The following is a 144,179-nucleotide window of genomic DNA, read 5'->3' on the forward strand; positions in this document are numbered from 1 at the left end:
TTGATCGGACTAAAACATCAGACAGTTGCTTCTACCTTTTAAGGTGCCAGTGACATCGTCCAGTAAGCACTTCAGGTCTTAGTTAAAGATTCACCACTGCAAGAAAATTACAAGAAAATTCATATACAAAGTAATGACCACTTAGGACTGAAGTTTTAATACCTGGTACTTCTGTAAAAAGCTTCCTAAGTAGTTTTTATATGCCAATTTTCTCTACCTTTTAAACAGAATCAAACTGGCTTGCAATCACATTCCCTTCCCCTCCCCACAAGAGGCCCCTTGTGAGGTAGGTGGGGCTAAGAGAGTTCAGAGAGAACTGTGACTAGCCCAAGGCCACCCAGCAGGCTTCACCCAGCAGGAGTGGGGAAATCAAACCCGTTTCTCCAGATTAGAGTCCACCGCTCTTAACCACTACACCACGCTGGCTAGCTTAATAGGTCAGGGTAAGAATGCTTTGAACGCTTAGGTTTCCATAAAGGCATCAGAAGAGCTGAGCTGAATCGGACCAGCGGTCCATCTAGGCCAGCATCCTGTTTCGTACAGTGGCCGACCAATTTCCCTAGATGGCTCCTGGACAGGGCATGGTAGCCAAGGGAATGTTGCTTCCTGGCGCTGGTGTTCATAGGTTTGCTGTCTCTGAACATGGAAGTCCCCTTTAGTTACCATGGCTAATAGCCATGACTATCCTCCATGAACCTGGCTAAACCCCTAATCTGCATTTTCTACCCTAACGGATGCATCCACTACTCTATGCTCCCTCAGAGCAGGGAAACCACCTGTGACACTGATTCTCCCAACTATGCAGGGGTATCAATATCATTTATTTATTAGGTGAGAGCCAGCGTGGTTAAGAACAGTGGTTTGGAGCGGTGGACTCTGATCTCGAGAACCGGGTTTGATTCCCCACTCCTCCACATGAGCGGCGGAGGATAATCTGGTGAACTGGATTTGCTTCCCCGCTCCTCCACATGAAGCCAGCTGGGTGACCTTGGGCTAGTCACACTCTCTCAGCCTCACCTACTTCACAGGGTGTCTGTTGTGGGGATGGGAAGGGAAGGTGATTGTAAGCTGGTTTGATTCTTCCTTAAGTGGTAGAGAAAATCGGCATATAAAAACCAACTCTTTTTTTAACCCACCCTTCCTTCAAGGAGCTCGAAACTGTTAACATGGTCCCTCTCCCATTTTATCCTCGCAATAACCCTGTGATGGAGATTAGACTCCTCTCTAGCTGGCCTCTCTTTCCCTTTTCCCGTTTTCCCTTCTGTGTCCCTTTTTTGCCTCCCCACTCCTAGTTTTCCTCCCCCCTTTTTTCCTCTCTCCCTTTTCCCACCCCCTCCCTGCTTGCTCCCCCTATTCATGCCATCAGTTTTATAGAGGCACTGTCTGGTGTTTTACTTCCTGAGGATTTTGGTGGCTGATCTATGTTTGTAGCACATTTCCATTTTAATTATAATAATTGTGTTATGGAGCCCCGTAAGCTGCAGTACTGCAGCCAAAGGACTACTCACGACCTGAGTTTGATCCAGAGGGAAGTCGGTTTCAGGTAGCCGTCCCAGGTCAGTAAAATGAGTACATAAGAACATAAGGAAGGCCATGCTGGATTAGTCCAAGGCCCATCAAGTCCAGTGGCCAACCAGCTGCCTATAGGAAGCCCACAAACAATACAACTGGAGCAGCATTAGCCTGCCTATGTTCCAAAGCACCTAATATAATACACATGCTCCTCTGATATTGGAGAATAGGTATGCATCATGAGTAGCATCCATTTTTACTAATAGACATGAATAGCCCACTCCCCTCTTAAAGCCTTCCAAGTTGGCAGCCATCACCACATCCTGGGGCAGGGAGTTGCACAATTTAACTAAGCGTTGTATGAAGAAATACTTCCGTTTGTCTGTTTTGAATCTCTCACCCGCCAGCTTCAGCAAATGACCCCGTGTTCTAGTATTACGAGAGAGGGAGGAAAGCTTCTCCCTGTCCGCTCTCTCCATACCATGCATAATTTTATAGGCCTCTATCATGTCTCCCCTTAACCGCCTTCTTTCCAAGCTGAACGGCCCTAAGCGTTTTAACTGAGCTTGCTGAGGGTAAAGTGTAGACGACTGGGGAAGGCAATGGCAAACCAAGCTCAGTCTTGTCTACTCTGACCGGAAGCAGCTCTCCAGGGTCTGAGGTCTTTCGTATCACCTACTTCCTGATCCTTTAAGCTGGAAATGCTGGGGGTCGAACCTGGGACCTTCTGCTTGGCAAGCAGTTCCTCCATCACTGAGCTACGGCGCTCCTCTTTGGTCTTCCGTTGTCACAACTCAAATTCTCGCTCCGGTACTCTGCTGCCAAAACCATTCATCTCTCTCATCATCATATTTGAGGCCCTCTCCTTAATTCCTTACACCAGTGAGACTCAGGTCTTTTATGCAGGGACGTTTCCCCACGGTCACCCTGCAAACTGCTCCAGGACTTCTCTTTGACTATTCATGCCTTTTCCGCACTTACAGATGTCGCCTCGCTCTCCCCACGCGTTTGGCCCGCGTTTTCCAGATGCTGTTTTAGCCCGAAGCTGGAAAATGCGGGCCAAACGCGTGGGGAGAGCGAGGCGACCTCTGACAGATGGAAAAGGCGTGAATAATCAAAAGGAAGCCCCGAAGCAGTTGGTGGGGGTGACCGTGGGGGATACATCCCTGCATAAAAGACCTCACTCAGTGGCTCCTTGGCGCGCCATCTGTGACTCTTCTGAGTGCTGTTCCCCAACGCGGCACCTGCCCATGTTCCAGGAAACTGGGGCTGGCTACTGCCTGGTGGGGCTTGAGGTTGGCAAATGGTTCGCACCTCGAAACAGCCACCACCAGAGGGTCAGAAGGATGGGTAGGTTGCTAGCTTTCCTGATGTGTGGCCTCCTGGCAGGGATGGAAGTAAAGGGCCGATCCACTCCAACAACCCCCGCCCTTCTCTGCAGCCTCTGGTTATAGTTATAAATCTAATATTCCTAGCTGTGTTGTTGGGTGTGGGTGTTGGGTGGGGTTGTGCACTGGCCACTGCTGTAGTCACATGGCTCTTTTGGCTGGTGGTAATTGCAAGTGTGGCTCTTCAAAGGGTGTGGCGTGAAGAAAGCTGCCCTACGCTGTGCGTGCCCAGCTCCCTTCTTACTTTGAAAGCCCTTCGTGGCCTCTTTTCTCTCCACTTTCATCCCTTCATGGGACCTTTTCTACACCAGCTGTTCAAAAAATCGTGCTCCTTCAAACGTCCCTTCGCCCTTGCCGTAACTTATGCCTGCAACTGGCTCCCAGAACACCTACATGATGCCACTTCTTTTGCTTCAAATTGCTCCCCCAAAATTACCTTTCCCATGAGGTCCCATGAGGTTTTTGGCACCTCAGTCCCCGGGTTTGATTCCCCACTCCTCCACATGAAGCTTGCTGGGTGACCTTGGGCTAGTCACAGCTCTCTTAGAGCTCTCTCAACCCCACCTACCTCAACCCCACCGACCCACCTGTTGTGGGGAGGGGAAAGGAAGGTGATTGTAAGCCGCTTTGAGTCTTCCTTAAGTGGTAGAGAAAGTTGGCATATAAAAACCAACTCTTCTTCTATATTCTATAAAGAAGAAGAGTTGGTTTTTATATGCTGACTTTCTCTACCACTTAAGGCAGAATCAAATCGGCTTACAATCACCTTCCTTTCCCCACAACAGGCACCCTGTGGGGTAGGTGGGGCTGAGAGAGTTCTAAGAGAGCTGTGACTAGCCCAAGGTCATCCGGCTAGCTTCATGTGTGGGAGTAGGGCAACAAATCCAGTTCACCAGATTAGCCTCCGCCACTCATGTGGAGGAGGGGGGGAATCAAACCCAGTTCTCCAGATCAGAGTCCACCGCTCCAAACCACCGTTCTTAACCTCTACACCACGTTCACACACTCTCAGCCTAAGCAACCTCGCAGGATCGTTGCGAGGACACAATGGAAGAGAGGAGGATGATATAAACCCCTTTGGATCCGCATTGGGGAGAAAGGCAGGGTATAAAGGACGTAAATCAGTAAATTAGTGTGTAAATGAAAACAATAAATAGTTGTGGAGGAAACTTACAAAGATACAAAATGATAGACTAAGGACAAGATAATGGATTTATATACCTCACATGATTTTACTGACAATCATATGCAGCCATATACGGAACTATGTTTATCCCAGGGGATCGCAGAAAAGGTGCAGAACGAGGCACTGTGCACCAAATCCAGCTTCTAGAGAATTTCAACATTTTTTGCCTAGCCTTTATGGATGCAAGGATATGCTTGAGCTTGCCTGAGCAACATCTGCAAAAAATGCCAGGAACCAGGTGGTTGGGAATCGGGAATCAAATGGCTCCCTGCCCCTTCCCATGACTCACAAAACCAGAAAATTGCAAAAAAAAATGGCAAAAAGCGAAAAACCATGCGAAGTTATTCAGCTTGTAGAATCATAGAGTTGAAAGGGACCGTCTAGTCCAACCCCCTGCACCATGCAGGAAATTCCAAACTACCTCCCCTCCACACCCCCAGTGACCCCTACTCCATGCCCAGAAGATGGCCAAGATGCCTTCCCTTTCATGATCTGCTTAAGGTCACAGAATCAGCATTGCTGACAGATGGCCATCTAGCCTCTTATTAAAAACCTCCAGGGAAGGAGAGCTCACCACCTCCCGAAGAAGCCTGCTCCACTGAGGAACAGCTCTATTACAAAATTCTTCCTAATGTCTAGATGGAAACTCTTTTGATTTAATTTCAACCCGTTGGTTCTGGTCCGACCTTCTGGAGCACAACAGTCTGCTTTTCTTGGTACATAACCTATATTGCCTGGATGCACAATTATAATTTCTTTATAAATGCAAGCAGTCCTGAATGTTATATGTGCTTGCGTTCACATTTACTTCTTCACTCCTCTTTCAAAGATAACAAAGCATGGGAAGAGAAAAGCCACAAACCACAATAAGATTGCCCTAATGATATATTGTAGGGCTCTTATTCTGCCATGAACACACCAAGTGGATTTAAGCATTCTCTCTCCTGACCTTCTTCTGTCCCCTAAACTATGAGGATAACACTGTCCTACCTTAAAACGGCTATTACAAAGATTACTGAGATTACACACGAAGCGCTTTGTAATTGCAATATACTTGCTAACCCATATGTAGGTGAGGCTCTCTTAACTTTTGCTGCGGTGTAAAGAACTCTACACTTCCTCACTCTCAACTCTGGAGTGGGTGTAACGTAGAGGCTAAGGAAATTAGCTTTATTCTGGAAGGTCCCTGATTTGAATGTTACCTCTAGCATGAACTTACACTAGAGGAGGAGGAGAAGAGTTGGTTTGTATATGCTGATTTTCTCTCCCACTTAAGGAAGAATCAAACCAGTTTACATCACCTTCCCTTCCCGTCCCCACAACAGACATCTGTGAGGTAGGTGGGGCTGAGAGAGCTGTGACTAACCCAAGGTCACTCAGCTGGCTTCATGTGTAGGTCTGATTCAGTATAAGGACGCTTCATGTGTTCATGTGTTCAAAGACTGCAGTAATAATATTTGCACAGTGAAAACAGTACACAAATTCTGCCCCAGAAAAAGCTAGTACTATGGTGAGTTGTCTCTATTATTGTAGTAATTATATGTACACTTGTATCCATGGATATAAATTAGGGTATTCAAATTTTGTTCTCTTTCATAGATGGCCACCCTAGTAATGCGTAGGGAGTCCCAGATTTTAAGTCTGTCACAGTTCTTCAGATAAGAATCCTAAAATCACCCCTTATAGTGGGAGGAGGTATCATATGCTAGACAAGATACACAGATTGTAACATAGTACAGGACTGAGGAAGTGAGCTCTCTGACTCATGAAATCTCATGCTGGAATTAATTTGGTAATCTTTAAGATGCTACTGGACTTCTGTTTTACTTTGCTACCACAGGCTAATGCTACGATCCTACACAGAGTTATGCTTTTCTAAATCCATCATCTTCAACAGACTTGGAATCAAGAGCATCAGACTATGACCTGGGAGCTAGGGTTGCCAGCCTCCTGGTATGGCCTGGAGTTCTCCTGGAATTACAACTAATCTCCACTATAGTTGCTCTGGAGGAAACGGCAGCTTTAGAGGGCTGGCACAGTGCTGCTACATCCATCCCTGCTGAACCGTGTTCTCTTCCAGGCACCACCCCCAAATTGCTGGGAGCTTCCCAACCCAGAGTAGGCAACCCTATGAGTGACCAGGATTCGAGTTACTCTGAACATAAGCTTGCTGTGTGACCTTGCTGTGTGACCTTGATGTGTGACGTTGTGCAGCCAGTCTCACACTCTTCGCCTAACCTACCTCACCTGGTTGTTGTGAGGATTAAAATGTTAAAGAGGAGAACCGTGTAAACCACTTCGGGTTAGGGTTGCCAGGTCCCCCCGGCCATTGGCTGGGGATGGGGGGGGGGGGTGGGGGTAGAGTTGCCAGATGGAGGTTGGGAAACTCCTGGAGATTTGGGGATGGAGCCTGGGGAGGAGAGAGAACTCAGTGGGTAAGGTTGCCAGCTCCGGGTTGATCACCAGCCAATAGAGATCAGTTCACCTGGAGAAAATGGCCACTTTGGCCATTGTAGTCCCTCCACTTGCCAAACCCTGTCCTCCTCCGGCTTCGCCCCAAAAATCTCCAGGTATTTCCCAACCCAGAACTTGCAACCCTATAACAGCAGATCTCCAGCCATAGGGTTGCCAGGTCCCTCTTCGCCACTGGCGGGATGTTTTTGGGGCAGAGCCTGAGGATGGCAGGGTTTGGGGAGGGACTTCAATGCCATAGAGTCCAGTTGCCAGAGTGGCCATTTTCTCCAGGTGAACTGATCTCTGTCACCTGGAAATCAGTTGTAATTAGGGTTTCCAGGTCCCTCTTCACCACCAGCGGGAAGTTTTTAGGGCGGAGCCTGAGGAGGGCGGGGTTTGGGGAAGGGAGGGACTTCAATGCCAGAGAGTCCAACTGCCAAAGCGGCCATTTTCTCCAAGGGAACCGATGTCTATCGGCTGGAGATCAGTTGTAATAGCAGGAGATCTCCAGCTAGGACCTGGAGGTTGGCAACCCTCATTGTAATAGCAGGAGCTCTCCAGCCACCATCTGGAGGTTGGTAAACCTAGGGGAAAGGCAGGGTATAGCTTAGTAAACATGGCACCTCTATCTTTCTGGAGTTATTGGGGGGGGGGTAAATAATGCAACCTGTCTACTACGGAGGGGGAGGTGGGGTGGATGGGGGGTAGTTCACGGGGTTGGGCTAGATGACCCTGATGGTCCCTTCCAACTCGATGCTTCTATGATTCAATCATCCTCCCCCCTCCCCAATTCTGAGGCCATTTCAGGAAGGAGGTTTTGCCTTGGATTTGTTGCTCTGTAGATGCACATATTTTCCATACGAATTCTCTAAACTCAGAAATAAGCACCCCCATGCAGAAATGTGGTGTTGGAGGAGAGTGTTACAGATACCGTGGACCGCCCAAAAACCAAATCTATGGGTTCTAAATCAAATCAAGCCTGAACTGACACTAGAAGCTAAAATGACTCAACTGAGGCTGTCGTATTTTGGTCTCTGGAAAAGAAAACCAGTCTCTGGAAAAGACAATCATGCTAGGAAAAGTGGAAAGCAGCAGGAAAGGAGGAAGACCCAACGAGAGATGGATCGACTCAATAAAGGGAGCCACGGCCCTCAGTTTGCAAGATCTGAGCAAGGCTGTCAAAGAATAGGACTATTCACAGTAGGTAACCGTGTTAGTCTGTCTGCAGTAGTAGAAAAGAGCAAGAGTCCAGTAGCACCTTAAAGACTAACAAAAATATTTGTTAGCTCACTTGAGCTATGGCTCACGAAAGCTCATACCCTGCCAGAAAATATTTTTGTTAGTCTTTAAGGTGCTACTGGACTCTTGCTCTTTTCTACTAAAGAACAGGACATTTGGGAGGACTTTGATTCATAGGGTCGCCATGGGTCGGAAGCGACTTGACGGCACTTCACACACACACACATGCAGAGCTTTGAGAATCCAGGTGGGGGAAAAAACGTGCACGTAGAAAGCGGCAGATCCAAGGCCAAGCCTCCCCATTCATCAACGGCCTCAATGTCCTCCCCCGGTAGAGTTATATGTCAATATAGCTTTGCGGCAGCAAGAATTATAATAGCAAAAAACTGGAAGCAAATAAATAAACCTTCAATCAAGGACTGGAGAGAGAAAATGTGAATGTATATGCGGATGCCCAAACTTACAGATTCTTTACATGGTAAAGATATGGAAGAGTTTAGAAAAACATGGCTAAAGGCCATCTTTGAAGTGTAAGGATGTGTCACTGGCCACCAAGACTAGATTAATTCATGCCATTGTATTCCCTACTATGTATGAGTGTGAAAGCTGGACAGTGAAGAAAGCTGATAGGAAGAAAATAGATTCCTTTGAAATGTGGTGTTGGAGGAGAGTGGACTGCCAAAAAAACAAATAAGTGGGTTTTAGATCAAATCAAGCCTGAGCTGATCCTAGAAGCTAAAATGACTAAACTGAGGCTATCGTGTTTTGGTCACGTCATGAGACGACAAGAGTCACTGGAAAAGACAGTCATGCTAGGAAAAGTTGAGGGCAGCAGGAAAAGAGGAAGACCCAACAAGAGATGGATTGACTCAATAAAGGAAGCCACAGCCTCCAATTTGCAAGATCTGAGCAAGGCTGTCAAAGACAGGACATTTTGGAGGACTTTCATTCATAGGGTCGCCATGAGTCGGAAGCGACTTGACGGCACACAAAGGCCATTGCATTTTGGGATAAACTGGCGAAAACGAATTTTACAAGAATAATGAATTATAGACAAAATGTAATGTTTTTTTTATAGTAATAATAGTATAAGATAATTTTAATACTGTCAAAACACTTCTCCGGAAGGCTATTGGTGTCGGGACACACTGTTAAGGTGGGTGGTGGGTATTAGAGCTCTGTGTATTTTATAATTCATATGGTATGGGGTAATTTTTTTATATTTTTATTTTATTTTATAACATTAAACAAAACGAACAAGTACAAATACAATAATAATAATAATAATAATAATAATAATAATAATAATAATAGACACTGTTAAGGTGGGTGGTGGGTATTAGAGCTCTGTGTATTTTATAATTCATATATGGTATGGGGTAATTTATATATATATATTTTTTATAACATTAAACAAAAAGAACAAGTACAAACACAATAATAATAATAATAATAATAATAATAAACACTGTTAAGGTGGGTGGTGGGTATTAGAGCTCTGTATATTTTGTAATTGATATGGCATGGGGTAATTTTATATATATATATATATATAAATTTTTATAACATTAAACAAAACGAACAAGTACAAACACAATAATAATAATAATAAAAAACACTGTTAAGGTGGGTGGTGGGTATTAGAGCTCTGTGTATTTTATAATTCATATGGCATGGGCTAATTTTTTATATATATATAATTTTTATAACGTTAAACAAAACAAACAAGTACAAACCCAATAATAATAATAAATAAAAAATAAAAATAAGGGGTAATTTTGAAGGATGTATAAGTGCTCTCTTTGTATTTTTTATGTTATTGTTTTCTTTGTTTTTTTATATATTTTTTTCTTATTATAAAAACAATAAAAATTTATTTTTTAAAAAAATGTCCTCCCCCCGGGAGCCTCCGTGCAGGGCCGGGGGGTGGGCGTGGGGAGGGCGAGAGGGAGCCCCCAGCCCCCCCCCCGTCCTCCGGAGCTCCCCCCCCCGTCCCTCCACTTCCTCCTGGCGGGCGGGGCGGGGACCGGAGCGGCATCAGGAGCACCGCAGCAGGAGGGGCGGCGGCGGGGGCGCAGCGGGCGATGGAGGCGTTGGAGGGCCTGGCGCTGGGCCCGTGCGCCGCCTCGCTCTACCTGCAGCCCCTGCGGCTCCGCTACCGCCAGGTAAGCCGGGCGCGCCGCACGAGGCCCCGCCGAGCCGCCCTGCAGGCCCGCCGCCCGGGCCCGCCTCTTCCGCCCACCTCCGGCCCGGCGAAGCCTTCCCGAGCCCAGGACTCCGCGGCTGGTTTCCTTTGCTTTCTCGCCTTCATTTCTGCCTCTGCCTTCCGGGGTGGGGGTGGGTGTGTGTGTGTGTGGGGGGGAACGCCTTGCCGCCCCCTTCCGCTCTCCGCCCGTTTGGTGTTCACAACAACCCCGCGAGGGATTGAGAGGGGGGCCGGCCCGGAGTTGGGTCGCGTGGCCAACCCCCAGGTGGTGGGGAGAAACAGGCACCTCTGTGCTAATACCAAAGGTTAGGAAAATAGTATAGGAGCGAAGAACATTGACAAACAAGGGGCAATTTATATAAGCTACTGAGATACCTATAGACATATAATGTACAAACACAAGTAACCACACTATAACATAGTGTGTGTTGGTTGTAGTGTGGTTACTTGTGTTTGTACATTATATGTATATAGGTATCTATATACAATGTACAAACACAAGTAACCTCACTATAACGTAGTGTGTGTTGGTTGTAGTGTGGTTACTTGTGTTTGTACATTATATGTATATAGGTATCTATATACAATGTACAAACACAAGTAACCTCACTATAACATAGTGTGTGTTGGTTGTAGTGTGGTTACTTGTGTTTGTACATTATATGTATATAGGTATCTATATACAATGTACAAACACAAGTAACCACACTATAACATAGTGTGTGTTGGTTATAGTGTGGTTACTTGTGTTTGTACATTGTATGTCTATAGGTATCTCAGTAGCTTATATAAATTGCACCTTGTTTGTCACTGTTCTTCGCTCCTATACTATTTTCCTAACCTCCAGGTGGTGGCTGGAGATCTCCTGCTGTTGCAACTGATCTCCAGCCGATCGAGGTCGGCTCGCCTGGAGAAAAATGGCCGCTTGGGCAATTGGACTCTATGGCATTGAAGTCCCTCCCCCAAACCCCGCCCTCTTCAGGCTCCGCCCCCAAAATCTCCCACCAGTTGCAAAGAGGGACCAGGCAACCCTGCAACCGATAGAGATCAGTTCGCCTGGAGAAAAATTGCCGTTTTGGCAATTGGACTCTATGGCATTGAAGTCCCTCCCCAAACCCCATCCCTCCTGAGGCTCCACCCCCAAAATCTCCCGCCGGTGGCAAGGAAGGACCTGGCAACCCTAAGGTTGGGAAATACCTGGAGATTTTCGGGGGCGGAGCCTGAGGAGGGCAGGGTTTGGGGAGGGGAGGGGACTTCAACACCATAGAGTCCAATGGCCAAATCGGCCATTTTTCTCCAGGGGTACTGATCTCTATTGGCTGGAGATCAGTTGTAATAGCAGGAGATCTCCAGTCACCACCTGGAGGTTGGCAACCGTAGCCTTGATCCTAGTTTCTGACCACTGCACGGTACTGCTATCAAGTATATATTGGCTTTTTTACAATGGGGGGGGCATCTGCACATGCCCAGAGGTGGCCTTTGCTGAGTCATCTTCCCAAGGGTGGCCAACTTTTTTTTCTTTTTGGATTCTGCAAATCCTGACATTTCACATTCTGAGCCTATGCAGAAGTGGGCACCTTTAGTTAAAGTCCTCTCTCAATAGTATTTAAATTGGGGTCCTCTACCATCTTCCTAGTAATATTTATTAGTTTGTTAAGTAAAAATTTTATCCAGTCATTCCTCCAAGCGATTCAGGGCGCCGTACATCGTTCTCCACTCGTCCATTTCATCACACCATTAGGCTGAGAGAAAGTGTCCCAAAGTCACCCCAATGAGTTCATGGCAGGATTTGAACTTGGGTCTTCCAAATTCTGTTCCCACATGCCAACCTCTGTACTATACTAGATATGTTATTACCAGCGAGGCACAACCTTTTTAAGAGCTAGGGCTGGTGGCGGAGTGGCACAGCAACTCCTTTATGGGCAGAAGGTCCCAGGTTGGATTGCTTGCCCTTAAAGGCTGCCAGCAGGTGTTGAGTGAGATCTTTATCTGCCGGAGAGCCTGGAAAACTGTTGCCGGTCAGGGTAGACTGTGCTGACCTTGATAGACCAATGCTCTGCCCCAGTAGAAGGCCGCTTCATGTGTGAGTCAAAAAGCACCCTCCCACACACACATCTGCAATTAGTAGCAGTGTGGAATTGAAATTATCTTCTATTATTATTGTTTTTACCCTGCCTTTGCTCCAAGAAGTTCAAGGTGGAGTTTACACTCTTCTCCTCCATTTTATCCTCAAACCAACCCTGCGAGGTAGATGGGGTTGGGAGCAAGCAGCCCAAGGTCACCCAGAAAGCTTCATGGCTGTGGGGGGATTTGAACCCGGGCTTGCCCAGCCCCTGCCTGACGTTCTAACACCACACTGGCTCTCCACTGTCCCAAAACGCAATAAAAAACAGGACATAAAAACAGCACTCCAGACATGGAATTGTATTTATAGGGGTTTTTATGATAGATGCATGCAGTAAGCAGATCTCAGGCATATATTTAATAAGACCCTCCTGCCTCATGGCTTTCAGCCAACTCCTTAATGTTAGGTTTGATTCCTGTTTGCAGGTTTTTTGTTAAGAGCCTGGGGGAGAAATCTGGGATTTTATTCTCAAAGTGGAGTCAGTGGTATATAAAAAAAATGCCCCTCTGATGATTGTTAGAAGCCATTGCAGGTGGAGAGAAGGGGCTACATAAAATATCAAATGCTCTCTCCCCTCCCCCTCCCGTTTCTTAATCTTTATATTTATGATAGGTGCGTCTGATATATAGGTCTCAAGCACACAGTGAGATCCTTGAATCTCATGGCAATCAGCCAGCTCTTTAATGTTAGGTTTGATTCCTATTTACTGTGTGTTAAGGGTCTGGAGGAAAAATACGAAATTTTATCCTCTGGGCAGATTGAGCAGCGTAAAATTATGTTGCTGGTGTCCAGAGGCTATTGCAAGTGGGGGGGGGAAGGGATTGCTTAAAATCCTGAATGATGTCCCCATAAATTCCTTCCAATGTTTGTAGATTGCCTCCCTGAGGTCTTGTATGCCTGCAACTAAAAATCTAATTTCTAGCTAGGGTTGCCACACCCGCTGCGGGCAGGAGATCTCCACCCCCAACTCCCACTGCTTATCACTGTTTCAGTGGCTGGCAGGAGAGAGAAAAAATTAAAAATCGGCAGCAATACATCACTTCTGGGGAAAACTGGAAGTGACATCACGCCACTCTAGGAATAGCTGGGGGTGTTGACGCCCCCATATCCTTGCCATCTCCTAGCCTCCTGCCATTTGTCCTCTGCTGCCAACCCTATTTATATCCCATCCTTCCTCTAAGACAGAGGTGTCAAACTCAATTGTTACAAGGGCCAGATATGAGATAAATGTCACTTCGTCGGGCCGGGCCATGCCTCGCCAGCCCAGATCGAGAGTAGGGGTGGGATGGCTGGCTCGCGGGCCGGATAAGAGCTCTCAAGGGGCCGCATCTGACCTCCGGGCGTTATGTTTGACACCTCTGCTCTAAGTGGCTCAGGGGGGCATTCATGGTGTCCCTTCCCCTGTTTTATCCCCCCCCCCATGTTATGCTGTGAGATGGGTTGGGCTATAGGAGGGTGGCTGGTTGGCTTGAACCTAGGCCTTCAAAATCCTAATCTGGCACTCTAACTAATTCACCACATTGGCTGTTGTCATGAACATGTCTAGAGAGTATCTGCCTTTGTAACCGCAATACTTCCTTGCCCGTCTAAGGGCTGCCCAGGTGTGCAAGGGAATGGCCGTACTCCAAGCTTGTTCTGCTCTCTTATGGTGACTGTGACCCCACAGATAAGAACATAAAAAAGTCATGCTGGATCAGACCAAGGTCCATCAAGACCAGCAGTCTGTTCACACAGTGACTGCAGCAGCATTTTCCTGCCTGTGTTCCACAACACCTAATATAATAGGCATGCTCCTCTGATCCTGGAGAGAATAGGTATGCATCATGACTAGCATCCATTTTGACTAGTAGCCATGGATAGCCCTCTCCTCCATGAACATGTCCACTCCCCTCTCACCCTCCAGCTTCAGCAGATGACCCCGCATTCTAGTATTACGAGAGAGGAAAAAAAGCTTCTCCCTATCCACTCTGTCCTTATCATGCATAATTTTATAGACCTCTATCATGTCTCCCCTTAACCGCCTTCTAATGAACAGGATGATCAAGGCTGGCCATTGTAATGGCTAAGGAATGAGAGGTGATTCAGGTTTGGTTCAAATGTCAGCCACACATTATTCAGCCTCCATGCCTGGGCTGAATAATCATTGTTTGCCATCAAGTTGCAACTGACTCATGGTGACCCTAAAACCGGAGGGCTTCAAAAGCAAGAGATGAGCAGAGGTAGTTTGTCATTGCCTTCCTCTTCATAGCGGCCCGGAGCTGCCTTGGTGGTCTCCCATCCAAGTACTAGCCAGGGTTAATCTTGCTTTGCTTCCAAGATCTGACAAGACTGGGCCAGCTGCATTATGGGCCGGATAATGCTGGCTGTTGACGAATTATGACAAAAGGCATCTGTTGAAGGCCAAAAGTATAACTATACTAATGTATATAAATGCTGATAGTTATTAGCTTTGTTACTTCTTAGTGAGTATCCAATGGTGAATAATGGACATTTTAACAGCAGTATTTTTAAGGCTGCAATCATATTCAACTATATTTAGGATTAAGCCCTGTAGAATTTAATTCCAAATGTATGGGGCTGCATGTGTGGCGCGGCCTCGATGTTTAGATATCTTGTTCCCACAGTTGTGGTATCTGCGAAAAATAAGTGGTGGATATGTCACTCCTCTTAGAGTCATGTGGTTTGGAATTGCATCTGAATGGTGGTGGATTGACCATGTACAGTGCAATCCTAAGGATGCTTTCCTGGGAGTAGGACCTGTTGAGTAACAGAGGTCTTGCTGCTGAGAAGACCTGCCTAGGATGGGATCTGTAGTGTTGCAGGTGTTTTGCTGAAGGGTTACCAGGCCGCTGATCTTTGACCAATAGGATTACGGTCTACTGCAATGATTATTCCAGGTATTTTCCTGTTTTACTGCCTTGTCTTCAACACTAACTACATGTTGACAGTATACCTTGCCTTAGGCAGTTTGGTGTTTGCATTATCTTTTAATTCTGTACTATTCCCTTGTCCTCTGCTGTAGGAGTCCATTGCCTTTATTCTGTAACCTGGCTTATGTCTCAGTGAAAAGGGCAGAAGGGATATTTATTTATTTGTTGGATTTCTGTGCTCCCTTTTCCAAGCAGGTTGGACTCAGAGCGGCTCACAACAAGTTTACACAATTCACAGTATACGCTTTAAAACTATACAATGTTAAAAATCCCAAGGTGCCCTCAAAACGTATGCATTAACACTCAAGCTGCAGCAGGAGCCAACAGAGGGAAGTATGAAGGATATATTCCAACAAAATAATCTAATAAATCAAACGTCAGAACATAAGAAAGGCCATGCTGGATCATACCAAGGTCCATCAAGTCCAGCAGCCTGTTTATCCAGTGGCCAACCAGGTGCCTCTAGGAAGCCCACAAGCAAGACGACTGCAGCAGCATTGTACTGCCTGTATTCCAAAGCACCTAATATAATAGGCATGCTCCTCTGATACTGGAGAGAATAGGGATGCATCATGACTAGTATCCATTTTTACTAGTAGCCATGAATACCCCTTTCCTCCATGAACATGTCCACTTTCCTCTTAAAGCCTTCCAAGTTGGCAGCCATCACCACATCCTGGGGCAGGGAGTTCCACAATTGAGCTCTGCGTTGTGTGAAAAAATATTTCCTTTTATCAGTTTTGAATCTCTCGCCCTCCAGCTTTAGCAGATGACCCAGTGCTCTAGTATTATGAGAGAGGGAGAAAAGCTTCTCCCTGTCCACTCTCTCCATACCATGCATAATTTTATAGACCTCTGTCGTGCCTCCCCTTAACCGCCTTCATTCCAAGCTCAACCGCTCCTCATAGGGCAGTTGCTCTAGCCCCCTGATCATTTTGGTTGCTCTTTTGTGTACCTTCTCAAGCTCTGCAATATCCTTTTTTTTAGGTGTGGTGACCAGAGCTGTACACAGTACATTATTCCAATCAAGCAATAAAGAGGAAAGGGAAAGAAGGAGGAAAGGGAGGCCAGCAAGATGGAAATCGTCACTGCCTCAACCGTATGAATAAAGTAAATAAATAAATGTGAAATGCTTACATGCAAATTATTTTAGCGCCTTATTCTATAAGGCCATTTCCCTCCGACCCACCCCAAAAAGTGATAAATGCAGTTGCTGTTCATGGCCTTTTGATGGGAAGTCATTGCTTTCAGTGGCCCCAAAGTTTCCACCCAGCTGCCCCACCAGTTTCCTTCATGCACCCTTTAGTTTCCCATGGCCTTTTCCCTTCCATAGCCTGCCTTCCAGTCAGCTTCCTCACCCCATTTCCTGCTTTCTCAATGCATCTAATCTTTTCGTCCATTCTCAGTTTCCCCAGCATCTCTGTCCCATTTCCTTTTCTATCGGTTCGTGCAATCTTTTTAATCCCCTTTCTAGATGGGGAGATCCTACTACTAGCGAGTGCTCTAATGCCCCAGCTATCTTAATTTCTCCCCAGCAAGACTCCCTTCTAATTAGCTCACAATCCATGTTTTCTTTCCCCTTTTCTCTAAGGTCACCACTGAAAATCTTTATCCCTCTAAGAGTTTTAGAACAGGCAACCCAACGTTGGCTGAGTCTGAGTTTGCCATGTGCAGAGTTACATGAAAGTAGCATTGTGTCTTTGGAAATTTGTGTGTGTGTGTGTAAAGTGCTGTCAATTCGCAGCCGACTTATGGCGACCCCTTTTTGGGGTTTTCATGGCAAGAGACTAACAGAGGTGGTTTGCCAGTGCCTTCCTCTGCACAGCAACCCTGGTATGCCTTGGTGGTCTCCCATCCAAATACTAACCAGGGCTGACCCTGTTTAGCTTCTGAGATCTGACGAGATCAGGCTAGCCTGGGCCATCCAGGTCAGGGCCTTTGGAAATTTGGTCACCAGTAAAAAATAAAGATGAGACCTGCAACGTATGAGATGGTATACCAGATAACCCAAAGGAGTGCTACAGGAAATCCTTCTTTCTCACCTTGCCACCTGACCACAATTCATTCTCGACAGGGCGTCCCTAAAGATGTATAATCAGGAACTCACCGTGGTAGGTTCTGCAGTAAGTGCTGGTATAATTCTCCGGTACGTTAAAAGTTGTGGCACTGCCATGAAAGTCCTCTACTGCATCCTCCCCTGAATGTAGGGAACAAGGGGTGCAGTGATGTGTAGGGCTGCCAGCTCTGGGTTGGGAAATACCTGGAGATTTTGGGGGTGGAGCCTAAGGAGGGAAGGGTTTGGGGCAGGAAGGTATAATGCTATAGGGTTCACCTTCCAAAGTGGCCATTTTATCCAGGAGAACTGATCACTGTCACCCGGAGATCAGTTGTAATCCCAGGAGATCTCCAGCCACCACCTGGAGGTTGGCAAACCTAGTGATGTGTGAACATTTTAAAGCGCTTAGCTTTGGCTAGTGTCATAGGTAAGTTTCCACATTTGGCAGGAAGTTCCACTTTTTGATACAGCTCAGCAGAACCACCGGGTAGGGTTACCAACCTCCAGGCACTAACTGGAGATCTCCTGCGATTACAACTGATCTCCAGCCGATAGTGATCAGTTCACCTGGAGAAAATGGCCGCTTTGGCAATTGGACTCCATGGCATCACAGTCCTTCCCCTCCCCAAACCCCACCCTCCTCAGGCTCCACCCCAAAAATCTCCAGCTATTTTTAACCTGAAGCTGGAAACCCTACACAGGGGTCTACTCTGCTGCATATATTGCTCACCTTCTGCCTCTTTGCTCCAGTCACAACTCTCTTTTTTTTTGCCATCAAGTCGCAGCCGACTTATGGCGACCCATCATGGGGTTTTCAAGGCAAGGGGTTTACGGAGGTGGTTTGCCCTCGCCTGCCTCTGCATAGCAATCCTAGACATCCTTGGTGGTCTCCCAACCGAAGACTAACCAGGGCTGACCCTGCTTAGCTTTCGAGATGTGACGAGCTCGGGCTGGCCTGGGCTATCCAGGTGAGGTCCCAGACATGCTATACCCACCTTCTAATTAGCCGGGTGAACTCTTACCTGGGATAAGTAGCAATGATTCCCCCAGGGAAACAGCTGAGAGACATACTACATGGCACAATCTTGCTTCTAGCCCTAAGTACATGTATAAGTAGAGGGGTCATAGGTCAGTGGTAGAGCCCATACTTTGCATGCCATTCCCAGGTGCATTCCCCAGAATTTCCTGTTGAAAAGATGTCGAGTAGCTGTGGTGGGAATGACCTCTGCCAGAGGCCTCGGAGAACTATGAACTGCCGTAGACAACTCTGGGCTTAGTTGGATCAACAATCTGTTTTAGCATAGAGAAGGAGAGGAAGAAGGAGAGTTGGTTTTTATATGCCGATTTTCTGTACCTTTTTAAGGAGAATCAAACCAGTTTACAATGTCCTTCCCTTCCTCTCCCCACAGCAGATGCCTTGTAAGGTAGGTGAGGCTGAGAGAGTTCGAAGGGAACTGTGACTGGCCCAAGGTCACCCAGCTGGCTTCATGTATAGCAGTACCTCTTTTTTTTTTTTAATAATTTTTTTATTGAAAAGTTTCCAAAACACACACACACACACCATATACCATCATTCTCATGCGTACAGTATTATCAATCTTCCAAGGAGTTCATTTTGAATTAATCTTCATATCATGCGGGATATTTGTTTGAATAATAATATGTTTGACTCCTTTATCATTATTTCCACTGCTCTCAAACTATCTATCAAAACAATACTTAATACAGATCATATTACCCATTCTATGCATTATTTCTGATCTTGATCTGCTGCGCTAAACTAGACTATTTCGTATACAGACTCAATCTACTGCCTTTATATCACCATTCTTTTACATACTAATAAGTCTCCACCTTCTATGAGCCCCGTGGCGCAGAGTGGTAAAGCTGCAGTACTGCAGTCAAAAGCTCTGCTCATGACCTGAGTTCGATCCCGATGGAAGTCGGTTTCAGGTAGCCGGCTCAAGGTTGACTCAGCCTTCCGTCCTTCTGAGGTCGGTGAAATGAGTACCCAGCTTGCTGGGGGTAAAGGGAAGGTGACTGGGGAAGGCACTGGCAAGCCACCCCGTAAACAAAGTCTGCCTAGGAAACGTCGAGATGTGACATCATGGGTCAGTAATGACCCGGTGCTTGCGCAGGGGACCTTTACCTTTTTTACCTTCTTTACTGAGTTATAATTTCTACTTTATATAATCAAAATATAACTCCCATTTCTTCTGAAATTCTTCCATCGTTCTGCCTAATTGGATAATTTCACCATCACTGTGTATTCTGTCATTTTATCTTGCCCTTTTTCCACTTCTGGGATTTCTTCTTTTTTCAAAGTTGTTGCCAGTATGTGTAGGAGTACCTCTATATGTTCTCTTTCCCGAAAAATAAACAGAAAATGCAGGCTTGCAAGTGCATTTTAGACTTGTGTGGGGGTAAATGTCAATTGAACATTACTTTCCTGACCTGGATAGCCCAGGCTAGTCTGATCTCCTCAGCTAAGAAGGGTCGGCCCTGGTAGGTATTTCAACAGGAGACCACTAAGGAATACCAGGGTCGCTAGGCAGAGGAAAGCAATTGCAGACCACCTCTGAACGTCTCTTCCCTTGAAAACCCTATGGGGTCTCCATAAGTCTGGTGTGACTTGACAGCAAAACAACAAGAACAACAACAAAACCTTGTTGTTTTGAAAATGAATCAGTGGAATTTTATTATTATTAGCAGTAAGAACCACTTAGGAACCCCGTGGCGAAGAGTGGTAAGCTGCCGTACTGCAGTCCAAGCTCTGCTCACGACCTGAGTTCAATCCCAACGGATGTTGGTCTCAGGTAGCTGGCTCAAGGTTGACTCAGCCTTCCACCTTTCCAAGGTCAGTAAAATGAGTAGCCAGCTTGCTGGGGGTAAAGGGAAGATGACTGGGGAAGGCACTGGCAAACCACCCCATAAACAAAGTCTGCCTAGAAAACGTTGGGATATGATGTCACCCCAGTGGGAGGTTTTTGGGGCAGAGCCTGAGGAGGGCGGGGTTTAGGAAAGGGAGGGACTTCAATGCCATAAAGTCCAATGGCCAAAGCGGCCATTTTCTCCAGGTGAACGGACCTCTATCGGCTGAAGATCAGTTGTAATAGCAGGAGATCTCCAGCTAGTACCTGGAGGTTGGCAACCCCAGACCTAAAGCAGCCAATGTCATTCTCCTCTCCACCATTTTATCCTCACAACAACCCAGTGAGATAGGTTACAAAATTTCTGGCAGGGTATGAGCTTTCGTGAGTCACAGCTCACTTCTTCGGATGCCACAGTTTAGTTTTGTTTTAGAATCTTAGTGTGTCGATAGGCGAACCCATTTACTGTTTGCCTATCTTAGATGTCCTGACAAACTGGATTTGGTCCCAAACCAGGAAGTCCTCAATCTCCATGCGCAAGGGCAGGCATGAAGAACCCTGGGAGCTAGTGGGCATGGGAGCCCAAAGACTTCCTTGCTCTCTTGTTCTTAATGTCTGAATGCCGCCAAACGAATGCGTTGGGGCATTGTACTGCCCTTGTACAAATCTGTGGTGAGACCACACTTGGAATACTGTGTACAGTTCTGGTCACCACTCCTAAAAAAGGATATTGCGGAGCTTGAGAAGGTACAGAAATTATCTGAAATTATCAGGGGGCTAGAGCAACTGCCCTATGAGGAGCGGTTGAAATGCTTAGGGCTATTTAGCTTGGAAAGAAGGCGGTTCAGGGGAGACATGATAGAGGTCTATAAAATTATGCACGGTATGGAGAGAGTAGACAGGGAGAAGCTTTTCTCCCTCTCTCATAATACCAGAATGTGGGGTCATCTGCTGAAGCTGGAGGGTCAGAGATTCAAAACTGATAAAAGGAAGCATTTCTTCACACAACACAGAGTTCAATTGTGGAACTCCCTGCCCCAGGATATGGTGATGGCTGCCAACTTGGAAGGTTTTAAGAGTGGAGTTCGTGGAGGAGAGGGGAATTCATGACTTCTAGTAAAAATGGATACTAGTCATAATGCATCCCTATTCTCTCCAGGATCAGAGGAGCATGCCTATTACATTAGGTGCTGTGGAACACAGGCAGGATAATGCTGCTGCAGTCGTCCTGTTTGTGGGCTTCCTAGAGGCACCTGGTTGGCTGCTGTGTGAACAGACTGCTGGACTTGATGGACCTTGGTCTGATCCAGCATGGCTTTTCTTATGTTCTTATAAGCTATCATGGATTCATGGTCCATGTCATTGGATGCATGAAGCGTGTCCTCAGTCGGTAGAGCTTTAGAAATGGGCAAAGAGAAAGAAATTGTGAATGCTGTGATCAAAGGCCATGAAATGCAAAAGGCCCGGCCTGTCACATTTCTATGCAAAGCTCAAATGTATACAAAATAAACACTGGGCATTCTCAACAACAGTAAATTGGTGATAGTACCCATTTACTAGTCTTTCTGGTGAAACCTAACTGCTACCATAAAGGCTAGGAATCCCAGTGGAACTTAACTGGCATTGAATTTGTCTCTTTTCCCTTCTCCTCTTTCAAAAGAGTCATCTCTCATAAATGTGAAACAGGACAGCGTTTTATTGTATTTAGGTCCAGATCTTGAGCGGGCCCCTCTGCCTTCAGGGTTGCCTTTTCACATGAACACATGAGCTACATGAAGCTGCCTTATACTGAATCAGACCCTTAGTCCATCAAAGTCAGTATTGTCTACTCAGACCGGCAGCAGCTCTCCAGGGTCTTAGGCAGGGGTCTTTCACATCACCTACTTGCCAAGTCCCTTTAACTGGAGATGCCATGGATTGAACCTGGGACCTTCTGCAGGTCTTCTTTTCCATCAGGTGTGCGAGCTGAGCATTGCACATCAGTGTAGAGCTGCAATGGGAAGAGTCACGGGGTGAAATTCCGCCTTCTAGATCACTTTCCAACGTCAAAGCTCTGAGCCTGGCCATCCAATTTTCATGTGCACCCTTGTGCAAAGAGCCTAGAACTAAGAAACTGAACAGGTGAAACTTTTTCCATTTATCTTTATCTGTGTCCCTCATTTAGGGTACTGATAAAGACACAGTAACAATTCTGATATTGTCTGAGCGGTGGGGGAGTGGAGGGATTTTTGTACTAGGTGCTGAAGCAGTTGCGCTAACAACGGAAACACTCGTTCATGTTGAACACTCATGTCTTTCAGGTTGCGGTTTTGCTCCCTTTTTGGATGGGGGGTGGAGGCCCCATCTACCTTAAAACTCCTTGCAAAGAAGATGTGTTTGTGTCGTTTTGTGGAGCTTGTTATGTGAGCTCGATTACAGCTTTTTAATCAAAAAGCATCTTCTCACCCGCTTTCCCCTTAAACATTGACTAAGGTCCGATTAATGCATTAACGCTCCAGTTTAAACAAACGTTTAAAGATTACTTTCCCTCTAGACAGAAGGCCGCTTAATGGCACACCAAAGTCATGAGTCCGGGTCGAAATGGCATTAATTATTTGCTTCGAGTTTTCCTTTCCCCTTTCTTTTTCGCGCCGGGTCGGAATCCTCCGAGCATCCCATATGGAGGCTGGGAGGGAAGTCTTGGAGCCTGGGACGGAGCAGCTGGCTGGGACATGGGCCGATGCCCCGATCGACAGGTTGTTGGATTAGAAAGAATATCAAAGGCAGCGAGCGAGATTAGGGATAAGTGAACATCTGACAGCAGTTTGCAGCGGGGGAGGACAGATGAGAAACAATGGGAGTCGGGGGGGGCTCGGGGGGGTGGGAGACGAGAGGTGAGAAGGGCATGGGAAAAAGCATGGTGGGGATCTCTGAAACACCAGGTTGCCGCACCTCATGAATAGGACAGGAAATGGGATTTGCGGGGACAGATGTGATGAGCAGCGATGAATACACTATAGGCGAGGGAAGGGCAAGGTGAGTGATGTTCTTTTCCACGAATCGGTTAAATGTAATTATGGGGGGGGGGAGTTTCTGCCTTTTCCTAAAGCTGAGTTTCAATGGACTCTATGGAAAGAGATTATGCGCACTCTGATTTTGGCTGACTAGGCCTTTCAGCTGCTCAGGGCAGGACAGAGCAGGTGTTTTTATCTGGATGCGAGAACAAAAGGCATGAAGGAGAGTATCAAACATAAGGCCCACGGGCCAGATCCGGCCCCTTGAGATCTTTTAAGCGGCCCGCAAGCCAGCTGAGGCAGCCCCCCCACACACACACACCACATTCTCAATCTGGGCTGGCAAGACGTGGTCTAGCCCGACCAAGTGACATTTATGACATATCCAGCCCTCCTAACGATTGAGTTCGACACCCCTGGACTAGATCTTAGGGGGAGTGTTTACACGAGGGGTTAGGTGTAACTTGTGACATTTTTTATTTCCTTTAGCCTTTGTCCCCAATGCTGTGAACTTCCATAATTGGGGGGGCGGGGGTATGTCTTGGTGGATTGCTTTTGCTGTGCAAAGCAGAAGAGGGCAGGGGATAGAAGAAGAAGAGTTAGTTTTTATATGCCGATTTTCTCTATCTTTTTAAGGAGAATCAAACCGGCTTACAATCACCTTCCCTTCCTCTCCCCTCAACAGACACCTTTTAAGATAGGTGGGGCTGAGAGAGCTCTAAGAGAGCTGTGACTAGCCCAAGGTCACCCAGCAGGCTTCATGGGGAGGAATGAGGAATCAAACCTGGTTCTCTAGATTAGTCCACTGCTCTTAACCACTATACCATGCTGGTAGTGTTACTATTGGGTGCCAAGGCAAAGGGGGACAGAGAATTCAAGAGTAAATTTGGCAGCTTGTACATCTTTTCTTTCCCTGTATGACAAACTGCTCCTGACAAAATCTCCATTGCTACACCATTATGGAAGGCACAGGAGTAAGGTTGCCAATCTCCCTCTTCGCCACCTGTGGGAGGTTTTGGGGGCAGAGCCTGAGGAGGGCGGGGTTTGGGGAGGGGAAGGACCTCAATGCCATAGAGTCCAATTGCCCAAGCTGCCATTTTCTCCAGGTGAACTGATCTCTGTCGGCTGGAGATAAGTTGTAATAGCAGGAGATCTCCAGCTAGTACCTGGAGGTTGGCAACCTTAACAGGAGCCCGACTCTCTTTTCGTCTGGCTACTCTATTTGCCATCCGGACTGCACCCGTTCATCTTAGAGCGAACTGAATTTAAGCCTCTTTATCCCCATTGAAGTCCATGGGGCTAAACTGGCTTATCCTTTCGGTTGCCAAAACCTGGAAACTGAGAAGACATCTGCGGCTTTAAAACAGGACTGCCAGTCATAAGGCCTGGAAGTAGCGTTGCTAGCAGGCCTGCAGGGCAAATGTCCAGAGGGAAAATGTCCGGGGTTTGCATTGTGTGGGAATGGGCAGCTGAGGTTTTTCCATGGCACAGAGGTCAAGGAGATTGCCTGGTAAATGACGTCCCATTAAGCCTCTGTTAAAGGGACGTTTTTCTTCTGGCCTGTTGGCAACCCTACTTAAAAGCCTGGTCAGGCCAAAGGGGCCTCTGGCATCCCTATGATATTTGATTCAAATTGATCCACCTTTGCAGCAAAGAAGTGCACCCTTATAACCTATCGGGACTTGCCACCCTCTTGTTTTAAGAGGTGTTCGTCAGGCAGAATTGCCAGTCCTCTCCCTGGGATTGTAGGGTGGCGTTCCAGAAGACGTTCAGTGGAGCATGTCCTTTCTGGCATCCAGAAGAGATGGTAGCAACCCATCTTCTGAGGAAGGCTTTTGGATTGGGTTGTTGAATATATATTAATGCCATTTACTTTCAATCTTGTTGTCGATGTTGTTCTCTTCCATTATTGGATTTTATGGATAGTTTGTTTGTTTGTTTGTTTGTTTGTTCATTTGTTTGTTTGTTTTAATGCTCATCTCAAGCCACAGGAGAGGCAGAGCGGAAAGAGGCCTTGTATAAGTACATAAGAAAGGCCCTGCTGGATCAGACCAAGGCCCATCAAGTCCAGCAGTCTGTTCACACAGTGGCCAACCAGGTGCCTTTAGGAAGCCCCCAAACAAGACGACTGCAGCAACACCATCCTGCCTGTGTTCCACCGCACCCAAAATAATAGGCATGCTCCTCTGATACCAGAGAGAATAGGTATGCAGCATGACCAGTATCCATTCTAACTAATAGCCATGAATACCCCTCTCCTCCATGAATATGTCCACTCCCCTCTTAAAGCCCTCCAAGCTGGCAGCCATCACCACATCCTGGGGCAGGGAGTTCCACAATTTAACTATGCGTTGTGTGAAAAAATACTTCCTTTTATCTGTTTTGAATCTCTCTCTCTCCAGCTTCAGCTGATGACCCCGTGTTCTAGTATTATGGGAGAGGGAGAAAAACTTCTCCCTGTCCACTCTCTCCAAACCATGCACAGTTTTATAGATCTCTATCATGTCTCCCCTGAACCGCCTTCTTTCCAAGCTAAACAGCCCTAAGCGTCCTAACCGCTCCCCATAGGACAGTTGCTCTAGTCCCTTAATCATTTTGGTTGCTCTTTTCTGCACCTTCTCAAGCTCTGTAATATCCTTTTTTAGGTGAGGTGACCAGAACTGTAAACAGTATTCCAAGTGTGGTCTCACCATAGATTTGTACAAGGGCAGTATGATATCAGCAGTTTTATTCTCTATTCCTCGTCTAATTATGGCCAGCATGGAATTTGCCTTTTTTACAGCAGCCGCACACTGGGTTGACATCTTCATTGAGCTATCCACTACCACCCCAAGATCCCTTTCTTGGTCTGTCGCTGCCAGCACAGATCCCATCAGTGTATATGTGAAGTTGGGATTGTTTGTCCCAATATGCATCACGTTACACTTACTCACATTGAATCTCATTTGCCATTTTAATGCCCATTCTTCCAGTATGCAGAGATCCTTCTGGAGCTCTTCACAGTCTGATTTTGTTTTAACCACCCTAAATAATTTGGTGTCATCTGCAAACTTGGCTACTTCACTGTTTAACCCCAACTCCAGGTCATTGATGAACAGGTTGAAAAGCACCAGTCCCAACACAGATCCCTGAGGGACCCCACTGCTCACATCCCGCCATTGGGAGAACTGACCATTGATTACTACTCTCTGCTTCCTATTTTTCAGCCAGCTCTCAATCCATAGGAGGACTTGTCCTCTTATCCCATGACTATGAAGTTTGCTTAGCAGTCTTTGGTGGGGGACTTTGTCAAAAGCTTTTTGGAAATCCAAATACACAATATCCACAGGCTCATTCCTGTCCACATGCTTGTTGACGCTTTCAAAAAACTCTAATAGGTTAGTGAGACAGGACCTACCCTTACAGAAGCCATGTTGGGTTTTGCCCAGCAGACCTTGCCCTTCTATTTGCTTGACAATGCTATCTTTAATAATGCTTTCCACTAATTTACCCAGAACAGACGTTAAGCTAACTGGCCTGTAATTTCCTGGGTTCCCCCTGGAACCCTTTTTATAAATGGGTGTTACATTGGCCATTCTCCAGTCCTCTGCTACAGAGGCTGATCGAAGGGACATATTACATATATTTGTTAGAAGTTCAGCAATTTCCCATCTGAGTTCTTGAAGAACTCTGGTCCCTGTGACTTGTTAGTTTGCAGTTTGTCTAGATGTTCTAGGACTTCCTGCCTTGTTACCACTGTTTGCCTCAGTTCCTCATTTTCCCCTCTCCAAAATCTCTGTTCAGGAGAAGGAATCTGCCCTGTATCTTCAACAGTGAAGACAGATGAGAAGAATTCACTTAGTTTTTCAGCAATCGCTTTATCCTCCCTTAGAGTTCCTTTACTCCCATTGTCATCCAATAGTCCAACCGCTTCCCTAGCTGGTTTCCTACTCCTAATATACTTAAAGAATTTCTTATTGTTTGTTTTGATGTGTTTAGCAATATGCCCCTCAAAATCTTTTTTTGCATCTCTAATGATCTGCTTGCATTTTCTTTGTGGAAGTTTGTGTTTGCTTCTGTTCGCCTCGTTTGGACAAACCTTCCAGTCTCTGAAGGAAGACTTTTTTTCTCTAATTGCTTCCTTCACCTTACCCGTTAGCCATGGACTCTTGGACTTATTACTACCTTTCCTGACCTGGGGTATACAAGCTAGCTGAGCCTCTAGTAATGTGGACTTGAGTAACCCCCAAGCCTTTTCAAGAGATTTAACCCTCTTAACTGATCCTTTCAACTTCCTCTTTACCAGTTTTCTCATTTTAGAGAAGTTCCCTCTTTTAAAGTCAAAGGTAATTGTATGAGATTTCCCAGGCACTTTCTCACTTACATCTAAATTAAATTTGATGCCATTGTGATCACTATTGTCAACTGGCTCAACTACATCCACATCTCGTACTAAGTCACTGGCAGCACCACAGAGTATTAAATCCAGGATTGCTTCCCCTCTGGTTGGATCTATGACCAACTGTTCGAGGGCACAGTCATTTAGGATGTCTAAAAATTTTATCTCTTTGGCTCGTCTGGAGCATACATTTATCCAATCAATATGAGGAAAGTTGAAGTCACCCATTATTACTACTTCGTTACCTTGACATGCTTCCCTGATTTCATTCTCCATCTCAAGATCACCCTGAGCCATTTGGTCAGGGGGCCGGTAGAATGTCCCCAGCACTAAATCTCCTTTGGGGCCCGGAATCGTCACCCATAAGGATTCTGTGGACGAGTCTGCCCTTTTTATGGTCTCTAGCTTATTAGACACTATGCCTTCCTTGATATACATAGCAACACCCCCTCAAATACACCCTTCCCTGTCATTTCTATACAGTTTGTAACCAGGGATGACTGTTTCCCACTGGTTCTCTCCCCTCCACCAGGTTTCTGTAATGTTTCTGGACGTTATCCCGCGGTCACCCCACCGACTGCTTCAGGGCTTCCCTTTGATTATGCAGGCATTCTGTGACCATCAGAGGTCACCTTGCTCCCCCCCCCCCATGTTTTCCCTGCATTTTCAAGATTCAGGCTAAAGCAGCATCTGGAAAATACAGGCAAAATGTGGCGGGAGAGCAAGACAACCTCCGACAGTCGCAGAACGCCTGCATAATCAAAGGGAAGCCCTGAAGCAGTTGGTGGGTTGACCTCAGGGTAATGTCCCTGCATGAAAGGCAGTCTCTTAAATACATTAAATTTGTAAACCTAGGTGGGAGATGAGCCCTTTACTGGATCGCAACGTGAGTCTGTCAGATTCAGGTTCATGCTTGCCCTTATAGGACTTGTCTGTGGCAACTTTCATAAGAAACAGTCACAGTCCTTCCCTACGCACATATATATGTAAGCCTAGCGATAGTCCTGTCTATGCCTTGCACCAAAGTTTCATTTCAAAAGGGGTGTGTGTGAATTGGCTTGAGTTTGGCCCTAGGTTGTGAATGTAAAACGAGCCCAGATAGACTCTCCTCCTTCACTCTCCTGTGTCTGGCCTGCCACGCTGTCTGCAAGGACTCCCTCTTGCCTGAAACTGGATTTAATTTTCCTCCGAAGGCTGGAAAGGATTAGAGAAACGATCCAGGTTTTCAGTGCTCTGGTCACTGGCTGGCTGCAGCGTTAAAAATGCTCTACGGATACAGATGTCAGGTCAAGTCCTCGAGGGAACATCTGTACCTTTCGAATCTTGCATAGAAAGCAGAATTGTACCAGGTGTGGCTTTTGTCTTTGACAGGATAGAAATGATGAGAGAGACTGTATTTGTGGAATTTCCCTTTCTGTGCAGCTCTTAGGGCCGGTTCACGCTTGCACATGCACCGTTTGATTTCTTATGGCTCCAGTTTCCCACAGTTAAATTGTGACTCTTTGAAAAAGAAGAGAGGATTTTTATATGCCGACTTTCTCTACCACTTAAGGGAGACTCAAACCGGCATACAATCACCTTCCCTTCCCTCCCCACAACAGATACCCTATGAGGTAGGTGGGGCAGAGAGAGCTCTAAGAGAGCTGTGACTAGCCAAGGTCACCCAGCTGGCTTTGTGTGTAGAAGTGGGGAAACCAATCCAGTTCACCAGATTAGCCTAGCTGCTCATGTGGAGGAGAGGGGAATCAAACCTGGTTTTCCAGATTGGAGTCCACCGCTCCAAACCACTGCTCTTAACCACTATACCATGCTGGCTTTCATTGAGGTAGTACAAAGTGATACAGTTTTTTTTCTGTATTGACTTATTCACATATATATGTGAGCCATCTACCGAAATAAAGGCTAAGTATGTGAAACAGGAACGAGCACATATTTCCTCTGTTTATCCCCTTCTCTTCTCTTCTCTTCTCTTCTCTTCTCTTCTCTTCTCTTCTCTTCTCTTCTCTTCTCTTCTCTTCTCTTGTCAAATTCTTACATTATAAACTCCTTGGGGCGGGAACATGTCTTTTCATACTCTGTAAAATGTGATGCTGCATCGGTGGTGGCCAATAAATAGTTAATATAAGCATCCTGAGATGCTTCAGCCATCAAGGGATGAACATGCATGTGTGAACGTGACAAGTGAAGGAGTCTCCCTTGGTATTTATTACTTATTACTTTCAATTTATATCCCACCCTCCCCATCCGAAGCTAGGTTCAGGGCAGGTAATGTCCAAGGTCAGAGGTTATACAATATAAAAGTTATGCCAATACAAAATATGTATATATTTATTACTAGCTAAAATCAATAACATATATAAGGCCCTGCAATAGCCTACCAAACCAACATGCTCATGTACACATACAACACATATAAACATAAGAACGCAAAATTAGACTCTGACCAAACGTGTTGGCCTTGGATGTTGACTTTTTCTTATCCTTTGGGTACTTAATTCTGTTGTTTTTAGAGTTAAGTTTCTTTCCCCCTTTGTTGTTGGTGTGTCTGGCCAGGTCACAACATTTAAAACCAGCCTACAGGCACAATAAGCATTCATTAAAACTCTAAAACAGTCAAAAATAAAAATCTAAAACAACAGATGACAAGCCCCCTGTTAACTGATAGACAGAAGGTCCCAGATTCTTTTAATGTCGCCTATTGATTGAATAACCGTTCACCTCAATTATTGGAGACGGTGACACAGTTTTTAAAGTTTGTTTTAAAAGCCCGCCAAACAGTGAATTAGATGGTATTATCAACAAACTTATTCGAGGTAACTGTCTACTAACTATTTTTAAAGGGCATCTCTCAATATTTCCATTCCTTTCGTATCCTTTTGTATTGTGCCTGTTTATGCCAATGAAGGATTGATTGATTGATTGATTGAACAACAGATGACGCCAAAAGACGGTGGCCGCTAAAACTATTGCAACCAGATAATCCCCCTAGTTCATACAGCTAACTTGTGAAGGGAGCTTTAACTCTCATAAGCTTATGACCCCCAAATCCTGTTGGTCTCTGAGATGCTATTCGACTCAAATCTGGCTGTTCTTTGGTTCAGGCGACTATGGGCGAAAACGCACGGTCGCTTTAGCCTCCTTTATTCCCTGTTTCAGCCAGGATTTAGCCGGGATTGAACGCACGTTCGGCAAAACGCATGCGTTCGATCCTGGCTGAATCCTGGCTGAAACAGGGAATAAAGAAGGCTAAAGCGACTGTGTGTTTTCGCCCTTTATTTCCCATCAGTGGGATGGCCCAGATAAAAGGTAAAGGTCCCCTGTGCAAGCACCAGGTCATTCCTGACCTATGGGATGACGTCACATCCCAACGTTTACTAGGCAGACTTTGTGGGTGGTTTTGCCAGTGCCTTCCCCAGTCATCTTCCCTTTACCCCCAGCAAGCTGGGCACTCATTTTACCGACCTTGGAAGGATGGAAGGCTGAGTCAACCTTGAGCCGGCTACCTGAAACCGACTTCCCTCGGGATCGAACTCAGGTCATGAGCAGAGCTTGGACCTCAGTACTGCAGCTTACCACTCTGCGCCACGGGGCTCCTATGGTCCAGATACCATAACCTTATTCATCGCCAATGAATGTACAGAATCAAACTTGTCACAGTCATCTTTTTTACTCAGCATCCTGCACATGCTCAGCTCAGTTGAAAAACAAATGCCTTTTCCAAGTTTGGGGCTGAAGGCGGCCAGCTGTAGCGTTCCAGCGGGTAATTTGAAATCTGGAGTGGGTAGCATCTGTCAGCTTTGAATTGATTTTTTTGTGAAGGAGTGGGGGGAGGTGAAAGGTCCTCGCAATGTTTGTAAGAAGGTCCTGTGAGAAAAGTCTTAGGGGGAAATCTAAAGGTTGCTTCTAAGCCTTGCCTTCCATTAACCCCCTGCTGCTGGTCTTCATCAAGATATTTTAATGGCTTTCGAAGCAAGTGAGCGGAAAATGGCCTCTGTGCAATTTGGATGAGACCAAGCCGCAAACTGCTTTTGCTTTTCCGCATAGTGTATACCAAAGTCCAACGGAAGAAGTGCTTCCTAAACACATTTGCCACCCTATTTTTTTAATGAAGATGGAATTTTTAAAAGATACAATCATAGCAACCCAAAGGTGAATATTTAACATATTCGCCTTTGCATTAAAAGCCCCCTTTTTAGTGGCTTTTAAACTATTCATAGAATCATAGAGTTGGAAGGGACCACCAGGGACATCTAGTCTAACCCCCTGCACAATGCAGGAATTCACAACCACCTCCCCCACACACCCCCAGTGACCCCTACTCCATGCCCAGAAGATGGCCAAGATGCCCTCCCTCTCATCATCTGCTTAAGGTCATAGGATCAGCATTGCTGACAAATGGCCATCTACTCTCTGCTTAAAAACCTCCAGGGAAGGAGAGCACACCACCTCCCGAGGAAACCTGTTCCACTGAGGAACCGCTCTAACTGTTAGAAAATGCTTCCTAATGTCTAGACCGAAACACTTTTGATTTAATTTCAACCCGTTGGTTCTGGTCTGACCTGGGGCAACAGAAAGCAACTTGGCACCCTGTGTGGGGGAGATAGTTGTGAGTTTCCTGCATTGTTCAGGGGGTTGGACTAGATGACCCTGGTGGTCCCTTCCAACTCTGTGATTCTACGATTCCAAAGCATGTGCTCCATCACTATGCCAGGGTTCTCTTCCTTGCTCAAAGAACTAGCTGTTAACAGCTACATTGTCAGAAAAGAAAACCAAGAGCTTCTAAATCTTAGGAGCAAAGCTGTCCTGATAACAAGGAGAAGTGTTGCCTCGCCCATCGATGATTCTAACGTACTTGTCCCGGCAGCTGATGAAAGGAACATGCTGGCCCGGCCCAGGTATCGCATTAACAGTTGAATAAGCAACCGTGTTCTCAAATGTTTGTTTTACCTCCTAAAGGGTGTGTGGGGGGGTGTGTGTGGAAATGGCACCTTTGAACAGTAGACTCTGCAACCATAACCATCTGGATGCAGTTTCATTACAATCTCTTGCCAAAATATAATTCTCACTTTGAAGACTAGGAAAAGGGCGCAGATTGTAAAAATTCCAAAGTGTGACCTGAGGTTGTGTTCTTTTCTAGGCAATTATGGGGTGGATCGACTCTATAAAGGATTGACTCAATAAAAGAAGCCATGGCCCTCAGTTTGCAAGACCTGAGCAAGGCTGTTAACGGTTTTGGAGGGCATTGATTCATAGGAGTAGAAAAGAGCAAGAGTCCAGTAGCGCCTTAAAGACGAACAAAATTTCTGGCGGGGTATGCGCTTTCATGAGCCACAGCTCCCTTCAGTATCTGAAGAACTGAGCTGTGGCTCACAAAAGCTCCTACCCTGCCAGAAATTTTGTCAGTCTTGAAGGTGCCACTGGACTCTTGCTCTTTTCTACGGCTATTGACAGACTAACACGGCTACCCATCATGATCTATGGATTCATGGGCCTCCATGAGTCGGAAGCGACTTGACGGCACTTAACACACACACATGGGGTGGTGTAGTGTGTAGGGGGAGAGATGTTTACTCTTGCCCTGATTTAAAAAAAAAAAAAAAAAATAATGCCTATCTGTTTAGTCAAGGACAGCCAGCTGCCTGATCTTTTTAACCAGAGGTTGAACTCGGAACCATCTGTGTGAAGAGCAGATGCTCAGCCGCTGAGCCCTGGCTCCAAACATCTTTGTGCCCAGGGCATGGAATGCCAGTCAGATCCTCTGTGGGGGGAGGGGGTATAGATTCATTTATTTGATCATTTATAACTTTTTTCTCCGACATGTTAAGACTCAAAGGGAACAATCCTAAGCCAATCTGTTCAAAAGTAACTCTCGTGTAAGTATCATGTTATCCAATGGGGCTGGTTTCTGGGAAAGTGCCCTTAAAATTGCACCCAAAAGTGACTTACATAAAAAGTGCAACCCCCCCCAAACCCCCACTGTATTTTTACATTTATTTTTTAAGCCATATATGCTATGCCCTGACCTGGATAGCCCAGGCTACCCTTACCTCGTCAGACCTTGGAAGCTAAGCAGGGTCAGCTCTGGTTAGTATTTGGATGAGAGACCACCAAGGATATGCTTTGATGCTTTCACATACTGGGCTGCTGCTGATTTCACTCATCCAGCTCACTCTGGGGCACAGATGCCTCTAGCCTGAATACCTGCAACTGAGGGGTAGCAGAAGCTCAGCTCATGCACCTGGCAGGAGAGGGCCTCCCTCTCATAGAATCATAGAGTTGGAAGGGACCACCAGGGGCATCAAGTCCAACCCCCTGCACAATGTAGGAAATTCACAAGTACCTCCCCCCCATACCTAGTGACCAGAAGATGGCCAAGATGCCCTCCCTCTCATCATCTGCCTAAGGTCATAGAATCAGCATTGCTGACAGATGGCCATCTAACCTCTTCTTAAAAACCTCCAGGAAAGGAGAGCTTACCACCTCCCGAGGAAGCCTGTTCCACTGAGGAACCGCTCTAACTGTTAGAAAATTCTTCCTAATGTCTAGACGGAAACTCTTTTGATTTAATTTCAACCCGTTGGTTCTGGTCCGACCTTCTTGGGCAACAGAAAACAACTCGGCACCATCCTCAATATGACAGCCCCTCAAGTACTTGAACATGGTTATCATATCCCCTCTCAGTCTTCTCCTCTTCAGGCTGAACATACCCAGCTCCTTCAACCTTTCCTCATAGGACTTCTCCTGGTGATGAATCAGTTATTAAACTCAACCATTGACCCTTCAGTGGTAGCTTGAAATCTGCCGCCTGGTATGAACCTTGTCACTGTTCCTAGTGGCCATGTCAGCTGAGAGCCAGTGTGGTGTAGTGGTTAAGAGCAGTGGACTCTAATCTGGAGAACTGGGTTTGATTCCCTGCTCCTCCACATGAGCGGCAGAGTCTAATCTGGTTAACCGGGTTGGTTTCCCCACTCCTACGCATGAAGCCTGCTGGATGACCTTGGGCCAGTCACAGTTCTCTCTGAACTCTCTCAGCCTCACCTACCTCACAGGGTGTCTGTTATGGGAAGGGGGAGGGAAGGGGATTGTAAGCCGGTTTGATTCTCCTTAAAAGGTAGAGAAAGTCGGCATATAAAAACCAACTCATCTTCTTCTACCGTTTAATCCTCTTGTGTAATATAGCCCTTCAGCAGCTCAGTGAGAGATGGGGTGGTTCAGTGACATCTCACAAACAAAAGAAAAAAGGGAACAAAGTCAACCAACAATCAACTGAAAAGCCTAGGAGGTTGAGCTTAAGACAACAAAGACAGAAGAAGGAGAAGAAGAGTTGGTTTTTATATGCCGACTTTCTCTACCACTTAAGGAAGAATCAAACTGGCTTACAGTCACCTTCCCTTCCCCTCCTCACAACAGTCACCTTGTGAGGTAGGTGGGGCTGAGAGAGTTCAGAGAACTGACTAGCCCAAGGTTACCTAGCTGGCTTCAGGTGTAGGAATGGGGAAACCAACCCGGTTCCCCAGATTAGAGTCTGCTGCTCATGTGGAGGAGTGGGGAATCAAACCCTGTTCTCCAGATTAGAGTCCACCATTCCAAACCACCGCTCTTAACCACTACACCACGCTGGCTCTCTAGAAAATAAAAGGAATATATTTACTCAGTGTGCAACGATTGATGATTAAAAAACAAAGGGCCTGAGAAATAGGCTTCATTATAATAACCGCAGACCTAAGTCTTGCTGAGATGAAAAACCATATCATACAAAGTTGATGAAACATGAACTATGCAATAAACCACAGAAGGCCAGACCCATTTTGGCCACCTGGGCCTTCTTCACTGGTCACCAATATACAAGCTTATAATCCTCATCCCAATAGTATACATTATAACATATTTTAGGAAACCTGACCAGGTGGTTGTTCATTTCCTATTGTGTATGGCTTAATATGGATTTCTAAAAGAAACCATGGGTCTTGTATTCCAATATCAACACACAAATAGTGCAGTGTTTTATATAGCCTGGTACAGGTTTTACAATTCTTGTAGGATGTGATGTCATCAACCAGAAACCATCAACTGGTGCACACGGAGAGCCAGCGTGGTGTAGTGGTTAAGAGCGGTGGTTTGGAGTGGTGGACTCTGATCTGGAGAACAGGGCTTGATTCCCCACTCCTCCACATGAGCAGCGGAGGCTAATCTGGTCAACTGGATTGGTTTCCTCACTCCTACACATGAGGCCAGCTGGGTGACCTTGGGGTAGTCACGGCTCTCTTAGCCCCACCTACCTCACAGGGTGTCTGTTATGGGGAGAAGAAGGGAAGGGGATTCTAAGCCGGATTGATTCTCCTTAAAAGGTAGAGAAAGTTGGCATATAAAAACCAACTACTACTACTATGAGCCCCGTGGCGCAGAGTGGTAAGCTGCAGTATTTCAGTCCAAAGCTCTGCTCACGACCTGAGTTCGATACCGACGGAAGATGGTTTCAGGTAGCTGGCTCAAGGTTGACTCAGCCTTCCATCCTTCCAAGGTTGGTAAAATGAGTACCCAGCTTGCTGGGGGTAAAGGGAAGATGACTGGGGAAGGCACTGGCAAAACCACCCCGTAAACAAAATCTGCCTAGTAAACATCAGGATGTGACGTCACCCCATGGGTCAGGTGCTTGCACAGGGGACCTTTACCTTTTCCTGACTACTTCTTCTGCTTCTTATTCCTTCTACTTCTTCTCCTTCTCCTCCTCCTCCTCCTCCCTGACTTTTCTTCGTTTCAGTGGCAGTCAAGACAGAGTTGTGCAATGAAAATGACAGTTCAGTCGTATTGACAGAAATCATTGTTTGCTCTGTGGAAGCTAACAGGGACTTATGGTTTCAGGCTATTCATTTGTGCATGTGTCACTTGACGTGGGGATTACTGCAGTGAGTGAAACATTATAGCTCCTACAGTCGAGGAGTTTCCATTCTATGGATAGAGCTCATTAATGGTAGCTGAAACTGTGTGGGTGAAGCAGGGAAGGCAAGAACAATATCAGGCCGGAAAGAACGAGTGCACGAATTTTCTGTGCGTATTAGATGGAAAAGCTTATTGGCATTAGATAGGCCAGAGAGGAATGGGAGACGATTAACAATTTTGGCAAATTGTTGAAAAGGGGTATTGCTTTCGGGAATAACCATCATCAAAGCACAGCTATATATTTTATGTGTTGCGAAGATGTGTTTCAGATATTGGCTTTCGGTTTCCTTTTTAAACTTAAAAAAGAACATCAGCACTGTCCTTCAGTGTTACTCCTCTGAAGATGCCGGCCACAGCTGCTGGCGAAACATCAGGAAAGACAATACCAAGACCACGGTCACACAGCCCGGATAACCTACAAGAACCAGTGAACTCTGACCGTGAAAGCCTTCGACAATAACATCAACAATGCTACCATAATTTTGAAGGACACCGGTTATACATAGAAATTTGTTTTTTATTATTATTATATTCCGCTATGATTATATTCCCAAATCTTGCATTTAAACATGAGGCATTTTCCATTGTTGTTTTATGTCAGGCGTCTGAGGCAATATTTTGGTGTGCTTCCCATGATTATCATATAATTAATTATGCATTTCCCTCTTGCAAACAGATATACTTCTTGAAATGTATTTCAATAAAGGAGGCTTTGTTTCTGTGAGGCAAATTCAAAACAAAGCAAGATTCAACCACAGATGGGAACCTTGGTTTGCAGAGAAGAAAACAAACTATAATTCAAGCCTTGACCATTTTTCTTTGGCTCTAGGAACCAGCCTAGAGAGATCTAGGGTTGTCAACCTCCGGTGATGGCTGGAGATCTCCTGCTATTGCAACAGATCTCCGGGTGGCAGAGATCAGTTCATCTGGAGAAAATAGCTGCTTTGGAAGGTGGACTGTATGGCATTGTGCCCCATTGAAGTCCTTCCCCTTGCCAAACCCCGCCCGCCTCAGGTTCCACCCCCAAAATCTCCAGGTATTTCCAAACCCGGAGCTGGCAACCCTAGGGAGATGTCCAGCCATCACCTGGAGGTTGGCCACCCTGGTGGCAGCCATCCCGTTCTATCCTCACAACCACTCTGTAAAATAGATTGTGCTGAGAGCGCCGTCCTGAGAGCGCTTGCCTGAGAGTAAGCCCCGTGGAATAGATCTCAGCAGACCTGCTTCAGATCCGGCTTGTGCCGTCACCCAGAGTGTTTCACGGTTGAGATTGGTCTCCGACCTAGATCCCCTTTGGCCCCCGTCCAATTATCCCGTAAAGTCTCTCTGTCCCAAGGGGATGGGAAGTGTTTCTGAAGAAGGCGGAAATCTTTTCTCTTTCGTGTTTGGGGGCAGGGAATTTGCATGCCTTGGCCTCTCCCTGTGTGTGTGTTAGGTGTCGTCAAGTCACTTCCGACTCATGGCGACCCTATGAATTAATGTCCTCCAAAATGTCCTATCTTTGACAGCCTTGTTCAGGTCTTGCAAATTGAGAGCTGTGGCTTCCTTTATTGAGTCAATCCATCTCTTGTTGGGTCTTCCTCTTTTCCTGCTGCCCTCAACTTTTCCTAGCATGACTGTCTTTTCTCGTGACTCTTGCCTTCTCATAATGTGACCAAAATACGATAGCCTCAGTTTAGTCATTTTAGCTTCTAGGGTCAGTTCAGGCTTGATTTGATCTAGAGCCCACTGATTTGCTTTTTGGGCAGTCCATGGTATCCGTAACACTCTCCTCCAACACCACATTTCAAAGGAGTCTGTAGAATCATAGAATCATGATTCATAGAGTTGGAAGGGGCCATATAGGCCATCTAGTCCAACCCCCTGCTTAATGCAGGATCAGCCTAGAGGATCCCTGGCAAATGCTTGTCCAGCCTCTGCTTAAAGACTGCCAGTGAGGGGGAGCTCACCACCTCCCTAGGTAGCTGATCCCACTGTTGAACAACTCTTAAAATAGTTTTTTCCTAATATCCGGTACCTTTCCCCCCGAAATTTAAACCCATTATTGCAAGTCCTGTCTTCTGCTGCCAACAGGAACAGCTTCCTGCTCTCCTCTATGTGACAGCCCTTCAGATACTTAGAGCAATCATGTCCCCCCTCAACCTCCTCTTCTCCAAACTAAACATTCCCAGCTCCCTTAGCCTTTCTTGTAACAGAGTGTGGAAAGGAATTCGTTGAAGTCTGTTACATAGAAATCTGTGCAAGCCCAGACGTGCTGCCTCCGTCTTGCGATGTACAGCTCGTGTTGATAATTCAGATTTCACAATATCACTCGGAGAATTGGCTCTGCGTTACCTTTCAGAAATCCCCGACGGTTTTCAGTGGAGATTGGCACCCAAGGTGAAGCCTTCCCCTCCCCTCCTTCCTCGCTATTTTATTTACGCGAAAGCCACACGTAAAGCGATGCTGAAAACAATTCCTCCCGAGCCGGGCTAATTAAAACGACGTCAAGGTTAAGGCACGCAAATGGAAATGCACGCGAATGAGCCGTGCCAAGTTCAGATTGACCTGGAGGTACGGAGCGTACAGGGCCATTGCCATAGTCACTGGGGATGGTAGCTATTGACTTTAAATGACAGTAACTGGCATTAATAATGCAGTTGCAAAAAAGAAAAGAAAAATCTCACTCAAATTATGAAATCCCAATGCGTTCTCTCTTGCCAGCAACTGTAGATGTGAAAATCAATTTCCATTAAGCTAAAATGGAAAACGGATAAACTAAATGACATTGTTTCCTGATGGGGGGGAGGCAGAGAGCCCAGAAAGGTAAGCAGGGAAAGGACAAGAAGTTTGTACAGAGGGTACAGATCACGATGGGTAGCCATGTCAGTCTGTCACTAGCAGTAGAAAAGAGCAAGAGTCCAGTAGCACCTTAAAGACTAACAAAATTTCTGGCAGGGTAGGAGCTTTCGTGAGGCACAGCTCACTTCTCACTTTTCATGAAAGCTTATACCCTGCCAGCAATTTTGTTTGTCTTTTTTAAAAAATATAAAAGGGGTACAGAAAGGAAAAGAAGGGAAGGGGGGAAAGATGATAAAATATATGTCGTCCTCCAAGCTTCCGCATAAATTTAAAAAATTTAAAAATAAAAGATATTACAAAATATTGTATCATTCTAAACATTACTCCATCTCAAGATTCTCTAAAGTGAACAAAATTATATTTCAGCCTCTGAGCTTCCACATCAACTAAACTTAAGAAAGTCTAATACCATATCTTTATTAAACATCTTAAACATATGTATACTTTATGTACCTCTATTAATTCTTTTTGAAGTTTCATTCAACCTTATTGAATAATTTATTTACCACTTAAATGATAATCATAATAATTGTTTGTCTTTAAGGTGCTACTGGACTCTTGCTCTTTTCTTCTGTACAAAGGATAATGATGGCTAGATGCCACCCCCCACGTACACACACACTGTATCTTCATGTAGATAGATCATGATGGGTGGCCGTGTTAGTCTGTCTGTAGCAGTTGAAAAGAGCAAGAATCCAGTAGCTCTGACCTGAAGAACCGGTGGACTCTAATCTGGAGAACCAGGTTTGATTCCCCACTCCTCCACATGAGCGGCGGAGGTTAATCTGGTGAACTTGGTTGGTTTCCTCATTGCTACTCAGGAAGCCAGCTGGGTGCCCTTGGGCTAGTCACAGCTCTCTTAGAGGTCTCTCAGCCCCACCTACCTCACAGGGTGTCTATTGGAAGGGAAGGTGATCGAAAGCCAGTTTGATTCTTCCTTAAGTGGTAGAGAAAGTCGGCATATAAAAACCAACTCCTCCTCCTTCTTGCTGTGACTCACGGAAGCTCATATCCTGCCAGAAATTACGTTCGACTTTAAGGTGCTACTGGACTCTTGTTCTTTTCTACTGTATGTTGATGTACTATATGTTGATGATTACTTCTGTATGTTGATGATTACTTCCCTTTTGTTTTTTCTGCACAAAACTTTGACTCTTAACTTGCTTTAATGAAACTACTCATTCAGCCTAATTAGTTGGACTCTCCATGGCCAGCACAGAATAAAGTAGGGAAGAAGGAGTGTATTCACAGTAGCAGATTACGAATGTATGAAGCTATCTTACACTGTGAGACTGTTGGGCCGTCTAACCCATTGTCTGGCAGCAGCTTTCTAGAATGTGGAGTCTTTCCCAGACCCTGCTGCCTGAGTTTCTTCCAACTGGAGATGCAAATGTTCAACCACTGGAGAGCCAGCGTGGTGTAGTGGTTAAAAGCGGTGGTTTGGAGCAGTGGACTCTGATCTGGAGAACCGGGTTTGATTCCCCACATAAACTAATGCTAATTTGGTGAACTGGATTTGTTTCCCCACTCCTCCACACGAAGCCAGCTGGGTGACCTTGGGCCAGTCACGCTCTCTCAGCCTCACCTACCTCACAGGGTGTCTGTTGTGGGGAGGGGAAGAGAAGGTGATTGTAAGCCAGTTTGATTCTTTCTTTTTAAAATATTTTTTTTTAATTTTCTTATTTAACACATCAACATACAAAACAATATCCAATATTAAAGAATAGCAATAATACTAAAAAACAGCTAGTACTACCAAATTAACAATAAATTGACTTCCCCCTCTCCCTCTTCCATCCAAAAATAAATTGTATAAACTTTTGCTAATGGAACTACGGTAATCCCAATGCTGTTTTAATAAACATATTCTTATCCTATCTAACATCATTAAATCGGTACTAATTTAAAATTAAAAGGTGTAGATAAGGGATGAGATCAAAAAGTATTCTTTAAATGGTCCCATTGAAAATTAAAATTTTCCAAAATTATTAAACACGTGGCTTAACAATTAAAATAATCAATAAAAAATAAAAACAGATAGGAAACATTAAGAGATAGTTGTACTGGTTTGATTCTTTCTTAAGTGGTAGAGAAAGTCGGTATATAAAAACCAACTCTTTTTCACGCAAAGCATGTGTTCGTCAGTGAAACTTCAGGCTGTAATTTAAATAACGTTTTTAGAGGCAGCAGAGGGTACAAGATGGGTTTTTTTATTTACCTGTGACACCCTGAATGATGTAGTCAGAATGCTGTTCCACCTATGGGTTACTTCCCATGCAGATAGTGAAATCCACATACTGGAGCCAGGCATGAAGGAGGGGGAGAGGGTTTTGGTTATCGGGGGGGGGGGGAAGTACCAGATATGCACACGCACAAAAACGTTCGTCGAACTCACAGGTACCACATTTTGTGCTGAGCTGGGGCTATAGAGCCAAGGCACAAATGCATAAGTCTTAGCACCCCCCTCCCCATGTGAAAAGCAATAGAATGTTTAGTAAAGGCCCCCCACCCATTATGCACTTTATTCATACCTTCCAAGGTACAAGCAAAGAGTCTTAGAACATGGACAAAGTGCATAATAAGGAATAGGACTGTAAACCTCCAGGTGGTAGCTGGAGATCTCCTGCTATTACAACTGATCTCCAGGTGACAGAGATCAGGTACCCTGGAGAAGACGGCCGCTTTGGCAATTGGACTCTATGGCATTGACATCCCTCCCCAAACCCCATCCTTCTCAGGCTCCGCCCCCAAAATCTCCAGTTATTTCCCAACCTGGAGCTGGCAACCCTAATAATGAATCAAGGTCAACTCTGGAGCTGTGCTAACATTAGGGTTGCCAGGTCCCTCTTTGCCACTAGCGGGAGGTTTTGGGGGTGGAGCCTGAGGAGGGTGGGGTTTGGGGAGGGACTTCAATGCCATAGAGTCCAATTGCCTAAGCGGCCATTTTCTCCAGGTGAACTGATCTCTGTCGGCTGGAGATCAGTTGTAATAGCAGGAGATCTCCAGCTACTACCTGGAGGTTGGCAACCCTAGCTAACAGACCTCCCCATTGCTAGGGAAACACGTTGAGAACTTGCCAACAGTCAACCTGCATTACCAATGCCTATCTCTACTTTATGCAATAAATATCCAGGTTTGTTGAGCTCAAGACGGCTACATCAGTACTGCGATCTTGCCTGTTTCTCGATAAAAATCGCCAGAAGCCCGTTGGGTTTACTGCGCTGCAAAGTACACAGAGCTGTATAGCTATTGGTAACTATTTACCCGCTATTAATAATTAGCAGGTTTCGAGCTGGACTCTTAGCAAGGAGCCTGGGATTCGGCACAATGGGAACTCAGCTGCGCACGGCCGGGGTCAAATTACAGTAGGCCGGGACAATAAAAGCCAATGGCCCCTCCACTTGAGTTTCTGCCACAGCAAACAATGGGATGTTGGCCCGTTTCATTTTTTCATCGCCTTTATTTATTTGAACAGGTGCAAGCTGGCCAAGTAAAATTGGATATTATTGGTGATAACCGCCAGATACCTTTGCAGCGTTATCTGATGGTCGCATAGGGATAAGCAGAGCCATGCATAGGCCTCTGTAGCATTAATCTATTTATAACTTGCATTGCTGTAAATCAAAAGAACCCCCCCCCCCGTACCTGGAGGTTGGCAACCCTAGTTGAGGGGTGTCCATGCAAGGGCGTTCTTTGCTGCCTCCTTCCTTTAATCCACAAGAGCCAGCCAAGGACGCATCATTATCATGTGCCCCCCCCCAAGCCACAAATAAAACACCAGCTGTGACTTGACAGCAACCCCCCCCCCAAAAAAAAACCTCTGCTTAGGACTGCACTATAAAAATAGTTAACATAGGCCTGCCAACCCTGTGCTGGCAACCCCCCCGCAGATGAGGGATGTCATCACGGTGAACAGCATTGCACTGACGCAATATAACTTTCAGCGCAAACCTGGAAGTGAGGTCATCGTGTTGCTCCTTAGAATTTCCCTGTTTTTCCAATGGGAAAAAACAGAAAAAGTCCTCAAACATTTTGAGTACGGAAATCCCCGCCTTAACCATTTTATTCATTCTAAAAAAGAAACCGCTCATAGGCCTTTCTTCTCAGAATTCCCCACATTTCACAATTTTTTTCCATCACAACAATAGAAAATAAGGCCGTGGGGAGGGGGGGGAATGGGAATTTCTCCCACTGAATTTCTCCTTAGCCTCCCCCATCCCTTGGGCCATAATGTCTCTACCCGCGCCAAAGCAGGCAACCTGGTTAACCTAAGTTAACACATGGAATGACAGTAGAGTTGCCAGGTCCCTCTTCGCCACCGGCGGGAGGTTTTTGGGGCAGAGCCTGAGGAAGGTAGGGTTTGGGGAGGAGAGGGACTTCAATGCCATAGAGTCCAATTGCCAAAGCAGCCATTTTCTCTAGGTAAACTGATCTCTGTCGGCTAGAGGGCAGTTGTAATAGCAGGAGATCTCTAGCTAGTACCTGGAAATTGGCAACCCTAAGAGACTGTTCTGAAATGTTGGTATCAGTGGAGGGAGTTGGCATTCAAGAGAATTTTTGGTGGACCCTGGGAGGTGAGTGGGGGCGGGGCAGCAGCTGGTTTTTTCATATGGATTGTTATTTATTATCTGCTATTATTAGAACATAATAACATAAGAAAGCCCTGCTGGATCAGACCAAGGCCCATCACGTCCAGCAGTCTGTTCACACAGTGGCCAACCAGGTGCCTCTAGGAAGCCCACAAACAAGGCAACTGCAGCAGCACCATCCTGCCTGTGCTCCACCGCACCTAATGTAATAGGCATGCTCCTCTGATCCTGGAGAGAATAGGCATGCATCATGACTAGTATTCGGGTTGCCAGGTCCCTTTTTGCAACCGGTGGGAGGTTTTTGGGGCGGAGCCTGAGGAGGGCGGGGTTTAGGAAGGGGAGGGACTTCATTGCCATAGAGTCCGATGGCCAAAGCAGCCATTTTCTCCAGGGGAACTGGTCTCTATCAGCTGGAGATCACTCGTAATAGCAGGAGATCTCCAGCTACTACCTGGAGGTTGGCAACCCTAGCTATTATATTTACTGTAGGCTCTGCTGGCAGGCCAGCAGCACCCAGTACAGACTCCCTTTGCTTCTGGGTCGCTCAGCTGCACCTATCGATGTCTGTTCGGTCATCCTGGTGCGTTCCACAAAAGGAATTTTCCCTTTGCAAGTCCTGCCAGTTTTAGCAGATGGTGAAATCGTGCCCTGTCGTAAGGGGTTCGACAACTGTTTCATCGTCTCGTCTGCGAAAGTCACGAGAAAACCCAGCCACTGGGCAAACACTCGCCCTTTCCAAAAAGGGGGTGGGGGAGGGGAAACCCTCTGTTAAATTTACAAAGCCTAGACGATGTATTGTCCCAGGCAATTGTGGTAGTTACCTAATCCCCGCCAACTGTTCTTGTGTTCAGTTGTCCTGGCAAAATCTGGATCGAAGCCCCCAGGCCTACATGTGCCGAGTGGCATCTTCGCCCACCCAGTAGCTCAATTTCTTTCTTTGCTGTTCTTGCATACCTGCCTCAACGTTTTCACAATATTTTCCACAAACTTGTTTTTTTAAAAAAATATTTTTTTTATTTTCTACAGTTAACATAACAACATAAAAACAATATCCAATACTAAAAATAATAGTAATAATAAAAAAGACAAGTAATTAACAATATAATCACTTCCCCCTCTCCCTCTTCTGTCTAAAAATAAATTGTATAAACTTTTGCTAACGGAACTAATCCCTATATAAAAAGATTTTTTATATATATATATATATATATATATATATATATATATATATATATATATATATATATATATATATATATATATAAATCTTTTTTTTTTTTAATGTTTATGTTCTTATTGTGTTGAGTGAGGAAGGCCCGGTTGGGGTAAAACTTAATGATTTGTTTAACCTCAGGAAATGAAGGGTTGCCAGCTCTGGGTTGGGAGATGTCTGGAGATTTGGGGGTGGAGCCTGAGGAGGGTGGGGTTTGGGGAGGGGAGGGACTTCAATGCCAAAGCGGCTATTTTCTCCAGGGGAACTGATCTCTATTGGCCGGAGATCAGTTGTAATAGCAGGAGATCTCCAGCTAGTACCTGGAGGCTGGCCACCCTAATAATAACACCATTGAGTCCACCTTCCAAAGCTGCCATTTTCTCCAGGTGAGTTGATCTCTGTAACCTGGAGCCCAGCTGTAATTTTGGGAGATCTCCAGCCACTACCTGGAGACTGATAACCCTAGGAGGTTGTGAAAAAAAGGTACATTAATGGCTGTGGAAACTTAAGACCCAGGGGCGGGGGGAAGCGGAAATTCATCCTGTGCTATACTTTCCAGCCCACCACTTTAAGACCCTTTTCTCAAGCCTTGCTGTCTTTCCCTGCCAGCAGAAATGATAACGTTCAAGACAAGGGGACTTTTCTGCATGTTTTTTTTTGTCCTTGCCCTGCACAGTTCCTTGTCATTCACCCCCCATGGTTGCCTGATCTGGGTTGGGAAATAACTGAAGATTTTGGGGGTGGAGTCTGGGGAGGGGTTTGGGGAAGGGAGAGACATCAGCAGGGTGTAATGCCTTAGAGTCCACCCTCCAAAGCCGGCATTTTCTCCAGGGAAAATGATGTTTTGGTCATCCAGAGATCAATTGTGATAGTGGGAGATCTCCAGGTGCCACCTGGAGGTTGGCAACCCTATGAACTGTTTGGGGGAGGGACAGGGAGTTGTGCTTCATCTATTTCCTTGAACACATGAAGCTGCCTTGGTCCATCAAAGTCAGTATTGCCTACTCAGACTGGCAGCGACTCTCCAGGGTCTCAGGCAGAGGTCTTTCACACCACCTACTTGCCTAGTACCTTTAACTGGAGATGCCGGGGATTGAACCTGGGTCTTCCTGCATGCCAAGCAGAGGCTCCACCACTGAGCCACAGCCCCCTCCCCTAAAAGAAGCTACTCTCCTGGTTAAGAGTAGGATGTGGAATGCTCAAATCCCACTCTGCCGGTCACTCCTTATCTCAGCCTAAGCTACCTCATTGGGTTGTTGTGAGGATGAAATGGAGGAGATGAGAATGATGTGCAACCATCTGAGCTCATGGGAGAAAGAGCAGGGTAAAACTTTATTAAATAGATAACAAAGCACCCACTTTGGGGAGGGGCCATGGCTCAGAGGTAGAGCCTCTGCTTGGCATGCAGAAGGTCCCAGGTTCAATCTCCGGCATCTCCAGGCAGCAGGTGATGGGAAAGGCCTCAGCCTGAGACCCTGGAGAGATGCTGCCAGTCAGAGTAGACAGTACTGACCATGCTGGACCAAGGGTCTGATTCAGTAGAAGGCAGCTTCATGTGTTCGTGTGTGTTCACTCCTGTGGCTTTCCACAAACAATGCAAAACTGAATTATTAAAGAAAGCTTTCCTGCACAGGTAATAGGATTGCACTGTACAAAGTGGTTCCCAAACCTACTTGGATAAATGATCAGGGACTATGGTCTATACTGCTGTGTATAGATTATTGTAAGTAGGGCCCTGTTACGTAATTTTTGTACCGTTTAATGTGTCATGTTAACATGCTGTGCTTCGGTTCTTTCTGGTGGTTCCAGACATCTAAAATCTTAATGTACTGGTTACTGAATGTCCCATTTTGTTGATTGTACTGATTCACTTTGTGTAATCCTCCTTGAGTCCCTGTGAGAAAGGTGGGCTATAAATAATGTAAATAAATACTAAAATAAATTTACTATTTCAATCTGTGCCAAAACATTCTAAATTAAGTATGAGAATGCATAGATAAATGCAACATTTATTGACTGCATGAAATCAAACTGTACTAATCTTTAATAATGTTTTCTTTCTTTCTTTCCAGAATGGAGTTTCAAAGATCTGGGACTTCATGAGGACGCATGACAGGTAAACATTTCAGAATAGCTTTGGTAGCAACCATTATTTTCCTTTAATGTTCTTTTCAAGTGATCCCTTTCTCTCTTTCTCTTACATTTAACACTTGAGAGTATTCAAAGTTCTTCACATGCAGTGAGGCTTCATAGGAAGGGGGAAATGGGGGTAGGGGTCCCCAAGGGTCCCAGCATGATAGCTGTCATGCCTATACTTCTGTGTGGGTGCAATGGAATCAGAAGATGAAGAGTTGGTTTTCTATACCCCGCTTTTCTTCACCTTTAAGGAGAATCAAACTGGCTTACAATCCCCTTCCCTTCCACTCCCCATAACGGACACCTTGTGAGGTAGGTGGGGCTGAGAGAGTTCAGAGAGAACTGTGACTGGCCCAAGGTCACCCAGCAGGCTTCAGGTGGAGGACTGGGGAAACAAACCCTGTTCTCCAGATTAGAGTCCACTGCTCTTGTGGAGGAAGGGGGAATCGAACCCAGTTCTCCAGATTAGAGTCCACAGCAAGTTTCCATGGCAGAGTGGGGATTCGAGCCTGTGTTTCCCGATCCTAGTCCAACACCTTACCCACTATACCATTCTAGCTCTCTCTCTCTCTCTCGTACAGAGTAATAATTCAAAAATTTCTAAATTTGGAGCTCCAGGTTTGATTCAGATATTGTTGCGCACCGTGCAAAAGCAAAGGATCTAGAAGCCGTCGTGGTGGAATGTTGATGTGCTTGAAAAAAAAAACACAAAACAGAACTGCCAGGTACATCTCAACATCTCATCCTGTAATGTCACTGTTCTCGTAGAAAACAATGCAGAGACTCAGAACAGACAGTTTATGATACGTTAGGGGAGGAAGCGCACAGTGCAGGCAAAGTAACCATTCAGAATTGCCATGCGGAACATTAACTTGAAAGTTGAGACGAGGAAGCTGCCTCGTTAGCACTGGCAAAGAAAAGAGCCTTGCCCATATTAGCATTTCCCATCAAAAGGTCTACAGTCTAGTCTGCCAAAGTCTCACGTTGGTGATCAGACAAAACTGCCCCCCAAACATCCCCCCCTCTCCACCTGGATACTTAACCTCTCTTAAGGTAAAGGTCCCCTGTGCAAGCACCGGGTCATTACTGACCCATGGGGTGATGTCACATTCCAACGTTTACTAGGCAGACTTTGTTTACGGGGTGGTTTGCCAGCGCCTTCCCCAGTCATCTTCCCTTTACCCCCAGCAAGCTGGGTACTCATTTTACTGACCTCAGAAGGATGGAAGGCTGAGTCAACCTCGAGCCGGCTACCTGAAACTGACTCCCGTCAGGATTGAACTCAGGTCGTGACCAGAGTTTGGACTGCAGGACTGCAGCTTACCACTCTGCGCCACGGGGCTCACCTCTCTTGTGTGTGTGTGTTAAGTGCCGTCAAGTCGCTTCCGACTCATGGCGACCCCTTGAATGAAAGTCCTCCAAAATATCCTATCTTTGTCAGCCTTGCTCAGATCTTGCAAATTGAGGGCTGTGGCCTCCTTTATTGAGTTAGTCCATCTCTTGTTGGGTCTTCCTCTTTTCCTGCTGCCCTCAACTTTTCCTAGCATGACTGTCTTTTCCAGTGACTCTTGTTGTCTCATTGTGTGACCAAAATACAATAGCCTCAGTTTAGTCATTTTAGCTTCTAGAGTCAGTTCAGGCTTGATTTGATCTATAACCCACTAATTTATTTATTTTTGGTGGGGGTGGGGGCGGTCCACGGTATCTGTAACACTCTCCTCCAACACCATATTTCAAAGGAATCTAATTTCTTCCTATCAGCTTTCTTCACTGTCCAGCTTTCACACCCATACATAGTAATAGGAAATACGATGGCATGAATCAATCTAGTCTCTCTCTTACCTGGGAAATATTCCCAGAGCTCTGAACTGCCCAGACCACCTCTTCAACCTGACAGATGACACACCTGATCATCCCTCTTGCTAGCTCCCCTCTTTCCAAACTTCAAAAGAAAACATTTTGTTTAGAATCCCTCTCGCTGGCATAGGTGCCACTGTATTCTGTGATAAGGTGGCACCTACGCTGGCACGGGGTTGCAACCGCTTCTAAGGAGCTTCGGCACCCCCTTTCAGGAATGCAGACTTAGTCTTGGCTTCATTTCAACATGCATTTCAGTGTGAGCTTTTCCCCAAGGTAGTCCAGTCCTGTATGGGTGGTCCTTAGGGTTATCAGCCTCAGTGTGGGGCCTGGAGTTTTCCTGGTATTCCCGGTATTCTCAAGACTGCAGAGATCCATTCTTTGGGAGGAAATGGCAACTTTGGAGAGCTGACTCTGTGGCGCCACATCCCTGCTGATCTCCCTCCCTTCCCAGGCACTGCCCCAAATCTCCAGGAATTTCCAAGCAGGAGTTGGCAACGCTCACTGTTCCACATGCCCTTGCTAGGAATTTGAATCAGCTTTGAAGAAGAAGAAGAAGAAGAAGAAGAAGAAGAAGAAGAAGAAGAAGAAGAAGAGTTGGTTTTTATATGCCGACTTTCTGTACCACTTAAGGAAGAATCAAACTGCCTTACAATCCCCTTCCCTTCCCTAAAACAGACACCCTGTGAGGTAGGTGGGGCTGAGAGAGTATGACTAGCCCAAGGTCACCCAACTGTCTTAATGTGGAGGACTGGGGAAACCAACCCGGTTCACCAGATCAGCCTCTGCCGCTCATGTGGAGGAGTGGGGGATCAAGCCCGGTTCTCCAGATCAGAGTCTGCCGCTCCAAACCACCGCTTTTAACCACTACACCACGCTGGCTCTCTTTTAATTCATGCTTTTCATGGCTGCTGTGGAAGTGAGTTTCAAAATTAGGGAAGGCGTTTCAAAAACACTCTACCGTGTTCGCTGTGTTACACTTGGATAATGCAGGAGCCAGGGGGAATCTTTGAGTAGGTTGCTTTAGGTGGATTAGAAAGATCAGGGAGAATTGCTGGGAATTTAGTGCCTTGCTACGCTTTGCAGTTTTAGGCATAATTTCTTTAATTGGCCCCAAATTAACGCTTCATAAATATTGCCACTAACTTGAACGGAAGCCCTTTGGGGTTGTGTAAAAATGGTTGCAGAGAAGCGCTTGCAAGAGATCTGTTTTCCAGAAGGTTTCTGACAATTATCATTTTTATAGGAGGTTTTTTTTTTTCCTCAGGACATTTTTAAAATAGCTGGGAACATGATTGCATAAGGTGCACATGTCATGCCAGTCATCTCTGGTCACATAACATTTGTTGCCTTTACATGTTCAGCAGCTGTCATCTGTAACTTTTTTAGTGACTGCGTTGAACTGGAGAGAGAGGGAGAGAGAGAACCAAGCCAACTTGCTCCACAATGCATATTTTTTTGCTTCTTTGCAGGAATAAAAATGACGTGCGCCCCCACACCTCAAATATGTCAAATTGTACCATTCCACACTATCTTCCTCAACAAATGTATTCCTGTGTAGACCCACTAGAATAGGATTGCCAGCCTCCAGGTTCTGCTTTCAGCGTATCACATCTTGGGAGCACTGCTGTCCGGGGCACTGAGGATAGTTAGTGGGAGGTGGGAGGTTGTTCTGGTCTCCAGTAGAAGTACCCTGCGGGGAAGAGCATGCAGGGTTGTACCCAGGGCCAGTGCTACCATTAGGCAAACTAGGCAGTCGCCTAAGACGCAGATGTCAGACGGGCGCAGACCTGGCCTGAGGGGCACAGTTTTAAACAGATTTGTTTCTTGAAAAAAAAATGCAACTGACAATTTATATATTTTTTTTTATTTTAAGATAACGTACCACAACAGTGCAATGGAATATAATTAATTATAACGTCTCATAAGAAGTTTTGTGCTTTTATTTTTCTGCAGGATATCTGTTTTTGAAAATTGGTTAGCAATGGGGGGGGGCACAAGTAGTTAGCCTTGCCTAGGGCGTGAAAATGACTGGCGCCAGCCCTGGTTGCAGTGCCGGATTTACGTATAAGCTAAACAAGCTATAGCTTAGGGACCCACTCTCTTGGGTGCCCCCAAAAAATTTAAAGGAAAAAAAACAACTGGATGTACATTTCCAAAATATAAGATAAAAAACAAATAAAATAAAACCTACATACAGCAACAGTGTTTTGTTATGTGCAAATGGCTTTAGATACCTATTAGGTCCATAAATTACCATATAGCATATATTCAACACAAAAAACAGCGACAATTTTTTGTTGACAAAGGACAGCTGGACATATAAAGGGCCCCATTACCTTCAATAGCTTAGGGCCTCATTAAACCTAAATCCGGCCCTGCCTGGTTGTACCCAAAGGTATTGGTAACTTCAACCTCTTCCATTACAGAGCGACATTGTTAAAGCAGCGTAGGCCCGCCTCGTTTTATTGTTCTTCGCTGTATTGCACCTCGCAGACATTGCGCTTTTGAGCAAGTCTTGATCAGCGCCATTTCCCCAACCAGCCATGTGCTCACTTCGTGCCTCTGTGTCACATCTTGGTAATTCTCGCAGCATTTCAAACTTTTTCATTATTATGACAGTGCTTTTAGACGTAATGCTATTGTTCAGTTAATAGACAACTGTATTGTTTAAGCATCACTTTTATATGCACTGGGAAACCAAAAAATTTGTGTGACTCGCTGTATCGTGATAGTCGCTTTATTGCAGTGGTCTGGAAACGAATCCACAATATCTCCGAGGTGTGCTTGTACTCTGTTGGCAGCTTGTGTTTATCTCAGTAGCGCTTGGTTGATTGGTCCTTTGGGTTTGAATGAGTGAAATGATTGTTCTGGTTTTATTCTGTTTTTGGTGTGTTTGTTTTTTGCAGATTCATTCATAAGTCTTTTTTTACATTATTCACTCCCCCGCCCCCCATGATTACAACGAAAGATCTGTTGCTGACGGGGAATTATTTAGCGTCTGTTTCTCTCGTTGCCGTCCTCACCGTGACGCAGTGTGCGTTAAGCTATGAGTTCACGTTAAAAGAAAGTTGCCTTTTTTAGTAATGATACATTAAGATTGTCAAAAGATGTTTTGAACATGGCCGTAAAGTTCTAAATTTGAATGACCACAATGATAACATGACTGAAAAATGACTTGGCCAGAAACTCCTCCCATGTCTACATCGATTGTACAAGCGACTAAGAGCAGTGGCTAGAAGAAAGCGTGTACGAAATCAGCTGGCACAGGCATATCCTAAATAAACAAGTTTGTCCGACAGAAACAGAGAGAGCGTGGACTCCATCGCAACTTGGGCTGTATCAACAGAGGTGTAGTGTCCAGATCACGCAAAGTCATGGTATCACTTTACTCTGCTCTGGTTAGACCTCACCTAGAGTACTGTGTTCAGTTTTGGGAACCGCAATTTAAGAAAGATGTAGACAAGCTGGAACGTGTCCAGAGGAGGGCAACAAAGATGGTGAGGGGTCTGGACACCAAGTCCTATGAGGAAAGGTTGAAGGAGCTGGATATGTTTAGCCTGAAGAGGAGAAGACTGACAGGGGATATGATAACCATCTTCAAGTACTTGAAGGGCTGTCATATAGAGGGTGGTGCCGAGTTGTTTTCTGTTGCCCCAGAAGGTCGGACCAGAACCAACGGGTTGAAATTAAATCCAAAGAGTTTCCATCTAGACATTAGGAAGAATTTTTTAACAGTTAGAGCAGTTCCTAAGTGGAACAGGCTTCCTCGGGAGGTGGTGAGCTCTTCTTCCCTGGAGGTTTTTAAGCAGAGGCTAGATGGCCATCTGTCAGCAATGCTGATTCTGTGACCTTAGGCAGATGATGAGAGGGAGGGCATCATGGCCTTCTTCTGGGCATGGAGTAGATAGGGGTCACTGGGAGTGTGTGTGGGGGGAGGTAGTTGTGAATTTCCTGCATTATGCAGGGGGTTGGACTAGATGAACCTGGTGGTCCCTTCCAACTCTATGATTCTAACTTCTGGGGTTTTTCTCCCTGTGACAGAAGTGTGAGTTCATTGCTACAATGTTGTGGGTTTGATCCTGCGTTGCACAGGTGCAAAGACCGTGGATCTTTTCCACTCCCCTTCCTCCCCCCCACCCCCGGAGCCCTTTCTGACCCTGGAAAAGTTTACTGCCAGGGTTTGGGGGACTTGTGTGCACTGATAGCCAAGCAAGCCAGGCAGCTGCAGTGAGGAGGAGGAAAAGAGTGAAATGGCTGCTTTCTCTTCCCTGAGTGGAGCTCTGCTCACACAAGAGTCAGAAAGGGTGAGTTCGTTCCTTTTCCCCTCCCTGCCACAGCTGTCCAACTGATGCAGCTGTTTGTGCGTTTGAGCGCCTTAACCCTGGCAAACCTTTTCCCAGATCAGAAAAGGTCTCTGAGGGCAAACTAGATCTTTTGGGGCGAATGCTAGAGTGTCATGCTGATGCGGTGATATCACTTCCAGGATTGTGGTGGAAGTGAAGTCACGGCATTGGCGCAGTGCCAACCCCCACCCCCATTTTCCTCCTGCTGCTCCACCGAATCTCAGCGAGAGAGGTACTCTAAATAAATAATGAATTGTGTCAACAAACACTTCCTTATGTGTGTCCTGAACGTTATGTGCCCTTCAGTTCTAGCACTACGGGAAATAGAGAAAATATTATCTCTCCCACCCCCTCCTGCATTCACTGTATCATGCACAGTTCTATAAATATCTTCATGTTGCACCTTAAATGTCTTTCCCCCCTAAAGTAAAAAAAAAAAACACCTTCAAACTCTTTAGCCTTTCCACGTAGGAAGAAGGTCCCTGGGCATTTTTTTAAAAAAGTTACCGCATCTCTAGGGATAAGCATTTAACTGGAACTCTTTGTTTTCATCAAAAGGCATGAGTTGATGGTGGAGGAAGAGAGGCTTAAAAGCAGCTATCACTGAAACACCAATGCAGATTTTTATACTGGATAGCAAAAATTGTGAAACTATTTGTGGGGAGAGTAGAAGTCCAGGTCATAAGATTTCTCAGAGCCTTGGGCTGTCGAGGTTGATTGCTCCGCTAAATCCCGTCTTATTTGTACCTACAGCTGACAAGTTAATGGCAGCGAACATCCTATTACCGTGTTTCTAGACGAGATTGCAAAACAACCAATAGACAATAGGGCAGCCCTTCCACGAAGTAACTGTCTCTTCGCCATTTCAACTGGGTACAGCATGATCCATTCTGTTGCAGGTGTGGCTGCACTCAGATTCTCTCTTTGCAGCTGGCTCTTCACTATGTGCACATAACACTGTGTGCACGTAATAATGGCAGTGTGCAGGAGGAGGAGGAGGAGGAGGAGAAGAAGAAGAAGAGTTGGTTTTTATATGCCGACTTTCTCTACCACTTAAGGAAGACTCAAACCGGCTTACAATCACCTCCTTCCCCTCCCCACAATAGACACCCTGTGAGGTAGGTGGGGCTGAGCGAGCTCTAAGAGAGCTGTGACTAGCCCAAGGTCACCCAGCTGGCTTCATGTGTAGGAGTGGGGGAACCAACCCAGTTTACCAGATTAGCCTCTGCCGCTCATGTGGAGGAGTGGGGAATCAAACCCGGTTCTCCAGATCAGAGTCCACCACTCCAAACTACCGCTCTTAACCACTACACCTCGCTAGCTCCCATAGGTCCACCTGTATTATGGGCCCAGGTAGGATTGCCAGGTCCTTCCTGGCAACTGGTGGAAGCTTTTGGGAGGCGGGTGCAGGAGGCAGCGATTCTTGGGGCTATACGATGATGTCACTTCCAGTGTGATGCAGAAGCGTTGGCATCACACCGAGGAGATGCTCTACCACTTGCCCCAAAACTCTATGGTGTCCATAGAGCTTTGGGAAGAGTAATAGAGTATCCCCCGAATGCTGGAGCTTCCGCACCGTGTGAGAAGTGACATCATCGCTCGGGGACGCGGATCACTCACCCTCTTTCTGCCAGCCTTCTTCCACCCGTCAAGCATCTGAGTGTCGGCAGGCAGTGGCAGGAATCGGCGGGCAATTGCCCGCCACTAGCGGGCCCCTGGGAACCCTAGACCCAAGTCATACAGATACCAATGCTTGGTGGAAGCTTGGTGCACCTCCCATAATTTATGACATGAATCCTTCATGTGTGCACACTATTTACGTCACAGTTTCTGAGAGGTGCCTGGGGGAGAATGGCAAGCACCTGCCTTTCCATCATGGGAAAGGATTGGACAGTCCAGGTGTTCTACAGGTTGGGCCTATAAAATGTGTTAGTTAAAGTTATCCACCGGTTATCCACATGATATCCACCTTTTCCAAATGGAAGGGATTTCAAAGGAGCCCAGGTGAAGAACTGTTAAAAGAGCAAGGCATGCTTATACTTGGGCTGGTAAGACTTAACTGAAGATGGGTGCTTTTTTTTTATAAACATGTAAAGAGATCTTTAACAGAGGCAGGTATCAATTATCTCCCTTTGCTATTGAGAACGGTACAAGGCGAGATCTTAAGAAGAAGACAGAACATTTCAGGCTAAGCATTAAGGAAAAGCTTTGTGAACAAGCCGTGAAGGGATGGGTTGCGCAATAGCTATAATTGAAGTTAATCGAGTGTAGACTTGACACCTCTTTATCTGGGATGATACAGGGATAAGGAATCCCATCCTACAGGGTTTGATTCAGTATAAGGCAGCTTCATGTGTTCATGTGTGAGAGTCACAGTAAAAGCCCATTCCTGAAAAGTCAGCATCTGGAGTCGGTAGGGAAGAGGCGCAGCGGCGCCTCTTCCTAAGCCGATTCACGCACACCGCGGGTACAAAAAAAAGCCGTTTCGCTGCTTTTTTTTGCTTTCAACGGGGCCAAAAGCCCCATTAAAAACAGCGAGGCTGCGCCTGCTAAAAAGCCTCTGCCCCTGTGGTCCTATTTCCTCCTCGTGTTTTTTTTGTTTTGTTTTGTTTCTTTGTTTTTGTAAATCAGTACTTGAATATTGTTATATTATTATAGCAATTGGTGTATCAAGTGCTCTGAATTCCCAGTTTTCATTTTTTTTTTAAAGAAAGTCTCTAGTCCCTTTCATTGAGGAGCTTTAAGGGGTAAAGGATACATCTGCAAAGATAGGGGTTAGAGACTTATAAACAAATAAAGATGGTACTTCAGAGATCACAGATTGTTGTAAAACAGTATTCTGTTGCCTATTTAAAAAAAACACACAAAAGGCTGTGATTGGCATATGCCATAAGATATTGTCGCTATTCTGTATCAGCAGCTGCAGAAGCAAGGGGGAAATCACTCCGTCCCTTTGTGACACTTTAGAAGCAAATGTCACTCTTATACCCCCCCCCCAAAAAAAGTTTTAGAATACTCAGTAGGTTTATTCCCTGAGTTTCTACGTAGCTCATTGGCCGGCGCTAGCATTTTGATTGGTAAGAAATAATCCCAGAGCAATAACTCATGCAGAGATGCATCAGAGAGCCTCCCCTGACAGCAGGCAATTCTAGCACCTCCTCTGCATTACGCTCCGATGAAAATTTCCTGTCCCACACTAAGAGCTGATGCGATCGAGCCAAGACTGAAGCCGTGGGTTATGTAGAAATGAGGTGGGCAGTCATCTTAGTGGGTGGGGATTTTGCGCTTAGGAGAGCCTTCCGTGATTCACTGAATTGCTCGTGGCACATTAGAGTATGCCAGCGCCGAGTCTGGGAATGGCTAAAATGGGATTTAGGAGGTCTCACCTGCCCATCACTCTGAAAGAATTTCTGCTTCTACACGCTTGACAGTCAGGTTACCCCGGCAGGCAAGAGAGATCAGATTCGGCGCTGCTGCGGAACCAGCACAAACTGTTTTGTGTGCCGCTGCAGCTTTGGATATTTTTTTCAGGGTAATAACACTTAAGGCCTTTTTAGAGAAAACAACTTTCGCAAATAACGAAGGGTTATTACAAAATGTGTTGCAAACAACACCCACGGGGAGCTTGGTGAAGCTAAACAGGGTAGGTTTCAAGTTGTATTAAAGGTTTTTTTTCAGCTTGAGATATTTTTTTTATTGCAAGGTCTTATTGCCTAGCGGATCCTGGGAAGCGGGCCAGAGTATCACAGAGACAGAGAGAAAATATTATATTTTAAAATGCCCTGGCAAGTACAGTGTATTGTATACAGAATGTTGGCCCGATATTTCATTTCCCTTTATGTTTTGTTGCAATCGAGTTTTTACACGCTATCCTTTATCTGTTATTGCATGTGAACCACTGCCTGTGAGTATCTGCTTATTTTAACTTTTCCCCGGCACCTCATCCTTTTATATGCTGATTAAATAAAATATTGCTCACAGCTCAAGCGGCAGTAACAAGTAGCTGGAGTTTATGTTTCAAAGATAGATGCTTATGGGACTGTTAACACTTCCAGAAATTTATAGCTACTCCTCATTCTCTTGACTGGGCATTTTTGCTTGCGGCATCGCAAGAAAGTTCTTGCAAGGCTCCAATAATTTCTTCTAAGGAACTATTTGCAGGTGATCTTCTATGCCAGGGATCTCCAATGTTTTCTTTAACGAGCGCTAATTTTGTAAGTAATGAAAAATATCCCAAGCTACTCCCCGCCCTCTTCCCCTGGCATATTACCAAGTGTTGCTCTGTCCAAGAAACCGAACACGGACCAGGAAGAGCTCCGGAATTGAAGTTATCATCTAAACAGCACCGAGAAAAATCTTGTGAAATAAAAGCTTGTATTTTTAAAAATAAAAGGCTGGGATTAGGGTTGCCAGGTCCTTCTTCGCCACCGGCGGGAGGTTTTTGGGCAGGGTTTTTTTTTGGGGGGGGGGACTTCAATGCCATAGAGTCCAATGGCCAAAGCGGCCATTTTCTCCAGGTGAACTGATCTCCATCGGCTGGACAGCAGTTGTAATAGCAAGAGATCTCCAGCTAGGACCTGGAGGTAGGCAACCCTACCTAGAACGGATCTTTTAAAGGTCTTTTTCCTGGATCTTCTGAAGGAGGGGTCTCCAACCTTTTTAAGCCCTTAAGAAATCCTGGCACAGGGTGGTGGGCGCAACCGCAAAATGGCAGCTGCGGGAAGGCAGAGCCCCACACAGAGGGAAAGCCCAAGTGCAGGGGGAAAGGGAAAGGGGGATAATTTAAAAAAGACACGGGAAAGAGGAGCGAGAGGGAAAAAAACCAGCGCTGTGGCGGCAGTTTTATTTATTTATTTATTTAGGACACTGGAACAACATTATTTTGATCTGCCCAGCCGATTGACTCTCCAGTAGCCAATAGGAAGCTCTGCTGGGCAGTGCCTGACCTAGCACCCACTTTCTAAAAAAACCTTGGTGGTCGCCAGGAAAGGTGTAGGCAGGCACCACGCTACCCATGGGCACTATGTTGGGGACTCCTGTTCTGGAGGATTCGCGAGCTACTTTGCGGTAACCAGTGAGTTACCTGTTGGTGTCCCCTGCTCTGTGCATTTGGAGGGAGGGTATTCATAACTGATCTACACCCCCACACACTCACACAAAGTGTTAACAAATATAATTTCCTCCCTTTTAATCTGTGCACTCTTCATACTCCATGGCCATTTATGCAGGGTCAATTTTGATGCTCGCTCAAAGGTCTTTTTAAAAATGCAACCTTTAAAATGCCTATCCAGGAGAAATTCCACCACCACCCCACCTCGCCTGCTCCTTCGTTCTTCCATTTGCATAGTCATTAGCAATCGCCTTTTGCATGGCTAACGCGAGGCTGTGATTTTGCATGCTTCCTTGAGGGGATTCTTCGAAGCGGGGGCCGAGCAAACAAAAGGCCACGATAAAGGGGGTCTTAAGAAATGCGAAGCAGGTATGTACCGGCTTCGCAGTCACTTCCTGAATAACGGTTCAGCATGAAAAACTCGAAAAAATATGCAGGGCACTTCAGCCTGGAACGCGCTGCTAATTACCAAGCATAAATGGCCCATGTGTTTTTCCTATGACAGAGGGGATTGTTCTGTAATTTTTCAGCATGTGTGTGTGTGTATGAACAAATTGAGGACTTACGGCTTCGTAGGGTTGCCAGATCCCTGCTGGCTACTGGCAGGGGATGGAGGGGTAGGGTTGCCAAATCCAGGTTGGGAAATTCCTGGCTATTTGGGGATGGAGCCTGGGGAGGACAGGAACCTCAGTGGGGCACAATACCATAGCTCCCACCCTCCAAAGCCCCCATTTTCTCCATGGGAACTGACCTCTGCAGTCTGTAATTCCGGAGGATCCCCAGGTCCCACCTGGAGGCTGGCTTTGCCTTTGCAGAGGGCTGCATCTTTAACTAGCCATTTGAACTGCCATTGATTGGCCTTTGGAGGGAGGGTATTCACAGTATGCTATGTCAGAAAGCTCAGAACAGGCCAGTAAGGCCTGCGCAAGAGCGCACACATTTAATCCCTGGCCCTGCTTGCATTATACTGAAAGCTCTGGAAAAGTAGAGGAGCTGTACCAGATGAGAACCAAAGGCTTGTCGCTGTGGTGCATCTGGAATCCTGGAATCCGACGGCTGTTTATTTCCAGTTTAAGCTCCTTGATATACTTTCCTAATAAAAGGAGGTAACAGCACTTCGTTTATCACAGGGTACATTTACGAGGCGTTGGTCTAAGTAGTCGTCTTCAAAAGTTAAGCATTAATTTGTGTTGAGAACCTGCTCGTGAATCTGTCGGCTTTGGCTTTTCTCTTCCCTGACCGTTTTCCGACGTTTGCCACCTGTCCCGCTAAATAGAACCTTAGCTGGAGGTCAGACGTCAGGGGGAGGGCTTGGCCATCATTGCCTGCGTTTTGGAGGAGGAGGAGAAAAGGAGGAGGAGTTGGTTTTTATATTCCGACTTTCTCTACCACTTAAGGAAGAATCAAACCGGCTTACAATTACCGTCCCTTCCCCTCCCCACAACAGATACCCTGTGAGGTAGGTGGGTCTGAGAGAGCTCTAAGAGAGCTGTGACTAGCCCAAGGTCACCCAGCTGGCTTCATGTGTAGGAGTGGGGAAACCAATCCAGTTCCCCAGATTAGCCCCCGTCGCTCATGTGGAGGAGTGGGGAATCAAACCCGGTTCTCCAGATCAGAGTCCACCGCTCCAAACCACCGCTCTTAACCACTGCACCACGCTTGCTGCCCAGCTGCAGATGAATGCAGTGGCTTACTGGGAAGGCTACTAGGTTTCTTTTCGATTTGGGTCCAGTAGAACCACAGAGACCGACCATATTTTCAAAGTGTGAGCTTTCGGGAGAAAAAAAACGCCTTTGTGTTTGATCAAGAGACCTTTGGCTCTCGAAAGTCCGTACCCCGAAAATCTTGTTGGTCTCTAAGGTGCTACTGGACTTGAATCTAGCTGCTCTGCAGTTGATTACCTTCTAAAGCAGGTTTCTTTTAGAGCACTGGTTCCCAACCAGGGGTCCGTGGACCCCCAGGGGTCCACGAGAACTAAATTAAGGTCCGCGAAACAAAGTTATAAACCCATAATAAATTAATATTTTCAATTAAAAGTTCTCTATTATAAATATATATATTCAAATATTATTCTAAGCTTAATGTTTAACTAACAGTTATGATTAAAGTTTATTTTCAAATTCTCAGAATTTTTATTTTGAACCTTGGGGTCCCTGCACTGAACAAAAAGGTCCTAGTGGTCCCTGGTCAAAAAAAGGTTGGGAACCACTGTTTTAGAGGGTAATAGAAGCAGCGGCAGGCCTGATTATCTGCGTTCCGTCATTAGGAGTGTATGTACCATGTGGACCAGCCTCTAGGAAAACAACTCCGTGAGAACAGTCGTCGGGAAGGTACTGTTGTGTCTATAGTTTCAGCGGTTAAGAAATTGCTTGCAAGACTTGAGATTTTTTAAAGACAAACAACCTGAAGCAATTTTAGTCTCTGGGAGCAGTCACTTATTTTGGCGCCTGCATTTAAGCAGGCAGGTCCCCCATAGTTACGCCATGTGGTTTCTTCATAATGGCACTAACGTTATGACATAGTGATAAGAACGAAAGAAAGGCCATGCTGGATCAGACACAGGCCCATCGAGTCCAGCAGTCTGTTCACACAGTGGCCAACCAGGGGCCTCAAGGAAGCCCACAAACAATACGACCGCAGCAGCATTATCCTGCCTGCGTTCCACAGCACCTAAGATAATAGGCATGCTCCTCTGATCCTGGAGAGAATAGGTAGGCATCATGACTAGTATCCATTTTTACTAGCAGCCATGGATACCCCTCTCCTCCGTGAACATGTCCACTCCCCTCTTAAAGCCTTCCAAGTTAGCAGCCATCGCCACATCCTGGGGCAGGGAGTTCCACAATTTAACTAGCCGTCTGGAGGAGGTCTGTAAGAACCCCTTTTGGGGGTTCCAGCCTCCCCCCTCCACACACCCACATCTTCCCTAGGGCCAGGGAACAACATGAGATGACTGTGGGGGAGGCAGTACCCACGGAGGTGACTCCTGCCATACAGCAGAGCACTGGCCACATACCTACTTGCAGTTGGAGATGTATCACAAGGAGACATGGGCCGATGATTCATCTGCTTCACCAGGCTTAGCTTAGTATATTTATTTACAGTCATTTGACCAGCAGATAAACCAGCCAAAAAAGACATGTACAGGCTGAGCGGATTGCCAGGGATGCTGGGAATATCATAAGAACATAAGAAAGGCCATGCTGGATCAGACCAAGGCCCATCCAGTCCAGCAGTCTGTTCACACAGTGGCCAATCAGGTGCCTCCACAAAGCCCACAAGCAAGACAACTGCAGCAGCATTATCCTGCCTGTGTTCCACAGCACCCAATATAATAGGCATGCTCCTCTGATCCTGGAGAGAATAGGTATGCCTCATGACTAGTATCCATTTTTACTAGTAGCCATGAGTAGCCCTCTCCTCCATGAACATGTCCACTCCCCTCTTCAAGCCTTCTAAGTTGGCAGCCATTACCACATCCTGGGGCAGGGAGTTCCACAATTTAACTATCCTGGGGTAGGGAGTTCCACAGTTTATATCCTCCCAGGTTTCCAGGAAATGAGGAGAGAAGGAGCTGAGGAACCTAAAGCCAAAGTGTGCCATCAAGTCACAACCGATTCATTCTCTCCAGGATCAGAGGAGCATGCCTATTATATTAGGTGTTGTGGAACACAGGCAGGATAATGCTGCTGCTGTCGTCTTCCTTGTGGGCTTCCTAGAGGCACCTGGTTGGCCGCTGTGTGAACAGACTGCTGGACTTGATGGGCCTTGGTCTGATCCAGCAGGGCCTTTCTTATGTTCTTATGTTCTAGAAAATGTAAATAAATCAGCAAATAAATCAGCAAAAGTGAAACAGTCTAAAGTTAGGCTAAATGATTTCTTCCTTCGTAATCCAGCGTGCTCCATTTTAGTAGCTCATGAAGGCAGAATGGAGTTCTTCCTATTTTTCTGAAAGTAACATCTGTTAATGAGATTCTGAGGCAGTTCATTGAAAGGTTGTCATGCTGAGGAGAAGGGATTGCTGTCTCCCAAATGAACCTTTTACACACCAGATCAAAGGCATCTCCTTCCCACAGTTTGAGCCAAGAGCAGTTTGCAGGATATAACTGGGCAAGCTAGGTAGGCCTTGTGTGGTGTAGTGGTTAAGAGCAGTGGACTCTAGTCTGGTGAATCAGGTTGGTTTCCTCACTTCTCCACATGAAGCCAGCTGGGTGACCTTGGGCCAGTCACAGCTCTCTCCAAACTCTCAGCCCCAACTACCTCACAAGATGTTTGTTGTGGGGTTGAGGAAGGGAAGGAGATTGTAAGCCGGTTTGATTCTCCTTAAAAGGTAGAGAAAATCGGCATATAAAACCCAACTACTCCTCCTCCTCCTCCTCCTTCTTCTTCTTTGTCTTCGTCTTCCAGGAATCCCTCAAACAAGTATTCTAACAACCTGGCGTATGCCCAGGTTAATCACAAGGTCCCATCTGGAGTAGGCAACAATTTATATCAAATGTAGCTGAAATGCATTAGTCCAGAAACCTGTCCAGTGGTGGGACTGGCCAAGAGTAAGAAGAAGGGGGTGCATATAAACATTTGATGCCTGCTTATATCAAGTCACTCCATTAGCCAGCTAGTTCAGTATTGTCTACTCTGTTCAGCAGTAGCTCTCCAGATTCTCAGGCAGAGAAAGGACTTTCCACGCAGCTGCTACCTGAGATCATCGAAGCCACAGATGCCAGGGATTGAACCTGGGACCTTCTGCATGCAAAGCATTTTTACCCCACTCACTCAATGCAGATGCAGGAAAAAGAACCAGAGTGGAATGACAAGGATGAAAAGCAGGCCGCTGTGCTCAAGCCGAGGGAATTGTTGCTTCAACAAAGGACACCAGGCCACTCCAGAAGCATTCCTTTCAAAATGTGGTCTGCTTTAGCAGAGGAGCCATGCAAAATGGAGCAAGAGTCGTATTGGACCTGGGTTCCGGTCAGGTAAACCAGAGGATTGGAACAGGTAGCAAACTGCCAAAAACTAGGCTCTCGTTCCTCAACAACAAATTCAGGAGCAATCCAGTGCCCACAAAGATCTTAAGGTTTGGTCTGGGTGGAATAATTCCCCATGCCGAAGTAATACCCATACAGCATTACTCCCTTCAGAGAACAAATGAGCAAGGCTTTGCAAGTGGGGGAGCCCTGCATGCAAATTGTGGTACCCACATCAGCAGAAGAGTGATTCTCTCTCTCTCTCTCTCTCTCTCTCTCTCTCTCTCCCCCCCCCACCACCACTCGTACACATGAAGCCAGCTGGGTGACCTTGGGCTAGTCACACTCTTTCAGCCCCACCTGTGGGGAGGGGCCGTGGCTCAGTGGTAGAGCCTCTGCTTGGCATGCAGAAGGTCCCAGGTTCAATCCCACCATCTCCAGTTAAAGGCAAGTAGGTGATATGAAAGACCTCTGCCTGCGACCCTAGAGAGCCGCTGCCAATCTGAGTAGACAATACTGACTTTGAAGGACCAAGGGTCTGATTCAGTATAAGGCAGCTTCATGTGTTCATGTGTTCACTACCTCACAGGGTGTCTGTTGTGGGGAGGGGAAGGGAAGATGATTGTAAGCTGGTGTGATTCTTCCTTAAGTGGTAGAGAAAGTCGGTTTATAAAAAACAACTCCTCCTCCTCCTCCTCTTCTTCCTCCTCTTCTTTTTCTTCTTCTCCACCCCCTTTAGACGGTTTCTCCAGGCTGTGTCATTATTCATAAGGCTATCAGCATCCCATTGTACCTGAAACATGGTTTTGTTGACTGTTTAAATTCTCCTGGGAGGGGAGCAAGAACAAAAACAAATTGTATGCATTTTTGGCATGTTTGCACATGAGACCTATTGTTCGGGGCCGTTTGATGTCGATTTCAGATTAAATTCTTGCCTGGGCCTTGTGCATTCCAAGGAAAGTCTACTCTTTTCCTGCTCTTGTGTTCTGTTTTGGCATTCTGATAACATAATGCATTGGTCAGGCCTAATCTTTTGCACATTATGTTGCCGAATATGTTGCCACTACAATATAGGGAAGCTGTCATTGGGTTCTCTGTTTTTAATAAGCTTTTAACCTGCTTGTGTTCTCGTTGCGATGGTGAAATCCACCCCACCGCTTGTTATTGACCAAATCCTAGTTAACTGGAATTCACGCAGCATCAAATCTAATTGTTTTTCACATCGCCTTCAGTTTTTCTGAACTCTTCATTTGCCTAACATTTCTGGATGGTGAACGCATGAAGCTGCCTTATATTGAATCAGACCCTTGGTCCATCAAAGTCAGTATTGTCTGCTCAGACCGGCAGCGGCTCTCCAGGGTCTCAGGCAGGGGTCTTTCACATCACCTGCTTGCCTGGTCCCTTTAACTTGAGATGCCGGGGATTGAACCTGGGACCTTCTGCATGCCAAGCACAGGCTCCACCACTGAGCCTCAGCCACCCAACCAAGGCTTCGTTGTATTTAATGGAAACCACATTAGAAGAAGAAGAATTGGTTTTTATACCCTGCTTTTCTCTACCGAAAGGAGCCTCAAAGCGGCTTACGATCACTTTCCCTTCCCCCTCCTCCACAACAGGTACCTTGTGAGGTAGGTGAGGCTGAGAGAGTTCTGAGAGAACTGTGACTTGCCCAAGGTCACCCAGCAGGCTTCTTGCGGAGGAGTGAGAATCAAAACTGGTTCTTCAGATTAGAATCCACCACTCTTAACCACCACCAGTGGTGGATCTACTATAAATCTAATGAAGCTTAAGCTTCAGGTCGCCAAATCCCAGAGGAGCCCTGAAGCAACGTTTTTTTTTCTAATGAGTGAATTTTTCAACAAAACTGATGGAGTTTTTTTTAAGTGCTTGTTATTAAAATAAGGCTGCTTTGGTGATAGAATCATAAACCAATGGGTTGAAGTACTTAATATTGACCTTAGAATATGCTCTAATTCCCATTTCATATGGCCTTAAAATGTCCCTGCAATTGGTCAAATTTCAAAATTTTCTCGGGGGGCTTGCAGCGCCCAAACCCCCAGCTGTATGGGCTCACTGAGCTCACCAGAATCTATTCATAGCCTACATTTTGGCAGCTGGATCCTCGAATCCTTTGTTGGTGCACGGCTTAATAGTTCTATAGCTCAGCCCTTAGGCTGGAGCCAGTCGGAACCATAAAAAGACATCTGAATTCTCAATTCAGGCTGCACTCGTCTCGCTTGTGCATTTTAACACCAAAAACCAGATTTTCACCTCTTTATCCTAACGAGCCCCCTCTGATAACCTTCTGCCTCTCTGTTAGAGAACAAACCAATACATCTGCCATAGAACAACCCCATTGAAGAAGATAACAGTGGGTACCCAGACCTCGTTGCTGATTGCGAAGGGGTTTTGAACCTGGGACCTTCTGCACACCAAGCAGATGCATAACAGTTCAAGATTCAGGGTCCCAAAAATGTAGGTCCACCACTGACCACACTGGCTCTTCAAAAAATTATCTGAACCCCAGCTATCTGAATCCATTTTCAGTACCGGAGGGTAAACAAAATCCATTTCAGTCCCTTTTGTCAGCTTTTGAGAAAATTAGATCATTGCTCAAATCGCTGACTAATTTTGTTTTTGTGCAGATAATTTGGTAAGCTTCGCAACTCTTTGGTGTTCCAGTGTTCCCTGTTGTCTCAAGATGGCACAGAAAGGAGACAGTTGTAATGACAACACTGTTTCATTCAAGTTTAAATTGATCTTGTTCCTTAACTTTGACAGATTGGTTCTCTGATTGTTCCATCTGTTCTGAACACGTCTTGAAGTGGCTGAATCTTAGGAAAAATAATAACCCATTCTTCCGTTACTTGATGCATGTTAACCCAGTTTTTTCTACTTTATCCTTATTATTTCTTTCTCCCTCAATATAAATGTTTGATTTCACGCGCTGATTATTTATTACTGGCCATGTAATGGTGGTTGTGTCAGATATAGTTTAGAAGAACCCCCAGAAACCACACACCCTCTTGGTGGAAACCATTGGGGATTGCTTGTGAGCCGGCATGGTGTAGTGGTTAAGAGAAGTGGTTTGAAGCGGTGGACTCTCATCTGGGGAACCAGGTTTGATTCCCCACTCCTCCACATGAGTGGCAGACTCTAATCTGGTAAACTGAATTTGTTTCCCCACTCATACACATGAAGCCAGCTGAGTGACCTTGGGCTAGTCACAGCTCTCTCAGCCCCACATACCTCACAGGGTGTCTGTTCTGGGGAGGGGAAGGGAAGGTGATTGTAAGCCAGTTTGATTCTTCCTTTAAGTGGTAGAGAACATCGTCAGATAAAAAAACAACAACTCCTCCTCCTCTTCTTCTTTTTGATATTTTTTTGTCCAGGGTTGGGAGGTTGGGTGGGAGAAGAAGAAAATTTGGGGAGAAAATTTGGGGAGAAAATCTGGCTGCCAAAAACACCTGAATTTCCAGTGGTCTCTTCAGGAGCTGAGAGGCTTCCTCAATGAACTCACTGCCTGTCCTTCTCTTCACATAATGACCCTGAACAGAACTTCAAAACTTTGCTTATAGGATGCTATAAATGATCTGTTATTTTTGCCAAGGTATTTAAGTTTCAGTTGATAATCTAATTAGGTGTCGGGATGTCAGCAGATTATATGACTCGTGCAAACAGCTCCTCTTATTCCAGCCGATTGGTCTTAATGTGCATGCGTCACCCCCTCTAACTTCTGTTAGCACGCATGTGGTTTCTCTGCCACCACATTGCACACAGTCTGGCCATGTCCAGTCATACAAAGGAACCTTATGAATGATCAGATGATAAATGATCCGGGCAGCCATAGGTTCCGAAGAAACGATGGCATGGCGATGAATGCATTATGCTGTGCAGGTGGACGGACTTTGACCGCTGGCTTTGGCCCTGATCCTGGAACTATTTAGGACTTGCTCACACATTGCGGCCAACATCAGTGTAACCTCATGGTAAGGAAACCATGGCTGTATGTAGGCCATTTAACGTTTCTTGAGACAGCATGTTCAGCGTCCTGAGAGTTACTGGAAATGTTTAATGAGCTGGGGGAGGTTAGGGGGGACAGAGCTAATTTAAATGTCTTTGGCATTCTGCTTTCAAGTCATCCAAATGAGGCCTTTCATCATGGCAGCCCCACGATTGTGGAACCACCTCTCCAGGGAAGTGCGCCTGGGGCCCTCCCTTTCAGTCTTGAGGAGGCAGCCGAAGATGGCTTTATTTAGGACTGTCTTTCATTAAAGTAGACCTAAATTGTGATTCTTAAATCTTGGTTTTATGTTGTTGTTTTTAACGTAACCTATTTTATGTATTTTCCTAATATTGTAATCCACCTTGAGCTGTGTAAGGAAGAAAAATGGCTAAGCCAGCAAGGTGTAGTGGTTAAGAGTGGTGGTTTGGAACGGTGGACTCCGATCTGGAGAACCGGGTTTGATTCCCCACTCCTCCACATGAGGGGCAGACTCTAATCTGGAGAACTGGGTTTGATTCCCCACTCCTACGCATGAGGGGCGGACTCTAATCTGGAGAACCGGGTTTGATTCCCCACTCCTCTGCATGAGAGGCGGACCCTAATCTGGAGAACCGGGTTTGATTCCCCACTCCTCTACATGAGCGGCGGACTCTAATCTGGAGAACCGGGTTTGATTCCCCACTCCTCTACATGAGCAGTGGAGGCTAATCTGGTGAACCGGGTTGGTTTCCCCACTCCTCCACATGAAGCCAGCTGGGTGAGCTTGGGCTAGTCACAGTTGTCTCCAAACTCTCTCAGCCCCACCTACCTCACAGGGTGTCTGTTGTGGGGAGGGGAAGAGAAGGTGATTGTAAGCTGGTTTGATTCTTCCTGAAGTGGCAGAGAAAGTCAACATATAAAAACCAACTCTTCTTCTAAATATGATTGATATATAAAATATCAGTTCTTCTTTTGTTCACTCATACACATGCATGTGTCTCATTGGACACAGGAGCCAAATGAAGAAATATTGTTTATCGGGGAGGGGGGGAGACCAACAGCGCATTCCTGACCTTCAAGGGTGAAAGTGCTTAGGTGCCGTCTAAAAATGGGGCAAAAAGCCCCATAGAGAATAGCAGAGAATAGCAACCTCGCTATTCTCTATGGGGCTTTTTGTCCCATTTTACACGAAAAAAGCCGGTTTAAGGCTTTTTTCGTGCTTTCAGCGTGCGGGGAACTTTTTAGGAGGTGCCATGGCAGGTAGCAAATCCCCACACGCCAAAAGCTCAGGAATGGGCTGTAAGGCTGAGACTTCAGAGAGAAACTAAGCCTTGAGGTGAGGTTTTCGGAAAGTGAGCTTTAAATACGCATGCAATATCCTGGACCCCGAAAGTACGGCAGGTAGCAAAATCACCAGAGCTAAATGCACTAATACAGCTGAGACATACCGTTCCGTGTGGTGTGAGTGGATGATTCTAGCACAGGTATTTGCAGTGCCTGGTTGAAGACACACACACCCCAGCTCCAACACTGGCTTTGCAAGTGTACGTTGTTTCCGTTGGAAGAGACACCCTTTATATGTACCCGAGCACGCCTTTGAAAATCTCTCCCCCCAAGATCAGAAAGCTCTAGCCTCTCGGAATTAACTTGCTCACTCGTAGAACTATAATTTGATAACTGCATCCTTCGCTCGTGTGGCTGACTCATCCTTTCTTCTAAGGCTGGGGCTAAACCCAGTAAAATGATGACTCGGCAGCATGGCATGTTGCTTCCTCCCCCCCCCCCTCCCCAGTGCATTGATCTGTTGTTTTTTTACTTTTCTTTCTCTTCTCAGTGTGTCCATTCTGATCTTTAACACTTCTCGGCAGTGCTTTGTTGTGGTGAAGCAGTTCCGTCCAGGTAATCCTTTTCCTTTGCTTTTTTTTGTGTGTGTGTGTGTGTCTTTTTACCCTCCAAATGAAGCAAGCTATTATGTTCTAGCAGTAAAAGGCTGGTGGCCCTGTGAATAGTTGCGGTGTAATATCGGTTCCGCGGCCAGAGGAAGCAATACTCAATCTTCTGGTAAACGCCTGTGCAGTAAGCTGCCTGCCAGGACATTTCCAACCTGAACCTGGAGACCCAGCCCTACGAGGAAAGGCTAAGGAAGTTGGGAATGTTTAGTCTGGAGAAGAGGAGGGGTTTTTTTTGGGGGGGGGGGACACGATTGCTCTCTTGAAGTATTTGAAGGGCTGTCACTTAGAGGAGGGCAGGGAGCTGTTCCTGTTGGCAGCAGAGGATAGGACTCTCAATTAAGGGTTTAAATTGTGGGCGGAAAGGTAACGGCTGGATATTAGGGGAACATTTTTTACAATAAGAGTTGTTCGACAGTGGAATCAGCTACCTAGGGAGGTGGTGAGCTCCTCCTCACTGGCAGTCTTTAAGCAGCGGCTGGAGAAACAGTTGTCAGGGATGCTCTAGGCTGATCCTGCATTAAGCAGGGGGTTGGACTAGATGGCCTATATGGCACTTTCCAACTCTATGATTCTATGAACTCCGCCTGGTTTGCTGACAGCTTATGCCCTATATTCCACTGACAACTAACACCGTATAGGATGATTTGGGGAGAGGCCCGAAGAATTGGCTGGTATCCTGCCATTCCCTTCAGCCTTCCAACGGCCTAAGGTAACAACTCTAATAGTCCAGGCTAGCTCGATCTTGTCAGAGCTCAAAAACTAAGCCGGGTCAGTACTTGGATGGGAGACCACCAAGGAAGGCAGGGCCTGGCGTACAGAGGAATGCAGCGGCAAACCAGCTCTGCTCATCTTTTGCCTCGAAAAACCCCACGAGGAAGAACTTTACGGGGTCGCCGTGAGTCAGTCACAATTCGACGGCACACTAAGAGCCTTCTTTCTGTGAAAGAGTCGGGTTGCCATGTCCCTCTTCACCACCGGTGGGAGGTTTCTGGGGTGGAGCCTGCGGAGGGCGGGTTTTGGGGAGGGGAGAGACTTTGATGCCATAGAGTCCAATAGCCAAAGCAGCCATTTTCTCCTGGGGAACTGATCGCTATCTGTCAGACTCAGGCGTCCATCCCTAGCATCCCATAAGCATACAGGCTCAGGCAGGTGATCCTAAGCAATGCTACTTTATTAGGAGCAAAAAGACAGATAGAAGAAGTTGACTGCCTTACACGCAGGTAAGGCTGCTAATGACTCTATGCATGTGGGTTACAGTTTAAAAGCATTCTAGGCTGAGAAAGTAAAACAAAGTGAAACCATTCCGAGATAAGTGCTTCCCAGGAAGGGAAGTCATAACATTGGCACATCTGTGGTAAACAGGATAAGCGGGACTGTACCAGGGATTGCAGGCATGGGAACCCAAAACCTTGTCATGTAGCCAGGACTAGGCCTACTCATGTCAAGAGCCTTACTCCAGCTAGCAGCCAAGGCCTGACACTATTGGCTGGAGATCTGTTGTAATAGCAGGAGATCTCCAGCTAGTACTGTAGGTGCGGGGCTGTGGCTCAGTGGTAGAGCATCTGCTTGGCATGCAGAAGGTCCCAGGTTCAATCCCTGGCATCTCCAGTTAAAGGGACTAGGCAAGTAGGTGATGTGAAAGACCCCTACCTGAGACCCTGGAGAGCCGCTGCCGGTCTGAGTAGATAATACTGACCAAGGGTCTGATTCAGTATAAGGCAGCTTAATATGTTCATGTGTACCTGGAAGTTGGCAACCCTCTGAAAGAGGTTTGCGTCAGAGGAAAGCTCCTTAGGCCAGAGAAACAGTGTTATAACCACAGCAACTCTGGCCCCAAATGACTCAAAGAACTTCGACTCCAAACAGAGATGTGAATCAGGGTTTCCACACTCTGCGGCCGGTGCTGCATATCTGACCTACACAACGTGACCTTCCAAACCAGACAAGAGTCTCAAAAAAAAACAAACCACCCTGGTTAGTAGGGTTGCCAGCTCCAGGTTGGGAAATACCTGGAGATTTGGGGGTGGAGCCTAAGGAGGGTGTGGATTAGGGAGGGGAGGGACTTCAATGGGGCGTAAAGCCATAGAGTCCACCTTCCAAAGCAGCCATCTTCTGTCACCTGGAGATCAGTTGTAATAGCGGGAGATCCCCTGCCACCAGCTGGAGGCTAGCAACCCTACTGGTTTAGCTGCCTCCCTGGGACTGCCAACCTCTGTCTGTGCCCTTTTTTCATAACAAGCTTTAACAAGGTTACCAAGTAGGATTACCAACCTAGTCATGACACATACCTATTCTCTCCAGGATCAGAGGAGCATGCCTATTATATTAAGTGCTGTAGAACACAGGCAGGACAATGCTGCTGCAGTCCTCTTCCTTTGTGGGCTTCCTGGAGGCCCCTGGTTGGCCACTGTGTGAACAGACTGCTGGACTTGATGGGCCTTGGTCTGATATAGCATGATTTTGCTTATGTTCTTATGAGTGGCATGTTCATGGAGGAGAGAGCTATCTGGATACCAGTCATCTATCTGGATAACAGTCATGATGCATGTATATTTTTCTAGGATCAGAGGAGCATGCCTATTATATTAGGTGCTGTGGAACACAGGCAGGATGGTGCTGCTGCAGTCGTCTTGTTTGTGGGCTTCCTAGAGGCACCTGGTTGGCCACTGTGGAAACAGACTGCTGGACTTGATGGACCTTGGTCTGATCCAGCATGGCCTTTCTTATGTTATGTTCTATTGGCCCCAGTTCCTCAGCCTTAACAGCAGCCTGACTCACACAAACTGTAGCAGGTGACGATTTTTCTACTGCTACACTCCAGGCCATTAAAAACTGTGCAGCCTCTGGCTGGCAATTGTGTGAAACAGGATACTGGACTGCATGAATCATTGGTCTCGTCCAACACAGTTGCTCTTGTGCTCTTTTGTCCCATCACTTAGGTTCGTCCTTGTCAGGTTGCCGCTGAAGCCCAGGCCGTTAAGAAGGCTAACAGCTCTACAACAAAGGCTACCGGCAGTGGTGGTCTGATTTGAGTAGGCCTGCACGTCCACATGGACTCAAGCAGTAGCGTAGAATCCATCTTTTTCTGTTTCCTTTGATTGTATTACGTGGTTCTTAGAGTTTCCTTTGGCAGAGTATTTCCCACGACAACTGTTTCTAGATTAATGCAAAAGGCCTGTTGCAAATTGCACTTGGCGATCTGTGTGAGGGGGGTTCTATATGTTCAAAAGGGGATTTAAAAAAAGAAAAAGAAAAACAAGCATGCATGCTTCTCATAACTCCACCAAAACAGCAGCTGAGGTGACAGGCCGAAATGCTCATCATTTTGCACATGGGTACATCACGTACAGCCCAACATCAATAAATCCTGTGAAATAAGCCGTGTTGGCCGACAATTGGAGGTTTCCTTGAGACATAAGTTGCTCCCAAAGAAGAAAGGGAATTCGAAGAACCATCTTGCAGAAATCTAACTTGCAAAAACAAATTCAGCATGTCTTCCATTCTGCTAAATAGCTTTAATTGGTTTTCCTCCATTCGTTTTCAAAAGATACTGAATGTTGGGTGCTCTGTTAAGAACATAAGAACATAAGGAAGGCCATGCTGGATCAGACCAAGGTCCATCAAGTCCAGCAGTCTGTTCACACAGTGGCCAACCAGGTGCCTCTAGGAAGCCTACAAACAAGATGACTGCAGCAGCATTATCGTGCTTGTGTTCCACAGCACCTAATATAATAGGCATGTTCCTCTGATCCTGGAGCGAATAGGTATGCATCATGAACAGTATCTGTTTTAACTAGTAGCCATGGATAGTAGCAATGGATATGCATCGTGACTAGTATCCATTTTTACTAGTAGCCATGAACAGCCCTCTCCTCCATGAACATGTCCACTCCCCTCATCAAGCCTTCCAAGTTGGCAGCCATCACCACATCCTGGAGCAGGGAGTTCCACAATTTAACTATGCGTTGTGTGAAGAAATACTTCCTTTTATCTGTTTTGAATCTCTCACCCTCCAGCTTCAGCAGATGACCCCACATTCAAGTATTATGAGAGAGGGAGAAAAGCTCCCTGTCCACTCTCTCCATACCATGCATAATTTTATAGACCTCTATTGTGTCTCCCCTGAACTGCCTTCTATCCAAGCTAAACAACCATAAGAATTGTAACCACTCCTCATAGGGCAGTTGCTCTTGTCCGCTGATCATTTCGGTAGCTCTTTTTTGCATCTTCTCAAGCTTCTAAATTCAGCTATTAAAGATTAATGATTGCTGACTAGCCCAATTTCATCAGATTTCAGAAGCTAAGCAGGGTCGGCCCCGGTTAGTATTTGGATGGGAGACCACTAAGGAAGTCCAGGATTGCTAGGTAGAGGCAGGCAATGGTGACCCACTTCTAAACCTCTCTCGCCTTGAAAACCTTGTGTGTGTGTGTGTAAAGTGCCTTCAAGTCGCAGCCGACTCATGGCGACCCCTTTCTGGGGTTTTCATGGCAAGAGAGTGACAGAGGTGGTTTTGCCAGTGCCTTCCTCTGCACAGCAACCCTGGTATTCCTTGGTGGTCTCCCATCCAAATACTAACCAGGGCTGACCCTGATTAGCTTTTGAGATCTGACGAGATCAGGCTAGCCTGGGCCATCCAGGTCAGGGCTGAAAACCCTCAGGGGGCATCATAAGTCAGCTGCAACTTGATTGCCCCTTTCCACCACCAGTTGCATCATCAGTTATCAGAAATTAGGTGTGCAAATTTCACTGAAGTTGGTTAACGATTATTTATACAGAGGCTTCGATGCTTCCTTAAAGCTCTTTGCAGTCTCGTAAAGTACACAAGGCGTTGCGCCTGACTGCTTTGCTTTATGAATTCTACCACTTGATTCCGCAGTGACAATGCCGATCAGAGACAGGGATGGATTACCGTGTGGTTTGCTCAACAGATTACGCCATGGCCATTATAACTGCCCTTACTGCACGTTTGACGTTTGCTGTGTCTTTCTCCTGACTTGAAGACATTTGAGCCTTTGATTGTTAGGCTGGGCAAGACCCAATTATGTATAATCTTAGAGGAGGTGAGATTTGCTCTAACCTCTTTTGACCCAGACAGGTAGCCATCAGCCCACATTCATTTTTTATTTTTCGGCGGGAATATGTAGGTGAAAGGAGCCCCGTGGTGCAGAGTGGTAAGCTGCAGTACTGCGGTCCAAGCTCTGCTCACGACCTGAGTTCGATCCCTACGGAAGTCGGTTTCAGGTAGCCGGCTCAAGGTTGACTCAGCCTTCTGTCCTTCCGAGGTCGGTAAAACGAGGACCCAGCTTGCTGGGGGTAAAGTGTAGACGACTGGGGAAGGCAATGGCAAACCACCCCATAAACAAAGTCTGCCTTGTAAACGTTGTGATGTGACCATCACCCCATGGGTCCGTAATGGCCCAGTGCTTGCACAGGGGACTACCTTTACCTTTACATGGGTGAAAAGCTCGCCTGTCTCAGGTCTATTAGAAGGCCTAGGCAAGGCCGAGAAGAGAGGCAGACAGAGAGAATACAGGGCAGGCAGTCAAGCTGGGAAGTGCAAGAGGTTTGAAGGATCTCAGGAAGCTTTCCATGAATGCCGAACTGGTTGGCCGTTGTGGGAGACAGGAGGCTGGACTAGATGGACCACTGGTCTGATCCAGCAGAGCTCTTTTTATGTCCTTACGTTGTTGGCCCTCCAAAGGAACTGATCGGCCACTGTGTGAGACAGGATGCTGGACTAGATGGACCTCTGGTCTGATCCAGCAGGGCTCTTCTTATGTTCTTATGGGCTCCCAAGCTCAGTGTTGTCTACTCTGATGAGCAGTGACTCTCCAAGGACTCAGGCATAGAAAGGCCTTTCCCAATAGCCGTTACATGGAATCCTTTGTCTGAGGATCCTAAGGGTTGAACGTGGGACCTTTAACATGCAAACCTCATGCTGTAATACTAAGCTGCGGCCCTTCTCCCTCCCTCTCTCATAATACTAAGCTTTTCTCCCTCTCTCATAATGCTAGAATGTGGGGTCATCTGCTGAAGCTGGAGGGTGAGTGATTCAAAATGGTTAAAAGGAAGTATTTCTTCACACAACGCATAGTTAAATTGTGGAACTCCCTGCCCCAGGATGTGGTGATGGCTGCCAACTTGGGAGGCTTTAAATGGGGAGTGGACATGTTCATGGAGGAGAGGGCTGTCCATGGCTACTAGTTAAAATGGATGCTAGTCATGATGCATACCTATGCTCTCCAGGATCAGAGAAGCAGGCCTATTATATTAGGTGCTGTGGAACACAGGCAGGATAATGCTGCTGCAGTCGTCTTGTTTGTGGGCTTCCTGGAGGCATCTGGTTGGCCACTGTGTGAACAGACTGCTGGACTTCATGGGCCTTAGTCTGATCCAGCATGGCTTTTCTTACATTCTTCTCCAAGCATAGCACCGTCAGTGACTAGATATGCCTGTTGCATGCTTTCAGCTGTCTACATGAGTGAGATGGTTCAGCACTTTCCTCAGGACTTTGAGAGCAACTGCCCGGAGAACTGGCGTCCTCTTGAAGGTCGTTTGCCAGCTTCGGTAGGAGTGACGTACGAGCTCTGCGCCGGCATCGTAGACAAGCCGGAGCTTTCTCTGGAGGAAATCGCTCGCCAGGAAGTCTTAGAGGAGTGCGGCTACGACGTCCCTCTAGCTAGCCTGAAGAGAATTACGTCATACCGGTAAGTAGGCTCAGGATCGGTCATTAGAAACATAGAACTGGAAGGGACCTCCAGGGTCATCCAGTCCAATCCCCGACACAGTTCAGGAAATTGACAATTATCTCCCCCGCCACAGCCCTAGTGACCCCTGCTGTATGCCCAGAGGAAGGCAAAAAACCTCCAGGATTCCTGGCCAATCTGTCCCGGAGGAAAATTCCCTCCTGACCACAAAGTGGCGATCGGCCTTCCTTGGGCATGTAAGAAAGTGCCACAAGAGCCAAGCACTGGCTCATCCTGCCCTCCCTCTCCCGATCTGCCTAAGGCCATAGAGTCAGCATTGCTGACAGGTGACCATCTAGCTTCTGCTTAAGAACCTCCAAAGAAGGAGAGCCCACCACCTCCCGAGGAAGCCTGTTCCACTGAGGAACAGCTGTAACTGTCAGGAGGTTCTTCCTAATGTTTCGTCGAAAACTCTTGATTTAATTTCAACCCGTTGGTTCTGGTTCAACCTTCTGGGGTGACAGAAAACAGAGGACAATTGTTAAGAGACTCTCATAGAGTTGAAACCCACCAAGCCTCCCCCCCCCCAGCAACCAACTGTGCTTTGACAATCCTTCTGTTGCTGTCCTCTGTGGCTGGTGAGCTGTGGTGTAGTGGACAGAGTGGTGGACTGTGGCCTTGGGCGACCCGGGTTCGAATACCCACTTCTGCCATGGAAGCTCGCCGGGTGACCTCGGGCCCCTCACAAACTCTCAGCCAGGCCTACCTTGCAGGGTTGTTGTTGTAAGAAAGTGGAGGAGGGGAGAACAATGTTCTAAGCCACTTTGAGTCAGGTCAGTCGACAACAACCATAAAGAAGAAGAGGAGTTGGTTTTCATTCCCCACTTTTCTCTACCTTTAAGAAGAATCAAACCAGCTTACAATCACCTTCCCTTCCTCTCTGCACAACAGACACCTTGTGAGGTAGGTGGGGCTGAGAGAGTTTGGAGAGAACTGTGACTGGCCCAAGGTCACCCAGCTGGCTTCATGTGTAGGAGTGGGGAATCAAACCCTGTTTCACCAGATTAGAGTCCGCCGCTCAAGTGGAGGAGTGGGGAATCAAACCCGGTTCTCCAGATTAGAGTCCACTGCTCCTAACCACTACATCACACTGGCATAAAGCAAATCAAAGGAAAAGCTGAGGGAGGCAACAGAAGTTTAAACATAATCTCTTCCCTTTCCAGGTCGTTCCTTGTCTGACCCTTTCATTATCAGAAATGTTTATCCCTTAAAAAAAACAACTGCAAAATTACAGAACTAGATTTTGTGCTCCGTTCAGGGCTGCTGGAAATAGCCCTCAGTAAAGTCCCGTCTGTCCCTGGGATGTTTAAGCATGCCTATGTCATCATGTGTGTTGTCATGCCCCTGGCTAGAGCAGCCAAGAATGTAGAGCAGGGGTGGAGAAATGCGCCATGTGATGTGATCATGTCATGGTTAAGAGTACCTAAACATTATGCGGAGAGCTTGACATTGTTTTGGCAGCAACTCTGTTTCAGACATAAGGTCTAATTCCTGTCTCTCCCCCCACCCCTTAACTATCTTCTGTAATTTCTTCTGCTGATTTCCCAAATTAAAAATCTAACTCCGCAAGCCCAAGAGGAAGGAAATATGTGTATGGCTAACCCAGCACGAATTATGTTAAGACAGTAAAGAGTAAAATGAAATTAAAGTGAATATGATGTACATGTTTTCAAACCCCACTCGCAACAACGTGGTCAATATACTTGGTGAGTATTGGGACTGATCTTTTTGGGAGGTGACAAATGATGCAGAATCTCAATATTTCTGAAGTTTCCCTTAAGATTTAGTTATATGGGATGCTCTTTAACAGCTGGGGTTAAAGTAGGTACATGGGGATTTTTAATGCAGCATATTTTTGATGAATTATTTTATGGTTTTCTTTGGAATGCTGTTTTAGTTCCGTTGGTGGGGCGGGGTGGGACGGCCCATCACGATGTCTAGGTCCCACGTCTCACCTTGGCCTACAGAAGCCAGCCCCGAGCCCTTCAGCAGTTAGCAAAGAACACCCAAGCTCAGACGTTGGCAAGTCTCCAGGGGAGGAGAATGCCGCAGAGAATGCCTGCCTGTGCATTTGACACCCTAACCAGGCAGACATTTAGGTTTCTGTTAGGCTGCCCCGTGGCGCAGAGGGGTAAGCTGCAGTACTGACCACCACCTGAGTTCGATCCCAAGGGAAGTCAGTTTCAGGTAGCCGGCTCAAGGTTGACTCAGCCTTCCATCCTTCTGAGGTCAATAAAATGAGTCCCCAACTTGCTGGGGGTAAAGTATAGATGACTGGGGAAGGCAATGGCAAACCACCCCATAAAACATAGTCTGCCTAGTAAACATTGGGATGTGACATCACCCCATGCGTCAGGTATGACCCAGTCCTTGCACAGGGGACTACTTTTACCTTTACCCTAGGCTGTTAAGCTGTTAAAACCAAGTGGGGTATATCGGGAGTAGTTCTTATGTATGTGTGTGAATTCATTCATTCATTCATTCATTCATTCATTCATTCATAGTTCTTATGTTATGTTCTTTTGTTCTGCTCAAGGGTGGCATGATCACAAAGAAAAAGACAAATAGGGCCACACCAAGCAACCAAAAAAGGGAAAAAGATGTCAGGTGACTGCTTGTGAGGGTCTGTACGCCTTTGCCTTGTGTGTTCTCCCCCCCCCCCCCTGGACTCGTAAAAGCAGTCCAGGCCTTTTGCCTTTCCTTGGTTCAGGCGCTGCGTCTAGCAGGCCCCAGGTTGGAATGTCTCTTCCCACGTCCACCTCCCTTCAACTTAATGTGAGGGTTCCCAACCTCCCTGTGCAAACTCCATACAATCACTTGCTCAGACGGTCATGCAGAAACAAGGAACTTTATTGGAAGCTTCAGGTTAGTATAGGCCTTACACTGGTAAAGTTGCAAGTGCTCACGATTTCACAAAGACAGAATTATAACCCCTACAGGGAAGCAGATGTCAAATGTATGTTATGGGAATCTACGAGATAATTGTGCATGGTACAGGAACATCAAAGACCTCAGGGAGCTCGTTATTGCTATCTACCCACCAAGGCCATAGCTGGTGGGAAGGAGTCGGAGAGAGCAAGGGAGGTGGACGTGGGAAGAGACATTCCAACCTGGGGCCTGCTAGACGCAGCGCCTGAACCAAGGAAAGGCAAAAGGCCTGGACTGCTTTTACGAGTCCAGGGGGGGGGGGAACACACAAGGCAAAGGCGTACAGACCCTCACACTGCTTTATTGTCATGTAACGACCCTACACCTTTAATTATATGATGTTCATCGGGGCAATCAGAGGTCCTTTGTGCTGAACCTTTCCACAGAAATTGAGCTGCTTGGAGAACATATTCAGGCTGAATCTGACAAATTTTGTTTTAAAACATCAACTTCAGGAGCTAACCTCAACAGCCTGTACTCGCCATAGAAATTCTGGCTTCTGTCAGTTTAATAAAATTAGGTGTGTCCCCCCCCCCCATAAATGTCCTATGGTTTGGTTAATCAGACAAGCTTGGGATCTTTCCAAAGTTACACTAAACAGATTTTGGTTGTGACCAACAAATACCCTGTATCTTACTTCCAAACTTGGTCCCAAGGTATGACTCAAAAAAATCAGCATGATGGGGCCACATACAGACTCAGGGGCTGGGGGGGGGGCATTCCCTGGTTGGCAGAAAAATCTGAAACCTTAAAAAAGGGGGTTAACACCTCCCACCAGATCATAGAAACTATGTCTGCACAATTGATACAGCCTCCGCAAGGATTGCTTGGTGCAGTGAATCATGCAGAGATGCAGTGGGCACTCCTGCGAGGATAGCTTATAGGAGACTTAGGCCATTGATGCTCGGGAGGTTTTGCCTTGGATTTGCCACTCTCTACATGCACATTTTTCCCATCCAGATTCTCAAAACTCGAAAATAAGCCCCCATGCAGAGTTTTGAGAATTCGGATGGGGGAAACGTGCACCTAGAGAGTGGCAAATCCAAGGCAAATCCTCTCATGCACAAATGACCTTACGTTTGTAGTTCCTCACAATACATAGTTTAGAAATTCCTGGAGTCCGCGATTTTGTAGCATTTGGAGTGTTGTACAATGACCTCTTTAAAAAAAAAACGAGGTGTTTTAGTACATAGTTTGCTATCCCAACGTTGTGGTTTTAAGAACTGACTATTTTGCAAGGAATGTATTTTTTAAAAAATGAAATTCAGTCAGAAATCAGAGAAGTAGCCAACTGGGCGTGCGTGCAGTTTGTGTCTAGTATTTGGAATTAAGGAAATGTCAAGAATTAAATAATCTAAAATGAAAATGTGCTCCCAGCCTTCTGCCTCCCCAGATTGTGGGCTCGCGGAGAGCGAGAAAAAAGCATCTGTTCTCTACTTGGAAACGCGCGTCTAAACGTATAGAAGGTGGCCGCTTTGAAGCAAAACAAAACTTTCTCGGTCTTTCCTCTTGACAGCTCCATTGAGGTGGACGCTGGCATACTTTAAAAAAAAATAATGGAGGGGAGAGGGGAGGAAAAAAACCGGGAATTGAATACAAATCCACAGCTGTCAATCCTGGCACATGTCGTTTCCTGCTGGATTAACAAGCTTTTGCTAGGGGGAGGGGGGGCACGAAACAGAGGAGATGTCTCTCGCTACTCCTCGGAGCCAGATTAGAGAGCTGGTTGGCGAGATGAAAAGATGCTTTCTTCGACATCGAAACAAAGGCTGCAGCCTCAGGCACGCTTAAGCCTTATTAAACTCCCCGGGACTTACTTCTGAGGAAGCATCCGTAGGGTTGGTGTAAAAATTGTCCCTAGCATTTTTTTTATGATCCTTATAGCTACCCAACAAGAGATGGATGGACTCTATAAAGGAAGCCACAGCCCTCAATTTGCAAGATCTGAGCAAGGCTGTTAAGGATAGGACACTTCGGAGGACATTGATTCATAGGGTCGCCATGAGTCGGAAACAACTTGACGGCACTTAACACACATACATAGCTACCTGTCACAGCTACTGAGACATTGAGAACATTGTGTCACATGCTCCCTTTTCCTATCGAAGCAAATAGAGCAGGGGTGTCAAACTCAGTTGTTACAAGGTCAATGTCACTTGGTTGGGCCAGGCCATGTCTCACCAGTAGGGTTGCCAGGTCCCTCTTCACCACCGGTGGGAGATTTTTGGGGGCGGAACCTGGGGAGGGTGGGGTTTGGGGAGGGGAGGGACTTCAATTCCGTAGAGTCCAGTTGCCGAAGCAGCCATTTTCTCCTTGTGAACTGATCTCTATCTGCTGGAGATCAGTTGTAATAGCAGGAGATGTCCAGCTAGTATCTGGAGGGTGACAACCGTACTTGCCAGCCCAGATTGAGAGTGCGGGGAGGGGGTGGCTGCCTTGGCTGGCTCGCGGGCCGGATAAGAGCTCCCAAGGCCCTTGGGCCTTACGTTTGCCTACCCTGAAATAGGGGATACTTTTTGGGAAAGGAAGCTTCATAGGTGTGCTGAGGCCAGTTTACAAATAGTAACAGAGCCGTTGTAACATACAGTTTCAGGCCCAAAATTCAGAACAGCCTTGAGTAATGTGCATTCTGGAATTATTGTTTTTTTTTAAGTGCAGGAAATATACTTGGTGTCTGTTGAATATGAACTCGCAAGCATAGATGGCTTTGAAAGGGGGTTAGAGAGATTAATAGAAGATCGGTGCAAAACGTTGGAACTCACTCCACAGGGAGATTCATCTGTCTCCCTCTATTGGTGTCTTACGCCATCAGTCAAAGGCTTTTTTGTTAGATTTGGCATAGACCCAATAACAGTTATTGGCCTTCTTCCCTGGTTCTGGTGTTGTTTGTTTATGTGTTTTTATTGAATTATTTTGTCATTTTAAATGTTGTTTTTAACTGTTCAAATAAAATCATACAGTCAGAGTTAGAAGGGACCACCAGGGTCATCTAGTCCAACCTCCTGCACAATGCAGGAAATTCACAACTACCTCTCCCCCCCACCCACACACCCAGTGACCCCTACTCCATGCCCAGAAGATGGCAAAAAATACCCTCCAGGATCCCTAGCCAATCTGGCCTGGAGAACAATTGCTTCCTGACCCCAAAGTGGCAATCAGCATGACTCTGGGCATGTAAGAAAGGGCCATGAGAGCCAAACAGTGACACAACCCTTCCTGCCCTCCCTCTCATGATCTGCGTAAGTTCACAGAATCAGCATTGCTGTCAGATGGCCGTTCAGCCCCTGCTTCAAAACCTCCAAAGAAGGAGAGCCCACCACCTCCCGAGGAAGCCTGTTCCACTGAGGAACCGCTCTGTCAGGAAGTTCTTCCTAATGTTTTTATGTGTGCCGCCTTAGAGACCCCGACCAGGTAGAAAGGCAGCGTAAAAATGTTTTAAATACAGAGGTCTACCAGTGGCTACTTGCCATGGTTTTTATATGCTGCTTATGGAAGAATCAAACCTGCTTACAATCACCTTTCTTCCCCACAACAGACACCCTGTGAGGTAGGTGGGGCTGAGAGAGTGTGACTAGCCCAAGGTCACCCAGCTGGCTTCTTGTGTAGGAGTATGGAAACCAACCCGGTTCACCAGATTGGCCTCTGCCGCTCATGAGGAGGAGTGGGGAATCAAACACGGTTCTCCAGATCAGAGTCCACTGCTCCAACCCACTGCTCTTAACCACTACACCACGCTGCCTCTTCAGAAGTCCAGAGTTTGCATCTCACTTCATCTGTTTCAGTATTGTGAATGGGGCTGGGGGTTCCTTTGATGTTTTCAAACATTAACAGTATACTAACCATCCCCCATAGAGTGCAATGCAATATTCTTCTTGATAGCCTATGAATAAGTACCGTTTTAACCTCACCACAACACACTTTACAACGAGTCAGATCACCTGCCGGTACACCTGTCTGCGGATGGTATAATATAATATAATTTTGGGTCAATTGCTTCTGTCCTGTATTTTTATTTCCTGCACCTGCCACTTATAATCTCCGAACTGCATGAAAGGGCCGACAGATTTACCTTGGGAACAACCCTTAATTGCTCATCAGCCCGCCCATTGTATGAGTGCAAAGGTTTGGATTGTAGTACAAAGAAAACCGTGATTTAGTATTTGCTCATAAACATGGCGTGATACATGCTTGATAATGCTGGATTGTACATTCGCCTAAATTGCATTTTATTAATGAGCAGGATTTTTACCACAGGCTCGCACTTTTAAAGCACAGAACAATCAACAAGTCCCAGCTTTTATGCGCGCATACCCAACTGAATGCTTGTGAGATTAAAATGGAATCAGTAAATAATATATAGTACAGCAGTTCCCAAACCTTTTGAGTCATGGAGCACTTTTCAGGAGAGAAATTTGTCACAGAGCACTAACTTTCACCTAGCACCTGTATACAAAACCCAATGACAGCAGTATTTTTCTTTCCAATCTCTCCGTGGAGCACTAGGAGATGTTTCACGGAGCACCAAGTGCTCCATGGAACACAGATTGGGAACCGCTAGTAGATTTGTAGGTAACTTATGGAGGGTCCACAATGCAATATAGTAAATTGAGAGATGTGTGCAATTTACATTATATATTTATGGGGAGGGGCTGTGGCTCAGTGGCAGAGCATCTGCTTGGCTTGCAGAAGGTCCCAGGTTCAATCCCCAGCATCTCCATTTAAAAAGAACCAGGTAGCAGGTGATGTGAAAGACCTCAGCCTGAGACCCTGGAAAGCAGATGCCAGTCTGAGTAGACAATATTAACCTTGATGGACCAAGGGTCCGGCTTAGTATAAGGCAGCTAAGGTAGGGGTTGAGGCTCAGTGGTAGAGCATCTGCTTGGTTTGCAGAAGGTCCCAGGTTCAATCACCGGCATCTCCAGTTAAAGGGACTAGGCAAGTAGGTGATGTGAAAGACCTCTGCCTGAGACTGGAGAGCCACTTCTGGTCTGAATAGACAGTACTGACCTCGATGGACCAAGGGTCTGATTCAGTATAAGGCAGATTCATGGGTAAAACACATTAAATAGTGAAATTCTGAAACAGAAACTTCAAGTTATAAGAAACACAGGGCTCCTACCAAATATGGCAGCCCTGTGTCCAGTTCCTCCCACGCACTCGCTTCCGTAATACAACTTAGTGTACTCCCTGGCATCATCATTGCACTATTAGCTGATGAGGAAACCACTTGGCATGATGACACCAAGATACAGGGCAAGATGTACAAAAAGAAAGTTAAAGATATGACATGGGGTTGCGGTTTTCTCCAGCAGCTCTGTGTTTCTTTAAAAGTGTGGTTAAGAACATAAGAAAGGCCACGCTGGATCAAACCAAGGCCCATCAAGTCCAGCAGTCTGTTCACACAGTGGCCAACCAGGTGTCTCTAGGAAGCACACAAACAAGACGACTGCAGCAGCATTATCCTGCATGCTCCTCTGATCCTGGAGAGAAAAGGTATGCATCATGACCATTATCCATTTTGACTAGTAGCCATGAATAGCCCTATCCTCCATGAACATGTCCACTCCCCTCATCAAGCCTTCCAAGTTGGCAGCCATCACCACATCCTGAAGCAGGGAGTTCCACAATTTAACTGCGTTGTGTGAAGAAATACTTCCTTTTATCTGTTTTGAATCTCGCCCTCCAGCTTCAGCAGATGACCCCGCATTCTAGTATTATGAGAGAGGGAGAAAAGCTTCTCCCTGTCCACTCTCTCCATACCATGCATAATTTTATAGACCTCTATCGTGTCTCCCCTTAAGCGCCTTCTCTCCAAGCTAAACAGCCCTAAGCATTTTAACTACTCCTCATAGGGCAGTTGCTCTAGTCCCCTGGTCATTTTGGTTGCTCTTTTCTGCACCTTCTCAAGGTTCCGCCTTTGGTTGAGTATTTGAGTCATGTTACCCATTTTCATCAGGTAAAGTGGTTTAAAAAACAACAACAATGACTAAATATTACATTTTTTTTTCCTGTCTTCCCCTCCTTTCCTCTGAAGATCTGGAGTTGGTGTGACGGGATCAAAGCAGACGTTGTTCTATGCAGAAGTGACCGATGAGATGAAAAGCGGCAAAGGAGGGGGCTGCCCAGAAGAAGGCGAGCTGATCGAAGTCGTGGAAATACCTCTACAGGACTCGATGGATTTTGCGTTTGATGAGACTTTCCCTAAAACTATGGGCGTCATGTTCTGTTTCATGTGGTTCCGAAGCAACGTTGCCCCAAAGCTACTGGAAAAATTAGAATAGCGTCAAGGTGCATGGGGGCGGGTGGGGGGAACAGTATAAAAATCAAACCACATACAGGGAGCCTGTTTTAAGGAAGGTTCACCAAGACAAAGGGCAATAGGAATCTGATTCCTTTTTCTTTTTTTCCAAATAAAGAGAGAGTTAAAGTCTTTATCACTGTTTGCAGCCCCTGGCATGATCCTCTTGCCATCTTTTATGCATGGCTATTTCACTCGCCATCACGCCTCCAACGACTTCGGGGTTTTTGTGTTGATTATGTGTGCCGTTTCCGATCGTCAGAGGTCGCCTCGCTCTCCCCCTGCATTTCCCCGTGTTTTGTCCACGTTTTCAAATTCGAGATAAAACAGGCCTCTGAAAACGTGGGCAAAATGTGGGGAGATGCGCCCTTCCCTTCCCCCTCCCCCCCAACGTTCATATTAGAGTGTCCAGATCACTTCAGGATACAATGGTTCCATATTAACATACCATAACCTCATTAGCACATTATCTTGATACTTACAGGACAATGATTAGCACATTACTTTTGCAGGACAGTACTCAGCTCAAACCCAACCCCTTTCTGACTATATATTACTCTTCCTACACACTTGACACTGAGAGACACTGTCCTTCAGTGTTACTCCTCTGAAGATGCCTGCCACAGTTGCTGGCGAAACGTCAGGAAAGAAAATTCCAAGACCACGGTTACACAGCCCGGATAACCTACAAGAACCAATGTCCAGAATAGCTTAAAGTCACAGGAGCCCACCCCTTGCATGCCACTCGGATACTGTAAACCTTTCTTCCCACCAGGGGAAGCTTTACGGCCCCATTAAGACTGAGGGGTCTAGCAAAATGACAGAAGGTAGTGATGGGGCTGAAACATTCCACTCACTCTCCTTGACCCTTGCTGTTTCCCACCCGCAGACCATCCTTTCTCTTGCCATGCACCTGGGTTGCAATACTCAACATGAGAACTTAGGAAGATTGTGAGAAGGAGGGCAGGAAGGGTTGCATCAGTGCCCGGTTTTCGTGGCCCTGAGAGCCAGCTTGGTGTAGCAGTTAAGAGCGGTGGTTTGGAGCGGTGGACTCTGATCTGGAGAACTAGGTTTGATTCTCCACTCTTCTACATGAGTGGTGGACACTAATCTGGTGAACTGGATTTGTTTCCCCACTCCTACACTTGAAGCAGCTGGGTGACCTTGGGCTAGTCACAGCTCTATTAGAGCTCTCTCAGCCCCACCTACCTCACAGGGTGTCTGTTGTGGGGAGGGAAAGGGAAGGTGATTGTAAGATGGTTTGAGTCTCCCTTAAGTGGTAGAGAAAGTCGGCATATAAAAACCAACTCTTCCTCCTCCTCCATGCTCAGGGTAATGCCGATTGCCACTTTGAAATCAGGAAGCAATTTTCCTCCAGGCCAGATTGGCCAGGGATCCTGAAAGATTCCCCCCCACACACATCTTCTGGGCATGGAGTAGGGGTCACTGGGGAAGTGGGGGGAGGTAGTTGTGAATTTCCTGCATTGCGCAGGGAGTTGGACAGTGGACTAGATGACCTGGGTGGTCCCTTCCAACTCTATGATTCTGTTATTCTATTCTAGGATTCAACAGCTTCCTGAAGACAAAGCTCTTCTCTTCCCCTGGGCTTCTACTGATTGACCTCCTCCCTTTTAATTCTGCATTCCTCCCTAATGGAGAGCCAGCATGGTGTAGTGGTGGTTTGGAGCGGTGGACTCTGATCTGGAGAACTGGGTTTGATTCCCCACTCCTCTGCCTGAGTGGCGGAGGCTAATCTGGTGAATTGAAATTGTTTCCCCTCTCTTACACATGCAGCCTGCTGGGTGACCTTGGGCTAGTCACAGTTCTCTTAGAGCTCTCTCAGCCTCACCTACCTCGCAGGGTGTCTGTTGTGAGTAGGGGAAGGGAAGGTGATTGTAAGCCAGTTCGATTCTTCCTTAAGTGGTAGAGAAAGTTGGCATATAAAAACCAACTCTTCTTCTAACGTGTCTAGTCTTAACTTCAGATTGTAAGCCTGCAGGCAGGGCCTGTTTTGTTTTTTGTTGGTTGGTTGGTGTTGGTTTTAAAAATTGTATGATATCCTTTCATGTTTGGTGCTTCATAAATAATAGCAACTCATTAACAATAATTCCAGATAGTCTGCTGCACAGCTCTTTCCCCAGCCCAGTGACTGGCAGGATCTAAATAAATGGGGCAAACTGAGCCAGAATATATGGATTTGCTTGATTATTGCATCTCACAGAACTTCTCTGGGTGCAGCACGCTGACCGTTCTTATTTGAAGAGCCTGATTGTCTCTGGCCTCGCCACTACGGGCAAGGAATGGCTATCGCATGATTCGGACCAACAAAATCCTTTTTTTCTCCATCTCCTCATTCCCAAACGAAGTCACCGGGATCTTCACGCTGGAAGGGTGTAATCCAGACCTTGTCATACTGACTTCGATGGACCAAGGATCTGATTCAGTATAAGGCAGCTTCATGTGTCATGCAACCTCCCGCCATGGTGTGAAACTTGCCATCATGGTAGCCGCAGAGTAAAACAGCTGTCCTCTGAAGCACAGGAAATCCAAAAATGCTGAGAAAGGAAGAGGCGTGAAGCTCCCCCCCCCCCGCCGTAGCCCCCCCCCATTGCTTACCATATGGGCATTAATTACCTTGGCAATGCTATCTGTGTCAGTGGGGCAATTTAAAATGTGTGTGACGATGCCACTGATCTCTGGAGATGTGCAGCACGAGAGGTGTGCGTTTTATAGCCATGCTGCTACCATGACTGTATTCTGTGGGTAATGGTACTACAGGGAAGGGCTTCGTGCAGGACTGAATCCGAGCCCACAGGCACCTGCGTGCTGAGTTGCATTCACCCCTTCAGACCCACAAATGATACTTTCCTTCGAAGGAAAGACCTTATAAGATAGACCCATCTGCGTAGTTTATACCTGCTGTGTCGTGAGCCACTTTAGTGTAGTAGTTTTAGAGGGTAGCCATGTTGGGCTGCTGTAGAACAGCTGGATTCGAATCTAGTAGCGCCTTGGAGAGCAACAAGATTTTCGGGGCATATGCTCTGCTTTGACTCTCGAAAGCTGACACCCCGAAAATCCTGTCTGTCTCTTAAGGTGCTAGTGGATTCGAATCTAGCTGTTTAGCGTCATAGTTGGGGTTGCCAGGTCCCTCTTCACCACTGGCGGGAGGTTTGGGGGCAGAGCCTGAGGAGGGCGGGGTTTGGGGAGAGGAGGGACTGCAATGCCATAGAATCATAGAGTTGAAAGGTACCACCAGGGTCATCTAGTCCAACCCCCTGCACAATGCATAGAATCCAATTGCCATGATGGAGCGGCCATTTTCTCCAGGTGAGTTGATCTTTATCAGCTGGAGATCAGTTGTAATAGCAGGAGATCTCCAGTCACCACCTGGAGGTTGGCTACCCTAGTCATAGTTAAGATGGCAGGCTAGGACTATGAAGATCCGGGTTCAGATCCCCACACTGCCATGAAAGCTCACTGGGCGACTTTGGGCCAGTCACTATTTTTCAGCTTGACCTGCCTCACAGGATTGTTGTGAGGATAAAATGGAGGAGAGGAGAATGTTGTAACTCACCCTGACCTCTTTAGAGCAAGGGAGGGATTAAATGTACTGCATAAATAGATGCTATCTACCAACTATTGTCCTGATCCTAAAATCTTCTGCAGCCACAAGAGTATTCTGTGTTCCAGACTGGCCAAGGTGCCATCATCCTAGGCTTGTCATAACTGGCTTCCTATCAGGCCTAGAGACAAGCAGGTGGCTCGATATCTATCTTGGTCCATCATGCTCACATAGCATGAGGTTTGTCAATAAAAAAAGCAGTCAGCTTATTTCATAGAATCATAGAGTTGGAAGGGACCGCCAGGGTCATCTAGTCCAACCCCCTGCACAATGCAGGAAATTCACAACAGCCTCCCCCACACCCCCAGTGACCCCCTACTCCATGCCCAGAAGATGGCCAAGATATCCTCCCTTTCATCATCTGCTTAAGGTCACAGGATCAGCATTGCTGACAGATGGCCATCTAGCCTCTGCTTAAAACCTCCAGGGAAGGAGAGCTTACCACCTCCCGAGGAAGCCTGTTCCACTGAGGAACCACTCTAACTGTTAGAAAATTCTTCCTGATGTCTAGACGGAAACTCTTTTGATTTAATTTCAACCTTTTTTTGGTTTAATTTCAATTTAGAAGAGTGGGTTTTTTATACCCCGCTTTTCTCTGCCTTTAAGGAGTCTCAAAGCGACTTACAACACAATCCCTTCCCCTCCCCACAACAGACACCTTGTGAGGTAGGTGGGGCTGAGAGAGCTCTAAGAGAACTGTCACTAGCCCAAGGTCACCCAGCTGGCTTCATGTGCAGGAGTGGGGAAACAAACCTAGTTCACCAGATTAGCGTCCATCGCTAATGTGGAGGAGTGGGGAATCAAACCTGGTTTTCCAGATCAGAGGAGGAGGAGGAGAATGAAGAAGAAGACAGAACTTCCGCTCACACTTAATGTTTCGTAAGACGGTTGAAACCTACTGAATCTCAGTGCACACTTAACAGTGCTTTGTAAAAAGCATTCCCAAAAATCCTTCCAAAAGGTAAACTAGGGAATCAGTAGAGACAGTGATTTACCATGGGCTGTTGGGAAGCGTACGCTCAACTCCTTGGGTGTTTTTATTAAACAAAAAAGGGTGGTTTGGAAACACACAGTAAGGGGCTCCATTGTTTGAGAATATACAGATGAATCACGTCGTGTAAAAATACATCCTGAGATCCTTGCGCACCGAGTCTCGAATTAGCATTCTTTTTGGAAAGCGTAATTAGGCCTAATTAGATTTGCATCTGCCGAATCTGGGCAGTGGCCCAACAGCGTTAATGCAAGCGGCCACGTCACATCTGTAAACAAGGTTCGCCCGAGCCGTTCTGACAGGCTGCCATGCTTCCCGCTCCGTGTTCCAGAGAGTAAAACGTTTTAACATTCAGTGCAAGGGGCCAAACCTGTGGGGATGTTGTTCCCCTGGACAAGCCACATTGAAATGAATGGGGGAGTGGACAAACATGAGTGGGTTGTGACTGCCGTTTTTTTAAAGTGCTTCTTTAAAAATCTCCATGCGCCATTTGATTTTGCACCACTAATCTAATCTGCTGATCAAACTCCTGTCATCTGTCGTTCTTTAATAAGGATAAATTTTGTTCCCGTTCTAATTCGTATCCTAATTGGGCGCATCTTGAAATACATTTATGGGCCAGCCCATGAAAACAAGCAGGATTTTGCCAGGCTAGACTGGTGAATTCAGGTGCTGCTCATAAGAGGATTGATTTTGTGGAGGGTTACATGGGCAGCTGGGGAGGGAAGTGTGGTGGTGTAGAAGCCATTAACTTCCTTTGGGACCAATGGAAATGAAAGGGTTGTTCCATTGACCACAAGCACCAAACTGCCGCGTAGCTGAGTTACTCGGTACTTCTTGTATCAATGAGACGTGGATGCTGTGTTCTTCACAGAACCTTTATTAGACAGGGAATATGGAAACAACCATTTGTGTGTGTACTTGTCAAGGATTTGTCATATTTCAATAACCGCCATCAGCCTTATTATACTTGCAGCTGGGGAATTGGTAGGGTTGCCATGTCCTTCTTTGCAATCGGCGGGAGGTTTTAGGGGAGGAGCCTGAGGAGGGGGGTTTGGGGAGGGGAGGGACTTCAATGCCATAGAGTCCAATTGCCAAAGCGGCCATTTTCCCCAGGTGAACTGATCTCTATCGGCTGGAGATCAGTTGTCATAGCAGGAGATCTCCAGCTAGTACCTGGAGGTTGGCAACCCTAGCTAGCTAGTCACAATTCTCTCCAAACTCAACCCCACCTACTTCACAAGGGGAAGAGGAGGAAGGGTTGCCAGGTCCCTCTTCGCCACCGGCGGAAGGTTTGGGGGCGGAGCCTAAGTAGGGCGGGGTTTGGGGGGAGGGACTTCAATGCCATAGAGTCCAATTGCCAAAGCGGCCATTTTCCCCAGGGCAACTGATCTCTATCGGCTGGTGATCGGTTGTAATTGCAGGAGATCTCCAGCTAGTACCTGGAGGTTGGCTACCCTAATCTAGAGGCTGGCAGCCCTACAGCTGGGCCCCTTCTTTATTGAGGCCTACCTGCAGACACAGAAGCTCCCTGTCACACCAACCAGCATCTTACGAATACTACCAAGATTTGATTTAGGCCGGCTGTCAAAAAGGGGAGTCCGTGTCGTGGACTGCGGTGCCTCTAAAAATACACTCGTGACACACCCAGCCATAAAATCCAACTCCATCGGTGCACCTGGTACTGTCCGCAATCTTCTGAATAGTTGGCAGGTGCGAATCGCCCTTTGTGGCACGAAAACGCCTCCCGCCACAGTCCGGCCTTGTCTCTGTGTTACTTCCCTTCCTTATAAATGAGCCTGGCAAAGACACAATGTAGCCTTTATCTTATTATTATAATTGCCAGGGCTCGGGTGCAGTTTTGGATGTTGTGGTTGGAAACCCGGCAGCTCTGCTGTTGTACTGGGCGGAAGAACCACCTCTGCCCCAAATAGGCTTGCCAGCTCTGGCTTGGGAAATACCTGGAGATTTTGGGGGTGGAGTCTGAGGAGGGAGGGGTTTGGAGAGGGGAGGGACTTCAATGCCATAGATAGGGTTGCCAACCTCCAGGTAGCAGCTGGAGATCTCCTGCTATTACAAATGATCTCCAGCCAATAGAGATCAGTTCACCTGGGGAAAAATGGCCTCTTTGGCAATTGGATTCTATGTCATTGAAGTCCCTCCCCAAACCCCACCCTCCTCAGACTCCACCCAAAAAACCTCCCGCCAGTGGCAAAGAGGGACCTGGCAACCCTAGTCATAGAGTCCAGGGGAACTGATCACTATTGGCTAGAGATCACTTGGAATAGAAGGAGATCTCCAGCCACCACCTGAAGGTTGGCAACCCTAGCCCCAAAGGGGATTGAAATCTCATCCTCACGTTACCGTTTGGTCCACGCGAAACACAAATGTGTGTTAGGGATGCCAATCTCCAGGGGGTAACTGGAGATCTCCCAGTGTTACAACTGATCTCCAGGCGACAGAGACCAGTTCACCTGGAGAAAATGGCCGCTTTGGAAGGTGGACTCTATGGCATTTTATCCCATCAATAACAGAAGGATCCTAAAACATACTGCTTCTGAGGCATTCTTCTCAAAGTCTGGTTTTACCTTGAGAGTCTGAGGCATAAAAACAACCTGAAATCAGCCGAGGCCTGAAAAAGCAAATGGGGGAAAAAAACCTTGAGGGGGACAGGCTGAGGGTCCAGGCCTGGGTGGGGTTCAGGTAGGCCCCCCACCAATGATATGGGGGGGCACCACTATCAGTCTCTGCTGATCCAGAGTAGAACTGCGTACCTAAAGCACAGAAGAAGGCTCTTCCCAGGAAAATAAATTTTCAAAGCCTGAAATTTAAATTCCCTAAACATTTCTGTCGTTTTCGGTTAATCTAAGCAAAAGCTGAAATACTTAAGCAGAAGCTTACATGAAACCCCAAGATCATAATCACTAGTTAGGGCTGGCTCTGCCCGGGCCTGCCCAGAATTCCCTTCCCTTGGGATAGGAGTTTATAACCCTAATCATAATATTAGCTAACATTGATACAGTAATACTGAAGGTTCAAAACATTTCACATGCGGTAATCTTTAAATAGCTCAATGTTATTATCGGGGCATTGAGGGAGAGCCAGGAGAGTCATTTGGCCTAGGGATGAAGTATAAATAGGGTTTCCAACTCTGGGTTGGGAAATTCTTGGAGATTTGGGGATGGACCCTGGAGAGGGCAGAGTATGGGGAGGGGAGGGACCTCAATGGGGCATAATGCCATAGATAGGGCTGCCAGTTCCAGGTGGTGAAATACCTGGAGAATTTGGGGGTGGAGCCTGAGGGTTTGGAGAGAGGAGGGACTTCGGTGCCATAGAGTCCAATTGCTAAACTGGCCATTTCCTCCAGTGGAACTGATTTCTATCACCTGGAGATCAGTTGTAATAGCGGGAGATCCCCAGCCACCAGCTGGAGGTTGATGGAGCCCGCCCTCCAAAGCAGGTACTTCCTCCAGGGGAACTAATCTCTGTCATCTGATGCTCAGTTGTAATTCCAGGAAATCTTCGGGCTCTGTCCTGCTTAACTCACCTGAGCCCACCCCGGAAGACCTTGTCATACAAGCAAAGTCTGCATCTTCTCCACGAAAGAACATCTGGATCCATCTGGCAGAGAACATCCCCAGTCACAGCAGAGGACTTTGAGGTGGGGAAGTGGTAAGCTCTCCTTCCCTGGAGATTTTTAAGCAGAGGCTAGATGGCCATCTGTCAGCAACGCTGATTCTATGATCTTAAGCAGATCATGAGAGGGAGGGCATCTTGGCCATCTTCTGGGCATGGAGTAGGGGTCGTCAGGGGGAGGTAGTTGTGAATTTCCTGCAGGGGGTTGGACTAGATGACCCTGGCGGTCCCTTCCAACTCTATGATTCTATGAATTGATTCAGTTGCAAGATAGACCTGCTCCACAGATTCTGAAATGGCTTTTTTCGTTAGCGGCAAACAAAGAAAGCAGATTTAGATTAGCAACTGCAGATTTTTAGCCCAGGGCTGCCTGTCGCTGGGCTCTTCATGAAATCTGGCACTCTCCCGAGGATGGATAAAGTGAACATTTGTTCTTCCGCTTCCTCCTCAACATTGTTTCCCCCATGTTGGGAAATGGTCTGGCTCGTTCCATGGCTGTCTCTGGCATGGCTGCTGTTGTTTCCAAACCCCATCTTGCTCGCGTGGCTGTCGGCCGCGATACGTAGCAACATTTATTTAAGAAGCAAGAGGGCGAATAACAAGGCACCAAGAGAAGAGGGGATTTCCGTGACCCGGCTGCCAGGTGGCAAATGTGGGGCTTAGCCTGGCGCTTGGTCCTTGGTCCGACCCCACGAGGGATCGGCAAAGCTTTTTAATTCTAGGCCGTAAGCAGGATGAGCAGGATATCATCTGAAAGCCCAAAGTGCCTTAGAAGAGATAAAGAAACCAAGACGCCTCATAGCCACCTTGTTACTGCCTCGGGGCTTTTGGAACAGTCTTTCAAGAAGAGAGGGCTATGTATTACGGCAGGGGTCCCTGACCTTCTTGAGCACCTCTGGAATTTTGACACAGGGTAGTGGGCGAAACCCCCAAATGGCTGCTGGGGGAGGCAGGGCCAACTGCAAAACTTCCTTCGCCCCCTTGCTTTTAATATCTTGACTAGTTTGATTTAGCTTGGAAAAGGCAGCTTAGCTTGGAAAGAAGGCGATTAAGGGGAGGCATGATAGAGCTCTATAAAGTTATGCATGGAATGGAGTGGACAGGGGCAAGCTTTTCTTCCCCCTTCATAATACTTGAACATGGGGTCATCTGCTGAAGCTGGAGGGCAAGAGATTCAAAACAGACAAAAGGAAGTATTTCTTCACACAACACATAGTTAAATTGTGGAACTCCCTGCCCCAGGATGTGGTGATGGATGCCAACTTGGAAGGCTTTAAGAGGGGAGTGGACATGTTCATGGAGGAGAGGGCTATTCATGGCTACTAGTCAAAATGGATACTAGTCATGATGCATACCCATTATGCATAGTCATGATGCATAATGGAAAGCATTATTAAAGATAAAATTGTCAAGCATATAGAAGGGCAAGGTCTGCTGGGCAAAACCCAACATGGCTTCTGTAAGGGTAGGTCCTGTCTCACTAACCTATTAGAGTTTTTTGAAAGCGTCAATAAGCATGTGGACAGGAATGAGCCTGTGGATATTGTGTATTTGGATTTCCAAAAAGCTTTTGACAAAGTCCCCCACCAAAGACTGCTAAGCATACTTCAAGGTCATGGGATAAGAGGACAAGTTCTCTTATGGATTGAGAGCTGGCTGAAAAATAGGAAGCAGAGAGTAGGAATCAATGGTCAGTTCTCCCAATGGTGGGATGTGAGCAGTGGGTGCCTCAGGGATCTGTGTTGGGACCAGTGCTTTTTAACCTGTTCATCAATGACCTGGAATTGGGGTTAAACAGTGAAGTAGCCAAGTTTGCAGATGACACCAAATTATTTAGGGTGGTTAAAACAAAATCGGACTGTGAAGAGCTCCAGAAGGATCTCTGCATACTGGAAGAATGGGCATTGAAATGGCAAATGAGATTCAATGTGAATAAGTGTAAAGTGAAGCATATTGGGACAAAAAATCCCAGCTTCACATATACACTGACGGGATCTGTGCTGGCAGCAACAGACCAAGAAAGGGATCTTGGGGTGGTAGTGGATAGCTCAATGAAGATGTCAACCCAGTGTGCGGCTGCTGTAAAAAAGGCAAATTCCATGCTGGCCATAATTAGACGAGGAATAGAGAATAAAACTGCTGATATCATACTGCCCTTGTACAAATCTATGGTGAGACCACACTTGGTATACTGTTTACAGTTCTGGTCACCTCACCTAAAAAAGGATATTGCAGAGCTTGAGATGGTGCAGAAAAGAGCAACCAAAATGATTAAGTGACTAGAGCAACTGTCCTACGGGGAGCGGTTAGGACGCTTAGGGCTGTTTAGCTTGGAAAGAAGGCGGCTAACGGGAGACATGATAGAGGTCTATAAAATTATGCATGGTTTGGAGAAAGTGGACAGGGAGAAGTTTTTCTCTCTCTCCCATAATACTAGAACACGGGGTCATCTGCTAAAGCCGGAGAGCGAGAGATTCAAAACAGATAAAAGGAAGTATTTTTTCACACAACGCATAGTTAAATTGTGGAACTCCCTGCCCCAGGATGTGGTGATGGCTGCCAGCTTGGAGGGCTTTAAGAGGGGAGTGGACATATTCATGGAGGAGAGGGGTATTCATGGCTGTTAGTTAGAATGGATACTGGTCATGCTGCATACCTATTCTCTCTAGTATCAGAGGAGCATGCCTATTATTTTGGGTGTGGTGGAACACAGGCAGGATGGTGCTGCTGCACTCATCGTTAGTGGCTTCCTAGAGGCACCTGGTTGGCCACTGTGTGAACAGACTGCTGGACGTGATGGGCCTTGGTCTGATCCAGCAGGGCCTTTCTTATGTTCTTATGTTCTCTCTAGGATCAGAGGAGCATGCCTATTATATTAGGTGCTTTGGAACACAGGCAGGACGGTGCTGCTGCAGTCGTCTTGTTTGTGGGCTTCCTGGAGGCCCCTGGTTGGCCACTGTGTGAACTGACTGCTGGATTTGATGGGGCTTGGTCCGATCCAGCAGGGCTTTTCTTATGTTCTTATGTTGATTACTAGAAGGGGAGACCTAATAAATAAATAATAGAATAACTCTGATAGTAAACCTTCAAGATTTCAGGTAGACACTCTGTTTAACATGATGCCTTTTAAAATGGCCTTTTAACAAAAAAATGCTTATACCTAGAATCACAGAATCATAGTGTTGGAAGGGACTACCATGGTCATCTAGTCCAACCCCCTGCACAATGCAGGAAATTCCAAACTGACTCTCCCCCCCAAACACCACCAGTGACCCGTACTTCATGCCTAGAAGATGGCCAAGGTGCCCTCTGTACAGTTTTAGAAAGTGAAGTGAAAGCTGCACTCAAAACAACTGGGAGGAACAAATCACCAGGTATACATGGGATATCAATAGAGCTATTCCAAGCCACAGAAATGGAGTCCATAAAAAAAAAATCTTAGCAAGAATATTCCAACAAATATGGAAAACAAAACAAGGGGGCCACAGACTGGAAAAGCTCAATCTACATTCCAGTTCCAAAAAAAGGAGTCATCAAAGACTGCAGTAATTTTTGGGCTATCGTATTAATTTCTCATGCGAGTAAAGTGATGCTCAAAATCTTACAACAAACACTGTTGCCATATATTGAATGAGAAATACCAGATGTTCAAGCTGGATTCAGAAAAGGAAGAGGCAAAAGAGATCATACTGCAAATTTACATTGGTTACTGGAGTGTATGAAAGGATTTTAGAAGAAAATCAGTTTGTGTTTGATAGATTACAGCAAAGATTTTGACTGTGTACATCATGAACAGCTATGGTTGGTTTTTTAAGAAATGGGTGTGCCACAACATCTGATTGTTTTGATATGCAACCTGTACTCCAGACACAAGGCTACTGTTAGGACAGAATATGGAGAAACAGAATGGTTTCCATTTGGCAAAGGTATCAGACAAGGATGTATATTCTCTCCCTGTCTGTTCAATTCGCATGCAGAACATATCATAAAGAAGGTTGGATTAGATTTAGATGAAGGTGGAGTGAAAACTGGTGGAAAGAACATTAACAATTTGAGATAAGCGGGTGATACCACATTACTGGCAGAAAATAGTGAGAACATGAGATGATACTGATGAAGGTTAAAGCAGAAAGTGCCAAAGCAGTATTATAGCTGAACATCAAGAAGACAAAAGTAATGACTACTGAGGAATTACACAACTTTAAGGTTGACAATGAAGAAACTGAAGTTGTTAAAGATTTTCTGTTCCTTGGATCCATCATCAGTCAAAAGGGAGACGGCAACCAGGAAATCAGAAGGAGACTGAGACTGGGAAGGGCAGCCCTGAAGGAGCTAGAAAAGATTCTTAAGTGTAAGGATGTGTCACTGGCAACCAAGATCAAGTTAATTCATGCCGTTGTATTCCCTATTGCTATGTATGGGTGTGAAAGTTGGACAATGAAGAAAGCTGACAGGAAAAAAGTGGATTCAGTTGAACTGTGGTGTTGGAGGAGAGTTTTATGGATACCATGGACTGCCAAAAAGACAAACCAGTGGGTTCTAGATCAAATCAAGCCTGAACTTTCCCTAGAAGCTAAAATGCCTAAACTGAGGCTACCGTATTTTGGTTACAGTTGAAGGCAGCAGGAAAAGAGAAAGACTCAACATGAGATGGATTGACTCAATCATACATACATACTTTATTCGCAGGCATAGACCATCAAGTATCCTACAAAGTTAAAAATTGAATACATACATAAATATAGAATAATAATATAAAAATAAAATGTAATGGAAATTAGGAGAGTGTTACAGATACCCTGGACCGTCAAAAAACAACAACAAATCAGTGGGTTATAGATCAAATCAAGCCTGAACTGACCCTAGAAGCTAAAATGACTAAACGGAGGCTATCATACTTTGGTTGTATTATAAAAACAAAAAAAAACAAAACATGAGTCACTGGAAAAGACAATCATGCTAGGAAAAGTTGAAGGCAACTGGGAAAGAGGAAGACCCAACAAGAGATGGATTGACTCAATCTAGGAAGCCACGGCCCTCAATTTGCAAGACCTGAGCAAGGCTGTTGATAGGATGTTTTGGAGAACATTTAATTCATAGGGCCACTGTAAGCTAGAAGCAACTTGACAGCACTTAAAACAGTGGAAGAGATAGATTTAAATCCAGTAGCGACCAACAAGATTGTCGGGGTATGAGCTTTTGAGAGTCAAAGAGAGCTTCGTATCTGACTCTCGAAAGTTTATACCCTGAAAATCTTGTTGGTATCGAACAAGGACTCAAATCTAGCTCTAGTAATCTCCTGTGACACTTATAATTGGCTCAGTGGCCATTATTTTTTTTCAGCTGTCAACGTTGTGCACAAGGGCCAGAGAGAGGAGCAAATGAGGCAGTTTGGGTTCATGAAAAGGATCAACACTCAAAAGGATTCTCTTTTTTTCCCCTTCCCCTGATATACAACTGTTGGATGTTGAGTGATTATTTTCATTTCAATCCCTTGCACTGCTAGCCAGGTGATGCCAAGCCAGCAGTATTCAGAACGGGACTCGATGGATGCCATCTGGGCAGGTTAAGGCTGTCGTTCCCCCTCATTTCAAGCCGACCCTATTATTCCAGCTCACAAAAGTGTGACGGCCCCTCATCAGCGAGACGGAGGCATCCGGATCTTGTTGCACCTGCAGTAGCATCTGATCAAGGCCTGGACCAAGGTGTTCAGTGTCACTGTGCGATACAGTACTTAGCACATACGTCGGCCATCTGTACACAGATGAGCGAGGCCTCCAATCAAATTTGCCCTTACAAATATCCTGTAATTTTCCTCTCTTTTTTTGAATTTTTTTTTATTTTTCTCACACTATGTGTCACATAATAAACCAACAATACATACAATATCACAGTATCACATACAATAACACAATAAACCAGCAATACATACAATATCACATTCACAACACAACATAATACAACACAACTACTTACAATGCACTATAATATATCCTTATATACTTTACCAGGGTGCATTTGACACATTTAATTTCATTATTAATTCAGCTAACATGAAACATCTAATATACTGTTCATTACTAACAGCCTTATTATCCAAATATCCTGTAATTTTCCAATTGTTTCATATACCTATTTTTTTAAAAAAAAATTCAGCATTTTGAGCTCACATTAATGCATCCATCGGAAATCTGAAGGCGGGATTTCGAAAACAAATTAAATGTCAAAGCCCGGAAATGCATTCCAAGCCATCTCACGGAGCCGTTCTCAATGATGGGTTTCGGGTTTCATTCCCGCCGATGTTTTTGCATCTCCCTTGCAGAATTAAACTGCTGAGATGCTCGTGGATTTTTATCGTTTTTCGAATCGAGCCTGATCTTGATTCACAGGCAGGCTTTGAAAGTTTACCCTCCATAGATTATGGAAAGTAAAATATTAATCTGTTGGCTGAAACGCTGCTCTGCGCATTCATTCTCTCGTCGGGGCGCCCAAAGTGTGCGGTATTAAATGCCATGGACGTATTCCACCAATGTGCCTTATGATTAAACTGCTCCCGGGTTCTAAGAAAGCGGCTTATCTCTTTATAGAGGCTTAGACAACTCAAATGCCTTTTAATTATTAAAGGAACTGAATGATAGCTTGCGCCGCACTGAAATAATGTCATGGTGGCCCTCTAAGCAACTTCTTTATGAAACAGGGTTAATACGATGTTGCTATTTAAATAATTCTAATTTTCTTAGGGGATGGTGCTGGGCAGAACGTTGCTCAGTGCATATGATTCTATTTCAGGCGATGCGCGTTCTGAGTTTCGGTACCATGGCAGAAAAAGCATGCAGTGATCACTGGGTGCAGAATTTTGATTCTCAGCTTTTAAAGGACTTCGGTTATCCAGCCCTTATGGATGCAAATACGGGCTTCAAATGTCTGAAGAAGAAGAGTTGTTTTTTTATATGCCGATTTTCTCTACCATTTTCAAGGAGAATCAAACCGGCTTACTATCTCTTTCCCTTCCTCTCCCCACATCAGACACCCTGTGAGGTAGGTGAGGCTGAGAGAGTTCGGAGAACTGTGACTGGCCCAAGGTCTCCCTGCTGGCTTCATGTGTAAGTGGGGAAACCAACCCAGGTCACCAGATTAGAGTCCACCGCTCCTGTGGAGAAGTAGGGAAATAAACCCGGTTCTCCAGATTAGAGTCCACCGCTCTTAACCACTACACCACGTTGATGTCTTAAGTCGAAAGCAGATTTCCTGGGACTGGAAACCCTTTTGAAGACCACGGGCGCTTTTAAAGGACGCAGACTTCTATATACCATTCGTCCGCTGGAGCCCTTGGGATGAGGTGTGGCAGAAGTCTAAGTAAATAAAATGACCACTTGTGTAGAGCGCATGTAGCTGTGGGCTCCCAGCTTGGTCTCTCTGCTTGCATCTGGTGCTTCAAGCGTTTACACCCTCGCTCATCAGCCATCCCTGAATAACAGATTCCGACACCCTTATAGCCCTGGCAGGGAGCAAGAGTAGGACTTGCTTATCTTAATGGCCATGTGAACTGGGCAAGAGAAAAGGAACTTGGTGAGACCAAGTGGGATGGCCATTTCTCCACTAAACCCGTTAAGAAATTATACATTTCCACTTTTTACACTGCTGGTTGACTCTCTCGTTTCTGCAACTGCTGCTTCCTCCTTCCTGGATCAATCACATGAGTAATAGTTAAGGTTGCCAACCTCCAGGTACTAGCTGGAGATCTCCTGCTATTCCAACTGACCTCCAGCCGACAGAGATCAGTTCCCCTGGAGACAATGGCCGCTTTGGCAATTGGATGCAATGTCACTGAAGTCCCTCCCTTCCCCAAACCCCCACCCTCCTCAGGCTCTGTCCCAGAAACCTCCCGCTGGTGGCGAAGAGGGACCTGGCAACCCTAAATGATGTCACAGAGGGCAAGTGAGAGTAACGGTGATTGATGGTGTAGGAAGGCAGTACTTCCTGGATTAGTCATAGGGTTGCTTGGCAGCCAGTGGGAGACCTGGGCAGGGACACAGGGAGCAGCTGTCAGCGATGGCATGATGTCACTTCCTAGAAAATTTGGAAGTGATGTCACACCTCTCTAGGAATTGCCAAAAAGTCTATTGTAATACCATAGAGTTGAGGACTGATATTCACTTCCGGGTTTTTGCTAGAAGTGACACTGGGCTGTCACACCCACCCAATTATGGATAATGGAATGATGTTATAATACTAAGAAGCCAAAGGCAACACAGCTAAAGCAAGGGGCAGAGAGTGCAAATGAAAGCTAGTCAGACATTTTCACAAAGCAAGCCAAACCAAAAATATCAAGAAGGGGAAGTATTTTGCAGCACTGACAAAAAAAATCCTGAATGAAAATTCTACTTTTGGCTCACCTCTATGTACATTAGTGCCATCAAGTTGCAACCAATTTATGGTAGCCCCAGCAAGGGGCTTTCAAAGCAAGAGAGAAGCAGAGGTGGACTGCCATTTTCTTCCTCTGCAGAGTCTTCCTTGGTGGTCTCCGGCTAGGGCTGCCAGGTCCCTCTTCACCACCGGCGGGAGGTTTTGGGGGCAGAGCCTGGGGAGGGCGGGGTTTGGGGAGGGACTTCGATGCCATAGAGTCCAATTGCCAAAGCTGCCGTTTCTCCAGGGGAACTGATCTCGATCGGCTGGAGATCAGTTGTAACAGCAGGAGATCTCCAGCTAGTACCTGGAGGTTGGCAACCCTATCTCCGGCTCACCTCTCAACACATGTTTGTAAATGAAGAGCTACTAGCAAGACAGATGTAGCAGACATCTGATTAAATACTGTTGATCCAGAAAAGGATTTATTTCACCCGCTCCAAGGTCCGCAGACTGAGATTTCCCCCCAAATCAATCTGCTTACGGCCCAACCTAATACTTTAATACACTAATGCAATCTGGAGAGATCCTGACATCTAAGGTAATCATTTCACTTATACACCGGTGTAGATTGGGAGGGGAGGAGATTTGGATGGAGGGCCCTCCCCGTCTTTTATCCTGTTTTCTTCTTTAGTCTAGAAAAGATCCCAGTCACTGAAGGCTCAAGAACGACAGGAAACCACAACAGGTCTCCGAGACACCCCCCGCCCCTAGCATTGGCTGATTTGTGCTTGGCGGAGGCAGTGGATGTTTCTTGTCAATGCCTCTGTTGCCTCAAGTGTTGTCTGACATGAGAAATCGAGGAACCCCAGGAATGAAAATGCCACAAGGGGCTGAACTGAATTGACGCGGCTTTGTTTATCTTGAAAATCAGTTTCTGCTGCAAGCTTTGCCGTAAGAGCATAGACACTAGATACAGAAAGGCCAGGGGTTAAAAAAAAGAGGAAATAAATTCCAGATTGTCCAGTTATGTGGTTACAAAAACACCCTTTCTCCTGGCTGTAACCTTTTTCTTTTGTCAGAACGCAAGGAATGCTTGAAAAAAACAACAACCTCCTCTTGGCAAACAGAATTCAGCAAGGGTAGACTTTTCCAAGAGCCACCATGGTGTAGTGGTTAAGATTGGCAGACTCTAATCTGTTCGATTCCCCCCTCCTCAACATTAGGGTTGCCAACCTCCAGGTGGTAGGTGGAGATCTGCTATTAAAACTGATCTCCAGCCAATAGAGATCAGTTCGCCTGGGAAAACGGCCGCTTTGGCCATTGGACTCTATGGCGTTGAAGTCCCTCCCCTCCCCCAAACCCCACCCTCCTCAGGCTCCACCCTAAAAATCTCCAGGTATTCCCAACCTGGATCTGGCAACCCTACTCCACATGAAGCCAGCTGGGTGACCTTGGGCCAGTCACAGTTCTGTCTGAACTCTCTCTGCCCACGCAGAGGCCAGCAATGGCAAATCACCTCTGAACACCTCTTTGCCTCGAAAACCCTACGGGGTTGCCATAAGCCAGCTGTGACTTGACGGCACTTTCCCCCACCACCAATCTTTTCCAATGTGGCAACATATAGTAATAGGGGAAGCTATACCTGATGAATTCCTGCCAGTCGTAATACTGCCATAGGTGGAGCAGCCCGGCTGAAAAATTGGGAGGGGATCCCCTGATTATTGCTCCCCTCAATTGTTTTAAAGCACATCAGTGTGTGCAGTTAATGTGTACTAAGGCAATTCAGAATGGTGTAATTTATACTTCTTTTTAAATAATATATATTTTTATTAAGCATTTTCAAAAAGAAAAAGAAAAACACACGATACATACACAATCATTCACTTGCATACAGTATAGTCAGTCTTCCAGGGAGTTCGATTTGAGTTAATCTTCATATCTTCATATGCTGGATAATTGTTTAAATTATAATCTATTTAAAACCTAGATCAATATTTTCACTGCTCTCAGACTATCTATCAATACAATACTTAATGCAATTCATATTACCCATCCTATGCATTACTTGTATTCTTGATCTGCTATGCTAAACGTAACTATTTCATGTACAGAATAAGTCTACCGCCTTTATATTACTATTGTTTTACATATTAGGAAGCCTCCGCCCTTCTTTACTAATTTCTACTTTACATAATCAAAATATAACTCCCATTTCTTCTGAAATTCTTCCATCATTCTGCCTTTCACCAGATTGGTACAAGGCCAAAATCATGGGTGCCACCCTGAACTCCTTGTTGGAAAGGTGAGATGAAAATGGATAGGTCAACGTGCCCAAAGTTCCTGAATGGTTTCCCATAGCACCCTCGCCAGGGGCCATGGCTCAATAGTGGAGCATGCTTTGCATGGTGAAGGTCCCAGGTTCAATCCCCGGCATCTCTAGTTGAAAGGATCAGGTGGTAGGTGATGCAAAGGATCTCTGCCTGAGACCCTCGAGACCTGCTGCCGGTCTGAGTAGACAATGCTGACTTTGACGGACCAAGGGTCTGATTCAGTATAGGACAGCTTCATGTGTGCTTAACCCAGGTTTCTAACTCTTTACAGTAGCTTAGTCCCAGAGCCTGCACGCAGAGGTTCATGTGTATACTCTGGTGCCTAGAACTAGGAAGTATGACGATTCTCCCTTCTCCCTTCCTTTTTCTCACCATGGAATTACTTCACAGCGCTTAAAGTAATTCTCTCACAATACTTGGGCCAGGAATACCTCTTTCCTCAGAGACTATTCCTCCCCCCATGACTAGAGTAGGGACCTTCCCCCCCCCCCGGAAAAAAACTCTCTTTCATCACCCTTCAGTTTCCCCCCCCCCCCAGTCACACTAGTCACAACCCATCACACGGGAACCCAGAGTAAAAAAAGAAAACCTCTTTTTTCCAGCAGCTCAGAGTCTCTTCCCTTCCAAAGCAGCCGTTTACTCCAACTGAAATTATCTCTCTCACCTGGAGATCAGTTGCAATAGCAGGAGATCTCCAGCCACCACCTGGAAGTTAGCAACCCTATGCATCAACATATTATTGACACGTTAAGCACTGAGTATTTAAATTCTCTTCTACATATTAAAATCCCTCTGAACTGTGTTTGCATGCTGTTTATCTGACTGGCACCCTGTGGCTTTTCCCTTGTACAGAGTTTTTCAGTTATTATCAGGTGTAATTTCCTTTCATGATTATGGCCTTCTGGGTTTTGCCTTTGAAATCTTTTATCCATCCTTTCAACCCAGGCAGTTTACATTAAGAAGAAGAGTTGGCTTTTATATGCTGACTTTCTCTACCACTTAAGGAAGAATCAAACCGGTTTAACAATCACCTTCTCTTCCCCTCCCCACAACAGACACCCTGTGAGGTGGGTGGAGCTGAGAGAGCTCTAAGAAAACTGTGACTAGCCCAAGGTCACCCAGCTGGCGTCGTGTGTAGAAGTGGGGAAACCAACCCAGTTCGTGTGGAGGAGTGGGGAATCAAACCCGGTTCTCCAGATCAGAGTCCACCGCACCAAATCACAGCTCTTAACCATTACAAATATGAGAGAAGAGAGAGCTTTGGAGAGAAGGCGTCATAAATTCCCTTCCTTTGCTTTCCTTGGGCGAAAACGCATGGTCGCTTTATCCTCCTTTAATCCCTGTTTCAGCCAGGATTCATCCAGGATCGAACCCATGCGTTTCGCCTAATGTGCGTTCGATCCTGGCTAAAACAGGGATTAAAGGAGGATAAAGCGACCATGCGTTTTCGCCCCTAAGGAAAATGGACTTCTGGGGCAAGTTTTTAGTGTAATCAAGGAAGAACCAGGCGGGGAAGAATGCACAGAGGTAGATGTGATTCACCGAGGAGGACTGTAGGGCTGGGAGGAAAGGGGGAGAGAGAAAGAGAGAGAGAGATGGATGGATGGAGACAGTTAGACCTCAGGCCAAGCAGGTCCTGGCATTCCTTCACAGCAAAGAATGCATACTGGGGAAAGAGGTAACATCACTGGGCACGCAAAGAGCTGCCTTACGAAGGACATGTCTGAGCAGGAAGCAGAGGCACGTCCGCTCCTTGTTGCTGGTAAGAACGTTTCAAAGAAATGCCAGGGGAGAGAACAAGAAGCCTGTCCAGGATTTCCAGGAATGGGGAAACAGAGGTGTGGAATGACCCCCACCCCCAACAACATCTGGCAGACAGGGAGTCATTGTGAAAACATGAGGTGATGAGGTAGCAAGGTTGGGACAGACCCATCAACAGAAGGCTGTTGTCATGGTGCTAAGAAGGTAAGAAGAGCCTTGCTGGATCAGACCCCTGGCCCATCAAGTCCAGCTTGATTAGGGTTGCCCGGTCCCTCTTTGCCACCTGCAGGAGGTTTATGGGGTGGAGCCTGAGGAGGGCAGGGTTTGAGGAGGGAGGTACTTCAATGCCACCAAGTCCAATTGCCAAAGCAGCCATTTTCTCCAGGTGAACTGATCTCTATCGGCTGGAGATCAGTTTTAATAACAGGAGATCTCCAGCTAGTACCTGGTGGTGGTTTGGTGGACCAGAGAGCCAGCGTGGTATAGTGGTTAAGTGCGGTGGTTTGGAGCGGGGGACTCTAATCTGGATGACCGGGTTTGATTCCCCACTTTTACATATGAAGCCAGCTGGGTGACCTTGGGCTAGTCACAGCTCTTAGAGCTCTCTCAGCCTCACCTACCTCACAGGGTGTCTGTTGTGGGGAGGGGGAGGGAAGGTGATTGTAAGGCAGTTTGATTCTTCCTTAAGTGGTAGAGAAAGTCGGCATCTAAAAACCAACTCTTCTTCTATTGTACTGAGAAGGTAAGAAGAGCCCTGCTGGATCAGACCAAGGCCCATCAAGTCCAGCTTTGTGTTCACACAGTGGCCAACCAGGTGCCTCTAGGAAGCCCACAAAAAGGAAAAGACACGTCAAACACACAGGAACACATGAAGCTGCCTTATCCTGAATCAAGACATCGGTCCATCAGTGTCAGTACTGTCCAAATAGACTTGTCCAATCAAAGGAAACATTTTATTTTTATTTTATTTATTAGATTTTTTTAGTCGCCGCTCGCGGCAACTTACAACACTCCAACAACATCATAAAAATGTGAGCATGTTGGCAGGCACACATGGGGGGAGTGAACACTCCACTGGGCATTCATTGCAAAGTAGGGTTTCCAACCTTCAGGTACTAGCTGGAGATTTCCTGCTACCACAACTGATCTCCAGCCGATAGAGATCAGTTCCCCTGGAGAAAATGGCCGTTTTGGCAATTGGATTCTGTGGCATTGAAGTCCCTCCCCTCCCCAAACCCCGCCCTCCTCAGGCTCCGCCCCAAAATCTTCCCATTAGTGGTGAAGCGGGACCTGGCAACCCTATTACAAAGGCCTGCATGTGTTCTGCCACTCAGCTCTCAGTCCAACTTGGTTGATGGCTTTTATTGTTGGTTGGTGGCTTTTATTGTGTCCCCATTGCTTATTAGTTATTACAACTGAGTGACCCACAAGAAATCATGCGAAGGAGGGGAGAGGTCTTATCTCCATTCCTCTTTGCTCCTCCTTTTTTTCCTTTCCACTCCCCCCCCCCCCGCATTAGGGTTGCCTGGTCCCTCTTCGCAACCGGTGGGAGGTTTTGGGGGCGGAGCCTGAAGAGGGTGGGGTTTGGGGATGTGAGGGACTTCAATGCCATAGAGTTCAATTGCCAAAGTGGCCATTTTTCTCCAGGTGATCTGATCTCTATCGGCTGGAGATCAGTTGAATTAGCAGGAGATCTCCTGCTACTAACTGGCAGTTGGCAACTCTACCCCGCATATCTAGCAATTCCTGTTTAATTCCCCTGATGTCTGAATGTTTTGGAGAGAGACCTCAACTCTGCAGCAATTCTCCGCAATGCAATATGAGCAGATAGCTCAGAATCCTCAGCGTTTGCCTTGGCAACCAAAATATGGCATCTGAATTCTCACCTTGCAAGATTTTGGATGCCATTTTTGGTTGCCTTGGGAACTGTAACCATTTTCATCTGTTTTGCCTAGAATTGTGGGATAAGACTGGGGATTTGGGATTCTGGGAACCCCCCCCCCCCCGATATGCAGAACTCTTTCTCCTCTTCCTCTCTGACCCCTTTTTATAGCTTTCACTATCCAGATGGGGATCGTTTTATTGCTGGTGGGGTTACATTTACCATGCTGTTTTATTGGATTTTGCATTTGTTTTGCTTCTTTATTGTTAACTGGGTCGAGCTAATACAACCTTATGTATATGCACTGCAAACTCCAAACGGTCCCTTTGCGATTCAGAACAAACCAACATGTATCCTGGCACCAAGATTTTTCCTTAAATGAAGTGATTTAAAGGATGTAATGGGAATATAACACAGAGAATAGTGTTATAGCTGTTACAGGGTTCATAGCACTGGGGTTTAGGCTTACCGACAGGCCTGAAGAAAAATGTCCTGCTCCTTTAATACGATTTAATATGTGGAAGGGGATGGTAGGGTTCCCAGGTCCCTCTTTGCCAACGGTGGGAGGTTTTTGGGGTGGAGCCTGTGGAGGGCGGGATTTGGGGAGGGGAGGGACTTCGATGCCACAGAATCCAATTGCCAAAGCTGCCAGTTTCTCCAGGTGAACTGATCTCTATCGGCTGGCGAGCAGTTGTAATAGCAGGAGATCTCCAGCTAGTACTTGCCAACTCTAGTAGTCTGGAGATCAGTTGTAATTTCTAGGGACCTCCAGGACACACCTGGAGGCTGGCAACCCTAATTCAACAGCTTGAAGGCACTGAAGTACAGTGAAAGCTTCACCGTGCAACAACAGATGGCACAGCAGCCTTGCCCAAACAAAAAGTTGGCAACCTGACCTAAGCCTCCCATTGTTCCGCTTCCAGTACTGTTAATCCAGTTTATTTTCCGTGATCTGTTGCAATGCAAAGCGGGCACAATATAAACTTCATTGTCCCACAGAACTATAGTAGGAGCTTGGGGGGGGGGGTCTTTTATGCAATGCTACGTGAGCCGAGATGTTTAGTTTCGCCAAGCCTCTCCCCACCCCCCATAACCACACACACAATCTATCAACTCCTCTGCACCTGCTCCACTGGGCAGCCCATGCTTGTTTTAAACCAAGGTCATGCAATGAATTACCTCCTTGTTGCTGGGTTTGTCAGAAAGCTCTCTGGAAAGAAGGGAAGTTGTGAAACATTCTCTTCAACGCACCCAAAGCCAAGTGAAAACAACAGGCAAGACTCTTGTTGGGGAGAAGGAAGTCTATAAAACAGGCACTAAGAAATCAAAACAAAGTCAGTGGTGCTGAGAACCTCGCAGCAAACACATGAAGCTGCCTTCTACCGAATCAGACCCTCGGCCCATCGAAGTCAGTATTGCCTACTCAGACCAGCAGCGGCTCTCCAGGGTCTCAGGCAGAGAAGTCTTTCACATCACCTACTTGCCTAATCCCTTTAACTGGAGATGCTGGGGATTGCACCTGGGACCTGCATGCCAAGCAGATGCTCTACCACTGAGCCACGCCCCCTGCCCCAAACATCCCATGGTTGGCCATCATGTTGTCCATAATAGTGGTGTGTCAGTTTGCCCCGTTCTTTATCTTTCCTGCCCAACTTATACACTGATCTAGACATACCATTGCCAACCTGCAGGTGAGGTCCAGAGGTCTTCCAGAATTACAACTGATCTCTAGACTACAGAGATCAGTTCCTCTGGAGAAAATGGCTGTTTTGGAGGCCGGGGTCTATGGCTATCCCATGGAGGTCTCTCGCATCCCCAAACCCCACCCTCCCTATGCTCCACCTCCAAATCACCATGAATAGCCTAAATCAGAGTTGGCAGCCGTAAGACCAGACATCTATGATGGGTAAGTTTCGTTGTGCAGCTTCTGTGTGCTGCTTCAGAATTTCCAGTGTGTTCTTGGCCTAAGCAGTAGGCACCATCTTTGAACTGCAAGGCCTAAATTAATTGGCTGGTCATGAGTAGGGTTGCCAGCTAGGGTTGCCAACCTCCAGGTAGTAGCTGGAGATCGCCTGCTATTATAACTGATCTCCAGCCGATAGAGATCAGTTCACCTGGAGAAAATGGCCACGTTGGCAACTGGACTCTATGGCATTGAAGTCCCTCCCCTCCCCAAACCCCACCCTCCCAATCCAGAGCTGGCAACCCTTTTGCCAGCTCTGGATTGGGAAATACCTGGAGGTTTGGGTTGGAGCCTGAGTAGGGCAGGGTTTGGGTAGGGGAGGGACTTTAGTGGGTTATAATGCCAAAGATTCCACCTTCCAATGAGGCCGTTTTCTCCAGGTGAACTGATCTCTTTTGCCTGGATCTCAGTTGTGATAGCAGGAGATCTCCAGCCACCACCTGGAAGAAGGCAAACCTAGTCATGATCCTTTGTTTTTAGGCAGGTACCTGACCCAAAAACAACTATGGCGGGACGCTGTGTAGGGTTGCAAGGACCCTCTTGGCAACTGGTGGGAGGTTTTAGGGGCGGAGCCTGAGGAGGGCGGGGTTTGGGGAGGGGAGGGACTTCAATGCCATAGAGTCCAATTGCCAAAGCGGCCATTTTCTCCAGGTGAACTGACCTCTATCGGCTGGAGAGCAGTTGCAATAGCAGAAGATCTCCAGCTAATACCTGGAGGTTGGCCACCCTAGTGCTCTGGTTTTTGGGCAAAAGCTCTATGGTAAAAATGACCTCTACCACAGAGTTTTTGCCCAGATACCAGAGTGTTTCTAAGCCTAGTTTTCCTGTTTGTAATTCCCCCCCACCCTCACACCTCCTGCCTGTTGCCAGGGAGCACCTGGCAACCCTAGTATCAAATGTGTGTGTGGGCATCTTTCCCAGGTCTGCCGTCAGTTAATCCTTTAGCTGGAGATGCCAGCAATTGACCCTGGGCTCTTGCCCATGCTGGGCACATGCTTTACCACGGAGCCATGATCCCTGTTTACAAAGGACCCCTGAACGGCTGCCGAAGTTGGATCTAGCCATAAGATGCTGGGAGCCTTTTGCAGCGAGAGCCCTCGGAGTGACATTGCGATGGTGTGAGAAATCGTGTGTAACACAGCCTGGAGTGAGAATGCTTAGCTGTACTATTTTGGTTTCCTCATCTGTTGCATCACACCTGACCGAGGATTTTGTTTCATAGCTGTCATTGTTCATCAGCGAGTGAAACTCATACCACAGTAATGCATTTGAAGGTTCCTTCTTGCTCGGCGCTCCAAGATATTGGAGCCCAAAGCAAATGTGGGGACTGTTTGTTTAAAAATTAAATAAAGGAAAACATCCTGTTGCTTGAGTTGGGTAACTGGGGATGCAGAGGTGGACAAATCCAGCCTGAATGCCGGAATGATTATTTCTTGAAGTGCATCGTTATCTGCTCTTTGCACAGTTGAACCCACAACCTTCCTGGAGCTTTTCTTTTAAACGCTTGCTGAGACAAATAAGAAGGCGGCTAAGGGGAGACACGATAGAGGTCTATAAAATTATGCATGGTTTGGAGAGAGTGGACAGGGAGACGTTTTTCTCCCTCTCCCATAATACTAGAACACGGGGTCATCTGCTAAAGCTGGAGGGCGAGAGATTCAAAACAGATAAAAGGAAGTATTTTTTCACACAACGCATAGTTAAATTGTGGAACTCCCTGCCCCAGGATGTGGTGATGGCTGCCAAATTGGAAGGCTTTAAGAGGGGAGTGGACATATTCATGGAGGAAAGGGGTATCCTTGGCTGTTAGTTAGAATGGATACTAGTCATGCTGCACACTGATTCTCTCTAGTATCAGAGGAGCATGCCTATTATTTTGGGTGCGGTGGAACACAGGCAGGATGGTGCTGCTGCAGTCGTCTTGCTTGTGGGCTTCCTAGAGGCCCCTGGTTGGCCACTGTGTGAACAGACTGCTGGACTTGATGGGCCTTGGTCTGATCCAGCAGGGCCTTTCTTATGTTCTTATGTTGTTAAGATTTTTCTGTAGACCTGCTGTTTTCCTCATAGTGTTGCCATTTGACCGGTGCAAGTGGCGGGACTTCCCTTCCCCGTTCCCCCTCCCCGTTCCCTGCTCTCAGTCAGTCGGGCAAGCGACAGGGAGAAAATGCAGGGGTCAGAATGATGCCCCACAACATCACAATGCCATTTTTGGCCACATAGCTGAAAATGACATTACCAGGTCCAGGGACACTCTAGGATTCACCCAAAACTTATACAGCATCCTGCAACATTAGGGTTGCCACTGCCAGGTCCCTCTTTGCCATTGGTGAGAAGTTTTTGGGGTGGCGCCTGAGGAGGGCGGTGTTTGGGGGAGGGACTTCAATGCCATAGTGTCCAATTGCCAAAGCAGCCATTTTCTCCAGGGGAACTGGTTTCTATCAGCTGGAGATCAGTTGTAATAGCAGGAGATCTCCAGCTACCACCGGGAGGTTGGTAACCTTATGCAACATGCTGATCTCACTTCTGGTTATGCAGCTGGATATTACATCATGACTTTGCAGGATGCTGTCCTGGCAAGCCTCTCCCCCACCTCACCCCAACCAATCTCCCAGTCTGTTTCCTCATGGTTGACCCTGGTGCATAGGGTTTGCTCTATGCACATGGGTCAGCGCATCAAAATGAGATATAATGATAAGGAAGTGCCTTATGGCAAGACTGTATTTTTAAATCCTGCCCCCTGGTATGCATGCAAACAGGCCTGCCTGCAGACAGTACTCGAAGTGGGGCATGAATGGAAGCTGTACCCCCATGCAAAATCCACACATTGTCCTACCCACACAGTACAGGAATTGTGCGCATCGCGCTGTCAAAATACACTACCAAGGGGCTTCCGCTCCATGGATAGGGTTGCCAACCTCCAGGTAGTAGCTGGAGATCTCCTGCTATTACGACTGATCTCCAGCCGATAGAGATGCGTTCACCTGGAGAAAACGGCTGCTTTGGCAATTGGACTCTATGGCATTGAAGTCCCTCCCCTCCCCAAACCCCGCCCTCCTCAGGCTCCACCCCGAAAACCTCTTGCCGGTGGCAAAGAGGGACCTGGCAACCCTATCCGTAGGAACTGAATGCTAACGTAACTTCAGCAGATGGCTTGTGCGTGAGTGTATTCCTCTTGAATGACTTGGCCATATATATATTGTTAATGTAGTATACATTTGCTGGAAATTTGGCGGTGATTTTTCTAACAAGAAGGCTGCAAAAATATTATCAATAGAGACGTTTTTTAAAAAAAAATATTGTCTGATATCACTTTTTTGGGGAAAAATCAGCAATAAAACAAATTTCGTTAAAAGCATATTTATGGATATTTCAGTACTTATCTCCATATCCAGAATATTGACGTGTTGTCTTCCTATTTTTAGTTCAGGAAGCTGTTTTCTGAAGTGTCTGTACATTTCAATGTGAAGAACTGGTTTTTATTCTTACTTTTGTGTGCCGCCGTATAGATGCTGATCTATTTGCCATTGTGTGTAACACAACACTTATCTCATTTTGTCGCTCCTCTCGTGAACTGCTCTGAGAAAATTTACAAGGTTCCCTCCCACCTACCTTACAGGGTGTCTGTTGTGGGGAGGGGAACGTGATTGTAAGCCAGTTTGATTATTCCTTAAGTGGTAGAGAAAGTCGGCATATAAAGACCAACTCTTCTTCTTCGGTTCTTCTTGGTTTCCCCATTCCTCCACATGAAGCCTGCTGGGTGACCTTGGGCTAGTCACAGTTCTCTTAGAGCTCTCTCAGCCTCACCTACCTCACAAGGTGTCTGTTGTGGGGAGAGGAAGGGAAGGCGATTGTAAACCAGTCTGAGACTCCTTAAAGGCAGAGGATATCAGGGTATAAAAATCAACTTTCCTTTTTCTTCTTCCTCCTCCCCCCACTGCATTTGCTTTGCAGATGCAGCTACCCCCCACCCCCCGTTGCGCCGACATAATCTCTGTCTTACCCTGATGCTGCATTTGTGGATTCGAAAGCCTGATCTGAAACACAAATAAATCAAGCCAAACCCAATAAGTGGACTATTATAGTTTTTTTAAAAAAATTCCAATATGTGGTCGGTTTAAAAATATTGAAATGCCAGCAAGCAGCAGCAGCAGCCAGGCCCGGGTTCCCCATTAGCCCCAGCTTGCCGCGGTCAGTAATGGAGCCTTCATTGATTTCCGCCGCTGCCACCCTTCCATTTACTGTAAGGCAACTTGGAGGAAGGCTGTAACAGGAAACTTACAAATGCTCTTCGCGGGAGCTATATTTAGGCAGACGCTCTGACATGATACTGCGGAATAAAATAAACATGCAGGAGACGGCTGCTCCTTGGGGACTCACTGCTCCATCCTCCCGATACAGGAGGCACGGGCAAAATCGTTCCGCAGCCATCCAGCTTGACCTTCACTAGGGGAAACATGTAGAAACGGAGGTCTACAGGAAGAGGCCAAACATAGGAACAATACCCATGCAAGGCCTCTTTTTTATTAGGACCAACCCAATTGCAGTTGTGAGTTTCCTGCATTGTGAGCTGGGTTGGACTAGATGACCCTGGATGTCCCAACCAACTCTATGTTTCTATGAATTGATGCAGAACATTGCAGAAAGTTTTTGAGCCCACCAGTATTCTCCATCGGGCTGGATGTTGAAGAAGAAGAAGAAGAAGTTGGATTTTATATGCCGGTTTCCTCTACCACTTAAGGAAGAATCAAACTTGCTTACAATCATCTTCCTTTCCCCACAACAGACACCCTGTGAGGTAGGTGGGGCTGAGAGAGTGTGACTAGCCCAAGATCACCCAGCTGGCTTCATGTGCTGGAGTGGGGAAACAAATCCAGTTCACCGGGTTAGCCTCTGCTGCTCATGTGGAGGAGTGGGGAATCAAACCCGGTTCTCCAGATCAGAGTCCACCACTCCAAACCACTGCTCTTAACCACTACACCACGCTGGCTCTCAGCAAGCTGCTGCAAGATCTGAACAGATTGATCTAAACAGATGTTGCAAGGGTGGAAACAGATTGAAGGGTGGAAACCGGGCTCATTCCAGGTTTTGTGGGGCTCTGGGCAAACACTGCCCAAGGGCCCCCCATCTGCCCACCACCAAAGCCCCTCCCTCATGTCGCCATTTTCACCCACACACCTGCATGCCCCCCAACTGCCTGTGCACCCTTCTCTCAGTTGCAAGCCCTGCCCATGCTTTTGCCACCTGCGCACCTTTCCTTGACAGCACTGGGCAAGGCATGAAGGTTGGAGCGCTGCTGCCGTTGCTACCAAGAGTCCCGCCACTGTGCACCAACAACATGCCCGTCCTTAATGACAGTGGGCAGTCAGGAGCATGAGTATAGATGGGGGAGGGGAGTGGGTGGGGGTCAGCGGAGGTGGGCCTCACCAGAAGTCCTGGGCCCTGGCAGCTGCCCCACCTCAAGGTATGTTGATGGACCCTGGGTGGAAAGCAGCTCTCTCAAGCCATGGTGTAAAGGTCTGATCTCACCAGCTTCCCCAGTGAAATGCCCACTGGCTATAAGCTTAACTTTATCACTGCGGTGTAGAGTTACACAAGCATGTTCTCTGGGAAGCTATGTCCAGTTGAGCTCCACATAATTATGCATGAACACCTATGAAGCTGCGTGATATGAAATCTGACCATCAAGGTTGGTGTTGTCTACTCTGACTGGCAGCAGCTCTCCAGGGTTGCAGGCTGAGGTCTTTTGCATCACCTACCACCTGGTCCTCTTAAGGACATAAAAAGAAGAGGAAGAGGAAGAAGAAGAAGAAGAATTGATTTTTATATGCCAACTTTCACTACCACTTAATGAAGAATCGGCTTCCAATCACCTTCCCTCCCCCTCCCCACACAGACACCCTGTGAGGTAAGTGGGGCTGAGAGAGCTCTAAGAGAGCTATGACTAGCCCAAGGTCACCCAGCTGGCTTTGTGTGTAGGAGTGGGGAACCCAACCTGGTTCACCAGATTAGAGTCCACTACACCACGCTATGCTGGATCAGACCAAGGCCCATCAAGTCCAGCAGCCTGTTCACACAGTGGCCAGCCAGATGCCTCTAGGAAGCCCACAAACAAGACAACTGCAGCAGCACCATCCTGCCTGTGTTCCACAGCACTTAATATAATAGGCTCTTAACTGGAGATGCCAGGGATTGAACTGGGATCTTCTGCATGCCAAGCAGAGGCTCTGCCACTGAGCCACAGCCTATCTCATCTTTGTTCTTTCACTGAAACACAGAAACCAGCCAAAGTCCATCCAAAATTGTCCCAAATACAGAGGCACATAGGCAACTGTCCCATCCTCCCAAATCCCGGGAAATTATGATAAAACTTTAAGTCTATGTACTGTGATTTCATCTGCAGAAGGCAACAAGCTCCAGAATGACAGACCATGCATAGCTGAGAACTTTGAGGCATTGTTCTATATCTGCACTGTATGTGCTTATTTGATTTATTTGCTTTATTTATAGCCCGCCTTTCTCGCCGAGACTCAAGGGCTACACAGGGTAACACAATGCAATCAGTTGGCACGAGACATCCAACAAACAATGCCCATAGGAACAGGGCTCCAGAAATGAGAAACAATGCAAAAACATCAGACACGGCATCCCAAAAACAATACGTAAAATGGAATTACAAGAGTAAAAAATAATGCAGTCCCAAGGGAATGGATGAAAATACTGTTCCCTTTATAAAAGAGCCCTCCGTTCCCTTATGCAATAGCCTTATTTCTTTTCTACAGGTAAACCAGACTTGTTTCATTGTTAAAAGAAGAAGAAGAAGAGTTGGTTTTTATATGCCGACTTTCTCTGCCACTTAAGGGAGAATCAAACTGGCTTACAATCACCTTCCCCTCCCCACAACAGACACCCTGTGAGGTAGGTGGGGCTGAGAGAGCATGACTAGCCCAAGGTCACCCAGCTGGCTTCAGGTGGAGGAGTGGGGAAACAAATCCAGTTCACCAGATTAGCTTCCGCCGGTCGTGTGGAGGAGTGGGGAATCAAACCCAGTTCTCCAGATCAGACTCAACCGCTCCAAACCACCGCTCTTATCCACTACACCATGCTTGGCTAGGATTCTGAGCCAAGGAACTATGGAGATGTGGTTCTAGGAAGAGGTCTAAGGATCTCTTGCAAAAAGGGTTGCCAGCTCTGGGTTGGTAAATACCTGGAGATTTGGGGGTGGAGTCTGAGGAGGGTGGAGTTTGGAGAGGGGAGGGGCTTCAATGCCATAGAGTCCAATTGCCAAAGCGGCCATTTTCTCCAGGAGAACTGATTTCTATCGCCTGGAGATCAGTTGTAATAGCTGGAGATCTCCAAGCCACCACCTGGAGGTTGGCAACCCTACTTGCAAAGTGTTCTCAGAACCATCACAAAATACATGGAGCCGCCTAATACTGAATCAGACCGTTGGTCTATCAAGGTCGGTGTTGACTACACTGACTGGCAGCAGCTCTCTGGGGTCTCTGGTGGAGGTCTTCCACATCACATGCTAGTTGGTCTTTTAATTAGAGATGCTGTGGATTGAACGAGGGACCTTGCACGTGCAAATCAAACACTCTACCACTGAGACACAGGCCCTCCGTATGAAAACGTGACGCTGCTTTATACTGAGTCAGAGCATTTGTCCATCAAAATCAGTATTGCCTACTCTGACTGGCAGCAGCTCTGCAGCATTTCTGGTCAAGATTCATATCGCCTGCTTTCTAATCCTTTTAATTAGAGATGATGATGAAGAAGAAGAGTTAGTTTTTATCTGCCGACTTTCTCTACCACTTAAGGAAGAATCAAACTGGCTTACAGTCACCTTCCCTTCCCCCTCCGCACAACAGACTCCCTGTGAGGTAGGTGAGGCTGAGAGTGTGACTAGCACAAGGTCACCCAGCTTGCTTCATGTGTAGGAGTGGAGAAACAAATCCAGTTCACCAGATGAGCATCCACTGTTCATCTGGAGGGGTGGGGAATCAAACCCGGTTCTCCAGATCAGAGTCCACAGCTCCAAACCACCGCTCTTAACCACTACACCACACTGGATCATAGACGAGTCAGGTGCCCTACCACAGAGCCACTGGCCATCCCTAACAAATACGGGCACATGAAGCTATTTCATCCTGGGTTATCTATTCTGATAGGCAGCGGCTCTCTGCCTCCCTGTCCATCCTCCAGTTTCCCCAAATCTAGGTAACTTCATTTTGCATCCCATGCAAATTGCTTGCTAACTATGTCAATAAAGCACATCAATCGTTGCACTGTCGACCGGATGCTTTCTGCCTGCTCCTGGCAACCGCTACCTGAAAAAAAAAACTTGGGAAGGATCTGAAAAAGCATTTTCTTGTTTTGAGCTGGCGGATTAGGATTTGCTCGCATTTTCCTCTCCGTAAAAAGCAAGGGAGAGGCGCAGCCAGCGTATCAATCAAATCCCTGACCTCTCATTGGCTAAAAACAATGAAGGGTGGGAACAGGCTTTTCTGACCATGTTCCGGCAGAATAGTGCCTGCATATTTTTTAAAAAGAAAGGCAGGTGGGCTCCGTAGCATTCCTACTTCACTACTGCTTTGCACATGACTAGAACATAGGGGTGAAGATGATCAGACATGGAAGCTAGCTGCCTTTCTGAGAAGCTGGCCTTCCGTTGCTGGTCTTCCCATCAGGGAATCTCAGAGACCCCCTCAGAAGACTGAGCTAGAAGAGATAAACAGTCCCGTGTGTCCCCCCCCCCCCGCTGATGATGACAACACTATTAACAGATTGTAAGGCAACGGCTAGACAATACACTCACCATCTTCCTGACTGATGATGTGATGTCTGGCAGGCACTCTTCCCAGAAGTGTTGATTGTTGCACATGTTAAATTGTATTGTGTGCTATAAAACATTCTTTAAAAATACATATTTCCCCAGAGCGCTGGAGGACATATCCCATTAGTCATTGCAAGCTCTTGAAAGGAAGGTGCAGAAGCCAGTAATATAGAAGAAGAAGAAGAAGAAGAAGAAGAAGAAGAAGAAGAAGAAGAGTTGGTTTTTATATGGTGACTTTCTCTACCACCTAAGGAAGACTCAACCTGGTTTACAGTCGCCTTCCCTTCTCCTCCCCACAACAGATACCCTGTGAGGTAGGTGGGGCTGAGAGAGTGTGACTTGCCCAAGGTCACTCAGCAGGCTTCATGTGCAGCAGTGGCAAACCCTACCTGGTTCGCCAGATTAGAGTCGGCCACTCATGTGGAGGAGTGGGGAAATGAAACCCTGATCTCTATACTACAGTATTCTGCTCCTAACCACTATACCATGCTGGCTTTCAGCAAGGATAGGACTCACAATGATCAGTATAAATTATGGGAAGAAAGGTACCAGCTGGATAGTGAGGGGGGGGGATTATAGTAAGAGTTGTTCAACAGTGGAATTGGCTATGAGCTCCCTCTCACTGGCAGCCTTCAAGCAGCAGCGGGAGAAACATCGGTCATGGATGCTGTAAGCTGATCCTGCATTAAGCAGGATGTTGGACTAGATAGTTTGTATGGCCCCTTCCAATTCTATGACTCTAGGATCTACGTATGGTGTTTTCTATGATTTTGTGGTATTAGAACAGGGGTGGGGAACCTTTCTCCTGCCAAGGGCCATTTGCACATTTATAACATCATTCGGGGGCCATAACCAGGTGTAGATCTCCCGGCACGGGGGGGAGAGGCTAGAGTTGCCAGGTCTCCAGCCACCACCTGGAGGTTGGCAACCCCAGGGGAGGCCACGCAGAGAAGGCCTGGAGGGCACCCCCGCTCCCCCTCCCAGGTGGGAGGGCAGCCAGCGGTGGGCCCGAGCAAACGAGGCGCCAGGGGGGCGCAGCCAGCAGCCCACGGTCGATAGGCAGGGAAGGGAGGAAAGGGAGGGAGGAAGAAAAACAGAGAAAGAGGAAAGGGGAGGAAGGGAGAAAGAGAGAGAAAGGGAGAGGGGGAGAAAGAAAAGAACAGATACAAACAGACAAAGAAAGAGACAGAAAAAGAAGGAGAAAGAGAGGGGAGAAAGGAGAAAGAGTGACAGAAAAAGAGGAAGAGAGAAAAGCCCTCCATCCCCCCACACACACAGGCATGCCGGCCCCGCATGACCGAGCCCCAGCCTCTCAGCCTTCCCTCCTCCCCCACCCACACACCTACACCCGGCGGCACACGTAGCCCCGCACGACCGGGCCCCAGTCTCCATGCCCTCCCCCCCCCCAGAGTCCACAAAAGGCCCCCCGAAGCCCGATCGGCTCCCGCACGCATACTCTGCTGCCAGGAGCCGCAGGCCTCTTTCCCCCTCCCTCTCGCTGCTCAACAGCCGACACGCCGCGGCTGTAGGGGGCTGCCTTGAGGCAAGTGTTCCTCCCCCTCCACTCACTGACCAAGAGCCAACAGTTGGCGAGAGGAGGTCCAAAGGGCACCGCAGCACCCCTGCAAGCCGTGGCCCCAGGAACACCCTCGGGGAGGGCCGCCCTGTGCCGCGCCTCTGTGGCAGGGCCCCGGACCTCCTGAGGGCCACAAAAATGTCCTCAAGGGCCGCATACGGCCCCCGGGCCTGAGGTTCCCCATCCCTGTATTAGAAGAAGAGTTGGTTTTTATATGTTGACTTTCTCTACCATTCAAGGGAGAATCAAACCGGCTTACAATCCCCTTCCCTTCCCCTCCCCGCAACAGACACCCTGTGAGGTAGGTGGGGCTGAGAGCGTGTGACTAGCCCAAGGTCACCCAGCTGGCTTCATGTGTAGGAGTGGGGGAAACCAATCCAGTTCACCAGATTAGCCTCCACCGCTCATGTGGAGGAGTGGGGAAAATCAAACCCGGTTCTCCAGATCAGATTCCACCCCACCAAACCACCGCTCTTAACCACTACACCGCGCTGGCTCATTATTATTGGTCAGCCGTCCAGATCAGGACGCTGGAGAGGTGGCACATAAACCCCACAGATAAATAAAGACAAACCGTCAGGCCTGCTTGATCTTCCAAGCCGCTTGAGCTGTGAACCAGCTCCCAGATGCTTATTGTTGAAATGGCAGGGGGGCTGAGGTGGGGATAGAGTCATCAGCCTGACAATTAGCTGTGCCGGCTCAGCTCTCGTTATCTTGATCCATCTGAGCGCCAGGTGGGCCACCAAGGACTCACCCATTAAAAATAATGGAAGGAGTGACCTCAGGCCACTCTTTTTAGAAGCTCTCTTTCTTTCGGACGACCTATCAGAAGGCTCCTGTGGGTTGTCTTGTCGCCAGAACCGGCGACCTCCAGACGGCTGCTGCAGTCTGCATTCGTTCCAGGAAGACCGATTCCAGGAAGACGGCGATCCATCAGAGGAAAGATGGTTTGCTACAGCTTTTCTCTCCCCGCCCCCACAGTGTTTCAAGCCAATGGAAAGGAACATGGCAAAAATGGACAGGGTTCTGCCTGCGCAGTAGGATTGATGCATGGAGGAGGAGGAGGAGGAGGGTTGGTTTTTATATGCCGACTTTTCCCTACCACTTAAGGAAGATTCGAACCAGCTTACAATCCCCTTCCCTTCCCCTCCCCTCCCCACAACAGACACCCTGTGAGGTAGGTGAGGCCGAGAGAGCTCTAAGAGAGCAGTGATTAGCCCAAGTTCGCCCAGCTGGCTTCATGTGTAGGCGTGGGGAAACCGACCCCGTTCACCAGATTAGCATCCACTGCATCGTGTGGAGGAGTGGGGAATCAAACCCAGTTCTCCAGATCAGAGTCCACTGCTCCAAACCACCTCTTAACCACTACACCACGCTGGACAGAAGGAGGGAAGTCTTCAAGAGCCAATGTGGATGACAGCCTGTGAGGTGTCGTGGTTAGAACAGATTTCTGATGGACTACTAGAAATTTGGTTGGCCGTACAGATTTTTTTTTTTTAATGTTGCTTTGGCAGCAGCCGCCACCGCACCACAAGAATCTACACTGTATTACTGAAGTTAAGTTGTGACAATTATTTTGTGCCTGGCTCCTCCTCCTGTGGCTGCCATGTTATGAAAGCCATTGTGTTGCTGCGCCCACCATGTCGTCTCAGAATTCCAAACGTGCCGACAGGCTCAAAAAGGCTGGGGACTCCTGGGTTAGAGCGCTAGCCTTGGATCTGGGAGCGCCAGTTTCAAATCCCCACTCGGCTCCACCCAGTATTTCTTGCTCAGCCCAGCCTGCCTTGCAGGGTCGTTCTGAAGGTACAATTAGGGAACGGAGAGCTATGTTTGCAGGGTGGAAGGGTGGGATAACAAAAAACGATCAGCTAGATGAATATCAAGTTTACACCATATTGCCCAATTGAAAGCCGTGAGTCTAGGCTTGACTGCTTCAATGCCCCCTGCGTGGAGCTGCCTTTGAAGACTGTTCAGAAGCATCATTGATGCAGAATGCAGCAGCAAGGTTGCTGACTGATATACCAATGAATGAGTGTGGCTTGCCATTCTTACAAGGTTGCTGATTTGGTTCTGAGCTCAATTCAAAGCCCTGGCACCTGTAAACCCCTAAATGGTCTGGGAAGGGGAAGGAGGTACCTTAAGGATCTGCTGTAACATTTAAAAATGACCTGAACATAAATATCTGCCTCAGAGATGCTTTTGTGTGTGCCTCAATATTGTGTAGTAAACTGAGTGGCCAGGAGGCTCAGGGTCTTTTCTGCAGTGAAACTTGTTTTATTTAGGAATTGTTTTATTTAGGATATTTGGGAAGAACCTCTTTAATATCCTAAAAAGCTGGCATTCACTTAGTTAAATATTAGAAAACATTTTATTTTCTTGGGCACTTGATCATTATTTTGTGCTATGGTACTTAACTAGTGATTTATCTGTTTGAAAATATTATAAAAGAATCTCACAGCTCCGTTTGCAGTTAATACTAAAGTGGCATTTAAATTATTTTCAGTATTACAGCTGCTTTTTATTCCATTTTAAAAACTGATTGTTGATTCCTTTATCCTGCATTCTGCTTTGTCAGCCTATGGCTGAAAGTCGGTGTAGACCCAATTTAAATAGATGCGTAACTCCTGGCTGGTGGCAGCCGGTGAGACTAAGGTTGTTTATGCATGGGTACTTTCACTCACGTTCGCCCCGGTCTGTCTCGGTTGTTTCTTTGAGTTATGCATGAGTTTTCCATCCATTAGAGATGACCTCGCTGCCAGCCCTCACAAGTCCCAGGAATGTTCTGTTAACCCAATTCTTCCCTCTCCCCTGAGCTCAGCCCGGGTGAAATTCCCATGCATAATGCAAAGCGTGGGACACGCAAGCTTGGTTTCTCTCACAGCCAATTACAAACCAGTGTGTAAAGAGGTGGGGATTCAAATGCTTCCTGCTTCCTTGGAGCTCTTTCTGAGCAAAAGAAAGGCTTTTTAAAACTGAGGCTTAGATTTCTCTACCCCCCCTTCAGATTGCTCCATTTTTTGTTTTTTGTTCTAAAAATGCTTTTGGGGGCAGCAATTGGGTTTGGAAGGGGGTTCTCTCACAGTAAGCTCTACAAAGTAAGCGAATTACAAAGCAGCGTTTAAAGGGGCGGGGACTTGGTTTGAGCTTGGAGACTGCTGGTGCAGAGATTCCCAACAGGAAAGTGTGGATCCAGCGAGCAACGAACCTCAGGTAAAACTCCCATGCATAAATGACCTAAGATACTCCAGGACCTAGGAGAGCTCCCAGTGAAGGTGATCCCAGTAGTCCACAGCACAGCTGGGCCTTTATATGCCCAGCAGGCCCTGATGCTTGACGAAGCCCCGCCTCTCAAAGGAAGTGGCAGGAGACTGAGGGGAGGAGGCCCAGGACACCTGGAAACCATCTCAGATTGTTCCTTCCACCTTCAGCTGGGACCTTTCAGAGAGCGTGCTGCCTCAGACCCCTGGGGATCAACATGGCCTGCTTGCCTGTAAAGTCTGCATTTCTGGACTCAGGATCCGGTCACTTGTCCTCATCCTCTGAGAAGTCTGGGGGGGGGGGGTCTTCCAACTCTAGGCTTGCCGGACTTGGGCAACAGCAGGTGCCCTGGGTAAATGATCCTGGTTCGTGGTTACTTTGGTTACTATTGGAGTGGGATGGGCCACATTAATTTCCCACCCTATGACAGAAGAGTTGTCAAACACATGAAACTGACTTATAATGGATCAGGCCATCACGGTCAATATTGGCTACTCAGACTGGTATGGTAGAGGCTCTCCAGGGGCTCAGGCGGAGGTCCTTCACATCACCGACTGACTGGTCCTTTGTAACTGGAGACACCTGGGATTGAACCTGGGACTTTCTGCTTGCAAAGCAGAAGCTCTGTCACTGAGCCACAGCTGCTCCCTGAGAGCCAGCGTGGTGTAGTGGTTAAGAGCAGTGGTTTGGAGCAGTGGACTCTGATCTGGAGAACTGGGTTTGATTCCCCAATCCTCCACGTGAGAGGCAGAGGTTATTCTGGTGAACTGGATTGGTTTCCCCACTCCTCCACATGAAGCCAGCTGGGTGACCTTGGGCTAGTAACAGCTCTCTTAGAGCTCTCTCAGCCCCACCTACCTCCCAGGGTGTCTGTTGTGGGGAGGGGAAGGGGAGGTGATTTAAGCTGGTTTGATTCTTCCTTAAGTGGTAGAGAAAGCATATAAAAACCAACTCTTCTTCTTCTTCCACCCCCTGAAGGAATTAAGAGTGAAGTTCTTCTGAGCATGTGCTGAATGCTCATCATCCTTAAAATGCATCCTTAAAACGCAGCCTACACAGAAGCTCCAACGATGCCATCCTAAGCAGAGTGATACCCTTTGAAGACCATTTCCTTCAGCTGACTTAGAAGGGTGTAACCCCACTCAGGATGACGATACAAGATTCTCAGAGGTGCTGAAGTGCTTGGATTTCACCTCCACTGCTGCTACGGACAGGCAAACGTATTTTAAAAGCAATAAACTGCAACTTATGCCAGCACCTGATCAGTTAAGAACCAAACACTCAAGAAAGAGTTAATATCCCGTTTTCTTCCTGGTGAAAGGAACAAGCTGGTGCAGAGAGTCGGGGGGGGGGGGGAAGCAGGAACCTTCTGTTTAAAATTATAGCTGTAAGCAAAGGGTCCATCGAGCGGACCATATTAGGCAACGTGCAATCTTTTCTTGTAAAAACTCTGCTGAAAAGTAGCTCTACTGTCTCCTGCACCCCCGCCATCCTTGTAGTCTGTCCACTTGTTTTCATGAGTCAAGAAATACAAGAGGCAATGTCAGGGAAGCAGGGCTTCCCATTTGGGAGAGAGGCCCACGGGCTGTGGATTTGTAAGGTGGCATCGAAGATTGTCCGAGCAGTGGAACACCCACTGCCAGGGAATACGTTGATTTCCTTCCTATCAAACGTAAAAAAACTAGCACACCTTTTTTCAACCCAAGCTCTGGCTTGCTTGAAAAATCACGTGTAGGACAGATGCGTTAAAAAAAAAAAAAAAAGTCCTGAAAAACCAGCAGAGACAATTCAGCAATAATCTCATAGGAACGTAAGAAAATCCCTGCTGGATCAGACCAAGGCCCATCAAGTCCAGCACTCTTTCCAACCAGGTGCCTCTAGGAAGCCCATAAACAAGACGCCTGCAGCAGCATCCTGTTTCAAACCTTCATTTTGTTCTCACAACAGCCCTGTGAGGTAGGTTATGCTGGGAATGTGCGACTGCCCAGCCCAGCAAGCATCCATGGCAGAGTGGGGATTCGGACCTGGATCTCCCAGATCCTAGTCCGACACTCTAACCACTTTGAGTTCCATGACAAATTACTACTGGGAAACTACATAAGGGTATATTGTGGCATTCCCCTGCATCAGAGGAAAAGCAGGGCCTTTATGACGTCAACAGACATTGGACTAATCTCCATCTTCCCCTAAAGAGTTGTACAAAAAATAAATTTCGGTACATTTCGGGTTTGGGTTTATTGGGCCTGTTTTTTTATTTATTTATTTTTGTAAACTCAGAATAAGTGAATACCTATACCAGTACATTTTGGTATTTGGTGTATTACCAGGTTTACCAAAAAATTCAGGTCCATTATAGTCTATAAAGATTTTTTTCGATGCTCCTGGGGGGGGGCATTTTTGGATATAGAGACCCCAAATTTTCAGCATGGCTGCAAGGGACTCTCCTTGGAGGAGGAGGAGGAGGAAGAGGAGGAGGAGGAAGAGAAGAAGAAGAAGAAGAAGAGTTGGTTTTTATATGCCGACTTTCTCTGCCACTTAAGGGAGAATCAAACCGGCTTACAATCTCCTTCCCTTCCCCTCCCCACAACAGACACCCTGTGAGGTAGGTGAGGCTGAGAGAGAATGATCAGCAAAGTTTGGTGAACTTTGGAACAGGGGGTCCAATGTTATGGGACTGCAAAGAGGTTGCTCCTATCCTCCAGGCATCTATGAGCCGAGCTGTTTATTGGTTTTCAGGTTTAGAAGTTCAACATTGCCGAGGACTGGCAGAAAGAGCCGACTGGCAGTCTGGCGCCTCAAATTTTGGGGGCTGCCTTCGAATCTGGGGTGCATAGCATGATGTCCATGCAAATTAACTTGCAAACTGAGGAAAAAGGCTTAAATGCAAGAGAAATAAGGCATGGGAAACATTTCTTTTGGTGGCAAATGACATTCTGAAAACTGTCCTTTATTGTGGTAATAAAAAATCCGATTCCAGGAAATGGTCATGGTGAGGGGAAATGAAGCCTCTACTCGGGTTGACCTTCAGTTTCAGAGCAGGTTTTCTGGGAGGTGGGAGTGATATCGGAGCCAGCCGAAGTCTTGATCACGGGGGCTGTCTGAAGGAGATTGCTCATCTGCATGAGTGAGGGAGTCTTCTTCAGAAGCCTGGTGGTCATCAGTTGTTGAAGCTGGTGCTTTTAGTTGGAGGGTATATCCCTCTGGACGGGACTGGGTGAACCCCATCTTTTAAATAACTCTTCTGCTATGCAGACTAGTCTTCTGTTGGGTGATATACCTGGAAAGTTGGTCAGACAAAGTTGACTCTGATTACATGACACCGACCTCAAAAGGGCCCCAACTATGGGCCCCTAACAAAATCAGTCAAAAAAAGAGAGAAAAGGGTGAGAAAGCACAGAGCCGTGTCTCTGAGCAAAGGTGAGTAGCCGAACCCGAAATAGCCGAATATTAATTCAGCTTTTTCGGGAATCATCTATTCGGCTTCGGGCAGACCCCCAGGTTTTGGTGTTCTGTAAACCTGAAGCCCCAAAATTACCGAAACGGCTAATTTTGGGTTTATTTTCAGTTCAGGTTTATCAATATGCACAACCCCTCTAATCTATTTGCATGTCTAGCAATTGAGTGGCAATGGCTGCTGTAGTTAACAGCTCGGGAAACAAAGGGCAAAGGAGTGAAGGTACCTGAGCTGGGCTCCACAAATAAATGCACTTTTATATTGTGGGAAATTGCCATTTGCGTAGAAAAGTTCGACTACCCTCAAATTTTCCTTTCCCCCTCTTTTCTGTCCACCTGCTGACAACCATCTGTGTCAAGCCTAGCATGTAATGCCTTACAGATGTGTTATTGTATAATCGGAATAAACAATCATCTGCCGCCTGTTCTTCTTCCACCCTGTCTTTGGCTCCCAGGCACTTCAGTACCAAGCTAGATTTGAAACCACGTTAACACATTACAAAGTTACTGCATAAACAAACAAGAAGTAAGCAACCTTCCCCAGCAAGATGGGTGAAAAAAGAAAAGAAAAACATAAATTATCGAGCCTTTAAACAAACGGTAAAGGGTTTCCTTATTAGGCTTTAAGGTCTCCTGTGTGTATGTACACATCCCTTGTAAAAAACCCTGCCCTTTCGGGGTCTGCAAATCTGTGCACGCACATACACGTATTGTTATTTTTTTGCATAGATCCGAGAGCCTGCAATTATCATTCCCTGGAACAATCTGGATTTAAGGGTCACTTCAAGGTATTCTGGTAGTCTGGCAAAATAACAATCAGCATTGGTTTATGGGAAGACATGCTCCAGGGTCTGCCACTTGTGTCAAATTCTTCTTGTGGAAAACACACACTCGCATGGGACTCCATGAATACTGTGTCCATTGACTCCAGCAAACTGTTTCTTTGACATTGACCAGATCAAGTTAAAAGCCGCTGACCTTTGGCAGGCCTCCTTCTCAAGATCTACATTTCTAAGGGACAGATGGTATACAGGTATCAGCCAACAGGTAAGCTTCTGTCAGCTTCAGTCCATTGGGTGATCCTTCTCAGGGGCAAACTACATAAGCTTTTTAATGAGTCAACTGGCTTTCCCTGTAGCCACACAGAAGAAGAAGAGTTGGTTTTTATATGCCGACTTTCTCTACCTTTTAAGGAGAATCAGACCAGTTTGATTATATGAAGCTGCCTTATTCTGAATCAGACCCTTGGTCCATCAAAGTCAGTATTGTCTACTCAGACCGGCAGTGGCTCTCCAGGGTGTCAGTAGAGGTCTTTCACATCACCTACTTACCTAGTCCCTTTAACTGGAGATGCTGGGGATTGAAACTGCGACCTTCGGCAAGCCAAGCAGATGCTCTACCACAGAGCCACAACCCCTTCCCTTCCTCTCCCCACAACAGACTCCTTGTGAGATAGGTGGGGCTGAGAAAGTTCAGAGAAAACTGTGACTGACCCAAGGTCACCCAGCAGGCTTCATGTGGAAGAGTGGGGAAACCAACCCGGTTCACCAGATTAGAGTCTGCCGCTCATGTGGAGGAGTGGGGAATCAACCCCAGTTCTCCAGATTAGAGTCCACCACTCTTAACCACTACACCACGCTAGCTGTGGGGACTGTCAGTTTTAAAGCCTGAAGGGCCCCAATTCATCTTGGTACTGCGACGTGGAGGGGAAACGTCTGAAATGGGCTCTTGGGGGCCTTAAAAACAACATTCCCCAGCTGCAGTGTGGATGTAGGGAAAGTAAGTCGACTCATTAAAAAATGTATGATGTAGTCTGGCTCTCAGAGCTGCCCTAGATGTGACCCAGGAGATCTGTGATTAAGATTCTCATGATATTTTAGTTCTTTTTAAAATGAATGAATGGCTGCACGCAGCTTAGGGAGTCTCTCACAGGTCCGTGGTATTTTGTATGGGGAGAGAAGTGATGGAGGCCTTTGTGGCAGCAGGAATAGGGCTGGAGGGCAATCTCCCTTTTTTGTCTGGGAGAGGAACCTAGAGGAAGGGGAGTGCAACTCGTCCGTTCTCCTTTCAGCCTTGATCATCGGTGCTGCTAGGATTTAACAGCACGTGGAACAGTCTCACTCATTTTCCTTGTCCAGAGGACAATGTGTTCGCAAGATGTTATAGTTCTGCTGTACACTGCATTGGTCAGGCTGCACCTGGAGTTCTGGAGGCCTCACTTCAAAAAGGATGTGGACAGAATGGAGCGGGTGCAGAGGAGAGCGACGAGGATGATCAGGGGTCTGGAGGCCAAGCCCTACGAGGAAAGGCTGAGGGAGTTGGGAATGTTCAGTCTAGAGAGAAGAGAAGGTTGAAGGGGGACAAGATTGCTCTCTTGAAGTATTTGAAGGGAGGAGGGCAGGGAGCTGTTCCTGTTGGCAGCAGAGGATAGGACTCGCAATAATGGGTTTAAATTGCAGGTGGATAGGTACCCGCTGGATATTAGGGAAAATGTTGCTTACAGTAAGAGTTGTTCGATAGTGGAATCCGCTACCTAGGGAGGTGGTGGGCTCCCCCTCACTGGCAGTCTTCAAGCAGAGGCTGGACAAGCACTTGTCAGGGATGATCTAGGCTGATTCTGCATTGAGCAGGGGGTTGGACTAGATGGCCTCTATGGCCCCTCCCAACTCTATGATCATAAGGGAACAGCATGCTTGGAAGACCGCTGGAGGGATCTTGCTCCCACCCCCAACAAGAGCAAGCCCTTCTCCCACAAAGGGCTTTTCAAGCCCTCCCCACACACATGCATGGCACCTGTGGGAAAAACTGCCCCTGTTGAACTGGTCTCCGTTGTCCAGCTTTACAAGCACAGGAAACCCTGTAAGAAAGGGAAAAAAGACCATAAGCTCTGGTTCCACTCAGTTCTCCCATGCTCCCTAAAGGAAACAGCTTAAGCCCTGCAAATACAGAGGTTATCTAGCTTCAGATAATTATTTAGCAGCAAGGCATTAGAGGCTGCCCTTATTGACAGATTAAACACTGTCTCATGTTATGCCTGAGCTAACCCATGATGTCATTGGGTCCTGATATTAAAAAAAAAAAAACAGTCAGGGGATGGGCGTGTAGATTGGGGCCACAGTGTGATGGGATGGCACTTAACCCTTTCTAACCCCCTGCAGAGACACAATGTTCCCCCGAGGGAATTTGGTCCCCTGAATTGCTATTAGCCCAAGGAGCAAACACGAAATCAAACAGAGGTGCAATGCGAGCATCTGTCCCTCTTCCCTATCTGGAGATGCTAGCAAGGAAAACGGAAAGAGGGGGGAAAGTTACACCTTCCTTTCCCCATGCTAACCCCCCCCCCCGTGTCGGCTTTTTGTCATTTAAAACAGGCCAGGATCTCTCCCATACAATGTTTCATCCTTTATGCCACCACTCAGTGGGTAAAAAGGGCAAAATGGTTTACTGTGCACACCAGAGAAAGTTGCCCCCTCCCCTCAGCAGAGGGGCAAAAACCCCAAACCAGTTGGGTGGCCACCACCACCACCCACACGCACACACAGGCCTTTAATGCAGGGACGTTTCCCCGGGGTCACCCCCGCCGACTTTTCGGGGCTCCCTTTTGATTAAGCTTGCCTTTTCTGCCCATCAGAGGTCACCTTGCTCTCCCTGCGCTTTTTACCCTCATTTTCCAGATTCTGGCTAAAACAGCATCTGGAAAACATGGGCAAAACACATGGGGAGCGTGGGGCGGCCTCTGACGGTCGGGAAAGGCATGCATAATCAAAAGGGAGCCCCGAAGCAGTCGGCGGGGGTGACCACGGGAAATGTCCCTGCATAAAAGGCCACAGAGATGCCCATTTCCTCCCGCCCCAAATGGCAAATCTCCCTCAAAGCCTTTTCCTACTACCTCCAGCTAATTACAACCACCTCACTTCCTGAAGTGAATTCAGAATTGTTTATTTACGGCCCTTGGCCAGATAAAACAAGAAACATAGACTAAAATCATCTTGCAGACAAAGGTTTACAGTCCGAGTCTTAAGTCACTTAAAACCAAAACCGAGATACCTCTGCCATTTGGGCTAAGAGACTACTATGGCGACGTATTTTCATTGCTGCCGTGCGAAATTTCGCAACCTGAAAGGTGATTGAAGGATTATCCCCTTGTAAGAGCTTTTCAATCTTTTCTCTCTCCCTGTCGGGTGTCATTCTCAATAAGACGGGCTCAATAAACTTAGAATGGGGTATTGTGTAAAAATTACAGATCAGGAGAACATGATCAATAGTTTCTAACTCCCCATATTTACAGCGGCAGAATCTCTCTGCCCAGGGTGTCTTCTTAAATTTCCCCTCAAGTATAGCAGAGGGCAAGGCTGCACACCTGGCCAAGGTAAAGGCCCTTCTATATTTATTTGTCTGTAAATAGCAACACTTCCTGAAGTGTATCCTTGGAAAGTCAAGAGAGAAAGGGTCCCCGATGTCTGACAAAGGAAGCTTTTGACTCTTGAAAGCTCATATCCCAAATAATCTTGTTGGTCTCTAAGGTGCTACTGGTCTTGAATCGAGTTATTCCCTGTCAAAGTCCACTTCCTGATGTCTGTTTGTACGGACTCCCCAATGTGAAAAACGTCGGCTTCGCTGCATGCCGGCATAGAGCTTCAAATAGCCAGCTGAGAGGCTGTTTCGACATGGATTGTGCGGAACCTGCCATTTCTGTCCGAAAAGGGCAGAGCTGCAGAGAATGCAATGAAGGGCTTGTCAAGCCCAGCTCCTCCTGCGTCCTTTAAATGAAACAGCAGTGGGTTACTCGCGGAAAAGCGGTCTGACTCCCGCTAAGTTACAGCGCTGCTGGAACGGTGCCAGAAAACATGTGGCTAAAAAAATGCGACAAGACACAACACCCTGACTGGAAAAATGGTTGTGTATATTTACCCTGAGTGCTTCAGGGGCGAGAGAAGCTGTGGTGATGGAAATGGCCATCAAATTGCATCTGACATTCCCGTAGGGTTTCTCAGGCAAGAGACGAACAGGAGTGATTTGCCATTGCCTTCCCCCTGTATAATGACCCTGGACTTCCTGGGTGGTCTCCCATCCAAGTACTAACCAGGGCCGATCCTGCTTAGCTTCTCAGATCTGACAAGACCGGGCTAGCCTGGAGCATCCAAGTCAGGGCAAGAAAAGATGTGGTGCTGTCGATATTCCACTTTTGGAACAACTGTTAAAGATGCAGAAAACCTGGGCTGGGTGGCATTCAGTCATCTTCGCACTCACTGGAGAGCCTTTGCCCCTAGCCGCCTTTCCAATTATTCAAGAAACTAGGCCAACCCCAAGGGAGGGATGATCGCGGAGGGAGAGACATACCAAGCAAAGGAGACCCTGTTCAGAAGAGGATCCCCCCCCCACACTTCTCATCAGCTAATATTCAGACAGATGGCAGGACCGTGTCTTCATTAAAGCCAGCCTCTGGGTTTGCGTAAAGAGATTGTTCTCAATTAAATGAGTATTTCTATATGCCAATAAAGGCTTGTGTGTTGTGTAAAATGAGTATTTCACTCCCCAATGGAATACTGATTGGTCGTTGAAAGCTAACTTTGTTTGAATGGCCTTGGATTGCATGGAGTTTTGAGCTTCTGGAGGAGGAGGAGGAGGAGGAGGAGAAGGAGGAGAAGGAGAAGGAGAAGAAGAAGAGTTGGTTTTTATATGCCGACTTTCTCTACCACTTAAGGGAGACTCAAACCGGCTTACAATCATCTTCCCTCCCCCTCCCCACAACAGACACCCTGTGCGGTGGGAGGGGGGCTGAGAGAGCTCTGACAGAACTGTGACTGGCCCAAGATCACCCAGCTGGCTTCATGTGTAGGAGTGGGGAAACCAACCCGGTTCTCCAGATTAGCCTCCGCTGCTCATGTGTAGGAGTGGGGGGGGGGGTCAAACCTGGTTCTCCAGATTAGAGTCCACTGCTCCAAACCACAGCTCTCACCCACTACACCATGCTGGCTCTCCAAACATAGGATATCCTTTTCAGCCCGAGTTGCGAGAAAAATGCAACAACATCCCGTGAAGATGTTCATGTGCTGGAACAACAAATTGGGGCTGTGCGGGCTGTACTTGGCCAGGCATTCTCAGAGAAACCCTAGTCCCCCACTACCAGCGTCTCAGGGATTTGCCTTCGACTCCACTGGTGATTGATCAGGTCTGGGAGGAGATGACAGGCACCGGCCACGCCTGCTGCCTTCTCCCACGCCACTGGCCCCAGCCGTGGAGCCAGGGCCTCGGCTGGCTGGGCAGACATCTAGTCCCGGGCGCCGAGCAAAAGGGTCTGCTCTTGGCATGCAGGCCAAGTGCCGTCAAGTGGCAGCTGACTTATGGCAACCCTGTAGGGGTTTCAAGGCAAAAGACTAAGGCCTTTTATGCATGGCTGTTTCCCTTGCGGTTACCCCTCCAACAACTTCGGGCCTTCGTGTTGATCGTGCGTGTGCCATTTCCGACTGTCAGAAGTCGCCTCGCTCTCCCCCTGCATTTCCCTGCGATTTCAAATTCGAGATAAAACAGGTCCCTGAAAACACGGGGAAAACACGGGGAAACGCTAGGGGAGAGCGTCTTCAAGCCTTTAAAGTTGGCAGCCATCACCACATCCTGGGGCAGTTAGTTCTTTGATTTGTGTGAATAAATACTTCCTTTTATCTGGAGAGCAGGTGACATGAAAGACCTCTGCCTGAGACCCCGGAGAGCCACTGCCAGTCTGAGTAGACAGTGCTGACTTTGATAGCCCAACGGTCCAATTCAGTATAAGGCTGATTCACATGTGTCATGTCTATCACAGATCGGATTGACAGTCCTCATGGCTAGGGTTAGGGTAGTAGCTGAAGATCTCCTGCTATTACAACTGATCTCCAGATGAAAGAACCAGCGTGGTGTAGTGGTTAAGAGCGGTGGTTTGGAGCGGGTTTGATTCCCCACTCCTCCACAAGAGCGGCAGAGGCTAATCTGGTGAACTTGGTTGGTTTCCTCATTGCTACACACGAAGCCAGCTGGGTGACCTTGGGCAAGTCACACTCTCTCAGCCCCACCTACCTCACAGGGTGTCTGTTGTGGGGAGGGGAAGGGAAGGTGATTGTAAGCCGGTTTGATTCTTAAGTCGGCATATAAAAACCAACTCCTCCTCTTCTTCTTCTTCACCTGGATAAAATGGTTGCCTTGGAAGGTGGACTCTATGGCATTAGAGCCCACTGAGGACTCTCCCCTCCCCAAACCCCACCCTCTTCAGGCTCTGCCCCCAAAACCTCCAGGTATTTCCCAACCCAGAGCTGGCAACCCTATTCCCAGCAGTTCAGCCCTTAGTCTCCACAACTGCATGGTCTCTGCAGCCAGCCCCGTTGCTTCTGACCCACACATTCTAGCATCCAGCTTGCCTGTCACAACAAGGGCCTGGAAGTGGGAAAAACCCCTCCTGTTTTTGTGTGGGGTAAAGGCTGTACAAATGCAGCCAAGACGGCAAGGTTCGGTGCATCTGCTGATTGCAGAAGCAGCGACCGTTTGCAAGCGCCTCTTTGCCATGACAGATTTGCCTCTCCAAAAGTAGCCCCAGCAAATGCAAATGAGGGCTAATTAATGTTTTCCCGCAGTCGTGTTGGCAACGACAGCCTGGTATTCATGTCACTTCATGGCGGGTGACAGAGCTGCTAATGGGACCGGGTGCGGATGGGGTGGGGGGATGTTTCCCATGCATAGACGACCATAGAAAGGCAATAAATAAATATGTAACAACCAACAAGCAAGAGGTTCAGATCTCCCCAAAACAATTTATCTTCCTCCAAATGCCCTTTGAAATAACACAGTCTCATATGCAGGAAGGGAAGGTGCCCTCTGCATGCATTTTGGTAAGCCATTCCAACGGACCGTCCCTACTACAGAGGAAGCCCATAACCTCATTGCTACCAAGTGGAAGTCTTGAGAGGAGACCACAAGATAAAGGCTGTTTGAAGAGGGGAGCTGGTATATGGGAGTATACCAGGAGTCGTCCCCCCCCCCCATATTCAGCACTACAACATGTTACCCAGGGAAGTGGTTTTCAAAACCTGGAATTCCTCAGAATCTTATCAAGGTTTCCTCAATGAGAAGATCAAGGGTGGTGGACCTCCCAACCAATCTTCCCTCACAGAGAGGAAGGCAATCGCAGAAGAAGAGCACGCCTATTATATTAGGTGGTTTGGAACGCAGGCAGGATAACGCTGCCGCAGTCGTCTTGTTTGTGGGCTTCCTAGAGGCACCTGGTTGGCTGCTGTGTGAACAGACCACAGGACTTGATGGGCCTTGGTCTGATCCAGCATGGCCTTTCTTAGGTTTTTATGTTCTTAATGTTTACTGTGTACATATGTCTGTGCTGTCAAGTCACCACCAACTTATGGTGACCCCCCCACACACACACAAAGGGCTTTCAAGGCACTTGAGAAGCAGATGGTTTGCCATTGCCTTCCTCTGCAGAGTCTTCCTTGGTGGCCTCCCATCCAAGTACCAACCCTGCTTAGCTTCCGAGAACTGACAAGGTTGGGCTGCACCAGGTTACCTTCCCTCCCCATTTACTGTGTAGATACCGTCTTTTGTCTGATGAGCCAAGCCACACCTTACGTTCCAAAGCACCTCCAATAGCTCTGTCACCATAGTGCAATGGTGATTAGAATAATAGAATCATATTAGATTTTCAGATTAGAATAATGGAATCATAGAATTCTATGTATCATAGATTCTATTAATCATAGAATCATAGAGTTGGAAGGGACCACCAGGGTCATCTAGTCCAACCCCCTGCACAACGCAGGAAATTCACAACTACCTCCCCCCCACACCTCTAGTAACCCCTACTCCATGCTTAGAAGATGGCCAAGATGCCCTCCCTCTCATCATCTGCTTAAGGTGATAGAATCAGCATTGCTGACAGATGGCCATCTAGACTCTGCTTACAAACCTCCAGGGAAGGAGAGTTTACCACATCCCGAGGAAGCCTGTTCCACTGAGGAACCACTCTAACTGTTAGAAAATTCTTCCTAATGTCTATGGAAACTCTTTGGATTTAATTTCAACCCGTTGGTTCTAGTCTGACCTTCTGGGGCAACAGAAAACAACTCGGCACCCTCCTCTACATAACAGCCCTTCAAGTACTTGAAGATGGTTATCATATCCCATCTCAGTCTTCTCCTCTTCAGGCTAAACGTACCCAGCTCCTTCAACCTTTCCTCATAGGACTTGGTCTCCAGACCCCTCACCATCTTTGTTAAATGGTCCTTCTTCATAGCCGATGCAAAAAAACAAAACAAAAAATCTGTGCACTTGAGTGGGGAGGGATGCAGGACACCGAATGAGAGCTTTTTCTGCAGAAGGGGAGAAGAATCCTCTCTCTGCTTTCCCGGACTAATGTGAATGGAACATTAGTCATGGTGGACGAATTATCAACCCATCGCCGAAACGAGGTTATGAGGGAAGAGAGTGCATTTACAGGAGGAAGCCGCCGCGGTTATAATGTTGTTATGGAGCACAGTTACATTTTTAAAAGCTTTTTTTTTTTTTAAAGTAGGACTTTTTAAGCTCTTTCCTCTTGATGGGAACTCTTTTGGGCATGAAGTCAAAGGCAGGAATTACCTCTTTGACTGAACTGTTGCGCTGGTGAACAGGATTCAAAAACCGCAATATCCTCTGCAGGTTGATGTCGGTTGTTGATCAAAAGCTCAGGCAGTTCCATGAGAATAAGAAAAAGAAGGAGGTTCGTGATACAAAGGATCACTGCAGAGAGCCAGTGTGGTGTAGTGGTTAAGAGCGGTGGTTTGGAGCGGTGGACTCTGATCTGGAGAACTGGGTTTGATTCCCCACTCCTCCAGATGAGTGGCGGAGGCTAATCTGGGGAACTGGATTTATTTCCCCATTCCTACACATCAAGTCAGCTGGGTGACTTTGGGCTAGTCACAGCTCTGTTAGAGCTCTCTCAGCTTCACCCACCTCACAGGGTGTCTGTTGTGGGGAGGGGAAGGGAAGGTGATTGTTAGCCGGTTTGACTCTCCCTTAAGTGGTAGAGAAAGTCGGCATATAAAAACCAACTCTTCTTCTTCATCTTCTTCTTTTTAAAGAAATAAAACCCAGGAGTTGGATCCACTGTGGCATTTCCATGGCCGTAAGGACTTCCCCCTATGGAGCATGACTTTTGCGGTTTGCCCTTCCCGCAGCAGCCTGAAAAGCCCCCCAAACTTCTGTTCTCGAAGGTCCCCTCTCCCACAGGAACAGGACTTTAAGGGGCTCTGGGGGATGCCGCGTGGCAGAGAAGCTGACAAAGTCACATCCTGCAGGTGGGAAGTCCTTGCACCTGCAGAAATAGTGACCTAGATCCAGCCCAAGAATTTGTACCAGCATCCTGTGCATAGTTCTGGTAACCCAGACAAATCAGTGGGTTAGAGATCAAATCAAGCCTGAATTGACCCTAGAAGCTAAAATGACTAAACTGAGGCTATTGTACTTTGGTCACATTATGAGAAGACAAGAGGCACTGGAAAAGACAATCATGCTAGGAAAAGAGGAAGACCCAACAAGAGATGGATTGACTCTATAAAGGAAGCCATGGCCCTCAGTTTGCAAGATCTGAGCGAGGCTGTTAAGGATAGGACATTTTGGAGGACATTGATTCATAGAGTCACCATGAGTCAGAAGCGACTTGACAACACTTAACACACACACACACACACAGAGAGAGAGAGAGAGAGAGAGAGAGAGAGAGAGGGAGAGGGAGAGAGAGAGAGAGAGAGTCTTAAAATGGATAGTATAGAGCTGTTTTATTTGTTCTTGCTCTCTGTGCATCATTAGTCTCTTTGAGTCCCCATTGGGGACAAAAGTGGAACATAAATATGCCACATAAATAAGATACAAATGAATGATGCACCCATCATTCTTTCTATGCCATTTCTGATGTTCAGCCCCAGCGTGGTGTAGTGCTTAAGAGCGATGGTTTGGAGCGGTGGACTCTGATCTGGAGAACCGGGTTTGATTCTCCACTCCTCCACAGGAGCAGCGGAGGCTAATCTGGTGAACCGGATTGGTTTCCCCCCTTCTACACACGAAGCCAGCTGGGTGACCTTGGGCTAGTCACACTCTCTCAGCCCCACCTGCCTCACAGGGTGTCTGTTGTGGGGAGGGGAAGGGAAGGTGATTGTAAGCTCGTTTGACTCTCCCTTAAGTGGTAGAGAAAGTCGGCATATAAAAACCAACTCCTCTTCTTCCCACTGACGTTCAGACCAAGACTACCCAGGGACTTGAACATGGGTCTCTCTCACATCGGAACCCCGCGCCCTGTGCATGACATTGATCATTGGAGGCATGTTGCCCAAAGCAAGGAGGTGCATTAAAATCTGGCAAAAGCCTGTCGCAAAAATGATCTTGCACCCCCTACCGAAACAAACCCTCGAATGCCAGTGGAATTCCAGCTGTGCCAAGTATAACGGGGATCCCCGCTGAGCCACACCAGACCAGCTGCTCCTTTGGATCACTGGCAGACTTGGAAAGACAGAGATCCTGTTCTGCCTCTGAGAGGGGCTTCTTCGCATACCAAGCACATAGATTGTACGCACTCTGGGAAAGGAAAGAAATAAAGATGATTTGTGAAGGCCTCCAGGCATGATGACAGGCCTTGAGAAATGCACGGTCTCCCTGCAATGTGCTATCTGATAAAGATGCATGGTGATTCTCTGGATGGAAATGAGACCAGAAGGCCTTTGCTCCACCTGCAATTGCAGGAGGAGGAGGAGGTTTTTATATGCCGATTTTCTCTACCACTTAAGGAAGAATCAAACCGGCTTACAATCACCTTCCCTTCCCCTCCCCACAACAGACACCCTGTGAGGTAGGCGGGGCTGAGAGAGCTCTAAGAGAGCTGTGACTAGCCCAAGGTCACCCAGGTGGCTATATGTGTAGGAGTGGGAAAACCAACCCTGTTCACCAGATTAGCATCTGCCACTCAAGTGGAGGAGTGGGGAATCAAACCCGGTTCTCCAGATCAGAGTCCACCACTCCAAACCACCTCTCTTAACCACTACACCATGCTGGCTCTCTAGAACAAGAAACCGACATACTGTGTGCAGTTAAAAGTGACTGATGAATCCAAGTATCCTTTGAGTAACAGTAGACCAGGGAATGACAGAGCCAGTGTGGTGTAGTGGTTAAGAGCAATGGACTCTACTCTAGAGAACAGGGTTCGATTTCACATTCCTCCACATGAAGCCTGCTGGGTGACCTTGGGCCAGTCACAGTTCTCTCAGAACTCTCTCAGCCCACATGGAGGCAAGCAATAGCAAACCACCTTTGAACGTTTCTTGTCTTGAAAACCCTATGGGGTCGCCATAAGTCAGCTGTTTTGACTTGACAGCACGCACACACACACACACAGAGAGAGAGAGAGACTAAGGAATGATTTGGGGAACACCAAAGTGAGGTATGGAAACCTAGAAGAGGATCCTATCTAGCACGAGGGAAACCGCATGTGTGGAAATGAATTTTCCCAGCTTCTCCCTCCCTTTGCGGCCAAATATGTCCCCTGAAACATAATTCCAGGGCCAGTTAACACCTAGCAACAGTATGTATGTGGAGAGGGAGTCAAGTGGGAGAGAGAATCAGCAAAACTTCTTTTTCTTTTCCACTGGAGTGGAAAAGTGTTTTCTTCCTGCAGAAAATATTATCAGGAACCCCCTAGAGTTTATTACATTGTAAGAAGAGCCCTGTGGCGCAGAGTGGTAAGCTGCAGTGCTGCAATCACAACCTGAGTTCAATCCCAAGGGAAGTCAGTTTCAGGTAGCCGGCTCAAGGCTGACTCAGCCTTCCATCCTTCCGAGGTCAGTAAAATGAGGACCCAGCTTGCTGGGGGTAAAGTGTCAATGACAGGGGAAGGCACTGGCAAACCACCCCATAAACAAAGTCTGTTTAGTAAACTTGAGGATGTGACGTCACCCCATGGGTCAGGAATGACCCGGTGCTTGCACGGGGGACCTTTACCTAAGAAGAGCACCACAAACAGAAGTATAAACTGCTTATTTACAACACAAAGATATTGGAACTACCTGCAAGATCCATGGCAAAACTTGGAAAGCACAAAGAAAGAATAAATCTTTATACCGTACAGCCCATTCCTGAGAAATGGGATGGAAGTGCATAGGAGGCGGTGTGACTCCGCCGCCAGCGTAAATGCTCTTTTATTCTGTGATAAGAGGCACGTATGCTGGTGGTGCTGTGGGGGCAGTTCCATTGGCGCCTGAACACAGCAGAGGGAGGGGAGAGAAATCCAAACCTTGGTTTTAAAAAGCCTTTCTTCTGCTCAGAAAGAGCTCCAAGGAAGCAGGAAGTATTTGAAACCCTGCCTCTGGACATGCTGCTTTGAAATTGGCTGTGAGCGAAACCAAGCTTGCGTGTCCCGCACTTTGCCTTATGCATGGGGATTTCACCTGGGCTGAGCTCAGGGGAGAGGGAAGAATTGGGTTAACAGAGGGACGGGAAGTCCCAGGATTTGTGAAGGCTGGCAGCAAGGTCATCTCTAATGGATGGAAAACTCATGCATAACTCCAAGGAACACCTGAGACAGACCAGGGTGTGTGTGAATGTGAATGAAAGTACCTATGCATAAATTACGTTACTGAGCTTTTCAGGACCCATTTCTAAAGGAAACTCCGAACAACTGCCAGCCTTCCCAACATAAAATGTGGGAATCTCACATCAGTTCACACTGAGCAAGTTTACATTTTATTTTCCACATTCAGTATTTATTGTGTGTGTGTGTGTGTGCCCTCAAGCCACAGCTGACTTACGGCGACTCCGGAGGGTTTTCAAGGCAAAAGTCTAACAGAGGTGGTTTGCCATTACGACCCTGCATAGCGACCCTGGTCTTCCTTGGTGGTCTCCCATCCAAATACTAACTAGGGCCGACCTTGCTTAGCCTCCAAGATCTGACGAGACTGGGCTCGCCTGGGCTATTCAGGGCAGGGCTCAGTCTTTATTAACAGGGACCATTCCTGAGTGACAGGCTGTATTTCATTGCCATTTTGTGCGTTCTGCAGAGGAAGACCCAATCTGCCATCCATCCTTCCAAACCCTCTTCTTCCCCCCAGCTCCCCTCTCCTCCTCCCAGTAACCCACCTGTGAGAGAGGTGTAACCCAGTTCAGGGTCCTGAATCACAGTCTGGGAACCCTGCTTTCTCCGCTTCACATCATGTTCTAACAGATAGAGCAGTTCCTCAGTGGAACAGGCTTCCTCGGGAGGTGGAAGTAGGGGTCACTGGGTGTGTGTGGGGGAGGTAGTTGTGAATTTCCTGCATTGTGCAGGGGGTTGGACTAGATGACCTAGATCAAATCAAGCCTGAACTGACCGTAGAAGCTAAAATGACTAAACTGAGTCTATTGTATTTTGGTCACATTATGAGAAGACAAGAGTCACTGGAGAAGACAGTCATGCTAGGGAAAATTGAGGGCAGCAGGAAAAGAGGAAGACCCAACAAGAGATGGATGGACTCAATAAAGGAAGCCACGGCCCTCACTTTGCAAGACCTAAGCAAGGCTGTTAAGGATAGGACGTTTTGGAGGACGTTGATTCATAGGGTCGCCAGAAGTGAGAGCCATGGCTTCCTTTATAGAGTCGATCCATCTTGTACTGTGTCTTCTGCTTTTCTTGCTGCCTTCAACTTTTCTTAGCATGATTGCCTTTTCCAGTGACACTTGTCTTTTCAAAACGTGACCAAAGTACAACAGTCTCAGTTTAGTCATTATAACTTCTAGGGAGGGTTCAAGCTTGATTGGTCTAGAACCCACTTATTTGTCTTTCTGGCGGTCCATGTTATTCGTAAAACTCTCCGCTAACACCCCATTTCAAAGGAATCCACTTTCTTCCTGTCAGCTTTCTTCACTGTCCAGCTTTCACACCCATACATAGTAATAGGGAATACTATGGCATGAATTGACTCTATAAAGGAAGCCACGGCTCTCAGTTTGCAAGATCTGAGCAAGGCTGTCAAAGATAGGACATTTTGGAGGACTCTGATTCATAGGGTCGCCATGAGTCAGAAACAACTTGACAGCACTTAACGTACACACATTAAGTGCCCAGCGAAAACTTTATTGTATATTCAAAGGCAGCACTTCTGGTATTGGAAAGGCTAGGGGAGAGGGGGCATGTGTGTCTTCAGCGGCTTTTGCCTGTGTTCGTAGCCCAGCACAGAAAATCCTCACCATAGCAACCACCTATATTGTTAGAATTTTGCCATTTATTCAAAACAAAACCAAAAAAATCCCACTACACCCCAAACTCGACTGCTTGTTTACCTCGAGCAGATGAAATAACAAGCCAAAACTGCGAGTAGATTGCTATGAAATGAAGATTGACAGGTTGAGTCTGATACCTCTGAACATAAGGCGCTCCAATTACTGTCTTTTGCGGAAGGCAAATGCCAAAAACCAAAATGAGACAGAGCATTTTGGAAGAGACGCTCATACGCCTTTTTTCCATGGGTTGTTTCTTTCGCTGACTTCTTTGGGGCTTTTCTTTTCCGACCTTCAGAAGTCACTTCACTCTCCCCCTCCCCACGTTTTCCCTGCATTTTCCAGCATGGTGTAGTGGTTAAGAGCGGTGGTTAGGAGTGGTAGACTCTAATCTGGAGAACCGGGTTTGATTCCCCGCTCCTCCACATGAGCGGCAGATGCTAATCTGGTGAACCGGCTTGGTTTCCCCACTCCTCCACATGAAGCCATCTGGGTGACCTTGGGCTAGGCACAGCTCTCTTAGAGCTCTCTCAGCCCCACCTACCTTAAAAGATATCTGTGGTGGGGAGAGGAAGGGAAGATGATTATAAGCCGGTTTGATTCTTCCTTAAGTGGTAGAGAAAGTCGGCATATAAAAACCAACTCTTCTTCTTCTTCTGTTTCTGACAGTATCCATAAAATGCGGGGAAATCACAGGGAGAGAGCAAAGTGACTTCTAAAGGTCGGGAAAGACGTGCATAATGAAAATGAAGCCCTGAAGTAGTCAGGTGGGGTGATCGCCACAGAAACATAAGAACATAAGAAAAACCCTGCTGGATCAGACCAAAGCCCATGAAGTCCAGCAGTCTGTTCACACAGTGGCCAACCAGGGGCCTCTAGGAAGCCCACAAACAAGACGACTGCAGCAGCAGCGTCCTGCCTGTGTTTCACAGCACCTAATATGTTCGGCATGCTCCTCTGATCCTGGAGAGATCAATTAAAGATCACAATCAAAGAGGTGTGTTAATAACAAATTAATGCAAATACATATGAAAAAAAAGAGAGGCTGAGATTGTATGAACAAGTTCCATGTACGACAGATAGTCTCTGTTGCAGACTGCACTTCCTCTTGTGTTCATGCTTCCGTTTGTGCAAGACCAATGGTTTTCAACGGGCCCTTGCACAACTGGAAATGCTACAGCCGGGGTGTCGAACTCAATTGTTACGAGGGCCGGATATGACATAAATGTCTCTTGGTCGGGCTGGGCCATGCCTTGCCAGCCCAGATTGAGAGTGGGGTAGCTGCCTCGGCTGGCTATCCGTGCTGCTGTGGTATACACTGGGCAGGGAACAGTGAGCGCAAAACACGGAGGAGAACGAGCACATGGCATATGACTGTGACGGGCTTCACAGGTGAGATTTGGGGCGCCCACCTTGTTCCATTGCATGGAAATCAGCCCTGAGAAGAGAAAGAAATGTCCCCCTCCGTCCTGCTATAACAGAAATTTCCATGCTGCTGCAAGATCATTTTTCTTCTCCGCACGTCAAGACTTCGGAGGACATGCCACACATTTTGTTGTTGTTGTTGAGAGCCTCTAAAAAGATCCGAGAGCCTTACGTCGCATGAAACTCTTTGGAAACATCCATGAACAGGGACCAACAGATGCTCGCCACTGAGAGCAAAGCGCTGCTACAGATGGGACGGGAGCCGAGATCCAGGCGCAAGCGACAGAAACCCTCGTGCCTTGTGGAAAGGAACCCGAAATGAATCGCTGAACGGGTTCCCTCTGCTGCAACTTCCATCTTGGGCCATGGCCAGAGATTTATAAAGCTTTCCCCCCCCCCCCCCTTGACTATTTGGTGGTTGGCAGGTGGAGCAATCTGTTTCTTTCTAAGCGACCGCCTGCTTTTTATCCAGGGTGCTGCACCACTAATGTTTCTCTAACTTCATGCTGACATTCTCCCAGCAATCTGGACTTGTGTAAACACCTTCGTGAGATTGTTATCCATCTTTAAGGAGAAACTGTCGGACTTGATGGGGCCGAGGGTTA

At 46.8% G+C, this 144,179-nt stretch overlaps 1 protein-coding gene across 1 annotated transcript; it reads left to right on the forward strand.

The window, feature by feature from the left end:
- The first annotated feature begins 9,863 nt into the window (after positions 1-9,863).
- Positions 9,864-85,226, forward strand: NUDT14 (nudix hydrolase 14). Its single transcript, XM_056851757.1, has 5 exons — positions 9,864-9,944; positions 46,993-47,036; positions 69,153-69,217; positions 75,741-75,978; positions 84,980-85,226. The coding sequence occupies exons 1-5, from the start codon at positions 9,864-9,866 to the stop codon at positions 85,224-85,226; spliced, it is 675 nt and encodes a 224-aa protein (XP_056707735.1).
- Positions 85,227-144,179: the final 58,953 nt, after the last annotated feature.

This window comes from Euleptes europaea, chromosome 6 (assembly GCF_029931775.1).
Source record: "Euleptes europaea isolate rEulEur1 chromosome 6, rEulEur1.hap1, whole genome shotgun sequence".
Classification (NCBI taxonomy): Eukaryota; Metazoa; Chordata; class Lepidosauria; order Squamata; family Sphaerodactylidae; genus Euleptes; species Euleptes europaea.

Coding starts and splice junctions, on each gene's coding strand:
- NUDT14 (XM_056851757.1), top strand. CDS start 9,864: ATGGAGGCGTTGGAGGGCCTGGCGCTGGGCCCGTGCGCCGCCTCGCTC. Junction 9,945..46,992: donor TGCGGCTCCGCTACCGCCAG/GTAAGCCGGGCG, acceptor CTTTCTTTCCAG/AATGGAGTTTCAAAGATCTG. Junction 75,979..84,979: donor AAGAGAATTACGTCATACCG/GTAAGTAGGCTC, acceptor TTTCCTCTGAAG/ATCTGGAGTTGGTGTGACGG.